Source organism: Pinus tabuliformis, chromosome 9 (genome assembly GCF_031772625.1).
Source record: "Pinus tabuliformis cultivar Carrire ecotype Pingquan chromosome 9, CPIR1, whole genome shotgun sequence".
Lineage (NCBI taxonomy): Eukaryota > Viridiplantae > Streptophyta > Pinopsida > Pinales > Pinaceae > Pinus > Pinus tabuliformis.
The window spans coordinates 1,554,075,427-1,554,214,833 of NC_142307.1; the positions used below are offsets into that span (position 1 = coordinate 1,554,075,427).

Below are 139,407 nucleotides of genomic sequence, written 5' to 3' on the forward strand. Positions count from 1 at the left end.
CTTCAGGTTAAGGAAGGTTGAGAAGCACTGATGAAGTCATTGAATATCTTTGTGTGAGAGAGATGAGGGACACTGTAGCAAAGGTAATGCAGGTATATAATGTGGAGAAATCATTAGCTAAACTACTGAAATGTGCTTGTGAGAGAGAAATTGCAATAGAGAGCAAAATTAAACACAAAGATAGAGGTGAGTTCTCTTGATGTAAATCTCCATAAATGGTCCACTATTTAAGTATATGTGATCCAAACTCCTTATTTATTTTAGGGTTATGATTTTTAGTGTTTGCATAAGATGTACTTTCTAGTGCTTATTCATAATAGCTCACAACATTTTGTGTGTATTTAATATTTTTGCATAATGTTTTGTTGACTGTAATGCAATATAAATAACAGAATGTGGAGGACCACTAATGAAACTACCAATCATCTTTATGAGAAAGAGATTGTAGTAGAGTGCAATGAATACAAAGGTAGAGGTGAGTTCTTTTTTGGCGCAAAATCTATATATGATTTGTTAAGTAATCCTTTTTAGTTGAAACAACATTTCTCCCTCTTTATCTTATTTAAGTTTTGATTTTTAGTGTTTGAATAACATGTACTTTCTAGTGCATAAGATTACTTGTAATATTTTTGGTCTCTAATTAAGATTTTTCATAAGATATATTGATATTTGTTTCATGTTTTTTATAATATTTTTTAGTTTAATATATTATTCATAATATTTTTTTGGTGTGCAGGGTGTTCTTGGTCAGCGATCGACACATGTTGGGATTGCAGATTAATGTCTCCATCTATTCTATTGTTTCTTTTTGTTTTCTTGTTTTTTTTGGTTAGTTTTGTTTTTTTTACTATTGTTGGTTGCATCTTTTGTTATTTTTGTGTCTTTTTTGGTTTAACTTTTATGTTTTTTGTTGTTTTTTGGAGCATGGCCATGCTAATTTGTGACTTGATATTTTATTTTTCTTATGTGCTCTTTTATTATTTTTTCTTGTTTCCATTTGTTTTTGGGGTCCAATGGTGGGGAAATTAAATAGGTTTTTACAACTCTTATTGTGAGTCTAATTCCAAAAGTGTAGTGAGCAAAGGCGATGGAGGTATGTATTGAGGAATTTACTTGTTTACTAGTACATAATTATATGGTTCCATGCTTGTTTTAATTTAACTCATTTGTTCCTTCAGGTTAAAGGTGGAGAAGCACTCATGAAGTCATTGAATATCTTTGTGTGAGAGAGATGTGGAGCTCTATAGCAAAGGTAGTGGCCATGGTGTAGAGGGTAAGTTATCTTCAGGGATGGAGGGTGAGTTTCTTTTTCTTTTTGTTTTTCCACCACCATTGCTCTTAATTGTTTGCATTTTTGAGTGTGGCCTCCTAAACCAAGTCAAATATCCCAAATAGTAGTAACAATCCCACCTTATAACATGCCCTTCTAGAAGAGTTATTCAATCAAGATAGACAAGATATGTGGACAATTCATCAGCATGAGAAGATATGCAAGTCAAGCCTCCTTCATATGCATGGATATGTGGGTCTTTCAACCTTTCAAGTGGACAATCTTCAATTGAATGCATGGGATTATGTGCAGATAATCCTTTTCCAATGAATAATATGCAGTTAATGATGGACAATAACATGTTGTAACTAAATACAATGTGCTTACTGGAAATGCCAAACCAATTGTTGTTTTTCAATTTTGTGGGTAAGGTATACTAGATGTTTTCCTTTTAGACACCTTTAATCTCCTCAAATAGGCTGATCTTGTTTGTGTAAAAAAGTATTGCGTAGTTTTGTTGCAGCAAAATCTAGTAGATCAAGTGAATGTACTCATTGGGAAAGGGCCAAACCCTATGGAGACAATGAGGAAGGGTTGCCATTATTACCTCAACAACCTTCCTCCTATCGTTTAGTGGGATTTCAACCACAAGGGAGGTTTCTCTATGCCACCTACAAGGGGTATTATAATATTATGGCTCAATATGATTTTTTTTTGGAGGTTTCAAGATAGGTAGAGGTCTTGGCAGGGCCTAAAATGACCAAGATATTCAAAGTTAGTGTTCAACCTCTCTAAGGTTTTACCAATGACAAAGGCTACTATAAGTTAGGCTTTGAACGATGTTCAATATTAGGGCATGCAATAGCATGTGGCAACCTTAGAAAAGACCTTAAAATGATATTCAACAAGAAAGGAACAAAGGGTTTCCATTACAGACTAAGGCTAATGTAGGTAAAAGGGTTTTTGGGTTGTTAGATATGTGTAAACAAGAATAAATAGAGATGATGACATCCCTTCTAGGTTGTGCAAGACAACTTATGATACTAGATTTTGCTTTTATATCGTTTATGTAAATTATCCTACAATTTAGAGCCACCCATATTGAACAAAATAACACCTTATGCACAAATTGTTTTTAAAACCCTAGCAACTGTCCTAGCCATTTAGGAGAGAGAGGGTTTAGGGAAATTTAATTTAGTTTTAGGAGAGAGAGGGTTTAGGGAAATTTAATTTAGTTTTAAGGTTGTTGAGCACACTTATAGACTAATTCCTTAACCTATAAGGCAAATGGAGTCATAATGAAGTTAAATTCCGAGGAAGTGCCTCACGGATCATGTACAAGCCAGCGATTAAAAGTGTTCATGCCAATATGTCATGCTGAAAAGTGCCCTATGTCACCCTCCCAAGAGGAAAAGGAATGATGTGACATCAAAATATCTCAAAGCATTGGCGCTCCAAGGTGATGTAGAATCCTGTCCTTGTCATCTCAAGGATGACCATCATCATCTAGGCTTTGAATCAAGTGATGCACATCAAATAGTGTCATGGCCAGCCTAGGGCCATCTTAGGTCCATTGCGCACATCATCAATATCTCCAAAACTTAGCATCAAGGGCTCAACGTTTCAATATTTGGGGGTTCCTTCAATTGTCAAGCATTATGTGAAGTCCTCAAATAACTCAACACTCTTTCGTATGTAGGAAATGTTGCACCAACAAAACCAGTCTCTCTTTGCACTATGTTACTGGCAGCTCAAACTAGCAGGGGACCTACAGGGGATTCTTAAAGGGTCAAATGCTAGACCAAGGGCAACAAATGGAGACTTAGCCCACTATCACTTCCACTAAGGCTCCTTACTATTTACAGAATTTCACTCATGGGAGGAGACTTGGTATATATGGAGTCACAAATGAAGGATAAATCAACAAATGAATATAAAGTGACTCAAACAATCCCTTTCCAGAATAGGGTCAAAAATGGAGCTTGCTTGCTTTCTAAGCAAGGTACAATGTTTTCTAGGAGAAGGATGTGGGGATTTGAGGGTTAGGTTTAGTGAATATGACTTGTGAAAGAGTTTCCCAATCCCTAAAGTCCTTGTTGAAATTGGTATCCCAGATGGTTTTTGAAGAATTGTGTTTTCAAAGGAGTGGGACCACACGGGACCCCATGTGGACCTAACTTAGGTTAAGAGGCAAAAATTTAGCAACCAATGATGTTCTTAACCCAGACAAGGAGGGAAAAAGGATCAAAGCAAGAATTTTTACTTAAAGGTGTCAAATTGATCCTATGAGGCACTAGCCTTGGGGATGCTAGGGCAAAGTTTGATCTCGGAGCTAGGGCTTGGGTTATCTCACAACTCCACCGTCAGAATGGCTTCAAAATTGGAGGAGGCCTTGAGGACACACCAGTGCAAGAGAGGCTAGGAGATTGAACATTTTGGAGCGCTACTTTGTTGGGAAAATGATGCCCTAGGTGACCCAACATGGCTAGACCTAGAAGAAGGTGAGAAAGGGTTGATTTTTTAGTGACCACCTCTTGGTAGATCAATGCCTTAGTCTTGGGAGAATGGAGTCTAGGATAAATATGAATGAGGACATTGTCTCTAGTCAAGGAGGCCTTAAGACTGCCTCGCTTGCCTTCTAGGGCAAAGGGAAGCAACCTTACAACTTTATACTTCGACTTGCAAAAGGTGATGGCTTATCAAGATGAAGTCGTTGATAGAATTATCCCTAGGAAATTTCATTCAAAATTACATGGCCCATACATTGAAAGATGCTATATAGAGACAAAATTCCACAATTTAAGCAGTAAATGCATGCAACAATTAGCCCTAAAAAAATGGGGAAATTCCCAATCCAATGTATATGATAATGTAAAATAAGAATAGCATTAAAATCATGTACTTACATGTAATAGAACATATCCAACCATCCACAATTTGACAATAGAGAAGCTTCAAAATAAGTTAACCAAATCCAAAAATTAAAATTCATCAATAAAGCTCTAATTCATCCTCCAAGAAAAAGTGTGAAATTCTAAAGAGAGAGAAGAGATCCAATCCAAAGTGATGATGAGCAACTGAACTCATCTCTCTTGTATTTATACACTAATGAGGAGTTTGAATTAGTCTCCTAGGCCTACATAAGCCTCAAAAATAAAATAATATGCTGATAACCTAACTTTTGGTGACAAGCCCACCAAACTAGCTCACAAATGAAATAATTAGCCTTTTTAAGAGGTCAAATGATAAATAATACATGTCGTAGGGCCCTCCAACAGGCTCGATGAGGTCCATAGGTGCCTCAATGAAGAATAGAACCCTCAAAAGTGATGCACAAGGGGTTGGCCCCTTGTCCTTCAAACAATAAACCTGTGGTGCTCCGAGTGGGTGTGGGGGCACAATAATACTCTCATGGGTCTCCAAATGAGTTGAGAATGCATGTAGATCATCTGTAAGGGCTCTGATGATGGTGTAGGTGATGCCACATCATCTTACAAGTCCCGGCTCAACTGCCAAGTGCATGGTACATTTGTGGGGCTGGCTGGGCAAAGGTGAACCAGTTGCATCTTCCTCGTCCAATAGGTGAATCTCAAACAATATTTGAACATCCTTGGGGATCCATGGGGTATTGTCTATTGTTGTGGAGGCCCATGGCTCTCAACACACACCCTACACGTGCCAATGTAGCCCTCTGGAGGGTTATGACCCCATATAGGGAGACCAAACCCAAGATGGAGACCATCTGCAATCCTGCATAAGATCCAATGTGTCCCCTAGCCTTCCAGTACAAGAAGTCATTAGAGAAATTGAGTAAATGAGCTTACCAATCATGGACCACAGGTGGAGACTTCATAACGGCCTGCGCTTTCATAATGGACTTCAAGATGTGCCAATCTCTCAAACTCCAAATGGGGTTAACCAAGTATCCTGTTAGGTGGTTTCTACTTGTGAAGGGATAATATGTTCAAGGTACATCCTTTAAAAGGTGGTGGTATGTGATAGAGAGGTGAATGAAGTAGAGGATGAGAAGGGGCAACCTTGGGCCACATACTGGGGTACAAGGGTAGCTAATTAAAGGGAAACCCACACTTGGGTTTATAATGTATAGGAGGAAGCAATCGTGGTACACCGTACATGACGTGCCCTGACCTTGATTTTTCCACCCTTCTTTATATGTATTTTGCTTTTTTATGATTTTTCTTTGATTAACTGCTCGAGGCTCAAGGGGTAAGAGCATGATGTGTGAGATATAGCAGTGAATACCCCTTTTAAGGTAGGGTGGTTCATTGCCCACCAGGGGTTGGGACAATCATGGGTTCCTATATGATGGAGGCTCATAGAACCTGTAGGAACCAAGGTGATGGCCATGGTGATGGGGTAGAGCTCATGTATTGGCTTTTGCCCACGTGTTAAATGTGTTTGTCCCGACCATCTTTTGCATTTTGTGGTACATTTTCTTGTTGAATGTGGCCAATTATGCTTTTATCTTTCTTTTTAGTTGCATCAACCTTTGGGGCATCATTCCAGGCCTAACCCAAGGTGTGGGCAAGGGGAAGGGGAAAGCTAACCCTATGTGGACCCAGTGGAGGAATGTGGACCCAGGTGGGAGAAATGATGAATGGGGTAATAATGAGTGGAAAGGGGGTAATATATGCGGATAAGGGAGTGGGACCACGCAACCAAAATCAGGGTTTCCCGTGAAATACCATCCCTAAAGCCAAATGGTCAGTAAAAGAGATCCCATGGGACTAGAATCCAAGGTTAATATCCAAAAGGGGTCTAGGGGACAAGAGCACAGACCTAGCCCATTCTTTCCGCTGAATCCCCCCTTTAATCCATGCCAGAAGTGTCCATGATAAGCAAACTACAATACTCCATTACCAAATGATAAGGCATACCTTTAGGTTCGGGAGGCCCACCTTCAAACATACGATCATGGCAGATGGGTGAGGGACAACATGGTTGGCTCAGGTGGCAGAGAAATGGCACTATGAGCTAGTTGGTGGCGACAAGGGGTTGCTAGTTGCTAGTTGAGGACCATCCTGGAGAAAATTAATCTCCTAGGGATATCACCCACAAAATGGTGGGTAACACATTGGATAATACAACTTCTATTGCTAGGTTGAGGAGATGATTGCCAAGAAACCTTTGTTGTTGTGATGTGGATCACGTTACAAAACATCGTCAAGATCAAGTGTAAATCAATTAATCATTAGGTAACGAAAATTGTAGATGCATCGTAGTAGCCCATACTCAAAGTTAGGGACACAACCAATACTTCACACAAAGATCACCATAAAATATCTAACTAGACCTAAACCAAGTCTCATATAGGTGTTTCCTCTCTTATGTTTGGGATGGCTAGGTTGATAATCCTATTAGGTGTTTCCAACTCCCAAAGGGAAGTGACAGGTCCTAGGTCAACCCATCAATATTGGTGCATGTGTACATGGTGACAATGGAGTGGGCAAGACTTCAGGGCCAAGGGACATAGCCAAGTGACTAGCTAATGGTGGTCCAACATCCCGGGTATATAGATGCAAGGGGGGGGGAATCGTGGAGGCATGAGTTATCCCTTTCCTTGTCTTGCTTTAACCACCCCTTTAGTGTGCGTTTTACCTTTTTATCATAATTTTTTGATATGGGTGCATGGCTCAAGAGCCCAAACTTGCATTTGAGAGATTTAGCATTTATAATTCCTCAAGATGAGGCGGTTTATTGCTCGTTAGGGTTGGAGCAATATAGGGCTCCTTTTATGTGTGGAGCATTAAGTGCTCTAAGAATTAGGTGATGGATATGTGGGAAGAGCTCATACTAGGATTTTGTCCACATGATATATTTTTTCCCAACCATTTTTGCATTTTTCGTTTTTCCTTTATCGTGGCTTTCTTTGCTTTCATCATTCTTTTAGATGCATGAACCTCTAGGGCAATGTTCTCTGGCCCAAACACAAGGATGGGGATGAGTGTGTCAATCTCCATGATCAAAGGCTACCTTCCCGAAGAATGGATATGGAATAGAGGGAATGATGGAAAGTGGCAAGTATGGAATATGATGGCCATCCTACTTCAATTAGAGCCTACCTAGTATTATCCTTTTTATAATCATAAGGCCTTAGAAGAGGTCCCATTGGACTAGGATCAAAGATTAACCACCCAAGTAAAGTGAGGGAACAAGAATACAATGAAGATCAGTTAGTCATTTAGATCACCCTTTGATTCATATTAGTATCCCTTAAATTAATAAGCAAAAGCAGAACTACAAAATGGTAGAAGTACCTTTCGATGGATGACCACCTTCCTTCAAGAAGAAATGACAGATGGGAGAGAGAGATCTAACTAGAGCATATATGTGGAGGGTCCATGGCATCTTGTCAAGTGTTGGTTGGTAGCCTCTCCAAGGAGGAGAAAAAATTCTCCTATGGGTTACCCACTTTTCAATGGATAACATGGCTCTCGCTTATTATGCTAGTTGCTACTAGTAAATTAAACTAATGCTACAAATGCTTGATGTAGATCAGATCTATTGGTGTAGCTTGATAAGAAACATTTTTACATCTTGCATACAAGATTTGTAACCTCCCTTTCAAGTTTTATGCATATAGGGTTGGCTTGGAACAAACATATTTGAAATTGGAATCATAGTCAAATAAGTTTAAGGGCTGACCATATCCTAAATAATAATGTTGTAGAGCATTACAACTGTGGATTCCTTTGTAGATTTCTACGTCTTGTAGCAACCTTAGATGTTTGATATCAAGAGGAAGATTGTTTTGAGATAATCTTCTATGTTGTGACTATAATAGGCTTGTGCACTTCCACACTCCAAAAACCTTCAACATAAACTTACCAGAAATAAGCCCCTATTAATGTTTCATGGAAGTCTTTTTGTTGGGACAAGTGGGTTTAATTCATCAACCAATAATGTACTCTTTTTCCTTAGTAATCTCTTGTTGAATTTTGCTCCCATTTTACACTATTTTTTGTTCTTGCCTTGATTTTTTTGGGTTTGAGATGGAGGATTTGGAGGTAACACCTTCAAAATTCTTGAAAGTTCCTTACAACACTGCTCTTCCACTGCCAACTATGACATATCTCAAGATCTTAATGTCTAGGACAATGTAACCCTCTTCTCATTTCTTTTTTGTGTTACTTTTGTAGGTTCTAATTCCAAAATGACCTAAAACTCGCCCAACTGAGGTGATGCATGAACAAAATATTCCTCTTTTTATCTTTCGAGAACACAAGTCCCCATTGTAGACCTAGAGAGATATATCACACTTGGAGCATTGTCGATGAAGTTGATGAAGCTACTGAAATATTGAGAGAGAAAGAGAGAGAGATTAGTGCAGTAGAAGCACATGTAGATGGTGAGTCTCTTTCATCGCAAAACACATTTATGCTTTACTATGAAATGCTCATTTCAATTATAATGATGTTCCTCCCTCCTTAGCTATTAAAGGTTTGTGATTTTTGGTCTTAAACTGTACTTAGTTTTGCATAAGAGTTTTGGCCAGTGTTTAAGATTTCTCATGACATATTTCAATATCTGTTTTATTTTTCTCTTGAGATTTTAGGTGTTTTTAGATGTTTCCATAAACTTTTATGATATGGTTTTTGTTGGGTTTTGTTTGTGGGGAAATTAAGGCAGGTCTTAATAACCTGTTTTGGAAATACAGCAAATGCACATCCCACAAGTGTAGTGGGTGAAGGCGCTCATGTGGTATGTATAGTTCTATTTGTGTTAATTTTGTAGAAATTTTGAATAATATGACACATATTCAACAGAGATTATCCTGATCATACAATTTAAGCGGAACATGTATAATACATAATCTCCTCTACGTTGATCATCAAATTACAGAAGCAGAAACATCCACAGGCACACATAGAAGCATCAATCAAACTCATAAACACAGTATGTATCCCGGGGAAAGCATCTCGCTAAAAACCCCACACTATCTGTATATTATATTGATTGAATCATGTAACAATACAAAGCATAATACTTCTCACAAGTATCTCCACCTGTTACACACAATACAGCTCAGATTTGATCTCCAAATCTCTCCCGCTGCTTGCCTGCCTCCACTGCTCAAACCTGCTCGAGAACTGATGAGAATTACTTCCCAAACTCGATTTTACACTGCAAAATAGTCACCCACACTATGTTGGACGTGAGCAACAGCTATAATACCATGAAGATACGTGAGCAAACTCATTGGCATACTCAATCCTTTGATTGTGCAAATCATCATGCACAGCTATAGTCACAACTGATAGCAATCTGATCCTCTAACACTTGTCCCTGCTGAACTGAACATGCACTGACATGCCACTGAGTTAACTGATGTATTCTATAGTTGCATTATGAGTTAATAACTTGTGAATTAATTAATAACTAATTCACCCAACTCATCTTTAGTCTATTGATCAGTTAGACTAAATACAACCAGTTTAACAAAGCTAAACTGAACACAACTCCATCAACTGTATCTCCAGTCCACTAAACTCAACTCACTTGAGTTCTAACTGAAGTCATGCATGCAACAACTCAACTGACTCATAAGAAAAACGAATTTCCTTCTGACAGCTGCATGTGCCACTTCTGTAGCTCAAACTGAAGTGCTCCAAGAGAATAAGATTAAGTTTATAGTCCAAATATTATTGTGAGATAATAATATTTGACTTTTCTATTTTTGACTTTGATCACTCACACTGTGATCACTCACACTGTAATCACTCACACTGTGATCACTCACACTTTCATCAAAAATAGAAGTCCATCTATTTTTCCCAACTTGATCAATCATCCATAGACATGATCCATATGTCTAAAAATAGACATAGTCTAAAAATAGACTTGCGCCAAAAATAGCCTGCGGGCCCACTTAGTGAAGGCGACTCTTTTCACTAAGCTCCATCATCTTGTTGCACTCTTAACAAGCATTTCTTGTTGCACACTTTTCAACACTCCCTCTCAACAAGAAAGGCTTCCTCTCAAACCCGATCCTGTAACTCTGGAATGTTCTCCATGCAACACATCTGGCTGGTCCACTTGCTCTGTCATCAAAGTCTCTGACTGCTATTGCCTCTGTCGACTGAAACTCTGCATCTCTGTGCTCTTCAGTATCTGACTGCTCTAGCCTCTGTCACTTTGATCTCTGACTGCATCCGTGCTGCTGCTGGTTCTATCTCCCAGCATTGCATCCGCACTGCACCTCCCAACTGACCTCCCTGTTGGGATAGAAACATCCTCTGATGCTGAAGCTCTACCTGCTGCTGACAAGTGCTCCCTCTCTGACATCTGCGCTACTGCAACATCTCCATGCATCTCGCACCATTGCACACCTCTCTGTGCCACCTAGCACTGTGCAAAACACTTGTGCCTCTCGCATTGCTACACCCTGCTAGCTATGCGCTGTCCTGGGATTCCCTGCACTGTCGCTCTATCCGCATCTGTCTCTACCCAATCAGTCAGTTCCTGCTACTACACATCGGGGCTCCCGTAGCAAGGTCTCATCCAAGAGGTTGGGTACCTCAAGGATCTTGCCCCTCCTCCTTGGGACAATCAATCCACATCACCCCACCTCCTACCTGGAGGTATGGATGCATGCGATCCCTCAGCCCACCTGGCTCGAAGTTTCCCGCTACTGGAGGTCTCTGGATGAGTAGATGTCTCTACTCGATCTCCACTCAGCTTCCCTTGTTGTGGCTCCTCCACAACCTCCTGAAGCTGCTGCACCAATCGTGGCTCCTCCACAATCGTCTGAGACTTCTTCTGGCTCTGCATGTTGAGAGGTAATATACGCTCCCTCTCAACCACCAAGTCTCCATCAGTTGCCTCGCTGCTCAAGGCTTCGCATGCATCTTGAACCTCAAGAGCATACAGGTTCCTGACCCATGAACCAATCTCATGACAACGAAAGCATCGCACCTTCGACTTGTCAACTTTCTTCCCATCACTGGAAGAACAAGATTCGAAAAGAGAAACCTTCTCCTTCCCCTTCTTCGCCTTACTTGCTAAGGCACAGTTCTCCTCATCCTGCATGGATGAAGAACCGTCTCTGGTGCTCCGTCTAATCTCCTCCTGCATCAAATCCGACCATGGTCGTTCCCAATTTGGCAGTTTCTCCCTTCCATTCACCGAGTCCTGGTAGCTATGCCAACTCTTAGGAAGGTCAAGGAGTCCTAGACTCACCATCCTCATCATCAACAGTAACCCCCACACTTCCCAGCTCATCTCGACACTGAGTGAACCTCGTGAGATACTGGGGCATACTATCTCCATTCTCGAACTGAATGTTTCTGAGTTTTATCTCTTGCTTTGGAATTAAATTCGAATTCCACCAGCACAAAACTCAACTGCTTCCGATCTAGAATTCGTGAGAACAAATTATTTCTTGTACAGAGATTGACTGTATGGGCATTCACCGGATATCTCACCTTCCAAAAGAAGGATGAATCCAGAGGCTACCTGGCCCGATTACAGACTCTGCCTGAAGAAATAAAATGTAAACACTTCCTGAATAATAGATCCGATGATCAATCCTCGCTTGATATCCTGTAAAAATCTCTTCTACAAATCAAGCAGCTCTGATACCATGTAGAAATTTTGAATAATATGACACATATTCAACAGAGATTATCCTGATCATACAATTTAAGCGGAACATGTATAATACATAATCTCCTCTACGTTGATCATCAAATTACAGAAGCAGAAACATCCACAGGCACACATAGAAGCATCAATCAAACTCATAAACACAGTATGTATCCCGGGGAAAGCATCTCGCTAAAAACCCCACACTATCTGTATATTATATTGATTGAATCATGTAACAATACAAAGCATAATACTTCTCACAAGTATCTCCACCTGTTACACACAATACAGCTCAGATTTGATCTCCAAATCTCTCCCGCTGCTTGCCTGCCTCCACTGCTCAAACCTGCTCGAGAACTGATGAGAATTACTTCCCAAACTCGATTTTACACTGCAAAATAGTCACCCACACTATGTTGGACGTGAGCAACAGCTATAATACCATGAAGATACGTGAGCAAACTCATTGGCATACTCAATCCTTTGATTGTGCAAATCATCATGCACAGCTATAGTCACAACTGATAGCAATCTGATCCTCTAACACTTGTCCCTGCTGAACTGAACATGCACTGACATGCAACTGAGTTAACTGATGTATTCTATAGTTGCATTATGAGTTAATAACTTGTGAATTAATTAATAACTAATTCACCCAACTCATCTTTAGTCTATTGATCAGTTAGACTAAATACAACCAGTTTAACAAAGCTAAACTGAACACAACTCCATCAACTGTACCTCCAGTCCACTAAACTCAACTCACTTGAGTTCTAACTGAAGTCATGCATGCAACAACTCAACTGACTCATAAGAAAAACGAATTTCCTTCTGACAGCTGCATGTGCCACTTCCGTAGCTCAAACTGAAGTGCTCCAAGAGAATAAGATTAAGTTTATTGTCCAAATATTATTGTGAGATAATAATATTTGACTTTTCTATTTTTGACTTTGATCACTCACACTGTGATCACTCACACTGTAATCACTCACACTGTGATCACTCACACTTTCATCAAAAATAGAAGTCCATCTATTTTTCCCAACTTGATCAATCATCCATAGACATGATCCATATGTCTAAAAATAGACATAGTCTAAAAATAGACTTGCGCCAAAAATAGCCTGCGGGCCCACTTAGTGAAGGCGACTCTTTTCACTAAGCTCCATCATCTTGTTGCACTCTCAACAAGCATTTCTTGTTGCACACTTTTCAACAAATTTAAATTAGAAACATCTTACATTTTTGTCATTTATTTAAATATTAAGTGCAACACAATGTGGAGGAATTAACATGAAGGAAAAATGATGAAGCTATTGAAATATCTATATCAGAAACACTATATTATAATGAAGAGGTAGAGGTAGAGGTGAGTTTTCTTTTGGTCAATCCACGTGATTTTCTATGAAATCCTTCTCATTGTGGCCTCTGGCCTCTGTGATCTCAATTTAATACTTGATGGTCTTAATTTAATAATTATCTATTTTTTTGGTGTGCAGGATGTCGTCCTTGATTGGCCATGGATGTTTTTTGGGCTTGTAGAGGAGACTCCATGTCTATTATTTCTCTTTGTTTATTTTGTTTTTGCTATTTTTATTTGTTTTTGCTATCATTCTTTGTATCTTTTGCTCTTGCCTATTGTTCTTTTGTTTTTCTACAATTATAGTTGTTTTTTGATGCATCTGTGAGCATGGCCATGCTAATTTGTGGTTTGGTGTTTTGTTTTTTGTGTTCGCTTTCTCTTGTTTTTCTTACTTTTGTTTCATGGCTTTTGTTTGGGACTTAATGGATGGGGAAAGTAAGGCAGGTGAAGATTTCATGGATGCAATGAGCAAATGTGAAGGAGGTATGTATGAGAGAATTCATTTGTTTATTGCTACAAAATTTTATGGTTTTATGTTGTTTTAATTGAACTCTTTTTGTGCTTCTTATATCATGTGTGCTCATGTAAATTTATAGGGTAAAGGAAAGTAATTGGAATCTTAGGGCAAAAGCAAAACTTGCCTCTCATTGAGTAGCATTTGTAGATATGGATGAAACAAAACAAAATTTTCAAGCCTAGTTATAAACATACTACTTCTTGTTTCAAGCCTTGTTATAAACATACTAGTCTTTGTTTAAAATTAGGAGGGGGGATTGGGCACTTTGTGCCATTGGAGAGTGTGGGTTTCTCACTTGTATTTCAATCTCAACAATTTCATTAAAACATGACACATTTGTCCTTTCAGCTCCATAACATTTGTAACTTTCTTCATCTTACTTAGATGGTTGCTTCATGTTACTTAGATCCTTCTCCAACTCCCAAATACACTTCTCTTCTTCAGACTTCAGCTCTCAATCTTGGATAAGGAACCAAAAACATCATGGAATCCCTCTATCACCCTCTCTTAGAGGAATACATGTTTGACAAAAAATTACCATATCAAGGCAATAAAATGAACAAAAGAAATTTGGCCTCCTTAGAATTATGGGAAAGAGTGTGTCCAACTTTGGTATGTGCAAGGTTTAGAGACAAGCATGGACTTCAAACTCACTCCAACAACTCCCTTTAGACCTCATGATATATACATCTTTTTGCTATTTTTTTAATCAACTTCGGTTGGGCCTTAATTGATAGGATATAACTTTTTTAGATGTTTTGGTTTGAAGTTGTTTTCTGAATTCATTGTATTTTACTGCAATATGATTATTTCCTTTTGTAATGAGCTAGGAGTCCTCTTTTCATTGTACACAGAGAGGGACTTGTGGACTAATTGTTAAAATTGGCAACTAGGGCCAAACTCCATGTGGGTCATCTTATTTATGGCAGCTGATATTTTTCTTGAATTCCTCTCATCGAGAGGTGTAGGATCGATCTAACGATCACCCGATTCCGATAAGTATTCATGGAGATATGAATTTATTTGTGTTATGGGACAATTCGTCAAGGTTGGCAAGCAACTAAACTGCCCCCTCTTGTGCTCCACGTTTTGGTATAAATACAAGTGCCTTGCAAGTCATTTACACACACAACTCTCTTGAGATTTCTTCTTGTCCATTTGTTTTGGATTTTAGTGGAAAGAAGAATCTCTAAGGGATAAACGTTGCCCTAAAAGGATGCCCTAAACACAGTGCTAGATGATGCCCTAGTAACTCTACACATGATCTAAATTTAGGACGCAGCCAACCCTAATCCTCTACGCTGTCAATGAAGAAAGCCCTCATCTACTACGTTGTCCCGAGGGTGACCCTAACCGGGGTTATGGAGATGCCCTAAATATGCAACCATGGAAATGAAGGCAAAGACCCTAGCCGCAAGTCTAAGGACGAGAGATGCCCTAATCTTAGTTGCTACGCTGCCTCATGGAGATGGTACCTAAACGCTGTCTTAAAAGAGAAGTTCTACACAAGTAATTCCCTCGCTGTCGTGGAGCTCTCACACTTAAACGCTGAGGTAAAGAAGCCACCTCCAGCTATCCTTAACGTTGTTCTCTAACTGTTGTTTTGATTGTCATAGATTAGTGTATTAATGGAAGCCTATTGCTGTCACCTAAACGCTGAGCAGAGAAGACATTGGCATTTGCTATGTGCTAGGCCGCAGGCCATAGCACTATAGCTAGCCACCTTGAATATGACAGCTGGATGTATAGTGCAACATAGTGCACAATGTGTCAGCAATGGTGCAATGGTACAACAATGTGACAACAAGGTACATGGTGCTGCAAACTCATTGGACAGCACAATGATGGGACAACAGCATGTTGGGACAGCAACATGTTAGGACAACAGCATGTTGGGACAACACAATGATTAGGACAATTATGACATTGTGCAGCAGTGGCACAATAGGACAGCAACAACAACAAGTACATGGTGGTTGTACATAGTGGTATGGTACATGGGAGAACTGTTTTTAGTGCAGCAAGTTCATGGTGCTACAATAGTATGGTACATGGGACAACAACAACAACAAGGTGCAACAAGCATAGTGCTGCAAGCACATTGGGACAATAGTATGGTACTTGGTGCAGCAAGTACACAAAGCAGCAATGGTGCAGCAAGCACATGGGTGACAGCATGGTGCAGCAGTGGCACAAGGTACAACAGTGCTAAACATTGGGACAACAGTGTAGCATAAGGTGCAACAGTATGATGTGTACAACATTGTGATGACGGGTGCAACACGGTGAGGTGCAACATGATGATGAGATGCAACACAATGATAGGTGAAGGAGTCACCTTGAAGAATCAATTGAAGCAACATGTCTTCAACTGATCTCATGTATCATCCTCTTAGAGATGATCTATGCTCTTATCTAGATAAGTCAAAGTGTTGACTTTTGTTGTAAATATACTATCTCTCTCTCTCTGCTGAACTATTGAAGAACATATATGAAGAATTGATCAAGGGTTTCCCCACATTGGGGTTTGTCCCTGGCTAGCGCCACATCTTGTGTCCTCTTGTCTTGGCTTGTCTTCTGTGATTTATGTTTATGTTCTATCTGCAGTTTACTTTAATGCTGATGTGATTGCTAATCTGGAAAAGATATTGAACTAACTGTGAAAATTGAAATAAATTGCTCTAAGCATAGAACATAACTAAAATTAACACTAATGAGCTCCCAAAGACCTTCTCTCTGTAGAGTAACTTTGTTTGATCCTTTGGGGAGGTAAACCCTCTCTCTCTAGAGTAACTTTGTCTAATCAGGTGATTTGGAGACTGCTCCACCTAGGTCACAAGGATACCTATGACAGGAGGCTTAAATGGATAGGCTCTAATATTTTTGGGAAGAGTAATTTGGAGATTGCTCCAAGTCACTAGGATTGTTATAAATGGAAAGCATAAATGGATAAACCATGATGATTGAAAATTCAAATGTTATCCATGCTTCTTTCCCAGAGAACCTATTAAGCATCAAGTCATGTTTGAGCACTCATACAAAAACACATGGAACGTCTGTGAGGATAATCACATGCTTAATATAAACAAGTTTGAAACTGTAAATTTGGAGTGTAGTTGAATCAGATTAGTTGTTTGGTTGGGTTAATTGATGACAGTTTTCTAGTGATAATATAAATCCCATAGACTTATCTTTGTTGCATATCACTGTCAATGCCATAGGATTGGAAACATAGGTAACTATTGAGCTTTAGCACTCTCTTTTTTACAATAAACACACTGTCTTTTAACATGGGATGCAACTGACAAGTAGGTCATTTTTTGTGAAAGTTAAGTGGCTTCCACCCGAAGCGCAGCCCCATATTGGTGGTTTGTCTTTTCAGCCAATTGGGTTTTCTTCTCTGGTGACATTTCCAGAGATTTTTGTAGACAAGGTATGTTGTAATTTGTTATAATAGTAAGCAGCTTGCTAGGACATTTCAAGCCATGTTGATGATGCAGTTACCTATAAGCAGGTAGATCTAAGGAATAAGAAAAATCCTAAGGCAATCAGAACTATATCAGTGATTCTCCACGGTTCGACTCATAAATTCACCTTATTTTTCGATGGATCACTAGGGGGATTATGAAATTGCTAGTATGCAACACACTATGAATTGATCGAAACACGACAATTATCATGGTAAGGTTAGTGTGCCTCTTATTTATAAGTTATCTATTGGAAGTCCTAAACGCTCTTAACTTAATTCATATGAACCACAACATATAACTCACATGTAGCTACTCCAAATAAAAAAGAGGATCACAAGGATTGAGTACATGGATAATGAGGAATATTCCAAATTAAAAAAATGTTCATAAAGGACACGAGTACATGCATAATGAGTACAATGAAGGACACATGGTTCATAGAGATGCTTAATCTAATCATGTAGATGACTTAATTAATGATGTTAGTAATATGAGGGAGGATGGTGGTTAAAAAGATCTAGCAACAATTTATAGACAGGGTAATAAACTACTTGCAGAAATAATTGCATGTTCTATGAATATATTTGAAACTGTGAATTGGAGAAAAGTTGAATTGTATTAGTTGGTAAGGATAGGGGTTACTGGGTGGCGATTTGCGACTAGTGTTATTATAAATTCCATGAATTCATCTCAGTTCCATACACAACATCATACTCAGTGATATAGGAATGGAAACCTAGGAATATGTCAGTCTTTTCGACCGTCCTTTGTTCTAACTAACACTATCTTTTAACATGAGATGTTGCTGACAAGCATATAGTTTTGGTCAAATTGACTTAGTTTCCACCTGAGTCACGCTGATGCCACTGTATCATTTTTCTTGTTAAGCCGGATGGGTTTCCATCTGGATGACATCCCTACATAACTTTTGTGAGCAGGCTGTATTGGTTTGTACTATATTTTGTAGCAGGAATCTCAAAGCATGTCATTTGTCAGCACTAGGACAGATGAAAGTAACCTGTCAAATCTGAATCTGAAGGTCAAATTTTGCCTTCAGTTGATCTCAGGGTTTTTCAACTTTAACCTGCTGAAAAGTGCTACAATGAATTTCTGTCCAGACAATCTTGTAGAAAGAGGCTTTGATGGTGTTTTCAAGTGATGGATTGATGAACAAAGGATCATGGCAGCCAAACCAGGCAAGGGTATGAAAACCAGGATAGTTTGCAAGGTCATAGTGAATGTTTGGCACAAACTTTTACAGTTTTGGACCATTTCTTGATTTTGACCTAAATTTTGACTCAATAAAAAAAATATCAAAATTCATTCTTAAGGTACATCTACTGAAGTCTAAACTAAAATCAAAGACAGAAAAATGTAATTTCAACTTATTTTTAGGGCATGGCTTGTTTTACTTTCAGCATGACCATTTCTTGATTTTGACTAGAATCAAAGACAAAAGAAATGTAACTCCAGGTTATTTGTAGGGCATGGTTTCTTTTACTTTTGGCATGACCATTTCTTGATGTTGACCTAAATTTTGACATAGCAAAAAATCATTCTCAAGGTACATCTATTGAAGTCTGAACTAGAATCAAAGACAGAAAAATGTTACTTCAGTTTACTTTTAGGGCATGGCTTATTTTACTTTAGGCATGTGAATAGGTAGAGACCTGAGATAAAATGCAACTTCAGTTTATTTTTAGGGCGTGGCTTATTTTACTTTCGACATGTGAAAAGGTAGGCGTGAATTATCTCGCTCAACTTCACCACCCAAATCTGGTATAGCTCATGGGATATTGCACTGAATATGATGATCATCTGCCAGTGTATGAGTTTATGCTGAAAGGGATTTTAGAGAATCAACTCCTTAGAACTCCTTCCACAGAAACAAAGTTTAGGCCTAATATGAATGATGTGGTTGAAATACTAGAAGAGTTGTAGAGAATTAACACACCAAGGAATCCTCAAAATGAGCAATCTGGAAAGAAACATCCAATTGCTGATGGAAATTCATGGCGGACCATACAATGTCATAAAGAATTGGAACTAAACCGGTTTAGTAGATGCCCTTCATAACGGTGAAAGAAAATGCTATACTATAAAGGTAATTTTTACTCTATATTCATAGCATGGCCAAGGGCTTCTTGTTTCTTTTGTCATATGGTAGTATTGGTATTGTTTTACATGGATCTTTGTTTTCATTTCAAGTTGAAAGATGAATGGATGCAATTTTTTTTGTTAATTTAATTCAAATTGCAAAATATGATAGCCCCAGCATAATTCCCCTTCAATGTAAATAACTTAAAAGGGCATGACTTAAAAAGGCACGAGAATTGGGACACAGATTCTAGAGTTTGAGGAAGGAGCTTGCTTGGGATTGGAAGGAAGCTTGACTTGTTTCATGACAGCCATTCAAGGCTAGTAGGTGTTCCTTAAATGGAATAGGTTTGCAAATTAATTGAGCAGGAAGATAGGACTGAAGAACCATGATTGTTTTGGGTAAATCTACAAGGCGGAAAGAACAAAATTAAACGAGGAAAGGGCTGCATTGATAGATGGGGTATAGGGAAGTCAATCAATAGGAAGTGAGGTGGAAGTATGTGCTGACACCTAGCATCACCTACCATTATGCAGAACAGAACTAGTGTAGACGAGAAGGAACAAATAGCTAAGTCTGCCCACACAACGAGAAGTGGTTGCAACAGTGTAATGGGCATGATGGGCATCACGCTCTAGGGGGAGAGGGAAAAAATGATGGCAGTAGAGAATGGAAAGTTGGAGAGCCCTATTGAGATAGAATAAAAAGGAGAGACGACACATGCTGCAAGGAAGATAGCTTATGTGTAGAAAACACTCCCATGGATAGATAAAGAACAATTCCAGTATAGAGGAGGGCACAGGGAGAACGCATATAACACAACAAAATAAGCACGAGAGAAGAAAAACTTAGTATTGCAGATGTATTCTTTGGTTATGCATTGGGAGGTGGAAGAACAATTCTTAGGTGATGACAGTGGTCTTTGGAGTCCCTATAAGATTGGAGGGCAGAGATGGTTTTCTCTGGACTCCCTTGACAACATGTGTGGAGGCCTGTGCCTTGGATTCCTAGTAGGAGAGTTCTTTAGCCCCCCTCAGCTTGTTTTCTTCGTTTTCAGTGAGCTGTGGATTCTCTTGTTGATTGAGGGTGGAGGCATAGCATCTGGATTCCCTTGCTAATTGAGGGTGGAGGTATAGCCCCTCTAGATTCCCTTGTTGATTGAGGGTGGAGGTATAACCTCTAGATTCCCTTGTTGATTGAGGGTGGAGGTACAACCTTTGGACTCCCTTGTTGCTTAAGAGGGTGGAGGCATAACCTCTAGATTCCATTGCTAATTGGGTGTGGAGGTATAGCCTCTGGATTCCCTTGTTGATTGAGGGTGGAAGTACAACCTCTGGACTCCCTTGTTGCTTAGAGGGTGGAGGCACAGCCTCTGGATTCCCTTGTTGAATTGAGGGTGGGGGTATTAACCTCTAGTTTCCCTTGTTGATTTGAAGGGTGGAGGTGGTGGACCTTTGGATTCCCTGTGAGATATTGAGTGCATGAAGTAGCTGGGGTGACTACTACAAGAAAGATTTCGCTGTAACGTGTCTAAGGTTGGGTGGAGAGTTGAAGTCCCAATCTAGTTGTTTGAATCAATTTATCAAAGATAAGTGTCTGTTGACCTCTCCCAGATATTATAGGTTACCATTGGTTCTCAGTTTGCAGGCAGGAGACAAGGAGCTCGGGAGGGGTCAGAGGATGAGGTGGAGTTGCTTGTTTGACTAGTGACTCAATTCAGAACAAGGTATCTGTGTTAATCGAAGACGAGTTTGCCAAGTTTATGTGGATTCGGATTAGCGTCAGAGTCTCTCGTCCGAGGGACATCTACATTGCAGTCTGTTACTTTCCCCCAGCCTCTTCACCATTTGCCATCCATAATGGCTCAAATGGGGACCCCTTTATAGACTTGTACACTGGCATCACCCAATACTCTGTTGTTGGGGAAGTCATCCTCCTAGGTGACTTCAATGCTCGTACTAGAGATCTCTAGATCCCTCTCCACGATCGATCAGAGGATGTGTTTTGTACCCAGGGGATAGATCCAGATTCAGTTGGGCTTCACCAGATGTCAGATGATGCTTTGGGGCCTACAACAGTTTATGGTAAGCATCTATTGCAGTTGGGGGAATCACAGGAGTTGTTAATTCTAAATGGTCTTCCCTGTTTCCCAGATTCTCGCTTTTTCACGTGTCGGCCATATGGCGAGGGTGCGAGTGTAGTTGATTATGTCCTCGCTAGCCAGAACTTGCTCCCTTTTATTTGCCATCTCTCGGTCTCCCCCATCCCCCTTGCTGATCATGCACTTCTTTCCTTCTCTCTCCAGTTTGACCCTCCCCTTCCACCCCATCCTTCCCCTTGGGGCCCACCCCGAACCACCTTTCGATTTGACGAAGGCGACCCTGACATCTTCTCCTCTACTCTACGCAAGATGCTCCCATCAGAAACCCAGTTCTCCTTGCTTGATTATGCTTCCACTAAATACACCCGTCTTTCATCTGCCATTTGGGAAGCAACACTCAAATCCTTCCCTCACTCCACTCGTTCCACTTTCACCTCCTGAAAAGTTGGATCTTGCCCCATGAACAAATGGTACGATGATGAATGCAAGACTCTACATTGAGAACTTTGATATGCTTTCACCCACTCTCAACCCTTCTACCCTGACATAAAAGCTTCTTACCATTGTCTCCTTCGTCACAAGAAAAGACTCTCTGTCTCTCGTAGAAGACGGGAACTTTCTACTCTCCTTGCCCACTCCCCTAAACAATTCTGGCATACCATCCTTCCTCGACGCTCCCCTCTTCCATCTGACCTTGACCCTACATCCATGTTCTCTCACACTTCCAACCTTTATGATATTCCGGGGCAGGGCCAAGTTCGTGTTACCTCCCCACCCCCTTCCTGTTACCTATTCTTAGACAAAGATATTAGAGAGGCCATTTGGGTGATGAACAATAGTAAAGCAGCCGATGAGGAAGGCTACCAAGCAGAGTTCTTTAAACACGGTTTCCGTGCTTTGGTTAGTTACTTGGTTGATCTCTTCAACCATGTAGTCCGTGAAGGTTTTCCACCAGCATGGTCACACCACATCATCCATCCGATCCACAAATTAGGCTCCAGCTCAAATCCTAATAACTACAGAACGATCATGGTGGGCCACACGTTCTCGAAGTTGTATGCTACTGTTCTACATAGGAAGCTCTCCAGTGACCTTGAGCAAAGACAACTCAGAGCTAGGGGACAGGCAGGTTTTCGACCAGCTCATCAAACCATTGACCACATCTTCACTCTTCACACTATGATTGAGGAGGCATGACATCACTCTTCGAAAGTCTACTGTTGTTTCGTAGATTTTCAGAAAGCTTTTGACTCTGTTCTGAGGGAAGCCTTACTCCAGAGACTCAGAGATATTGGCATCTCGACGACCCTATTGACAACTATTACGCGCCTATATGAGTCCGTCCTTGGTCGTCTTTGCATGGTTCATGGGATGTTTGATTTCATCCGAAGCACTATTGGGGTTAAACAAGGTTGTTCATTGTCCTCTATCCTGTTTGGGAACTATATTGATGAGTTGGAGGCTTTTCTACATGAGCATATCCAGGACACTGATGGTTTCCTTCTTCACGAGGTCATGATATCTATTCTACTCTTTGCTGATGACCTGGTCCTCCTCTCCTCATCTCTAGAAGGATTACAGAGGTAGTTGGATGCCTTAGCTTTGTTTTGCGATCTTCAACACGGTCAACCTGGGTAAAACCAAGGTTATGATCTTCAATGGGGTGAAGAAAACTTCGGACCTTCACTTCCTATTCAAAGGGGAGGAGGTTGAGATCACCAACACGTATACGTACTTGGGGGTGCAATTCTCAAGTCCCCGCTTCAGTTTGCGACCAACTCTTCAGCCTCAGATCAACAAAGGATATGGATCCTTAGCCCTTCTTGAGAGACGGTGCTTTCGACATCACTTCCAGGACATCTCGTCCAAGATGAGCCTCATGGACACCTTGATTCGTCCCACTGTTCTATATGGCTCAGAGATTTGGGGACCGTCTTTACTTGAGTCGGATTGGGCTTCAGTTGAGAGAGTCCAGACTCTTCTTCTCCACCGCATCATTAGATGCAAACAAAGAATACCTCAACACATCATCCTTGCAGAGTTTGGAGCTCAACCCTTTTGGCTTGAGACAGTCTTCAGTTTGGTCTCATTCTTGCATCGTGTCCGGGGATTTGCAGACTCGATAAAGAGTAGGGACCGTTACCCTTACTTGGCATATTGCTCTTCTAAGAATATTGCTCGTTCTACTCCCTCGGGCCAGGCTAGATGTTGGTTTACAGGAGTTTCAGATCTCTTAGAGTCAGTGGGCATTCAGTTGGATCGTCTCCCTCCTTTCCGATATTCCTTGGATGCTCTTGGTCACCTTCTACCTACTAGACAAGAGTTGAACAAGATCATCAGGGAGGACATCTATAGGCAGTTCGTCCAGGTCACGTGGGTCAATCCTCTTGGAGGGTTGCGCCCAAAGATGGCCTTCTACGCTAATCACTTCTCAGAGTTGAGAGACGGGCTCATTATTCGACCCCAGTATACGTTTCATCACTGCTTGCATGCTCTTCGCATTCCTCTAAGCCAGTTCAGAGTAGGTTCTCACAGACTTCGGGTAGAGACAAACCACCAGATTGATAGGCTAGACAAAATCTGTCAGGTATGTCATTTACATGAAGTAGAGACTCAGGTGCAGTTCATATTTAGATGCCCTATCTACTACGAGATCAGAGGAAGCTTCCATTTCTTGTTCAAAGACTCTCAAACCCTCATAGACTTTTTCAGGTATCCCGATCAGAGATGTTTGGCCCTATATATGTAGGAGGCTCTTAGGTTCCGAGCGCATATTCTTCAACCTCCCATCAGACTAGACCCCACAGAAAGGATCACGACATTTTTCAGGGTACTACCTTCAGACAGGGGCACAAAGAGAACGACTGATACTGTTTCATATCCAGACTCTAGACTAATGAGGATCCGTGAGACCTCATCCCGCCACACAAGACCCCAACAACTAAACCGTCTCAAATCCATCCCTTGGAGATGGATTCGGTCCTCCAAACCTCAGCAGTGCACAAACCCCCATAGACAACGAGTTAGTGGACAGTCCGTACCTCCCACTTCCCACTGACCCTTCATCAGGGCAGCAAACTTTGTGGAAATTTTTTCAGTGCTCTTCAGTTAGTCTCGGATGTTAGGAGAGATGGGTCTAATCCTCTTCGTCGGGTCATTCCATACATTGTATCTTTTATGTTCCTGCATTGTACCTTTTATATTCATGCATCCTATTTTTTATAGGAGACCATTTGGTTCTCCCACATTTTATTGACATCATTGTACTCAACAGTCCCTTTGACCTACAGTCCCTTTGACCTACTTTGTGGTCATTAGTTGGACATTAATACAATTATCTTATCTTATCTTATGCTTGTACAATGCATTGCTTTATCATGGCTTGTAATGTCGAGGACTGAGGTATTCCTGTCTGAATGGACGTTGTTGTTTTATAGACATGGTTATGGAATGGTTTGAATTTCTGTGTTGGCCTAAGGCCTGTATTGATATGAATCCGATGTAGTGGTTCAATGCATGTGTTATGCCATGAAATGTGACTTTTTGTATGCTGAAGAATGATGATTCTTGGATGAATTAGAAGTGCAAACTTCTTGCATAGTTGAATGGATTAAATGCTTGTAATATCCTGAGCACAGAGTTCAGTTGAATGGCATGTGTGCAATGTCTATATGATATAGTCGTTGTTCCTGAGTTTGAGCATTGTTTAGTTGCCTGTGCACTGAGAGAGATAGATCTCTATTCTATGCAATCTTTTGGCTTCCAGGCCTTATTTTTCAGTTGCCAAGTTTAGGAGGAATTGTGTTATATATATATATATATATATATATATATATATATATATTATGTGTAAATATGTTGAGTGGGATGGGTTGAGCCCTGTGAGGAGCTCAAGAGAGATATACACAACTGAAATCTCAGGAGGGGTAGTGTTTGGGTGCTAATATACATATATACATGCTTAAGTACCCAAGTATAAATTGACCGGGATGAAATCCCCATAAGCCCAAAAGGGATGGCGTCAAGACTAGTTATGCACACACATTGAAGTGGAGGGATAGCTCTGAGAGCTACATAAATATACATGTATGGAAATAAGCAGGGCCCGAGTTCAAAGCGCTAAGAGGCTTGGCCCTTGCCCATGTGTGCGGCCACTATAACCAAGTGCCAAGGGCAGAAACAACTTCAACGACATATATGTACAAGTGCCATAGGGCCGGGAGTTAGGGACCGGAAGAAACAAAGGATCTGAGGCTTAAACCTGTGTGATCAGGCACCATGCCCAAGGGCATAGGAGAGATCCTGGTCGTCGGATGTCCTACACTTAAATCTGTCCACGCATCCAGAAACTCTATTCCTGGAGATTTCGAGGGGAGTCTAATGGAAACCTCTGCGATATTACTTCCAAGATGACTCTACAGGTGGGCCGGTCGATGAGTTGTTTTACATATCAAGGCAGAGGAAGCATGAAAACAATTTTAACGTGGAACTTTGATTCTGCTGAGCCGCGGAGGACTCTGCAGAATGGGGCACTAGTCAGCAAGTTTGAGGGTTTTATTTTCATTCCAATTTTCTTATATATTTTTTTTGCTGGCATGTTCCTCTTTATGTCTTTATTTGTTCGCAAAATTTAGTTTTCCTCAAAGAGTTAATCTATTTTTTTTAGCTTCATTTATCATGCCCTCTATTTTTAAATTTTTTCTTAAATCGTGCAGCTCTGGAGTGTTCCTGAAGTGCTACGCCACTCTATGAATCATACCACTCTATAAATTATCTGCCGTATTTGCCCAAAAGTTACAATGGCGGTAAGGGCATTATCCGGTGCCAATTTCAGATTTTATGGTACTTCATTTTTTTCTATTAAAATTAAAATTTAATTACATTTATCAACATTTTCTTAAATCATGCAGCTCTGGAGTGTTCCTGAAGTGCTACGCCATTCTATGAATCATCAACCACTCTATAAATTATCTGCCGTATTTGCCCAAAAAAGTTACAATGGCGGTAAGAGCATTATACGGTGCCAATTACATATTTTATGGTACTTATTTTTTACTATTAAAATTAAAATTTAATTACATTTATCACAGAGGCGAGACACATGATGGGTAGTTTTGACTTGCAATTACAGAATGAATGGCAGATCCCGTTGGCAGGTGGTTGTTTTCTGAGAATAATCGCATATGCTCTGCTTCAATTGGCGAAAACGATTTGATCTCTTTCACTCAATATTCACTCAATAAACGCCGCAACTCACTTTACTAGAAAACATTCTCAGACAGACTAGCCCTGCCCTATTCCAATGCGACAGAAATTGGAAGTCTGCATAATATTTTAAATATGTATTACGCCTGTCTGCCAACTAGCTAGAAATTGCTGGCCTTATCTCAAACTCAAATAGTGTCATATACTGTTCACAAACCAGGCAAACATCCAACTACCAATGACCTGAGGCATTGTGCAAGTGAGTATTTTGTTTGACTTTAGTGTGCGTTTTCCTTGTATATATCTTCATATTTTTGTATGAGAGATTGTCTTGGAATGATGTAGGGGTTTTAATGAGGCAGTTAATGGTTTCAGAGTTGATGGATTGTTGGGTAACGATGGAATGATGTAACTATTCTCATCAATTCATTCTTTGAGTCAACACTTCAGAGTCTGAATGAAAAAGATACTGTCAAAAGCTTCAAGTATTCAACCTGTTCTTCTCCAACTAAGGGTATACTGTATTACTTTGTTTTTCTGAAAGTATTAAGCATTTCCATCTTAGTTGTTTTTCTTATTTAGTAGCCATGTCTGTCTATATTCAGGTGATCGCATTATCATGGATTCTTCTAACTGTATGGCCATGGTTTCAGTACAGGTAAAGAAAATCTAATGGGCTCTTTGTCATCATCATCTATTTTCACTATTGCATCTTTCAGATACGTTGTTCAATCTTTCATTGATTGTCCACATATTTTATATATTATGGTCTAGGGAGCAACAAATTCACCAGAATCAGCTTCCAGTACCTCAACACAAAAACTGTTGCCAATGGATTTGTCATGGAAGTAACATTTACTATCTGATGGGAACGAATTGTTCTCTGAACCCGATGATTTCGGACAGAACATGTGAAAACAAAGCAGCAGGTAGAAATAATGGATGGGTGCATCATTTAGAGAAATCTATGGGTTGTGATGACTTTCTTTGAAATAAATTTGTACCAGAACAAAAAAACCGGGTCCTAGTCAGGGCGACCTTCCTCATTGAATTATCTTCAGAGAACGAACTCTAATTTCATTTATGTGATTTAGTTCTCACTGGCAAGTGATCCAAGGTATGAATATACATATTGTCCTTCATATTCTCTCCATTGTCATTTCTTCCAATCACCTTACTCATTTTTGGTTGGAAGAACCAATTGGTCATTTGTTGATATTTACATTTTTTGGCTGTAGCAATCCTCAGCAAAAATGGGTCACATTTTAATTTATAGCCATCTCCGATGAAAATATGCAGATGGTGAGCAGTGCTGAAGATAAGCTACACGGCCCATCTCTATCTGCTGCTTTCCATTATCACAGCAAGATGGAGCTGAAAGAATGTCAGGTATAGTTTTGCCTCAAATAAGCTTGAAAGGTTCATCTTATGAAAAACCCAATACCAGAGATTTCTAGCAAACGTTGCTGTGGCAATGCCAATTTTGTGGACCAGTCAACGATCTATATACAAGTAAATGTAACATACGCTTTAGAGATTATTTAATGCTCTTTCATTATTACAGGGGATTGTATAAAATATCTACATGCATACCATTTTCAATTTTACATGTCTATTTTGTAACAGGGCATGCTAGGAAATGGTAGAGATATAACATTAATGGAATATTTAGGAATATTTTTAATAATAATCAGATATTTTATATAATAGTAGTTACTCATTTTTTTTACTCTTTAGAGTATGAAATATGTGGTTATTTGAGCTTGTGGTATTAGTAAGCAATTACTAGCAATGTTAAATACCTTGCGCAGAAGCTTTTATGCTTTTATCATTTTGCATCTATATGTTAATTCTAGACTAGTATGGTAAACATTAGTCTCATTTTCACTTGGCAATTACTAGCAGTGTTAAATACCTTGCACAGAAACTTTTATGCTTTTATCAATTTGCGTACAAAGGCGTTTTCATTTTGCTGGACAAAATTGCACTAGCTTATCTAATCATTTACACTCACATTTATCTTCTTTTTGGAGCTCCTCAGATAGGCATCTTTTTATGTTTTCACATTCAAAGAACCGACTTTTCCTTTTCAATAGCCTTGCCAATCTCCATGAAAATGCTTTGCTGTTTCTTCCAAATTGCCCACAAGAAGGAGAGGGAAAGAAAGAACGTAGATCTTTTCTTTTGTTTAAAATTATTTAAACAACTGATCTGGTTTTCATTCACTTAAATTATATATATATTGGTACATTCCAGTTATTGGAAATTTAGAACAATTCTGGTTCCGAAAACCATTTCAGATTGGGTTTATTTACAACTTTTTTATGTTTAGAAAAGCTACGAGCAGATCAATTATGGGAAATGGAATTGACAATATTTTGCTCACTTGGGTTATGCAATCGAATTTGATTAGAAAGAAATCATATTTAAATATGCTTTACTTTCTTATTTTTCATTTTTAAGCCAAAATGTGATTGTTTTCTCTGTTTCCAGGTAGTGGATGCTTTGGAGGTTAGTCAGCTGACATTTCCGATGTGAGAGTAGGGGCTTCGGATACTCCCTTCAAAATTCTCCTGGAAATTCATGTTTAGGATGTATTTGTGGAGCCATTGTCACCAATTTTGAGAGGCTATGAAATCAAGTTTGATTGATTTTCACAGTTGTTCGTTGGATAATTTCCTGTTCAGTTGTATGCTCTAGGCTGGAATTTGGTGTTGATCTCCACTGCTGAGGAGAGTTTTGGCTTTCCGAAGAAAGCAGATTATAATTTATGCCTTCCAACAAGGATGGTCCGGTACAAACACAAATGGCTGTTGCTGTTCTAGATGGGTGCCTTAATATCATGGCTTTGAGAACATGGACCGAAAGCAGACAGGGAGGGGAGGGGTGTATTCGTTCAAGCATACGCAGGCGGTGCATTGAGCATTGGGAGGAATGTATTTGTTCAAACATACGCAGGCAGTGCATTGAGCATTGGGAGGAGTGTATTTGTTCAAACATACGCAGGCGGTGCATTGATGACAGAGAAAACAATGCACACACTCGTAAAAGGAAGACGCAGATGGACTTGAATCTACCCACTGAAGAAAGTTCTCACATCTGGAGACACAGTGTCGAAGAATGATCTGAAGACAATGCACACACTGGTAAAAAGAAGATGCAGATGGACTTGAATGTACCCACTGAAGAAAGTTCTCACATTTGGAGACACAATGTTGAAGAATAATCTGAGTACAGTGTGAAACGATGCTTCTCTTCCTCTTACGAGAGGCTCACTGCAACACTGTTCTGCACTTTGTTTCCCTACCATTGTTGATTGTCAACTGCAAAGAAATAGAGGAGGGACTGTTGAGATTTTGGAAGGTGCTGCACAAAAATTAACAAGTTGGTCAAGGACGTGATTGAGGCAGTTGACCGTGTTGTAGATCCAATAGATCCAATCCTTGTTCGATGGGGGCTGGGTGGGGCTGACTATTCCAGAAATTATGGAGGTATCAGTGTTGCTATCATAAAACCAACAGATGAGGATCCCTTTTCTCCCAACAATCCAAAAGGCTTTGTCTTCAAAGTTCTGGGGCAACCTGATTGAAAGAGATAGGTTAGAGTTGTAGAAAACAGGTATCGGAGAAGTTGCAGCATAACTTCTAGATCATGATCATTTTGAAAATGTTCTTCCTACTGTGCTTGTCAAAATAACACATTCAATTTTTAATGTAATGTGACTACAAGGAAGAAAAGAAATAAGAGACATACTGTTAGTAAGATTGCATCGTTTCAGCAGTTTGTCCCACATGATTGTGATGCCGTGACCATGGAACATCTAGTTTCCCAGTGACCGCTCTAAATAGGACTGGAATACCAGATATTAGGATAATTAACACTGACAGACATGCAGGCAATCTTCTTGTGAAGAATATTGAAAATGTAGGAGGATATCCCCAAGTTGGAGAAGAATCCGTTGATATCACACCTATAGATCATGGTCTTTGCTTCTCAGAAAATCTAGAGGATCCTTACTTTGAGTGACTCCATTGGCCTCAGGCTTCTTTTTCTCAGAGGACAAACTGGAATATATTTATAAGTTTGATTCTATCAAGGATGCATAAATACTGAGACGGGAGTTAACCCATGATAGGAGAGGCTTGTTTAAGGGTTTTGATGCTGTGCACTATATTCCTAAAAAAACTGCTGAAGCTGGAAATTGGAGAAGAATCCGTTGATATTACACCTGTAGATCATGGCCTTTGCTTCTCAGAAAATCTAGAGGATCCTTACATTGAGTGGCTCCATTGGCCTCAGGTTTCTTTTTCTAGAGGATGAACTGAAATATATTTATAAGTTTGATGCTATCAAGGATGCATAAATACTGAGACGTGAGTTGCCCATGATAGGGAGGCTTGTTTAAGGGTTTTGAAGCTGTGCACTATATTCCTAAAAAAACTGCTGAAGCTGGTCTTCGTCTTGCAATGATGAGTCGTGAGTTTCATGGAGTGGAGGAATATAGTGAGCTTCAAGCAATTTACTTGACTGCTGTTAGTCAAGTGATGTGTAAGTTGGAAGTTGATCAAGAAATGTTTGTCGTTAAATCTGAGGGAGAGGATAATCGTTCAGAACCTTTTTCAGAAGAGGAACATTTGCCTGAACAATTTCAATTTGATATGGATTATGAAGATGAGGATTTCAGTTACATGAACTCTATTATCAGTGGTTGGATTTCAGTTACATGAACTCTGTTATCAGTGGTTGGGTAAAGGAGTCGTGCGGCAGTTTTAACAACAGGCTGGCTTCCATGGGAGTAAATCGTTTTAACAAGTTTCTAAATGTGCCTGAGTACAGTGGAATCCCACAATTATTTCCTTGTTTTTCCTTAACAAATTCTGAAAGACATGATCTGCAAATTCCTCCTGTTTCATATGGCACACTTAGAAATTCTCAAGGAGGTATCAGATCTTCATTTGCATCAAACTGGCCTTCCGCAAGAATGATGCCGGAGTCCACTTTCAAAGGTGGAAGAGATTTCACGTCTAGAGGAAAATGAAATGCAGGAGCCAGTTCCAGGGGTGAATGCAGGAAAGGACTCTTTCAACCATAAAGGCCCTTTGTCTGCAGGGCTCTCTACATCAGTGAGATTTATTAGGTGCTCAAAGAGATATCACTGAAATGTATTAGTTACTCAAAGAGAAACCAAGGTTGTAGTAGACAAGGAATCTTGCTACTGCAGCAGTCTTAGTCACCAGATTCGCCGAATTTCAACCATTAAATTCGAAATTCGGCGAATTTCAATGACAAACGAACATATTCGTTCGAGTTCGCCGAATTTAATGGCGAACTCGAATTTCAAGCTGAATTCAATTTTTTTTTGAACAAAATCGCCTGACATTCGTTGAAATTCGCCGGACGTTCGATTAAATTCGCCTACAGTTCGATTAAATTCGTTTTTTTTTTTCGCGCGTTTTAGGCTTTAGGTTAAATGTTTAATATAACGTAAAAAACTTCAACGCTATAGTAACAAACTAACAACACAATAAGAAGGTTCAGCAAAACCTGCACCATCGAATCATTGCCTTCATGACACAGCCAGAGTTCTATGGTTGCTTTATTGTGAACCACAAAGAGGTTCCGTGGTTTAAAAAATATTATGTTAGCATGAATGAAGACAAAAGCAATTCAAGTGGACACTTTCAATCATTTTCAGTCAAGGCACAAACATATATACTGCCAGACGGTACATAGGAGGAAAGAAAAACTGATTCTTAAATGGGCTACTGAAGATGAAATACAAAGAATCATAAACAATTAAAATGAATGAACCATGTAGTTGAATTTGGTTTCTTCTGATCAACAAAATGGTTCTGAGGCTCTCCTATTATGCTGTACTGGTACATCAGTTACTGCAGTGCCGGAAGAAACTGAAATTTTTCCAGCCACAAATTTCCATGTATATCTGTAGCTCTTATTCAGGCATATTACTGTCTTTAAGGAAATTTATGTTATGACTGAATGATGTACTGATATTTAGCCTAATAATTGGATTCCTATGGCTTTAGGGTCTACTACAGATTCTTAAGTATTTACTTGTCACAAAACATTTCTTAAGTTTCCCACTACTATCCCTGTTGAAAGCATCACAGATTCACACGTAAGCTCTGATCTTTAAATATATTAAATTATAAATAATAATGCCTTTCTTATATCCATGATCTTCAGGGATTGCCTACAGTCTTAAGACATTACTTTAATTTGACTTGATGCTGCTGCATCAAAGATAATCTACTTTACAGGTGTAGTGTAAGTGAACCGTTCATCAACTAAATTTTGTGTAATCTATGTGAATGGATTAATATGCATTGCCCACTATGTAGTTTCTGTGGGATTGGATATTAGTACTGAATCGTAAAACAAGAAGGAAATAGGTACTAAAACCTACAGGCTGTCAGTAACCACAAAAGCTTAATTCGATAGATTCGAATTGCTCATTGTTGTGTGTTAACTCTTAGCTTTTTTTTTTAATTTGAGTTTGGAAACCTTGTATCACCCATATTGGACAATGAAAATTCTTTAAAACTGTTTTTGTATATTTTTTTATGCCAATCTATCTTTAAAATATTGAATTATTTTAAGATTCAGATGTATTTTATTTTTTGAACAGTTATGAATGGTTGCTCACAGGACTTGCTGCCATACCATTTCTCACATGCATATCTATCTTTAATATACATTTTTTTTTCGAATTTCTATATGTCGAATTTTATGTCGAATTTTATCGACAAAATTTTAGTTGCTGAACTTTATTCGAATTTCATGGTCGCCGAACTCGAACTCGAACCTGGTGACTAAGGCAGCAGTCCAAAGCGGGTATGAACAAAGTGCCATGACTGAATACTATATCAAAGTCTCAGATATGAGTGAGCAAGAGTGGCCTTTGTTTATTGATACTTTCATAAGCTGTTATCAGAAGCTTTTCCTTCAAGGAAAATCACAAGTTTAAATCAAAGTATCAGATATGAGTGAGCAAGAGTGGGCTTTGTTTATTGATACTTTCAGAAGCTGTTACCAGATGCTTTTGCTTCAAGGAAAATCACAAATTTAAGTCAAAGACAGAAGCTTGGTACTTCATGCCAAATCTGAGTTCTTTTCCCTCATGGAGAGTTTTTGGAACCGTTTAGTAGTTTCCAGCATCCTTGTAGTACAGTGTACACTATTTGTATATTTCTCCAGCCAAAATAAGCTTGGAGAAGCTGTTAAACTTCTAAAATGTAATAATTGAAGTGCATATCTGTAAGAAGGTCATTGTATGCCAACTTTATTTAATTCTGACTTGTAAATATTTTAGTTGACTTTAACTTTTAAAATGTAATAATTAAGTGTATATTTGTTAGATGGTCACTGCATGCCAATATATGGGTCATTTAATTCTGGCTTGTTATAAATATTTCAGTGTAATAATTGAAGTGCATATTTGTTAGATGGTCATTGCATGCCAATATATTGGCCATTTAATTCTGGCTTCTTGTAAATATTTCAGTGTAATAATTGAAGTGCATATTTGTTAGACGGTCATTGCATAGCAATATATGGGCCATTTAATTCTGGCTGGTTGTAAATATTTCAGTGTAATAATTGAAGTGAAGTGCATATTTGTTAGATGGTCATTGCATGGCAATATATGGGCCATTTAATTCTGGCTGCTTGTAAATATTTCAGTTAGCTTGGAAAAATTAAAACGTAATAATTGAGGTGCATATTTGTAAGATGGTGATTGCATAGCAATATATGGGCCATTTAATTCTGGCTGGTTGTAAATATTTCAGTGTAATAATTGAAGTGAAGTGCATATTTGTTAGATGGTCATTGCATGGCAATATATGGGCCATTTAATTCTGGCTGCCTGTAAATATTTCAGTTAGCTTGGAAAAATTAAAACGTAATAATTGAGGTGCATATTTGTAAGATGGTGATTGCATACTAATATCAGGGCCTGGCTTGTAAATATTGAACTATTGACTTGAGGTGTATATTCAATTATTGATATGGGCCATTTAATTCTGGCTTCTTGTAAATATTTCAGTGTAATAATTGAAGTGCATATTTGTTAGATGGTCATTGCATGCCAATATATGGGCCATTTAATTCTGGCTTCTTGTAAATATTTCAGTGTAATAATTGAAGTGCATATTTGTTAGATGGTCATTGCATGCAAATATATGGGCCATTTAATTTTGGCTTCTTGTAAATATTTCAATGTAATAATTGAAGTGCATATTTGTTAGATGGTCATTGCATATATATGGGCCATTTAATTCTGGCTTGTAAATATTTCAGTTGACTTAAACGTAATAATTGAGGTGCATATTTGTAAGATGGTCATTGCATATTAATATCATGGCCATTTAATTCTGGCTTCTTGTAAATATTCAATTATTGATATGGGCCATGTAAATAATTCAGTGTAATAATTGAAGTGCATATTTGTTAGATGGTCATTGCATGCAAATATATGGGCCATTTAATTTTGGCTTGTTGTAAATATTTTAGTGTAATAATTGAAGTGCATATTTGTTAGATGGTCATTGCATGCCAATATATGGGCCATTTAATTCTGGCTTCTTGTAAATGTAATAATTGAGGTGCATATTTGTAAGATGGTGATTGCATACTAATATCAGGGTCATTTAATTATGGCTTCTTGTAAATATTCAATTATTGAGTTGAGGTGTATATTCAATTATTGATATGGGCCATTTAGTTCTGGCTTCTTGTAAATATTTCAGTGTAATAATTGAAGTGCATATTTGTTAGATGGTCATTGCATACAAATATATGGGCCATTTAATTTTGGCTTCTTGTAAATATTTTAGTGTAATAATTGAAGGGCATATTTGTTAGATGGTCATTGCATGCCAATATATGGGCCATTTAATTTTGGCTTCTTGTAATAATTGAAGTGCATATTTGTTAGATGGTCATTGCATGCAAATATATGGGTCATTTAATTTTGGCTGCTTGTAAATATTTCAGTGTAATAATTGAAGTGCATATTTGTTAGATGGTCATTGCATGCCAATATATGTGCCATTTAATTCTGGCTTCTTGTAAATATTTCAGTTGGCTTGAAAAAATTAAAACGTAATAATTGAGGTGCATATTTGTAAGATGGTGATTGCATACTAATATCAGGGCCATTTAATTATGGCTTCTTGTAAATATTCAATTATTGATGTGAGGTGTATATTCAATTATTGACTTGAGTTTTTGGTATCGTTTAGTAGTTTCCTACATCCTTGATGTAAAATAATAATAATTGAGGTGTATATTTGTAAAATGGTCATTGAATTTTTATTCAATTATTGATTTTTTGGAATCGTTTAGTAGTTTCCTGCATCCTTGATGTAAAATAATAATAATTGAGGTATATATTTGTAAAATGGTCATTGAATGTAGTTTCCTACATCCTTGATGTAAAATAATAATAATTGAGGTGTATATTTGTAAAATGGTCATTGAAGTTTTATTCAATTATTGACTTGAGTTTTTGGAATTGTTTAGTGATTGCATACTAATATGGGCCATTTAATTATGCTTCTTGTAAATATTCAATTATTGATGTGAGGTGTATATTCAATTATTGACTTGAGTTTAATAATAATTGAGGTATATATTTGTAAAATGGTCATTGAATGTAGTTTCCTACATCCTTGATGTAAAATAATAATAATTGAGGTGTATATTTGTAAAATGGTCATTGAAGTTTTATTCAATTATTGACTTGAGTTTTTGGAATTGTTTAGTGATTGCATACTAATATGGGCCATTTAATTATGCTTCTTGTAAATATTCAATTATTGATGTGAGGTGTATATTCAATTATTGACTTGAGTTTTTTGTATCGTTTAGTAGTTTCCTACATCCTTGATGTAAAATAATAATAATTGAGGTGTATATTTGTAAAATGGTCATTGAATTTTTATTGACTTGAGTGAGGTATATATTTGTAAAATGGTCATTGAATGTAGTTTCCTACATCCTTGATGTAAAATAATAATAATTGAGGTGTATATTTGTAAAATGGTCATTGAATTTTTATTCAATTATTGACTTGAGTTTTTGGAATCGTTTAGTGATTGCATATTAATATGGGCCATTTAATTATGCTTCTTGTAAATATTCAATTATTGATGTGAGGTGTATATTCAATTATTGACTTGAGTTTTTTGTATCGTTTAGTAGTTTCCTACATCCTTGATGTAAAATAATAATAATTGAGGTATATATTTGTAAAATGGTCATTGAATGTAGTTTCCTACATCCTTGATGTAAAATAATAATAATTGAGGTGTATATTTGTAAAATGGTCATTGAATTTTTATTCAATTATTGACTTAGTAGTTTCCTGCATCCTTGATGTAAAATAATAATAATTGAGGTATATATTTGTAAAATGGTCATTGAATGTAGTTTCCTACATCCTTGATGCAAAATAATAATAATTGAGGTGTATATTTGTAAAATGGTCATTGAATTTCTATTCAATTATTGACTTGAGTTTTTGGAATCGTTTAGTAGTTTCCTGCATCCTTGATGTAAATTAATAATAATTGAGGTATATATTTGTAAAATGGTCATTGAATTTTTTAAACTGACCAAAACACTATTTGCTTAGGTCACATTTGTAAGTAGCAATATTTTGGGATGAATTCGAATTTAGTAGTTTCCTGCATCCTTGATGTAAAATAATAATAATTGAGGTATATATTTGTAAAATGGTCATTGAATTTTTTAAACTGACCAAAACACTATTTGCTTAGGTCACATTTGTAAGTAGCAATATTTTGGGATGAATTCAAATTCCCCTCTACGCTCTGTTTGCTTAGGGCACATTTGACCAAAACACTGTTTGCTTAGGTCACATTTGTGTTTGCTTAGGTCACATTTGTAAGTAGCAATATTTTCCCCTTTATACACTCCTTGTGTATATGTTGATTATTTTTTAATATTTGTATTAAAATTAATACATAAAATTGTTTTATTTCAAAAATTTTAAATACAAATATTAATTTGTTATCAAAATATAAAATTTTTTCTTATTTTATATATATATTATTTATTTATTATTAATTTAACGCAAATTTAGATATTGAAGAAATAATATAAAGTTTTTAATAAAAAAAATACAATTTTATGTTCAAATTTTATGGTTAACATCCCTTCATTTTCAAAGACCTTTTCAAATACTAATTCATAATTTCATAAGTGGTTCACTTTATAGTTGTACAATTCATAAATTCTTGATGGGTTAACTTTGTAATTGTAATTTTTTTAAAACTAAATTATTTTTTAAAAATAAAATTTAATATGAATTTAGATAGAGTAAATAATACAAAGTTTTTAATAAAGAATACAATTTGGTGTTCAAATTTCCAAGGACTAATTCATAAATTCATGAGGGGTTCACTTTGTAGTTTTACAATTCATAGATTCACAAGGGGTTTACTCTGCAGTTGTTTTGTTGTGTGGGTGATGTGATGTTGTAAGCTTATACTACTTCAAGAAGTATATTTGTCCAATACCTTTATTGCTATTGACTTTGATTTGTACTGGGTTGAGGTCGGTTCTTTGGTTCTTTGTTTTGTTGTGTGGGTGATGTGATGTTGTAAGCTTATACTACTTCAAGAAGTATATTTGTCCAATACCTTTATTGCTATTGACTTTGATTTGCACTGGGTTGAGCTCGGTTCTTTGACCGGATATGAAGCTGGAGGATCTGGTCGATTCTTGGACTGGATATAAGCTAGAGGATCTGCTTCTGGAATTGGGGAATGCTCTTGAAGCTTCATCTTTAAATTGGTAATTAATCAATTATTGTAATTAAAGTAATAATTTTTTAATTATTGTAAATAAATTCAATATTAAATCGGTCATGGAAAATGGGATTAATCATAACAAATAACTTAATTTTAGATAATCTTCCTGTTTAATTTCCCAAGGAGAGGATTATGGAGCTTCTATATTTTCATGGCCATGTCCAGTAAGAAAAATACATTGTGATATTTGAGCATGTCAAGACCTTTCACTTCGGTCACTTTTTTGCTTCTATTACAGAATATACTATCACGTGTTGTTTATGTTATATTGTCCATTTTGTTTAATGAATAACCCCCAAAATATAAAAAGTTCACCAATTTTAAAGCGGCGACAATGCGTAACCAAAATTAAACTACACTAATAATAACAGCAATAGTGGCCACTCTCGGTATTTAAATCTCACTTTCTGCAAATCTAAAAGCGGTGTTGCTCAAGTCATTATTCTAACAGTTGGGCTCAATCGGTCCAGCCGGTGAGGATTTAAAAAATTTAACGCCTCTCAACTTAAAATTCTTGGTCTGTCATGGAGGCCATCGTGCGGATAGCACAACTAAATAGCGAGGGCAGAGGTTTCGAGCGCCACGGTTGATTGGCCTGAGATGCCTTCTCTTCTTTGGACCCTCTGCGTGTTCCTTCGGGCCTTTCCGTCTGTTATTTTTCCCTAATCCGCTCTGCCTCAAGACTACTGGTTCATTGGTATCTGAAGGATCTGCTGCTAGGTTTCCATCTCGATCCGCTTAAACTGATGCTCCCACATTGGTTTGTTTATTATATTAACAGTCAAAATGCCCGCCATCGCTGTACCCTCGAGGTAGGAGGGTGCCCATCATCGCTCTACCCTCGAGTATTTCAGTTCCTCCTAGATTCTGACTTTGAGGGATCCAGGACCTGCTGAACTTCGTGATCGGGAGAGGGGCGAACAAGGCCGAGCCAGATTATGCCACTTGGCACACCATTGTTGGTTGAGATTTCGTCCAACAACAGGCCGCGACTTGGCAGCCCGTGGGTGGTCAGATCTGGCCAACCACAGGACGCCACTTGGCAGACCGTGGTTGGCCAGATCTGAGCCAACAATAGAACGCCACTTGGTTGCCACGTGTCGGCCATCCAACGCCTAGATCTGAGCGGCCTACAATCCGCCACGTTTCGGCCATGCAACGCTAGATCTGAGTGGGTTGCCAGATCTGGGCCAAGCACAGGCCGCCACTTGGCAGCCCATGGTTGGGCTGGATCTGGCCACCCACAACACGCCACCTGGCACCCCGCGGCTTCTAAACTTATAAGACGAACTGCTTATAAGATTAAAAGTTCAACTGCGTATAGATTGAGAAGTCTTCGCACTTATAAACTTATAAGACTCTGTGCATATAAATTGATAAATCTTGAGACTTATAAACTGATAAGCTTCACTGCGTATAAGTTGATAAGCTATTCTGCTAATAGAGCGATAACCTTATCAGATTATATAAATTGATAAGCTGTCCTGCTTATAGACCGATAAGCTCTTCAGGTTATAAATTGATAAGCTCCTAAGCCTATAAATTGATAAGCTGTTCGGCTTATAAATTGATAAGCTATTCTGCTTATAAACCGATAAGCTTTACCACTTATAAACCGAAAGCTTCTCTACTTATAAATTGATAACCTTGTGTGCTTATAAATTGATAACCTATGTTCGTATAATTTGAAAAGCTTATCAGTTTTCAAGATTATAAGCTTGTCTGCTTATAAGCTGAAGGCTTATCGGCTTAACAGATTATAAGGGCATGTGCTTATAAACTGATAAGTGATTTATCTTATAATTTGATAAGGAAAGCTGCTTATAAACTGATATGTGTGGGATCTTATAATTTGATAAGGCTATCTGCTTATAAACTGATAAGTCTTGTGTCTTATAATTTGATAAAACTATCTACTTATAGGATGATAAGCTATACGCTGATACGACAAATGCTTATAGAATGATAAGATGATGTACTTATAATATTATAAGCCCTTCGGGTTATATAATAATAAGCTTATTAGACAATAAGCCCATGTGATTATGAACGTATAGGCAGATACGCAATTAAAATGATAAGCTTGTAAGCGGATAAGCCCATGTGGTTTTAAGTTTATAAGCAGATAGCCTACCAAATTTTCTGGGCTCCGCGTTTTCTCCCAACGTCTCCACAGGAATCTCTGCATCATCAGGTAAATCGTTATAACTCCATTTTTCGCGTCAATGGTGCTGTGATTGGTCCGGAAGGATCTGCATTTTTGGTGTTTTTCCGCCTCATTGCTGTCGCAACTGTGTTGAGGGGCAATTGCAAGCCTTGAATAGCGCTTGAGTATCCTCCGTTCGCTCTCCACTGAGTACGCCGCCAGTCCCTGCGCTCTTACGGTTTCTTGTAACATTGTGTGCAGGGAGTTTAATGAGTTAGAAAAATTGATTGAGAAGGTAAGGTCATCTTCAAATAGTAGCGGTATCTCTCCCTCGTAGCTCTGCTGGAAAGACTGGTAAGCAATAAAAGCTCGTCTGGATGGAGGTGGCTCCCCCAGACATTGCATGTGCAGCCCACTATCTGGATATCATTTGGCTTGTAAAAATATTGCCGAGCTGTTAAATCGTTTGGAAACTTCTGAGAATGTCAACATTGCAGGAGATCAGGGGCAAAAATATATGGGCTTTCCAATTAAATTGTTATGCTAGAAGATAGATAAATATTGCGTTAGGTTTTATTAAATTTAGAACCTGCATTTTTTTGCTGGAAAAAAACATTTTAAAGATTATTATTTAAAAAATTAAAATTATTTATTACATGAAACGTTACGTTAGTATGTCAGTTTTATTTTTTTAAATTATTTCAAAATACTCCTTTTAAATCTTAGTAACTTCATAAAGAATGATTATTAAAACAATTCACATACAAACTCATCTAATATATCATTCGTCTCCAATATCAGCATTGTTAAGGACCGAGTAAACATGGTTTGCCCAATCCAAACTTCCAGTCACGCTAAAATAGCTGATTAAGTGTTCTTTTAATAAATCTATTTTCGAGGTGACATTTTTTATTATTTACAAAAATATTTTTATATAATATTTATATATATAAATATTGAAGTGTCCCGCGTCCAACTACATTAGATCTTAGTTTCAAAATCGTTGTTGCAACACTGACACTTTCCTAGCCTTTTAGGTTGTCAAAATTACAATGAGCTCGGGAGGCTTCTCTCCAAACTTTTTGAGCATAGGAATAAAATATTAAATCCATATTAGATCTTAGTTCAAAATCTTTGTTGCAACGACCTTCCTAGCCTTTTAGGTTGTCAAAATTACAATGAACTCGGGAGGCTTCTCTCCAAACTTTTTGAGCATAGGAATAAAATCTTAAATCAAACTAAATAATTCGTTTATTTAGATCCGATAGCAAAAGTTTGGTCTCAGTGAACGTTAACCATCACCATCATCATCATCATCATATATATATTTTTGCAATGTAAAATATTTTTATATAAATTCTTTATAATCTTATGAGATATAACATTATAATTTTACATTGCTATTTTTTTTAAAGTAATTTAATTTTTTTAATCATTTATTATGATTGACTAAAACTCAATTTAAAGAATATGGTAAGCATTTCACGCAGTTTGTTGAGCTAGAATGAGTGGAGTGGCTAAGGGATGTATAATGTGAATGCCATCAACAATGATCCCGGAGAGGAACAAGATTATGATAGGTGACTGAGATGATGGGTTCTTACCATTTCCAATTTTACCACATGCCCTTTATGGATAGACACTCACATGTGCTCATGTTTATCTTATTTTTTTTACATCTCACATCATGTTGCATGGCAGAATTTGTATGTATAATTTTCAAAAAAATTATCATGATCAAAATTGCAGGGACTATATATCTTGATCAGCTAATACATAAATGTAAGCACATATATAAACAAATATTTTATTTTATTTTACAGTTTTCAGACACTATTGTCACTAAAAGATGTATTTTCCTTTTCAAATATGAATGAAAATATGATTTTATTTTCCTAAGAAAAAAAAAATTACATATATATAATAATGACATTAAAGTTCAAAGCATCTTTTCAAATTCTCTTTATATAAGAGATTCTAATCCATAAGAATTCACATAAAGGGATTTAGGAAGTGATGATTCACTGTCTATATACAAAATGTATTTTCCTTTTCAAATATGAATAAAAATATGATTTTCTTTTCTTAAGAAAAAAAATAATTACATATATATAATAATGACATTAAAGTTCAAAGACACACCTTTTCAAATTCTCTTTATACCAGAGATTCTAATCCATAAGAATGGACATAAAGGGATTTAGGAAGTGATGATTTACACCTTCATAAGTATGCTATTAAAAAATAGTTTGCCATATATATAAAGTAGGCATATTAGCTAAATTATAAACTTTTTAATATGAATATGACTCCTCTTCAACATTGTTGTATAAGTCTCCATTGGATATTTCAATGCTCTTCAATAGCTCTACTTGTTGGCTTGTGTGTTTGACGGATTAGTTGAACAAGCAAACAATAAAGGCTCTACTAAATGGAGGCAGCTCCCCATTTTATTGTGTTCCCCTGTCATTTCATTCATTTAGGCCCAACAAAGTGCTTGGTTACTCCTCGTAACATTAGATTAGAAAGGTTAATTGCTCTTTCTATATGTCATGATATAACCAACCGTGTCCAACCTTACTTCATCATTCTACAAATAATTAGATGCATAAGTTGGAACTCAAATCGATGATCTGGACCTCGTGTAGATAAGTGTGGCAGGTGAAAAGAAAAGAAAAGATTGGTTCTGGAGCCTAGGCAGGTTTCCAAATTCAAACTAAATATTCCATAAACCCTCCAAAATTTCCTTAGTAGAAAGGCTTGACATCAAAGAATCAATGTTTTGGGTAGGTTTAAATGATAGGTTGAGAGGAAAAGTGGTTTACACGTTTAGAATAGACCACATATTTTATCTCAATAGTGTTGTGTCTAGAAATCAATGTTGTGTACATGGTGCAAGGAAATCTACATACTATGATTCATCTTATAACAAAATCAATTCATTCCAAAAATAATACATTGTGCAAAATGCCCTTGTATCTAAAAAAAATCCAATATTTCAAAAAAAAATTCAAATCTCTTTTATTATAAAAATTATTTTTATTTTCATATATATATTTATTTTTTAATATATTCTCTGACATTTCTTTATATTCTTATAAATTTTATTTTAAAAATATATATATATTTTTTGGATCTATTTTAATATATTTATATTTTATATTGTTATTATATTTTTTTGTGTTTTTTCCTTTTAATTATATTTTTTTATTGTTGTTGTTTTTTTCTTTTCTTTTTTTATTATTTATTACGCTTATATTTTATTTATATCTCAATTATTTTATTATTATTATTTTGCTTGTTATTAAGTTATTAAAAAAATTGGGGTTTTGTTATTAATATTTTTTTAAATTAAATAATATATTTATATTGTTATTATTTTCTTTTGTGTTTTTTCCTTCTAATTATATTTTTTATTGTTGTTTTTTTATGTTTTTTATTATATTATTTAGTACACTTACAATTTTATTTTACTTGTTATTAAGTTATTAAAAAAAAATTGGTGTTTTGTTATTAATATTTTTTTACATTTATAATATTCATTTTACAATAAACATAATTGAATCATTATTTATATCTCAATTATTTTATAATTATTTTTTACATATTATTAAATTATTAAAAAAAATGATGTGTTTTGTTATTAATATTTTTTTACATTAAATTTTGCAATAAATATCATTGAATTATTGTTCTAATGATGAATCATGTTATGATTTTGAAATGTTGATTTCAAAATGACTTCCTTTCATTGGAAGGTTTTTTTTGTAGCTTCTTTAATCTTGTACTCTTGTACAATTTATTGGAAAAGGCATCTAATGTATTTGGAAGCATGTCTAGCCAAACACTTTCATCTTTATAGCTAAGAATTTTTCTTTTGTAACTTCTTTAATCTTGTACTATTTATTGGAAAAGGCATCTAATGTATTTGGAAAATGTATTTGGAAGCATGTCTAGCCAAACACTTTCATCTTTATAGCTAAAAATTTTCTATTGACTTCTACAATGTTCGATATGTTCAACAAGATCATATCCTGCCTTTTCTTAATGTTGGTTCATAATGTTGGTTTTTATTGATGGATTCTTTCTCATGGCTGCTCAACAAAATATGTTGCTATAATCATCCAAGTTTGAATTCGATCGGCACGAGTATCCCACCATTGGGTTTGCTTGTCCTATAAGATTTTGGACAAGACTTTGTATCATCTCTTAGTCACCAACTCTTTTGGATACTTCATCAATACAAGTCAACAGAGAGTTGCATTTGCTGAAGTCTTGAGAGTACATGGCATGATTTTTAATGTGTTTTCAGACGAAATACATAGTTTGCTTGAATTTATTTTCATAAAGGATGAGTACTACTATTAAAAAATGTGGTCAAAGACCTTCCAATGGTCGAACTCATAAAAGTAATAATCAGTATATTTAATGGCACAAATGAAAAGCATTCATATAATCCCAAATATTGAACAATTTCTTGTACTAGATATGTCTTTTCTGTTATGGAAAAACCTGCATGAGAAAATCAAACTTTCCCTCTGGAGCCCTTTTAATCAGTATATTTGATAGCACCAATGAAAAGCATTCATATAATCCCAATATTGAACATTTTTTTGTACTAGATGTCTTTTCTGTTATGGAAAAACCCGCATGAGAAAATGAAACTTTCCCTCTTGAGCCTTCACTTTAAGCTAATACTTTTAATACATGCTGAAACAAGTAACTTTTGGAGCCCGCTGAGTAGATCCTGTTTTCCTTGCAGGTGCCGTTTCTAGAATATTATGTTAAATCATAATCATCCACCAGGCATTGCAGGAGGCAATCTGCATGCACAAACCATTAAAATTAGTGAACGTCAGTCTGCTTTTAGATGTTTATGCATAATGTCAGTACAGAAGAAAGGTAGCTACGCATATTGAAAAAACACCACATTGATCATTTTGATGGATAACAAAACAAAAAAATAACAAACAAGGCAATCATTACCTTGAGCAGTGCTAACAAAAACAAATTTCGCTTCTTTTCTGTTAAACAAGAAATGTTGAACTTTTCCCGACGAAATGTTTAAAAATACAAACCATACAGTACCTTAATCATTAAATGTGCCACAATGGGTAGTTATGTCTTACTACAAACTTTAACATCATATGGCGGTACTATAGATGATATCTTTGACGTCTAGTGATTGACTTAGTTTCTGGTGGATTATAAAGAAAAGATTTAAGCAACAATAATTTTGGTGAAATTCAAAATTTTGGACCAAATCTGCTATCATACAACCAGCATTGTCTAAGATCTCTAGTATGATATTCGACCATCACCTTCTGTGATATTTTCCTTGAAACTTCCACCAGCGGGTATCATTGGCAACACATGATCTTGATGAGGAACAGTTACATCCAATAAATGTGGTCCAGGCGTTTCCAACATCATAGCAAAGGCATCCCTCAGATGCGTTTTATCTGTAACACAGGTTGCAGGAATGTTGCACGATTCAGCCATCTGGGAAGATCTCACATTCTTGAGATGGATCTCCAAGGCATGTGTGTGCTCTTTTTTTTTTATAAAACTGATCTTCCCATTGGACAACCATACCTAGGTGTTGATTGTCCAATATCATAATCTTTAATGGCAATTTTTCTACTCCAATTGTAGCCAGTTCTTGAACATTCACCATAAAGTCACCATCCCCATCAATATCAACCAGAGTCACTCTAGGATTTCTAACAGCTGCTCCCACTGCCGCAGGCAAACCAAAGCCCAAGCACCAAGACCCCCTGAAGTCAGCCACTGGCAGGGCCGGTCATATTTAAACCACTGAGCAGACCACATCTGACGTTGACCCACTCCAGTAGTGATAATGGCATTGCCATGTGTGAGTTCATAAAGCAATTGAATGGCATGTTGAGGAGGAATTCCCTCTTCAAAATTCTGGTAAGTCAGGCCATTTTGTCTTCTGTTCTTCTAGTTCCTCTACCCAAGCATAGAAATCTGGTCTATCTTCTTTCCTTTTCGTTAAATGGTTTAGCCCTCACAGTGCAAGTTGCACATCTCCACATTTAGCCCTTGCAGTGCAAGTTGCACATCCGCACACAGAAACATGTGGCCGCTTGTTCTTTCCGATCTCTGTGATCTATGTCAATGTGAACAATGCTTGCACGGTTTGCAAATGACTCCAATTTACCAGTCACTCTATCATCAAAGCGAACACCAAAAGCAAGCAACAGATTGGCTTTATCCACTGCATAATTGGCATAAACAGTCACATGCATGCCAAGCATCCCTAAGCATTTCTCATGAGAAGATGGAAAAGATCCCAAGCCCATTAAAGCACTGCCCACTGGAATGCATGTATGATCTACAAATTCTCTGAGTTCCCGACTAGCATTGAGGCAACCCCCGCCAACATACACGACAGGTTTCTTAGAGATAAATACCAAGCGTAAGTTCTGCTATGACTGAGAAATTTGTGGGGCCTTTGGGAGTCTGTCAATATAGGTATGAAGTTTTATTGCCTCATTCCAATATGGAACAGTTACCTGCTGCTGAACATCCTTTGGGATATCAACTAAAACAGGTCCTGGCCTCCCAGATGCTCAAGATAAAATGCCTCCGATGGCTCGGGGGATATCATTAACATCCATGATCAAGCAATTGTGCTTTGTGATAGTCACCTCCACAATTGGAGTTTCTTGAAAGGCATCTGTGCCTATCATTCTCCGAGGCACCTGACCAGTAATAGCAACCAAAGGAATGCTGTCAAGCAATGCATCTGCAAGACCACTTACCAGGTTGGTGGCACCAGGACCAGAAGTTGCAATGCAAACACCAACCTTTCCAGTAGACCTGGCATACCCCTCTGCTGCAAATACTTCTCCTTGCTCATGACGACAAAGGACATTTTTTATGATCTTGGATCGAGTAAGTGCCTGGTGAATTTCCATAGATGCACCTCCAGGGTAGGTAAAGACATCTTCAATGCCCTCCCGCTCTAAAGCCTCTGCAATGACATCTAGAGGCCCCTAGTAGATCAGCAATCTTACAAAGAAATGAAATCGCTCACCTGACAACGAAAGGTGAGGAATGAAATTGCGTGTCCTTCCAAGGGCAAGGAAATAAGAGGATGTTCCGTCAAGAGGATGGCTTCTGACTTTGTTGCTGTTAGTGTTGTCCCTGCCTTTGCATAATAATATGGAATAACAGCTTATGTTACCACAAAGAAAGCAAGGCAAGATGCAGGAAAGCTTTCTCTGTTGTCTCCGTCTCTGGTGATGCTGCTCACTTCGGCGGTGCATCTTGAGTGCCTTGGAGTTTGCTATGCCCCCGCAAAATATGGGACACCGAAGTTGAGGCCAGTGAAAATGAAGAAAATACCTGGGCCACTCTTGCCCAAGAGTATGCACAGATGTCTCGTTGCTACTGTCCAGGGAAACCCCCCAGAGGCCCCTCGTCCAGAGACACCAAGACCAGATATGCCCCAAATCAGATCATTTGTGGATGACCTGTAATGTCCCAGAGGGATTAGTTGGCCCAAGGGACAAAGTAGTCTATCGATTCCCATAGGCTATAGTCCTCAATAAAGGGGAAAACACCAAAATACCCAATGTTTGGGCAAGTTTGGGGCAGCTTGCACAAAAAAAGCCAAAGTTGGGGATTGATGTGAATTTCACTCAATTAATTATGGAGAAAATCCCCTCAAGGAAATCTATAAATACAAGGGTTGGATTTGGAGACTTCATTGATCAGATCATTTATCTGTTTTTCTTTGAGCTTGAGGCTCTAAGGGTTTAAAGACCCCTTTTCTCTCTTGGACTAGTTTTGGTGGAGGTATCCCACCCTACCTAGTCACTTTTCTTTTTATGTTTCGCTACTTTGTTCTGGCAACAGGGAATTTTCTATCTGATGAGCGGCAAAGCATTTGTGGGACATTTTGTGGCAAGGCAAAAAAACTACATTGAAGCCTCCGAGGATAAAATTCTGGAACAGATTGAAGTTTCTTGTTCAAACCCTTGCAAGACCCCTTTGTGGCAGACAAGACAGTTTTTCTGGGCAACGAGTTTTGTTCTGTAGGAGACTGCAGGCTGTAATTACAGGTCGCAGGGCTGCAGCTGCAGGTTAGATCTTTTGAGTTTAAACTTGTGCGAAGATACTCCTATCATTGTCCAGACAATCCGCGAGTTTTGAAGCAGAACAGAGGCATCCGCAAGTTTTGAAGCAGAACAGAGGTATCCTTAAGGAATCGTACCTTCCTGAAAGTCTATTTTTGGGGCTTGATTGGAGACTGTGGCAGACCAGAATCCCCCAAGAGATATTTCTGACCCTGAAGCAGGCTGTGAATAAGTTCCCTGAGGTGATTTAAAAGGTGGAATCAACGGAACTTAAATCAGGCACTTATTCTCCTGTAGCAAGCTTCAGACTAAGGGTATTCCGTTAAGTTCATTGATTAGAATTTGCAAGAGAACACTAGTTGTAGTCTGTGGATTTGCACAGGCAGTCCTGGTCATTGGTAGTTAGGTGTAAATTTGTTCATTGGCTACATGCTGTTGGACTTCATTTTGATTGGTTGAGGATTGGAAAAACAATGATATTGATGATTGGATGAACACTGATGTTATTGATTGAATGAATTGTAATATTGGATTATTGTTAAATTATTGTGGACGCTATTATACTGTACTACTCAATAGTTTGTTTGTCTCACCACTGAATAAGCAAAAAAAAAAGAGAATTGAAAACCTAGTTTCTGAAACCCTAAGGCAGGAAATCTCCCTAGGATACTAGGGTGTATCAGAGCTGGCTCTCCTGCCATCCTGGAGGATGTTTGAAGTTGGAACAGATGGAAGCAACTTTTGGCAAGGAGTATGTAGAATCTCGAAGGAAGCTGGAAGAGCAGCAAGTGGAAACTATAAAAAGATTGCAATAATGATAACCTAGATTGACCTAAATAAGCAAGCCCAGATAGCAACCAATAAAAGCTGCTCATCTCCCACAGTGGAAATGGACCAATAATCACATCAAAAGTCCACTAGTTTTCTATTCCAACAATCCCATAAATTGAACTTACTGCGTGTATAGAGGACCTACCAATCTAGAGCTAGTTGTTTCTACTACTCAAAGTCAAAACTCCCTTTCTAACTAGGTGTTTAATAGCATGCTAGCTCTTTGTACTTGCAACATTGGTGTGAGTGATGCAATCTGTGATTGAGGAGTCAAAATATCCCTTGATGGTATATTACTAGGGATGGAACTAATTATCATGATTAAGAGGCTCAGAACAGAAAATCACTGGATTTACCCTTTTGATTAGGAGCAGACGTTTGCATTGTATATTAGGGCATGCAAGTGGTGGTGCAAAATATATTGCTTCACCATTATTCAAGACAAAATTTTAACAATGTGATGTTCAACTAGGTGCGTAACAATATAAAGCATGGTGTATTTATTGAGTGACTTGCTTGTTCTCTTAAGTAGTAAGCAACGACTTTAAACAAAATGAAAAATTGTATACCTTGCCCCTTTGAGAGTACCAGTCATAGATAGGTTTGTGCTCATATTGATATCAAGTATCAAGAGGCAAACTGCGACAATCCATGGGAGTTGCATGATGGTGTATCGGGTCAATGAAAGGCTTGATTAAAATGTTAACACAACATTGCCAAAAAATGGTTCAGAGGAGTAATACCCTTTTTAAGCTAGCTGCAAACTCAGGTAGGGCTGTTTTCCCCCTCGCTGCTCTTTGGAGCCTAAGAACCAGCCCACACCACTAAAGATTAACCCTCTTTGCTACCCAAACAGCCACAGAGCCACGCTGCTTCAGGTAAATGGCCTTAGAGACACTCGCTGCCTCAGGTAGGGCCCCAGGGAAGCTTTGCTACTAATATCTTCCTTGAATAAATTTATTGCCACAGAAGAAGGGTTGTTTACTACCCAGGTTTGACCTTTGTTGTTCCTAGAAATGTCTTGGACAGAATTTGGTGCCACAAAATTTGCTTCTTAGTTTCTCAGACCAATCAATCCACATATATTCTCCCCTGATTGCCAAAAAACATATGAAAGATGCCTCAGAAAATTATACCAAACAGAATATAGAGAGAGATTGACTAGGGTGTGTTAAAATTGGCAACTAGGGCCAAATTCCACCTTGGGACAGTTCATATGATGGAGATGATTATTGCATTGGATTCCTCTTTTCGAGAGGTCCAAGTTTGATATAAAGATCATCTCATTCGGTATAAAGATCATCTCATTCGGACAAGCAGAAGTGGAATTTTGTATTTATTCTCTCTCATGCACAAATTGTTAAGGTCGGCCTCAGCTTAATGTAGGCTCATGACGCCCAATAGATGTGTCATTTCACCATCATCGAATTGTATAAATAGGAGTGACCTCTCTCTTCATTTGGACATCACTCACTCATCATTTTCTTCTCTCTCCAAATCTGATTGGTTCATACAGCTTGAAGATCAACTCTCTCTCTCACACGTGTGGATGGAGGGACAAATTTCTGGGTCAGATTGCAGGCCGAATTTCAGAGTTTCAGGACAACGTTTACCAAGTTTGATTGCGTTTTCAGGGGCAGAGTTTCACTCTCTTGAGGCCGTATTATTGGCACATAAATCAAAGTGTTTGGGACAGTTTGACCAGCTTTGACTTCAGGTTGACTTTTGTTTTTGTTAGATGATCCAAAAATACAATTTTATCACAGGTTATAAAATTAGAATAAAATAATTATTAATTTAAGATATTAAATTAATAATTATTATTCTATAATGTTTAATTATTTAATGGAAACTTTTAGAATTAGCATATTGTTGTAACTAGATATAACTCTCCAAATGTGTCGTATCTTAAGCTCTATTTCAGGAGATTTGTTAGCTAGTTGGTTTTTATAGCATTTATTGTAAATGGACACTTGTTATTTAATAAGTGATCCATAATTAGAGGTAGTTAGGACATGGAGCTTATAAATAGCTCATTGCAAGAGTGTTTGTGTTGTTCGGGTGTAAACTCTTGCAAAATCATATTATGTAATTGTTTTTCTGATTAATAAAATTATGTGTCTGAGGACACTTCTGCCATTATTGTGGTATCAGAGCTCCAGTAACGCTGCAGTTGATTTGAGGAAGAGATTCCAACTCAATCAGATCATGGAAAACTCAACTCCGTTGAAATAATCAGCAAAAGATTGGTATGAAATTTGCAAAAAAAAAAAAATTATTGATTTTAGATCTGCAAATTCTAAAATCATTTTTTTTAAAGGAGCAAATGCAAATCTATGTGACTTTTTCAAATTGGTTGAGTGAATAAAAACATAAAAAAAGGACAGCGTTGTATATTTTAGTTGTTTTTAAAATCTTTTCAAAACATTCAATCGATTATGCAAATCGATTCTGGATTTTTTATGAGAATGGTTGACATCGATTTATACTTAAATACCCTGCGTTGAGCATTCTGGCATCGATTCAGCTTTGTGGTCTGGCATTTGAACCAGCGTCCTCCAGCGATAAGACCCGGCATTATATTCCTGCGTTTTCATTAAACCAGCGTTTTTTGTAGTGTTTTTCATGAAGCGGACCAGGGTTCAGTGGAGTTTAAGAACAACGGTTTTACACGAAAGCCAGCCGAAAATCACAGTGATTTTAAAATTGCAGAGGGGTCGGCGCTTATTGGATTAGCGATCTTCATCCTATGCCTTGGACAGTCTTCAGGTTTTGCTGGTTGAAATACGGTTCCTGCATTTTGTGTGTGCCGAACTTAGCCCCAACACCGTGTGCCTTGAGTCCGACCTCTATCCTTTGCGCAGTAAAATAGGTGTTGTTTCAGCACCAAAACGTGGCCAGCCTGCCAGCCAGCGTTCCCTTGTATCATTTCAGCAACTCTAATCTACCTCTAAGCCTGAACAGAATTGAAGCGGCCTCCAATTCAAAACGTTTTCCAAATTTCTGAACGCATCGCTGTTTGGTGTGTACAATAATTGTCATCTTTAATTAAATTAAGTTTGCAGGTTTGTACAGCTTCAAGATCCGCAGATCCGCAAATCTGTTCAGCTTCAGAGTCCGTAGGCTTGTTCAGTGCAATTACCAACAAAGCCAGCGTTGCCAGCCAGCAAAGCCAATCAACAAAGCCAGCGTTGCTAGTCAGACAGCATTGCGAGCTTGCGTGGAACAATGAAATTTTTTTTAATAAAATTGCAACACTAAAGGAATTGCGGCACAATATTTGGTGCTATTTATTAATCCCTCAACGCATTTGAAAAGTGCACATTTACATTGCAGGTGAGTTTTGATCATGAAGCGGTTCATCATTTAAACTCACATGAATATTATTTGCACATAAGATGTTCATGGTTAGCACGTTACTTAAGTGGATTTTCAATGAGAGTATAAGGAGAAAAGTTTTGGAAAGTTTATTTGTAAAGGGGAAATAAGGTGAATTATAAAGTTTTTGAATAGTTTGTAATTTGGAGAGATAAGGTTTTTGTAATATATAGTTTGTAATTTGTAATTTGGTGAGATACGCTATATAATTTTATGTAATTGGAGTAATAAGGATTTTGTAAATATTTGGAGCAATAAGGTGGTTTGTATTTTTGTTGAAGTAATAAGGAGATTTTTATTTGTAATTGTAAATTGGAGAGATAAGGTGTGTTGGGTAATTTGTTTTCAAGAAGTTATTTTTTAATTGGGATCATCACATTGTAACTCAAAGTAATTTTACTTTGAGGGGGGTAATTTTATACCAGATTGTGCAAAAGCACCATTGTAAAAATCAAATTTTGAAAGTTGTCTTGTAAAAATTTGAGAAATTGACTAGAGCCAAGTGCAAAGCTCAGTCAATTTTCTCCTGTTTTGACGACTATTCGAGGGTCAAGGCCAAGCCCCGATAGTTTGTTTTTTGCGTCGTGTGTCGCTGTTGTGTTGCGCATCTTGAGGTTTTTGGAGCTTGATTCGTGGTGTGAAGTCTTAACACTACAATGTCTAAGTTGATTAATTTGTTTTCTGATTCCGACAAACTTGAAGGCACAAAATCTTATAAAACATGGCATCGTCTCATCGAAGGCACACTCATTTACAATGAATTATGGCAGGGAATATGTGATGGAGATGTTAAGCCAAATAAATTGATCCGGATTTAAACAGGAACGCAACAAATTACAGAGATAACCATATACACAAAGATGCAGCGGAAATAATACTTCGTTTCATTAATGGAAAATACTGAAATATGCTTACAAACAGAAATGGAAATGAACTAGCTAGGGCGATGGTAGCTTATCTCTGAGAAGAGATGTGATGGCTACATGCCTCTGAACTGTGTTACAATGAGGCTCGAAGGCCTATTTATTGTTGAGAAACAATGGAAAAACCCTTAACATTCCAAAACGTAACCCTAGGAGATGAAACGCCAAACTGTGGGCCCCGTTTGGGGTAAGTTGGTACATCAACTTCCCGGGGTCGTAACTTTGGCATATGATCTCCGTTTGACGCGTACAATAGCTCATTAGAAAGATCTATCCGAGCACTATCCCCAGATTCCCCAAAAAACGTCGTTTAGGGCCTCAAAACGGCTCCGGAAGTTCAGGACCCAAAAAAACTGCTAAAAATAGTAAGTTGTGCTACAATTAAGGAAACTGAAAATGCTGAGAAAGACAATGGTGGGGGTCCAGGTGGACTTGGCAGGTGGCCACCAATATCCACCTGGATCATTCCTCCCCCCTTAGGAAGCAATGGTCCCCATTGCGTTGAGCTCCTCCATGAGATGAGGAAACTTCTGCTGAACTTGTTCCCTGGTGAGCCACTTGCCCTGCTGAAGGAGTTGGCCCGCTTTGACAACTCGATACAGTTGGATATTCTGTTGGCGAGTGTTCTTGATCTGTGTGTCCATGATCCGATCAGTTGCAGCTTGTTCCATGCAATCTGGATTTAATTCTGTGGGTTTGAGCTGTTCTGCAATGTCGGATGTGTCTAGCAATGGTGGAAAGTATGGCCGAAGGCGGTCCACATTGAATACTGGGTGCAGGCCAAGGAATGGGGGAATGCTGAGCTCAAATGCATTGTCTCCCATAGCCTTAGTAATGGTGTAAGGACCATATCGGAGTGGTCTCAATTTTCGATAGGCTCCAGTAAGGCGTTCCTTTTGCAAATGCAACCAGACTTTGTCGCCCACCTGAAACTTGTGTGGCACCCGATGTTGATCATGTCGCTGCTTGTACTTGGCATTTGATTTCTCAAGAATGTCATGGACCTGCTGGCGAATATGTTGGATGCGCTCAATGAAGCTGGTGGCCTTATCTGTTTCGAACTGGACATGAGCTGAATTCATGTGAGTAGCTGCAAGTGGCATGGCCACATCAATGGGGCATAGTGGCTGGAATCCCAAACCCACCTGAAAAGGGCTATGGCCAGTGGAGCTGTGAAGAGCTCGGTTGTAGCTGTGCTGAACGTAGGGGAGGCTCTCGTCCCATGTGCGTGGATGCTTTGAGTTATACATGCGCAGAATGTGCACAATCATCCTATTGACAACCTCTGTCTGGCCATCAGTTTGAGGATGGAAGGCTGTGGACTTCGTGAGTTTGGTGTCCAGCATTGACCAGAGACTGGACCAAAAGGTGCTGAGAAACCGACTGTCCCGATCTGAGATGATAGACTGTGGGATCCCAAAGTGCACCCACACTCGTTCAAAGAAGAGTTTAGCAGTGGCTTCTGCTGTGATATTCTTCTTGCAGGCCATCATAATGGCCATCTTTGAGAACCTGTCGACGACCACAAAAACACAGTCATTTCCATGCTTAGTGGAAGGAAGGCCTGACATGTAATCCATGGAGATGGATTCCCAAGGTCGACTAGGGGTAGGCAACGGGGTATAGAGGCCTTGCTTCTTAATGGTCGGTTTGGCAATGGCACAGGCAGTACATGATCGGATGTACTTCCCAACATCCTGTCGAAGATTCGGCCAATAGAAATAGTTTTGCAGTACTGCCACTGTTTTCTCGACCCCGAAATGCCCAGCAGCCCGACTGTAGTGTGCTTCCCAAATCATCTTGGCACGCTCGCTTGAAGGAACACAAAGGTGACCGAGGTGGCATAATAGGGCATCCTGGAGGTGAAAATCTGCAACCTGCCGACCCTCCAAGAGTGTCTGGTATGTGTGGCCGAATTCTGGGTCGCTTTTGTAGAGAAGTGGCCAATCAGAAGTCTCGTGCCCGCAAGAGTTGAGCACGGTGGTTAGCGCCATGATCGGTGGTCGACTGAGGCAATCTGCAACATTATTGGTGCTGCCCTTTTTATACTTGATATTCAAGTGAAACTGTTGCAGGTATGTAGACCACTTCTGATGGCGATCATTCTGCAATTTCCCTTGGGTCTGTATGAACTGCAGAGGTCGGTGGTCTGTGTGGATGACCGTTTCCTTCCCCAAAATGTAATGCTTCCATTGTCGGCAGGCCTGTACAATGGAATACATCTCTTTATCATAAGTGGGGTACTTCCGGACTGTGTCTGAAAGTGTTTCACTGTGATATGCCACTGGATGTCCATGTTGAGTAAGGACTGCCCCAATAGCATAGTCAGAGGCATCTGTCTCGACCTCAAATGGTTGTTGTAAATCTGGTAACGCGAGCACTGGTGCCGTGCAGAGGCGATCCTTCAACTCCCTGAATGCCTTCTGTTGAGATTCAGACCAAAAGAATTTTGCTTTCGCCCCGCCCTTGGTGACTTGACTCAAGGGCCAAGAAATATGAGAAAATCCCAACACAAACCTGCGGTAGAAGTTGGCAAGACCTAGAAAGCTGCGGAGCTCTGTTAGAGTGGTTGGAGAGGGCCAATCCCGAATGACTTGGACCTTGGCTGGATCGACATGCACCCCCTGTTCATCAATGATGTATCCCAGATACTGAACCTCGGTCATGCCAAAAGTGCATTTCTCCAAATTGGCACATAGCTTGTGTTGCCGCAGTGTTTGGAGAACCTGTCGGATGTGGTGGAGGTGCTCTTCCCAACTCTGGCTGAAGATCAGAATGTCATCCAAGTATACTACTACAAAGGAGTTGGTGAATGGCCGCAAGATGTCATCCATTAGCCTCATAAAGGTTGCAGGAGCATTCGTCAATCCGAAAGGCATGACCAACCATTCGAAGAGGCCCTCCTTGGATTTGAAGGCAGTCTTCCACACATCTGAGGGTTCAATTGGTACCTGGTGATATCCTGACTTCAGATCGATCTTGCTGAAATATTTCGCCCCCTTTAGTTGGTCTAGGAGGTCATCAATCCGCGGGATCGGGTACCTATTACGGACAGTGATCTTGTTCAGCGCCCGATAGTCAATACAGAGTCTCCACGTCCCATCCTTCTTCTGTACCAACACTATCGGGCTCCCACAGGGCGAAGAACTCGGACGGATGTGACCTTTCTGCAGGAGCTCCTGAATCTGCCTCTTGATTTCATTGTTCTCCAGAACGGAGCGCCGATAAATTGGTCCATTGGGTAGCGGCGCACCTGGGGTCAGATCGATGGAGTGCTTGACTTGACAGTGCAGAGGAACCCCTGCCGGGGAGGTGAAGATGTCTTCGTACTCCTCCACAATCTTGTCCATCTGTAGCTGCCGTGCAGAGGGACCCCGTTTGGAGGCCGCGGCCACTGTCTTCTTCTTCCCTTGAGGGCGTATCATCAGGAAAACAAATTTCCTGGTTTTGGAAATGATCTTACTGCATTGTTTTGCAGTAATCAAAGAGATGGCGGCAGGTGGTGCTACCTCTGGTATCCTGAACAACTTATTTCCCAATGTAATAATAACAGCACGGGGCCTTGATTCATACACAGCATGTCGCTTCCACAAGTATGGTTGTCCTAGTAATACATCACAAACTTCAAGGGGAGCAATGTCACACAATACCTCATCCGTGAAGGGCTTGATGTTGTATGGAAGGCGACACTGCTGGCTCACGCGAAGATCTCGCCCTTGGTGAAGCCACCCAATGGTGTATGGTTGTGGATGTGCTGTGGTCGGTAAGCCCAACCGCTTCACGACCTCTGCCGAAATGAGGTTCTTTTGACTCCCGCTATCAACAATGAACTGTATCGGGGAGCCCTTTACCCACATCTGGGAGTGGAAGAGACGCTCCTCCTCCTCTGGATCTTCGGGTTCATTTTTTTGGATCTTTGCGGTAGCAACAGTGGCGCTGGGATCCGCATCAATGATCTGCTTCCCTTTTTCATACCCCTTATCGGGTTCTGACTCAGAGTCGGAACATGCATCTGATTCTGAAACCTTTAGCTCAGCCACCAGTGACTGCTTGGCCCGACACTCACTTGTGTTGTGAGTGGAGCTCTTATGGAACTCGCACCATTTTCCAGTGTCCTTTCTCGGCTTCGCGGCGTTGCTCTTTGCTTGCAGCTTCGGCTGGTTGTCTTGGGTTGTCCCGCCTTGGCTTTGTCCTTTGTTCTGTGGTTTAGGGGCACCTTTCCCCTGCTTTGGATTCGCAGATCCAAAGTCTCGCTTCTTTTGTTTAAACTTCTGCTCGACCTTGACGGCATACCGGTATGCTGCGCCGAGCGAGGGGATGTTTAGGAACTGTATTTCTTCCTGGATGTACTTGTGCAGGCAGCCACGGTATTTGAGTATCAAATGTTGCTCCGAATCCTTGATACCCAACTTTGTGCGAAGGGTATGGAAAAGATTGGTGAACTCCGGCACATCTTGGTCCCTTCCCTGCCGCAGCGTGGTCCACTTTATGTATTCATCCTCATAGCTTCCGACAGGGTAGTACTGCTCCTTGATGGCATCCCGGAACGAATCCCAGGTGGGTGCGGCTGAAAATAGTGAGCCAGTACTTTCATCCTTCTGCTCGCAGTAGGTTTCCCACCAGTCCTTGACGTGGGGGGCTGCTTTGAGAAGAGCAAAAACAATCTTTTCCCGACTCGAAAATTCATGAACAGAAAAATAACCCTCTAGCAGATTTAACCATTTATCTACGGCATCGGCGTCTATCTGACCCTCGAATATGGGGATTTCAAAATTAACTTGTACCTTAAAGGGTGTGGCGTTTCCAGAGGAGCTGCTGGAAGCCGATGCGCCGCTTCTGGGTAGCCGCTGAAGGATCTGCGCAAAGTTGTCCATCATCGCGCTCCGTTGTCGCTCGAGCGCTTCTTTGAGCAAGATTTTGATGGGATCTCCTGCCCCCTCGTCTTTCTTCTCGTCCGCCATGGGAGGCCGTCGGGATTTGCGAGGCTGGTCTTGCAAAGGTTCAACCAGTTCAAGCCCTAACTCCTTATATCCCGACCTTGTTGGGGACATGCAAAGAAAAACAGAGAAAAATCAAACCTGGCTCTGATACCACTGATCCGGATTTAAACAGGAACGCAACAAATTACAGAGATAACCATATACACAAAGATGCAGCGGAAATAATACTTCGTTTCATTAATGGAAAATACTGAAATATGCTTACAAACAGAAATGGAAATGAACTAGCTAGGGCGATGGTAGCTTATCTCTGAGAAGAGATGTGATGGCTACATGCCTCTGAACTGTGTTACAATGAGGCTCGAAGGCCTATTTATTGTTGAAAAACAATGGAAAAACCCTTAACATTCCAAAACCTAACCCTAGGAGATGAAACGCCAAACTGTGGGCCCCGTTTGGGGGTAAGTTGGTACATCAACTTCCCGGGGTCGTAACTTTGGCATATGATCTCCGTTTGACGCGTACAATAGCTCATTAGAAAGATCTATCCGAGCACTATCATTGTTGGAACGGGCAACACTAATCCATGGACTCGTGTTGCCCCCGGATTCCCCAAAAAACGTCGTTTAGGGCCTCAAAACGGCTCCGGAAGTTCAGGACCCAAAAAAACTGCTAAAAATAGTAAGTTGTGCTACAATTAAGGAAACTGAAAATGCTGAGAAAGACAATGGTGGGGGTCCAGGTGGACTTGGCAGGTGGCCACCAATATCCACCTGGATCATAAACCCACAGATGCAGCTGCACTAGCAAAATGGGAAATCAAGAATGCTAAAGCCTTAGCTCTTATTAAATCTTCTGTGAATGATGAAATGTATGTCCATATAGAAAATGCTACAGATGCATGGTCTGCTTTGAAAACTTTTAAAGACCTCTTTGATACTCAGCCTGAATCAAAGAAAGTCGATCTACAATTAAAATTGTTACAACAAAAATTAACTGAAGGCGGTGATGTTCTTGAATATATCTCAAGACTTAAGAATATTAGGCAAGAAATTATTAATGCTGGTTTTCCTGCAATTGATGATAGCTTTATGGTCACAATTGTAATTGCTGGACTTCCTTCGTCCTACACGCATTTTTTGGAGACTCTACAAGTCACTGGGAAATTAGAGAAACTAAAGTTTGATGAACTCTGTGAAATGTTGACTCAACATGATAAAACTTTTGGGAAGAAGAAGAAAGTTGGTGAAGATGTTTTTCTCACAGAGGCCAGCAGTAGTAAATCATCAGCAGACAGTTCTCGAGGCAGAGGCAGAGGGAATCAGAATCAAGCAGCACATAATCGAGGTCGAAGCCAAAGCAGAGGAAACAATTTTAACAGAGGAGGAAGAAATAATTTTCAAGGTAGAGGAAACAACCAAGGAAGAGGCAATTTTCAAGGACAAGGATATAATAATCAAGGTAGAGGACAATCTCAAAATAGAAGTCAAAGCAGAGGCAGAGGACAATCTTCAGGAAGAGGAAGAGACTTAAGTCAAATTGTGTGTCGAAGATGTAACAAAGTTGGCCATTATGCTGAAGATTGTCGAACTTCACTTAATAAAATTCCCAAGTTTCAGCAGCATTCAGCGCAATTTGCCAATGATCAAGATGAAGATAACTCAGAATATGTTTTTACTTCCTCACCAGCATCACAACTTTCATCCCATCTTAGAAGTGACTATGAAGATGCCTGGATCTTGGATTCCGGGGCCACTCAGCACATGACTTGTCGACGTGATTTTTTCTGGAATTTTCAAGATTGCCAACTTAATTCCATTTTTCTTGCTGATGATACAAAACATACTCCTTATGGCAAAGGAGCAGTAAAAGTTTTTCTCCCTGGCATTGGAGAAAAAATGATTTCCAATGTATGGTATGTACCAACATTTAAGAAAAATTTGCTCTCTTTAGTCACGATTCGACAAGCAGTGCATCAGGTGATTATGGAAGATGGTTTAGTCAAGATTAATTCAGTCAAACGGAACTTGAAAACAGTCATGACAGGTTATGAAGATGGAAAACTGTTACGGATGAAAGGGACAGTTATTCCAAGGCATTCTGATTTTGCAGGGGCAGTGACTACAGGTATTTCACCTATAAGACTATGGCATGTAAGATATGGACATTTGAATTTTGAGAGTCTTTCTCAATTGCAGAAACAAGGAATGGTTAAAGGACTTCCCACTTTCAAAAGGGAAAATGCAAAATGTGAAGCTTGCATTTATGGCAAACAAAATCGAGAAAGTTTTCCAACAAGTTCATGGCGTGCAAACAGGCGGCTACAACTAGTTCACAGTGATGTTTGTGGACCACTACAAACTTCCTTTGGTGGATGCAAATATTTCTTACTATTCATTGATGATTTCAGCAGAATGACTTGGGTTTACTTTTTGAAGAACAAGTCAGAAGCATTTGATAAGTTTAAAATTTTTCGCCAACTTGTTGAAAATGAAGTCAAAGAAAAGATAGGTACTCTCAGGACAGATAATGGGGGAGAATTCACTTCAAATGAATTCAAAACTTATTGTAGTGAAAATGGCATAAGACGACATCTTACTAATGTTTACACTCCACAACAAAATGGAGTAGTCGAAAGAATGAATCGCACTTTGTTAGGAATGGCGAGATCCATGTTAACTTTCAAGAGGTTAAGTCCAACATATTGGGCAGAAGCAATACATACAGCTGTCTACTTAAGAAATAGATCTCCGACTGCTTCTTTAGATGGGATCACACCTTATGAAGCTTGGTTTGGTTTCAAACCTCGAGTTAAACATCTTAGAGTTTTTGGATCAGTATGTTATGCCTTAGTTCCGAAAGAAAAACGAACTAAGCTTGACTCAAGAAGTTTAAAATGCATAATGATTGGCTATTCTGATGAGAAGAAAGGGTATCGTCTTTTGACCAATGGAAAATTCATTGTGAGCAGGGATGTCATTTTTGATGAAACTGAGAATAAGAGTGCTGAAGAAATTGAAAATCTTCTTCACAAGTTATAAAATAAGGGAAGTAAAAGAAATGGAAAAATGCAAAGTCAACCAACTTCACCAAATTGGTATGAACTTGATTTTCCTTCCTCTGAAGATGAGTCATCCAATCCATCTACATCAACAACATCATCTGGGTCTTCTAGCAGTTCATCCGCATCTCCAAGCAGCAGCAGTTCTTCTGACAGTGATTCTCCACATTCTTCAACTGAACGACAAACATCAATTTATATTAATCCTCTTTACAATGATGGAGACTTTACAAAAGCGCAAACAAGTGAGCACCAACTTCCGAAATGGGCAGTTCAACTTTTGAAAGATGTAAAGCCTGATGAACAAAATAAAACAGGCATCAGAAGGGCACATAGAAGTGAAGGCAATTTTGCCTTGATAGTAAATGATTTCACTGAACCTTCCACATACAAAGAAGCAGTAAAACTTAAAGAATGGCAACAAGCTATGGTTGAAGAATATCAGGCAGTAATTGATAACAACACTTGGAAACTTGCTGATTGTCCAGCAAACGTTAAACCCATAGGATGCAAATGGGTTTACAGAATTAAGTATAATCAAAAGGGAGAACTTGAAAAGTATAAAGCACGACTTGTCACAAAAGGTTTTGCGCAACAGGAAGGCATTGATTATGAGGAAACTTTTGCTCCTACAGCTAAATGGAACACCATCCGATTAACACTTGCATTGGCCGCTCAAAAAGGATGGAAAGTTCATCAAATGGATGTGAAAAGTGCTTTTCTCAACGGGGATTTACAGGAGGAAGTGTATATGACCCAACCACCAGGTTTTGAAATTGAAGGACAAGAACATAAAGTCTGCAAATTGATTAAAGCTTTATATGGATTAAAACAAGCTCCTCGAGCTTGGTATGCAAAGATGGATGACTACCTTAAGAAAGTTGGTTTTCAACGAAGTGAATCTGATGATACTTTGTATGTGCGACAACAGGGAAAATATCTGGTAATTCTTGTTATGCATGTAGATAATTTGATCATTACTGGCAACCATGATGATCATATTGCACAGGTGAAAAAGGAGTTAGAAGCAGGTTTTAAGATGACAGATTTGGGATTACTTCACTACTATCTTGGAGTTGAAGTCTTCCAACGTCCACATCATATTTTCATTTCTCAGAGTAAGTATGCAGCAGAGGTTCTTCAGCGATTTGGCATGCAAGATTGCAAGCCCGTTCTTACCCCCATGGAGCAAAACTTGAAACTTTCAAACTTTGAAGGGGGGGAAAGGTGGACAGTACAACTTACAGACAGTTGATTGGCAGCTTGATTTATTTGACAAATACTCGTCCTGATCTATCTTATGCAGTCAGTATTCTTTCACGTTTTATGCAGGAACCACGAGACAGCCACTGGAATGCAGCCAAAAGAGTTCTTCGATATATCCAAGGAACAAAAGATTTTGGTCTTCTTTACACAAAGACTAAAAATTTTGTACTTGGTGGATATTCTGATGCCGACTTTGCTGGGAGTATTGATGATCGAGCATCAACATCAGGTTATTTTGTTAGGGTCCCACCCTAACCCCCTTATTTATGTCATGGGATCACGTCATAGTCAAGAGTCAATAAAGCCCATATTAATATTTGTAAATGGTTAACCCGCAATTAATGACGGGACCACAGTTAGTTGCAAATGGGTCGTAGTATTAGATAGATGGTATTAATAAAACCCACGGTATTGGCCCGTGGTATTGCATGTATGAGTCATATATAAAGGATAGAGACTCCCTGCGAGGAGCGTCGTGTCTTATTTTGTAGTCGAGCTCTGCTCTATTGGAGGTTGCCCCCTCGAAGAGGCAAGTGAACATTACTCTCTGAATAATAAAATCATTGCTATTCTGTGTTCTGGGTATCTTTTCTTCGCATATTCTGTATTTGGGTATCATTTTGCAGGTTAAGAGCATAACATATTTAATGAATATGGGGTCAGCAGCAGTATCTTGGAGTTGTAAGAAACAAGCTACAGTGGCCACTTCTTCAGCAGAAGCAGAGTACATTTCAGCATGGGAAGCAGCATGTGAAATTGTTTGGTTGCGCAGAATTTTGCAGGACTTGGGCATTTCTCAGGCAGAAGCTACATCATTATTCATTGACAGCCAGTCAGCCATCAAACTTGCCAAGAACCCAGTTTTTCATTTAAAGACAAAGCATGTGGACACCAAGTATCATCATATCAGATCTCTCATTGCCAAAGATGTCCTCAAACTAGTTTATTGTCCTTCCGAAGAACAGATCTCTGACATTTTCACGAAACCGCTTGGCAGAATAAAATTTACTAAGTTCAGGGATGAACTTGGTATCTGTTGTAATGTATCTTTGGATCATAAGGGGAATGTTAGATGATCCAAAAATACAATTTTATCATAGGTTATAAAATTAGAATAAAATAATTATTAATTTAAGATATTAAATTAATAATTATTATTCTAGAATGTTTAATTATTTAATGGAGACTTTTAAAATTAGCATATTGTTATAACTAGATATGACTCTCCAAATGTGTCGTATCTTAGGCTCTATTTCAGGAGATTTGTTAGCTAGTTGGTTTTTATAGCATTTATTGTAAATGGACACTTGTTATTTAATAAGTGATCCATAATTAGAGGTAGTTAGGACATGGAGCTTATAAATAGCTCATTGCAAGAGTGTTTGTGTTGTGCGGGTGTAAACTCTTGCAAAATCATATTATGTAATTGTTTTTCTAATTAATAAAATTATGTGTCTGAGGACACTTCTGCCATTAGTTTTGACCGCAGAAAATCACAGCGGATTTCTCTCCTTTGACTGGGTTTGACTGAGCTGTTTTGGGCAGCGTTTAACCTCCTCTTCAGGCCGAGTTTGACCAAGGAGGACCGAGCTGCGTTCGTAAAGTGTTGCTGCTGTTTTGACCAGCGTTGACTTTCTGGTTAGGGCTGAAATTGACTGCAGAATTTTACAGGGTTGATTTGATAGTGTATTGGGCAGGTGAATTTGATTTTGTACTCTCTCTCTCTGCTAAACTATTGAATAATAATAAGACGGTTTGATTAAAGGGTTTTCCCCTGGCATCTGCCAAATCTGGTGTCCTCTTTCCTTAGCTTGTTTTCTGCATATGTTTTTATGTTCTATCTGCATTTACTGTCAATGTGATTAAGTTAATGTGATTACTACTGAAAATTATTGGAAATTGTCATTGAGCTGCTAAAGGTGTTATCACCAAAAAATGATCACCTAGCCATTTCTCACTAAGTGGATCGAAATACACCACGTGAATTTAATTTTATCATAGTAAAATCACTTTCACTGTGGAAAACAATTTAGTACCATTTTTATTAAATTATTTTCTTATTTAAATAAAAAAAAGCCCATGAAAATAATTAGATAAATCATTATTTATTTAATTTTCTCTAGGAATAATTATTAAATCAATATTTAAACAATTATTCCTTGTCAGTGTGTCGCATTTGACTAAATCCCTTGGGAAAATTAAAATAATTCATTATTTATTTAAATTTCCTTATTTCTATTATTAGAATAATTATTAAATCACTATTTAATAATTATTTTGATTTCACACCTTTCTTATTTCTCGCAAAATAATTGATAAATCATTTTATTTGTTAATTATTTCTACATAAGGGTATTTAACCATTTTAAATATTTTTTCCCTCTCTAATAAATATAGTAATCTAAGTAGTTAGATCTGAATTTGGTTAATAATATTTTATTATTTTCCAATTTTGAGGTTAACTCTATACTTTGCTATATAAAGGAGGGGTTTTTCATTCATTCCTCACCATGATCATAATCATCGTCAACATTATCGTCATTTTTCTTGAGCTCCCATTTTGAGTTCTTCACTTTTGTTTGGGTTTTTCACATATTGAGAAAGAATCAGTTTCTAAAGCATCAAGGATATCAAAAGACCCATCCCATGGAGGGGGACATACAGACCAATCTGTAGATATGCTTCACCAGGTGTTATCAATAAAAGATTTATTCATTTAAAATAGTCTTTCCAATTGGGTTTTCTATTTGTGTTTCAGATCTAAGACGACATCGACCATCAACTTGTTGTGAGGGTCACTTGTCACCTAGTGACTTAACTGAAGTATTTTTGGTACACCTTCCAAGAATTTCCACACTAACAAATGGCGACTCCGAAGGTGTAATAACAGCATTCTTGGGTGACCGAAGTTTCAGAAAATTTCAAGGTTTTCTTCAACTATTTTTAGCCTCTCAATTTCTATCTATAGTATTAAACCCTATTTTGTCAAATTTCGGATTATGTTCGGTTTCTGGTCTTTTCTGCATGTCACAAGTACCAACCAAGCACGAGACGGCAAAATTTGTGCGAGATCTACCGACTGAGACTCCCTTATTTTACCTTTTCTCCCTTTAGAGTTTGGGTTTGTCTATTCCCCCTTATGATCCCCTTGAGCATCCTGGGTCTTAGAGCTTCACACCTGTCCTTTGCAACAATTTTCACCACTGATTATTGTTGTTTGTCTACATCATTTACAACATATTAGAGCCTTTAGATCCCAGTCCCTTAACATTAGATCTATTTGGCCTCTTTTTGTGTCTTTGAGTTACTTGTTTGCCTTCTCTTGCTTAGCTGCTTAGTAGACCTTGTAGGTGGGGTGTTGTGTGCTTGATTGGCTGTTTATTTTTCTATCATTTTCAGATTTATTTACAGTGTTCCAGCAGCATATGGCATCTTGAAACATGCTTAATTAACTCATCCACTTGACACATCATTTTCACACACTCACACCTTAAGCGAACGTGAGTTTGGTTAACACTGCCAAGCCAAGACTTGAAACACTACACCTTAATAAATCAACAAACATAGATTAAGCCCACTTTGGCATTAGTGCCAAACAATCTTTGTAATGTAGGTATAGGGTCAATGGGATAGGCTTCCAATAACACCCATCGGTCACTTTCATTGAGACATAAAAGTTGACATATTAGGGAGCTTAAAATCCTTCACCATCCCACGGTCAAAGTCGGAGTGCGTCAGAAACCTGATTCAGAGGGGGTTAGGCTAGGTCATCGTGCGAGCAGTTCTCCTCGGGGCTACCCAACTCGTGGCAGGGAATTTTGTGCGGTGGCTGACTACCAAGAAGCTCAAGACTCGACCACCCCCGTGGGACAAAGGTAACCATAGTGACCAATCTTAGGAAAACACCTTATAGGACTAGTTGTGGGAAGCAGTTGGTCCTCTACCCCACCTTTCTCTGGACAGCTCTGCTTGCGGGGATCAGATTCCATCAAGTAAGAAGTTCTTTGGAAGGCCATCTGAAATAGTAGATCTAGGATTGTTTGAAGATTTATATCACCAATAGGCTAGAGGCCTTTTTCTTTGATAGGATGTGTTTTCTTGTATTAGAGTAATGTTAAGTTATGGTATGTTTTATGCTTAGCGCAATTTTTTTTCTTTCTTATTATTATTCACATATTAGCAATCACATGTGCATAAGTAAAGTGCAGATAGAACATTAAACGATCAACAGAAAACAAGCCAAGACAAGAGACACAAGATGTGGCGACTAGCCAAGGACAAACCCCACAATGTGTGGGGAAACCCTTTGATCAAATCTTCTTTTATCTTCAATAATTCAGCAGAGAGAAATAGTACAATAAATCTGATTTATATCAGCAATAGCAAACCCTAGATCAGTAGCATCAGCATTAGCGCTTCATCATCAAAACTAGGGCAGTCGATATCTCGCAAACCGACCATCGAATCGGCTTGATTCCACCACCAAAAAATGTGGCCTTCAGAGGAGGTCCAGATGGACCTACAACGCAGTTCAAAAGAGGAGGTTTGATGGTCAACGCTAGTCAAAGTTTGGATCTGCAGTTGCAACTTCAGGTTCAGCAGTTTCCTTCCACATGTGTGAGAGAGAGTCTCTTTTCTGCGCAGTAGAGAAGAGCCTCTTTTCTGCACAGGAGAGAAAGAGATGTGATGAGATGAGTGAGTGCAAATGAGGAAAAGTCCTCCTGTATTTATACACAACTGATGATGTTTGAATATATGCCACTGTTGGGCTTCTAAGCCTACATGAGTTGTAGGTCAGCTTGATAATAATTCCATAATCAAAATAAATTCATATCTTCATGAATACTTATAGGAATTGGATGAGCTTTAGATCAATCCTACACCTCTCGACGAGAGGAGTCTAATAAAAATATTATCAGCCATGAATAAGATGACCCACATGGAGTTTGGCCCTAGTTGCCCATTTTAACACTCCCTCTCAACTAAGGAGAACTCCATCTACAATTTGTCTGTCAGTCGCTACTATTCATCCATCAAATGCATTGCCCTGTACAGCTTAACCCCTGCTCTGCTCCGCTCTATCCTGTCTGCTCTGCTCTGTTCTGTCTGCTTTGTTCTGTTCTGACTTGTTCTTATCTGCTCTGCTCTGCTTTGTTCTGTTCTGCTATGCTTTTGTCCGAATTATCAAGAAGAAGAAATGATCGAGGATGTATCATACTTACTCAGAGTCAGTCTCAGAGTATGTACCATTGGTCCCAAGCCAGTGTCAACCATCCCGAAGTCAGCGTCATAGTGAGTACAACTCCTACCACCGGTCCCAGACCAGTATCATCCTCCACTGACTCAAAGTCAGTCTCAGAGTGCGTACCACTGGTCCCAGACTAGTCTCAACCAACCCGAAATCAACATCATAGTATGTACCACTCCTACCACTGGTCCCAGACCAGTATCGCAGTCTCAGAGTGTACCACTGGTCCCAGACCAGTCTCAACCGACCCGAAGTCAGCGTCATAGTATGTACCACTCTCACTGGTCCCAGACCAGTCCTACACTGACCCGAGGTCAGTCTCAGAGTATGTACCACTGGTCCCAGACCAGTCTCAACTGACCCGAAGTCAGCGTCATAGTGGGTACAACTCCTACCACTGGTCCCAGACCAATATCATTGATCCCAAATCAATGAAGATCATCCTAGCGTAGGGAGTACGGTTGATACATCGATGCGTCCATCGGTACTACTATGGTCCCTAACTTCATTTCCCTGCTCATTGATCAGATGAGAGGTACTTCCCATGAGTCCCTGACTGCATGGGTAGGATGCCTTGACAGGAGAACTTAATCAATCCCGTCCTCACAGGAGAACTAATCATCCTGCTACATAATCGCCATGGAGAACACATCATCTAGGCCTCACAAGAGAACTAATCATCCTGCTACATAATCGTTATGGAGAACAAATCATCCAGACCTCACAAGAGAACCAATCATCCTGCTACATAGTCGTCACAAGGTGTACATGTACACCACCAGGGAATAGTGAGTCACCCTGTGGTCATATGTCGCTCCAAGAAGTACCCCGCACCCCCCCGCCCCCGGCGGAGCTCCCAAAGCTCAATGCATCATACAACACCCTCATCGGAGAGTCTTTGAACAACACCAAGTTATTCTTGGAAAGTCAGGAATTTGACTTTCCCTAGGGGCTTTGTCAGAATGTCATCGACCTATTCATCTATACCGATATGTTGGAGCCTTATAGCTCCCCGCTACACCATATCTTGAATATAGTGATACCTGATATTGATATGCTTGGAGCGATCATGAAATACGGGATTCTCTGACAAACGAATCCCACTCTGGTTGTCACATAGGATCACGGTGGTATCTAATGTAAATCCAAACAACTCACTGAAGAGCTTTTGCAACCAGACTACCTCACAGGAGGCCATGCTAGCAGCATATATTCTGCGTCGGCGGTGCTCAAAGCCATCGACTTCTACGTCCTTCTCATCCAGGATATTGAAGCAGACCCCAAGGAGAAACAACACCCAGAAGTGCTCTTACGATCCTCCACATTGCCGCCCAATCAGCATCAGTATATCCAAGTAGTCTCACATCTCCGGCAATGTATCTTAACCCATAAGTGATTGTGCCACGAAGATATCTCAACGGATTCTTAGCACTAATCTAATGTATGTGGTGAGGTTCAACCATATGTTGACTCAATGTGTTGACTGCAAAGCATGTGTCTGGACGGGAGTTCACTAAGAACATTAATGCTCCGACAAGTTGCCGATACTCGGTGGCATTTCATAAAACAAGTCCAGCAGCACTACCGCTTAACTTCTTGAAGTCAAGTTCCGTCGGGGTAGTTACAGGCTTATAGTCTACCGTACCAAATCTTTCCAATATCTTCACCACATATTTTCCTTGAGATAAGAAAATTTTCCCTGGCTTCTGCCATACTTCAAGTCCTAGGAAATAATGCATCAGTCCTAGATCCTTCATTTCAAATTCAGAAGCCAACTCCCTCTTACATTTGTGAATAAGAGGGTTTGCGCCTATTAGGAAGAGGTCATCCACATACAGCACCAATATGAGAGGTTTGTCATCTTCAACCTTAAAATAAAGGTTAGGATCGACTTCACTCCTAGTGAATCCCAACTTCATCAAGTAGCTATCGATCCTCTCATACCATGCTTGAGGTGCTTACTTCAGCGCATAGAAAGTTTTCTTCAACCTGCATACATGAGATTTTCGATCATAAATCTCAAATCCTTCGAGTTGCTCCACGTAGACCTCTTCTTCGATCGAACCATGCAAGAAAGCAGTCTTGACATCCATCTGATGCAGGTTCCATCCTTGTGAAGCCGCAAGGGCTATGATCGAGCAGATGGTCGTATATCTGGCAACAGGTGCAAATATCTCATCATATTCTATACCTTCCTTCTGGGAGAAGTCATGAGCAACAAAACGAACCTTATACTTTTCCGTACTTCCATCTGCTGCATGCTTTATCTTGTAAAGCCATTTTGAAGTGACAACTGTCTTGTCCTGGGGTCTGGGAACTACTTCCCAAACATCATTCTTCATAATAGACTCATATTCTTCGGTCATAGCATCCTTCCATACTTGATGCTTGACAACATCTGAGAATGATGAAGGCTCATTTTGTATGATCGTGCTCATGATAGTCAGGTATCCCTGATACCTGTTAGGTTTCTTACTTTCACGGAAGGTTCCTCGGGGTGCAACATGTCCTTCAGCATCATCAAGTAGCCCCTAAGCCATGAAGGCCTCTTCCTAGAAGAGGAAGGCTCAGGTGGATAAATAGGATCCATGGGTTCCTCCACATCAGGCATTGTTACATCATCTACCCATAGAAACTTCGGAAGTCTTTGATCATGGAGCATGGAACGGACAGCTTCCACAATCGTACGGTTCTTCCTTTCCGCCACACCATTTTGTTCATGAGTATGTGGTGTAGGAGTCTCCCTCTTAATGCCAGCCTCAGATATGCCTGAGTGAACCAACTGTAATATATCGGAGGTCTTGCTTTGGCTTGAGGGGAATGGTCCCCTTTTGAGCTTTCCTTCGGCACATCCTGTACATACACCTTCTTTCTCTACTCGGAATTCAGGCATCCCTGTCACCATTTGTCTTACATTAGGTAGAGCTTTATAATGAAGGTGGGAAAACCTCCGATGCCAAAGTTCGGACTGAAGAGATGTGTCATAAGACATGACACCTAGCAGACCTCCACCGACCTGATATAATGAGTCAACACGAAACCCAAGAGTAAAGGCATCTTTAACATTATTTTTCCATATACGTAACTTGCCATCGCTGAAGGTTAGCTTGTAGCCTTTGTCTTCCATTGCCAAGATGGACACCAGGTTCTTTTTGAGGTCAGGTACATATAATACATCTTGTAAGTGAATCGTATTACCTAGATTCAATTTGAGAGAGACATTGCCTACACCTTTCACCGGATATTTCATATTATCTCCAAGGACAATTTCGAAGTTAGTTTCTTTCTCTATCAGATTATGGAGAACTTCTTTGTAACTAGTGAAGTGCCTTGAGGCACCACTATCAATGAGCCAAATTCCCATTGAGTCCAAAGGAGCAGAGGTAGATAGAGCAGCTGGTAGATAATATTCATCCTACTTATTTTCAACAATGTTGGATTCATACCTGGAATTTCTAGCCTTCTTGAATGGTTGTCCTCTTCCTTGGTTTCTAGCGCTCCTTTTACCTTTGCTATTGAATTTTCCATTCCTTTGATTGCCATCAGAGGGATTTTGATCATCGTCCCTGTGTGAGTCTTTTCTATCAGGGCACTCTCTTGCATAGTGACCTGCTTTATCGCAAATGTAACATCATCCTTTTCTTCCACCATTAGGTCCAGCCTTTCTTTTTTATTTAGTCCCGGAATTATTTCTTTTCTTAGCATGAGAAGAAAAGGCAGCAGGAGGACCTTTAGGCATGGGCATTTCTTGCTCTTCTACCCTTGTTTATTCTTGGATGCATCTAGCCATTAATTCCTCGAAACCAGGAATTACATTATTGTTCAGAAGAGTAGTCCTGAACACGTACCATTCAGATGGTAATCCTCCAAGAGTCGTAAGCATTTCCCTATCAGTAATAGTCTCCCCAATAGATAGGAGATCGTCCCTGATCTCGGTGATTCTTAAGAAGTATGCTTTCATACTCTCATCTTTACCCTTCTTAATTTCCTTTAGCTTATTTCTAAGAAACAAAACTTGATTTGCATCATTAGCTTTAAATAAACTCACCAGTCTATCATAGATTTCCTTGGAAGTGTTCAGGTCGGAGATGTAGGCCACCAACCGCTTGTCAATAGATCTCAGATGATCTTCTTTGCTTTGACTTCTCCGGTTTTCCATTTGTTCCTAGCAGCAGCGAATGCATTTGATGGAGGCTCAACAATATTGCCTCTCACATGTTCCAACACTCCTTGATCTTCTAGGGTTATATCGATAGACATCTTCCATCCATGATAGTCAGCGTTCTCACAGAGCTTGTCACCGGCAAGAAAGAGTGATGAGGACCCCATAGTTCTTTTAGGATAGCCTTGCCAATCTTCTCTTTGGTGATTGCTCTTGCTCGGGCTTTGTCTTCACCTCGGCTCTGATACCATGTTAAGTTATGGTATGTTTTATGCTTAGAGCAATTTTTTTCTTTCTTATTATTATTCATAGATTAGCAATCACATGTGCATAAATAAAGTGCAGATAGAACATTAAACGATCAACAGAAAACAAGCCAAGACAAGAGACACAAGATGTGGCGGCTAGCCAAGGACAAACCCCACAATGTGTGGGGAAACCCTTTGATCAAATCTTCTTTTATCTTCAATAATTCAGCAGAGAGAAATAGTACAATAAATCTGATTTATATCAGCAATAGCAAACCCTAGATCAGCAGCATCAGCATTAGCAGCTTCATCATCAAAACTAGGGCAGTCTTCTCGCAAACCGACCCTCGGATCGACTTGATTCCACCACCAAAAAATGTGGCCTTCAAAGGAGGTCCAGATGGACCTACAACGCAGTTCAAAAGAGGAGGTTTGATGGCCAACGCTGGTCCAAGTTTGGATCTGTAGTTGTAGCTTCAAGTTCAGCAGCTTCCTTCCACATGTGTGAGAGAGAGTCTCTTTTCTGCGCAGTAGAGAAGAGCCTCTTTTTTGCGCAAGAGAGAGAGAGAGATGTGATGAGATGAGTGAGTGCAAATGAGGAAAAGTCTTGTATTTATACACAACTGATGATGTTTGAATAGATGCGACTGTTGGGCTTCTAAGCCTACATGAGTTGTAGGTCGGCTTGATAATAATTCCATAGTCAAAATAAATTCATATCTTCATGAATACTTATCGGAATCGGATGATCTTTAGATCAATCCTACACCTCTCGATGAGAGGAGTCTAATAAAAATATTATCAGCCATGAATAAGATGACCCACATGGAATTTGGCCCTAGTTTCCAATTTTAACAAGTAACATCATTAAATAAGTTAGTTTACACTTGGCACCACTGCATTAGGTGTTTGCTTGTTGTTTGTTGCTCTTTTATTCCTATCATCGCCCTTTAGTTTAGACACCATTGCACCTCCAATGTGTTTGTCATGTTAAATTTGATGTCTTCACCCTCAGTTCCTGTTAGGACATATTACTCCTCCCCATCGAGTTAGAGTTCATCATCCCAATCCTCCATCGAGTCATCATTCTGATTTTGATTCTGTTGATTCATCTAGTTCATCCTCTGATTTCGCGTCTTCTCAACCCCATATTGCCACCATGTCAAGCACCAATGTGGGTGTGGGACCCCAGGGTGGTAACCCAGGTGCTAACCAGGGTACCCCCACTAGCGGAACCCCCATCGGTGTGGTCACTCCTTCTCCCTTACTTCCTTTTATGGCTAGTTTAAGTCTCCCAGATTTTAGCCAGCTTATCAATGATCCTCTTCTCCACGATCCCACATGGCCAGCAATGCCTACTAAACTCCCTTCAGACATCCCCAAGTTTGAAGGTAATCCTGGAGAAGATCCAACTAATCATGTTCGCTCCTTCCATATGTGGTGTTCATCCAATTCCATTACCGAAGACTCCATTCGTCTTCGTTTGTTCCAATGCACGCTCACTGGAGTTGCTGCTAAGTGGTATGTCGACCAGCCCAAAGCAACCCATTCCAATTTAGCAACTCTTGGCACACCCTTTCTTTCATATTTCCAGTTACCTCTCCGTTATGATACCGGTACCGAACTCTTGACTTCTTTTCGTCAAACTTCTGCCACTCACCTTTCCGACAATGTTCAGGAATGGTGTAGGAGGAATATCTGTAGAGCTCCTAACTTCAAAGATCGAGTCCATATGGATTGGTTTCTTAGATCGTTGTTGGCCCCCATTGCCAAAGATGTCACGTCACACTTTCCCCATTCTGAGGAAGAGACACTCCAAATAGCTCTAAAATTTGACCTGATTTACACCTAGTCGGGTTATGTTTACACTGTCATCCCCGATCTGCCTCAGCCTAGTGCTGCTAATGCACCGAGAGCATCTCATGCCACGGATAGCATAGTTGGAACCCTTTCACACCCTCAATCATATGCTCCACCTCAGATAAGTTATGGTAAATCACAGAGAGGGACCAATTCCATGAACAATTATCCCTCTCCCAATCCTCCTCAGGGCAATCCTTATTCAGTTCCCAGCACGGCGTATGCGTATCCCCATCTGCATCAACAGATGTCAGGGCCAGTTATTGCTCCCCATGCTTATACTAATGTTGCCCTATCTCCTTATTATTAGTATGCACACCCTAGCACTCCAACTGCTTCGACACCAGTGCCCCATGCCTACTCCCCCTCCGCTGCAGCAACCACCTCCTCCTTAAGGACAACTGTATGCTTAGCAGAGTGGGCCCAATCCCCCTAACCCGAAGAAAAAAGAACAAGGGGAAGGGTAATAGGAACTCGCAGTCCCAAGGTAATCAAGGCAACCAGGGTCCTCCACCCAATGCCCCTTAGGGTACTCAACCTAATCCCGCAACCCAACAATAGGGCGGTCAACCCAAGAAGAACAAGGCTCTTCATACGAACAAACCTTGTGCTTGTTGCAAAGTTTATGGTCATTATACCCATGAATGTCCCCTTTTACTTTAGATGCGGCAAGTATGGGAAGCTCAAGCAACGTCTCGAGGATTGCAGCCCACCGCTCCTCCTCCTCCTCCTCCCCCTCCCCCTGCTTCATCTCAACCGACCGTGCTTACCAATCCTTTTCCTCACTAAGGATACATAACTACCCAACCTACACAAGGTCAAGCAACTCAACCAGCTCCACCATTTGGTCACCATGATTATCAGATTCTTATGATGAATTCTAATGAGGTAAATATCAAGCAAGTCAACCTTCAAACTCGATCGCGCCAATATGACAAGCCATTTGCTAAGTCAACGACTGAGTCCCAACCCAAAGTGTCCACTGAGCCTCTATTGTCACCCAACGGTACCTTACAGATCCCTCTGCCTAAGGTCGAGGTTATTCCCAAGATCCCCAAAGGTTTGTTACGTCGAAATGTTGCTTCTACCAAAGCCGCCCATACATATAGCATAGTAGATGATTTGGCGCAGTCTCCTACTGCCATGTTAACACTGGAAGTCCTCCAGACGTGTCCTTCACAACGAAAAGCTCTACAATATTCTTTGTGCATCATGGACCCTCAAGATGATCAGATGATTGTCTTTCATGTTGACAAGTCGGAAAATCCTCCCTTACCTTCATCTGTTGCATTTCAAATTCCAGTCTCCATTAGAAACGCCATTGTTCAACAATGTATCATTAACGAAGGCGCATCCACCTGTGTGATGGCCGCCAGTGTTTGGAAGCAACTTGGTTCCCCTGACCTATCCCCGTCCACCATCACTCTGTGTGCATGGGATGGTCATCCTTTGCAACCCCTTTGCTTATACCGCAACCGCCCAGTCACAGTTGCTATCAAGGCCGTATGTATTGACATCGAAGTCATTGATGCTCCCTTATAGACTATAACATCCTTTTGGGTTGTAGTTATACTTATGTTATGTCAGTTGTCGCATCTACGGTTCACCGTAAGATGTGCTTTCCCCACAATGGAAAGATCGTCACAATTGATTAGTTGGCGTACTATGATCCAAAAGCCCAGACTTCACCTCAGTCTAACATTTTCTCTATTGTTGACAATAAGACTGTCTCGTCCATTTCTCCAGGAGTCTATAAAGATTCCTCTTTGTTTGGTGCGTACTATGGCCCACTGGCTACTCCTTTTGAGCCTAGCTCATCGAGTGTTTGCATGCTCTAAGCATCGCAGCCCGCTATGCCTTCACAATAGTCTGCACCTCCACAACCTGTTGTGCCTTACTCAACCTCGCCTGTCGGTACCACTCCTCAAGGATCACTTCCTTCTCCTAATGTCTCTCCTAATCCATTTCCGCCCGAAAGCGTTCCCCCAGGCCTTAACCATTGTGGAGCAGTTCCTCCAGGCCATTATCCGTTTGGTCAGATGCCATTCTTATTCCCACCACCTGGAGTATATTCTACACTTGTCATGGCTAAGTTGAGATTACCCAATATTACCTCAGGGATCCAAATCTGGTACATCGATCACCCCCGCAAACACTCCACCTAATCAATTGAAACCTTAGACCACTTTGACCTCGATCCAACCAGTTGTTCCTACCCCTGCCTTTGCTTCAGTTCCACAGCAACCTCAACAAGAGCCTACTCCCATTGCGAAAGCATTTGGCGAGGGGAGCAGAGCCCGAAAGAAGGGAACCCAAGACAAGGCTTCCCCAGTGACTCCAGCTCCTCCTAAGCCGACAAAGCCCCTTCCTCCTTGCGCTTTGTGTGATGTTGTCAGTCACGCCACCAATAACTGTCCTGAACTCCCTCATGTTAAGGATGTGGTCTCTGATACCTTCCCTAATTCTAACATTCATGAGGTCCGTGTCACCTTACCTGAGTCAACTAAGAAGATTTGATCGTTGCGCACAAACCACCCATGCACTTTGTGTGATAACTATGGCCACTATTCCCATCACTGTCCCCGTCTCGAAGATTTTCGCGATACACTTCAAGTGCTTCACGAATTAGTGGTCGCTCGTAATTAGTCCACATCTCCTTTACTTGCGGATTCTAGTCCCACTCCTACTCCAGAACAGGAAGTCTCTCCAACACCCATTGTGACCCCTCCCCCTGATGTCGAGATGACAAATAGTTTTGCTCCTATTCTGGTGAAGAGATCGTGTCGAATCTAGTGAAGTGATCATACCCACTTCATTGGCCTAGATACAGTGATTTGCATGTATTACTACGGCACCGAAAGGTACTTGGGGTCACTTGAAAGCAAACCTCCAATTGATCATGTGGAGGAGCCTTCAAGGGGATTGAGCTTGTTACTCTGCCCTTGCGTGTACGTCCAATTTGTGACTGTCCCCCCAAGTAAAATTGTTGTATTTGGTGAACTTAGTGACTATAATCTTAGGGCTCTACCTAAGGTGACGACAGAGGGAAGGTCCTATTGTACCTGGAACAGACGTTGGCTAGACTCACTTGGACTTTTTGGAGGGTAATTGTTGCTCGAGATGGTTTATAGCAGAGTTACTTGCACCAGATTGTTTCATTAAGGAGGTTGTCAGGGTGATAGGTTCCAAACACTCATTTCTATAAAACTTTTCAACTTGATCTCTGCGATGTTGGATTTCATCACCAACTAGTAATTATTGATCTCTGTGAAGAGTAAGTTTATATAGTTTGAACTCCTAGATTTTTATCGCGTGTTACTTTCTATGTTGTTTTTTACTTTTTAGAGACTTTAGGTGTAATTTAGATATTGTGTAATTGATCATTGTGGCAAAACTACCAAGACAATCACGTAGGATACCCGAGGATCCCCCTGAGTATACACCAAGTAAGTTAGAAAATATTGAAGTATAAAAATCTAAATCACTTGAATTTGAAACTGCAACAGAAACTAAAACTTCTACTATTATAGATTCTGATGTAAGAGGAATTGAAGTTAATCAACCAATAACATCTACTATTTTAGGCCTTGAAGTAACAAAAGTTGAATTTGATTAAACTCGGAATACATCACACTCAGTAGCAACTGATTTACAAATTACTAAATTTGTTCAAACTGAATCAGATACTGGAGAATTTTTGGATAGAAACCCTGTTTCTTAACCAGATATTTACGAACCTGAGCCTAACATTTCTGAGCCTGAAATTCATACATCTGCTACAACACATATTCTAGATCCTCCACTTTCACCGCATGTGAAACTCATTATTACTGATAGTCTCCCTCCTGGTCTCATTCCCATTGAAGAACTTGTTTTGGATGAAGAGGAAGAACTATAGTTTCTACCACTGAACCTGTAGATATCTCAGAACTTTTGTTTCGATCTATTCACCCTGACCCTTGGTAGTTTACACCCTTGAACTTCTTAGAACAAGGGATTCCACGATACACAACTCCTTACTCTACCGTACCAGGTTTTGACTGGTCCATAATGATTCCTAGAAGTACTGCATCAAATACATCCATGTTTTCTACTTCCCCGGAGTCAACATTGTATGGTGGTTTTCTAACACTTGGATATCACTCTCTCGCAAGAGCTTCTTCCTCGAACTCGTTTTCAAACATGTCAACTGGTCTAATTAACCCTACCAATCAAGGTTTGACATCTCAACAATACATTAATATGATTTCAGCTAATGTTGGTAACCCACAAGCTAATCCAATAGGTCGTTAATATCTGCCTGGGGGGCAACCATCATATCCTCCACCCGGAGGACAACCTTTTGGTGGACCTTACCTTGCAGCTGGAGAGAAACCCCCCGCCAGAAATTACTTTAATTATGCTCAAATGCCACAAACCAGTTTTGGTCAACACATTATCCCTCAACCCACCGTTGGAATGCCTTACCCTGGATTGAATACAATATGGAACCCTTCTCAATAGTAAATTCTTGTTGCTTCCCAAGTGCCTTTGTATCAACCTAGCCAATCTCTTAGACAACCTATGCAGCAAATGCATTTTCAAGGTATTCCTTTACAAGTCCAACAAATCATCCAGGCTAACCCATCGACACCTGCCCAACAACCGCTTCAGCAGCCTGTCCCAAGTACTCAACAAACCTTGGTGCAGTCTGTCATGCCAACGACTGTTCATAAACTAGGTTTGGGTTCGCCTCAAACGCCCATTCCAGGATTATTGCAAGTAATTGTCCCACTTACGTCACAGGTTACTATGCAACCCCTTGTTCAATCTTTATCTCAGGCATCCAGTTTTCAATCTATTCCTATGATTACATCAGCACCTCAAACACTTGTTGTATAGCCTAGCGTCTCATACATGCAAGTACCGATTCAAGGAATACCTTTCCAAGGTTTACCCCATAGTCATTTTGTTCAAGGTGCACCTTTTCAAACTCAATTTCTCCAAGGTCAACCCTTGCAAAGCAAACCCTTTCCAGGACAGTTCGTTCAAGGTCAAATGGGTCAGAGTCTCCCCTTTTAGAATCAACCATACCCAGGTCATACATTTCAACAACCTATTCAACTGCAATACGATATGGGTCATCCTGGATACCCAACAGGTATGCAGATTCCAATTGTTCATGATATCCCATGATATCCTGGATATCCTCCCCCCAGTATAGGACTCGCCCCTCAGGGTTATCAATATCCATCGCAGGACCCTAATCGCCAGTTTTCCCTTCATTGCAACTTTGGATTTGCATGGCTTCTCTCGATTAACTAACGATCCACTTCTTTATTTACCCTTTTGGTTGGCTATTCCTACTAAGTTTCCCAATGATATTCATAAGTTCGAAGGTAAGTCAGGTGAAGATCCGTCCAACCATGTCATGACCTATCATCCTTGGTGCGTGTCCAACTCATTAAACGACGATTCTATTAGATTACGACTTTTTCAACGAACCTTAACTGGTTTGGCAGCCAAATAGTATCTAGAATTGCCACGTGATTCCTTTAACTCATTTAATGCCCTTGCTACAGCCTTTTTGACCCATTTTCAGTTGCCAATTTGGTATGATAATGGAACTGAACTTTTAACTTCTTTGAAGTAGTCAACGTCAACCCATATCTCAGATCACATTCACGAATGGAGATGAAGACGCCGCCTAGTTGCCAAAGGGTGTGTTGCAGCTGAAGAGCAGGTAATGGCCCGTGCTCAATACCTTGATCTTGTTTATACTCAGTCCAGTACTTTGTATGAAAAGATCCTATATTTACCCCGATAATCCACCTCTTCCAGGATCACATTCCACAGATGGCATGATTGGTTATCTGAGCCATAAATCTAGGAACATAAAGAAAAATTCTAGGAAAGTTTAGGTGTCGGCTCTATCTGATTCACTTGACGAAGATCCTTCTCTCGAAATTACTTTGGAAATTAACGCAATAGAGTCATCTACTAGTAAGGGTAAGCAATCTGGAAATAAGAAAAAGGGAAAAGGAAAAACTAAGCAAGACAACCATTCTAAGGAGAAATCAAACAAGAACGAACCGTCTGACAAAAAGAGGAAACCTTGATATTCTTGCTTAATTTGTGAGGAAGATCATTGCACTAAGGAGTGCCCTCATCAGGCAAGAGTTTCCAAATTCATTAAAAGTTCACCCACACCCGTTGTTTTGAAGGATCCTTTTCCTCCACAAGACAGTAAAATTCTTTCTCATGACCAATCCTCCTCATCTGCATCGACAGATATCATGATGATGTCTTCTAGAGTTATGGTAGCAACAAGATCCAAAGAGTACACATCAAAGAGTCTTGTTGAAGATGTAGATGACTCCAGTTCACCTGGTCAAACTTCTGTGTCTACTCGTCCTTCTTCTAAACCGTTAAATGTTTAAAAACCAAACCCTGATATGATAATTCGTCTGCCTCCTAAGGGTATGCTTCATAAGTCAACCTTTAATACTCATGCAAGGGTTGCCCAAAATTATAACATCGTCGAAGATCTCGCTATGTCACCTTTGGCCATGTCTTCCCTTGAAGTGTTGCAAACTCGTCCAACACAAAAGGAAATTATTATTATCAACCATAAGAGTTGTAGATCCTCAAGACTCCAATTTGATAGTTTTCAAAAATCATGTCCCGCGTCTCCCGCACCAACTAGTTTTTCAGGTACCAGTTCACAGCAAAACTCAATGATTTTTCGAATAGTGATTGACAAAGGAGCTTTGGCATGTATTATGTCCATTGCCTATTGGAAAACCTTGGGTTCTCCAACAATCAATCAATCTCCCACGACTTTGAAGGCCTTCGATAGAAGAGGTTTTCATCCATGTGGACTTTTAAATGATTTACCAATCGAATTGGAGGGAAAAAAGGTTGCAATAGACATTGAGGTTGTTGATGCTCAACTTGACTATAACCTTTTGCTTGGTCGAAGCTGGACTTATGTCATGGCAGTAGTAGTCTCGTAATATTTTAGGATGATTATGTTTCTTCACAAAGGAAGAATTGTGAAAGTAGACCAATTGTCCTACTATACCTCAAACCCTAATTGATCTGAAATGGAGCAGATTAGTAATGTTGTGCTAATTCCCCATTCAGAATAAAAACCCAAGATGCTTATCATTTGCTTATCAAGTGCTTAAGGATTCACCACGTTTGCTTAATTAATTGATTTCCATGAGAGTTTCTTATGTAAATGTTATAAACAATTCAACATAAAACATATGTTGAACAAAAACAAAATAACAACAAAGAACATTAAAATAAAACACACAACACAGAGATTTGATGAGGAGTTCACCCCTCCTTGGTTCAACTTCCAATGCTTGGGCCTCTCTATTATGCTCAAAATTACAACAAAAGTGTGTTTATAATGCTCAAATGTCTATGAAACCTATCTCAATGAGTTCAAAATGCTAAAAAATGGCTATCTAGCCTATTTTTGCATCCAATTTGGATAAGAACTGAATAAGTTATGACTTCTCCTAGTTCTCCCACTATTTGTTCCACAAATTGCTCCAAAAACGACATAATCCCATAAATTCGCTCCAAAATCTGCTAATTGAGCGAGAATTTGGCCGCGTCGCGGGCCATAACATGTTGGTTGTATCACAAATCGCAATCGACAAGGTTTGGTGGCTGAAGGTCTTGTTAACACGGTGGAAATGTTTTGATAGTGATATCGTGGACCTGACAGGACATCAAACTGCGACATATAAAATATCGCGTATGAGGTCTTATCGCTATGGAAACTCATCGCATTTCACTATCAACGGATAATCCCTGTATCATATATATATATATATATATATATATATATATATCGATTGGTACTGGGTGCGACATGCGCTTGCGATATATTGCATCGCAACCCTGACTGTGTAAGGGGCCGATTCTATAACTCCTCCTTTCCTACGATTGCGATATGCGATTTCACAAATCGTAATCGGCACTGCCTGAGGGACGATTCTTAACACAATCCACCTGCGATATGTGATATGCGATATACGAGGGCCAATGACAACCTGCCACTTGGCGCCTCCTCATTCGATGGGACCTTTGCCACGTCATCCAATCCTGCGATGTAGGCAAGTCAAATTTGAACTTTGACTTGCTCTAACTTTTTCATACGATCTCGGATTTGAGTGTCGTTAGCACCGTTGGATTCAAAATGACGAGCTCTTCGATCTAAAGCTGAGTCTAACAAGATTCTGACACTTTGATTTTTGAGCATAAATTTGAGCACCTGATCACTAATTCCACTGGTAATATCCCATTTGTTGGAAAATCAACCAATCCATATGAAGAAATTGGTGTTGGCCTACTCAAAGACTCATCTTTTATGGGAACATTCGCATTCCCTCCACCCAATTTTCTTCATAATGAAGCACAGATTAACATGATTACATCGATTACTTTCGAATCGGGAGATCCGTGTAAAGCACCTTCAGAATAAGAAATGTCTTATACGACGATGAAATGACTCATAGCCCTTTTGAGTTAGCCTATGAGGCAATTCAGTCTTTTTTCAACCTATAAACATCTGGTAATGATCGAATGAATACGATTATTGACGAATATTCTCATTTGTCGCATTTGGAACCAATCTTTATGCCTCATCCTTTTAACATAGATTTTTTAACTGATGAAGGGATTATGGAAGTTATCACCATGGACGAAATGCCATGGAACGATACTCATCATCGTTCAACTTTCTTGCCATCCTTTGACAAAATTGGGAATAATTTCTCATCATTGTTTTCATCTGAGACCCTTAGTGATCCTCAATGTCCCATGTCTACCCTTTCTTCCAGTTCTGAACAGAATTTAGGGAACATATCGGCAATGATACCTATAGATATCTCAGTGAAACCCAGAATAACTGAAAATATTCATATAGGAGCTTCTTGTTTATTAGAAGATATTTCAACTTACAAAGCCCTATTTCAGGAATTTCACGACATTTTTGCCTAGTCCTATGAAGAGATGTCAGGGATTGACCCTAGAATTGTTGTACATGAAATAAAAAATTATCCAAATGATAAGCCAGTTAGACAAAGATTACGTCTATACACCTGCGAAAAGTTGCCACTACAAAACTGAGGTTGAGAAATTGTTGAAAGCAGGATTCATCTACCATGTTCCTTCAACCGATTGGGTATCAAATATTGTGACTGTTAATAAAAAGCAAGGAACTATTCGAGTGTGTGTTGATTACCGAGATATCAATAAAGCTTGTACTAAGGACAATTATCTAACTCCGTATATCGACCAAATTGTCGATGGTTGTGCCCGGGATGAAATTTTTTCCTTCATGGATAGATTTTCTAGCTACAATCAGATAAACATACTCCCTGATGATCAATACAAAACCACATTTATATGCCCATGGGGAGCTTTTGCCTATTTCAAACTCCGATTTTGGAGTAACATTTTAGCGAGAAATGTCTTATGCGTTCCACGATATCAAGCATATTGTTCAACCTTATTTAGATGACCTACTGGCTCATTTAATGAAACGACGAGATCACCCATTGCACTTAAAAGCAATTTTAATTAGGTGCAGGCATTACAATATTCGCTTGAATCCACACAAATGTGTTTTTTTGTGTACAATCAAGTCAGATTCTAGGTTTCATCATTTCGAAAGAAGGCATTCGTGTCGACCGCCTCAAGGTAGAGGCAATTCTAAATTTGCCTGCTCCTTCTAGCCTTACTCAACTCCAAAGTTTGCAAGGGAAGGCAAAATTTTTACGTAGATTCATCCACAATTATGCTGAACTAACCCAGGGTTTTACTCAACTATTGAGAAAGGGTATTCCATTTTTCTAGAATGATCTTGCTGATAAATATTTCGATGCATTAAAGCATGCATTGACAATGCATTGATACTGCATCCACCCGATTATCATCGAGACTACTTTATGTACTTAGTTGCATCTGATGCCACCATTGGCATGGTGTTAGTCCAAGAGGATGATTCTAGTAGTGAACATGTGATTTACTATTTGAGTAGGAGTCTCACTAAAACTGAGATTAAATACACACATGTGGAGAAGCTAGCCTTGGCAGCTGTGCAAGCTGTTCAACGATTCCATCACTATATACTTCTTCGAAAAACAATTGTCATTTTAGATTGCAACCCTATGATGTACATTCTCACGAAACAATTGCTAAGGGGAAAATACTCGAAGTGGATAGTTATTTTACAAGAGTTTGATTTGGAATTTGAAAAGTCCAAATCAAAGAAATCCTTGATTTTCACCGAACTATTATGTGACTTTCCCCATACTGATATAGAAATTGTAGTAGAAGATTCTTTTGTTGATGAATCTCTCTTTCTTATTAGTAAGTTAGATCCGTGGTATGGAGACATCATTGTATATCTCCAAACACAAAATTTTAGGCTTGAGTTATCCAAAACTGATTGTTGGTGAATTCGATACCAATCCCAACAATACAATATTGTTGGTGACACTCTTTACTGTCGTGGTGTCGATTCTGTATTCTGACGTTGTTTAACTTTTCAAGAAGCCGAAAAAACTTTAAATGACTGCCACTCTAGAGCATGTGGTGGTCACATGTCTGGGTATGCTACTACCCAAAAGATATTACGTGCTGGTTATTTTTTGTCATCAATGTTTAAAGACTGCATCACTACAGTCCACAAATGCCATAATTTCCAAATCTATGATCACAAAATGCGAGCACCTCCAACTCCTCTTCACCCTATCATTGTTGTCGATCCTTTTGCCAAATGGGGCATCGACTTTGTCACATGTAACCCTCACTTGGCCGGGGGGCATGGATACATTATCCTTGCAGTCGATTACTTTACAAAATGGGTCAAGGCAATGCCTACATATAGAGATGACAATGAAACTACAACCATTTTCATTTTCAATCATGTGATTGCTCGATTCGGTGTCCCACAAGCTATTGTTACAAACCATGGTAGTCATTTTCATAACTTTATGATGGTCGAACTATCCACACAACTCGGCCTTTGCCATGATAGCTCTACTTTGTATTATCCACAAGCTAATGGTTAGGTTGAAGCTGTCAATAATTTTTTAACCAATATGATTAAACGGATAATTGGTATGCATAAAGGAAACTGGCATTCTATGCTCTTTTCATCACTGTGGTCTTACCTTACTACTGTAAAAACATCGACCGATTTTACTCCTTTCCAACTTGTTTATGGTTTAGAAGCAATATTACCTATTAAATGTGACATTCCATCCCTTAAGCTAGCTATCAAATTATTACCTACTACCTCTGCGGACGAAGAACGCTTTGTAAATTTAGCTCATTTAGATGAAAATCATCGTAATGTTGTATTGGCTATCGAAGCTCATCAGAAATGTGTCAAAGCCCAATATGATCAAAACGTTAACCCTCATACATATTCAGAAGGTGACCTAGTCTTGGTTTATGATCAAGCTCATGACAAGTTAGGTACAGGGAAATTTGAGCCAATGTGGCATGGCCCTTACATCATAAAACATGTAGCTAAAGGTGCCTATGAGCTGGTTGATTACGATGGTGTTCCTTTGGGAAAGCCCATAAATGGTCTTTGCCTAAAGAAATATTTTGCATAAAATTTTGATGAAGATTTGTACATTATTTACCATTTTTTAGGAATGTGTGATAATTAGTGTTTTCACATTTTCTACTACTTCTCTCGCTTATCTCGTTTTTACACTTAATTTGCAGATGTTGACGTTTTCTCAGACTTACATTGGATTTGCTGATGGCACTAGTCGTAGTACTCAAAATTTATCTTCCGCAACCTGGGTTATGATGAGCTAGTCTCTATTCATGGAATATGTCTCGGTTAGACAACGAACAACATAGCAGAATATAGCATTGTCATTGAGCTATTAGCTGATGCCATCACATTTGGTATCCAACATTTGATCATTAGGTTAGATTCGTAGCTCGTGGTATTACATTTAAATGGTGTCTATACAGTAAGGAGTCCAACCATGTTAAGAGTATTTTTACGAGTCCATCTCTTGGAAAGGCAATTTTATTACATTGAATATCAACACATTTCGAGATATTTAAACACATTAACAGATGCATTGGCGAATCATGTGTTAAATAAATATTTGTAAAATTTGTAAATTAAAAACAATATTCATTCATACTTTGGTCAAGATAAACATAGGTAGTATTAGATTTTCCATTAAAATAGAGTTTGGGTGTGTCTACAAAATCTGTCATCCGAGGACACAGGGCCTCATGGCCTTTTATTTTCCAAATATGCTAACACCAAAAAGTAAAAAATGTTCCTAGAAACTAGAATAGCTAGGCATGATGATGCTCACGATAACAAACGATAGCATGAGCAACTCGACGTAACAAACGTCTAAGAGGCCCTGGAACCCCAACTACATGTCTCTAATAGGCGTGTGGAATGTCCTTAGTCCCAGTCTCTAGGATGTTGGAAGTCAACCCCTCAAGGTTATGCTCCAACTCTATCAGGATGTCCTCTGCGTCTAGGTTTGTTGCCGCAACTACTATAGGTTGCTCACCTCGTCTATCGTATTGTCTCAGCCCGGTTGGTCAGGTTGGACCCACATTTGCACATGCATTTCGGATAATCAGCCTTTAAAGACAAAAAAACACATAAAAATTTGAAATTTGAAAATATGTCGAAATGAGAAATTCTTACCTAGATCACCCCATTGAGTTCCGGCAGGAAGTGGGATATCGGGATCACCTCTGTAATCCATCCCAACATATGGAAAGTCCTCGATCAGAACAATCTTCTAGCCCAATCAGTCAAAAAACTATGTCGTATACCTCACTACGGGACCATCACCTCCATGGCGTGTCATCAATGCAACCCACCTCATCATGTGTGGATCCCTCAAACCCCCCTCATCTACCAAAATCTGTTATGGCCAGAGAATATGAACCCTCTCTAGGGCAAAAGCAACAAGAATGACACCATAACCGAAATTCATCAGTTTTCCGTTCTTGCACCTAGTCAATTGGCCCTTCATGTTCACCACCACCGCCTCGCACCAGTTGTATACCATGGATTCCCAGCTTTCCACGACCGTCTACATATGTGCTCGTGTGGCTATATGAAGGGTAGCATTGCCACACAGTTTGCAAACCGTGAAAGCAATGGTCCTCAAGGGTAAAAGTTCGATGGATTGAATGTCAATTCTTCCATCTTTGGGTGGTGCACCCTTACAAAAGTGTTGTAGGTATCCATTAGTAGTATCTCCGCCTGCCCTTGATCTGAATAATGAAAGGTCGGCTCCCCGATGAGATAACCCAGTCAGGCAATAGATATCATCAATGTCAATGATGAGGTGATGATCAACAATCACAAAACACTATCCCTGGATATTCCAGGTCCTTACCAACCACATCATCAAATCTACCTGAGCTTTCATCCCAAGGATAAGCCAATATTTCAGGAGGCCACAAATCCTGAGAGCCTGCAAGGTGGTCGGATCTGCCAAAGCTTCCAAATCATTGGCTTCATGCTCTTTTTCCTTTGACTCCAGTTTCGAGCAATCAATTGACCTAAAATTACCATTTTAAAGCAATTATAAACATTTTTAAAACTCATCGCATATTTTTTGTGGCTCAAAACTTGTTTAAGAATTAGCCCACGATGCCTGCGCGGTCGCCCTTTTGTGGACAGGGCACAGCTGCATGGATTTTTCTCACAGAATTCGGCGCAGCTGCGTGGATTTTTCTCGCAGAATTCCGCACAGGCCGTGAATTTCCGTGTGGAAAATTTTATCGGCCTGCGCAGGCTCGATTGAAAAAACCCACGCACGGCTGAGGGCGCATTTTTGAACAAGTTTTTGTCCCCAAAAATAAAATGAAATCTTAAAATGGAAAACTAAATAGATAAAAAAAAAGCTAAGTTATGGAGAGATCTTCTACCTGGAAGAAACATTGTGCGATTTCGTCCATCAGTTGGCTCGGAATCAGTCCTAGAAGTTTGACAGTAAAAACCCCTCTCTGCTCTGCACTGGTGAAAATGTAAATGGTAAAAAAAATTACTTTTTGCCCACTTTTGTAAGTTTTTTGGAGCTTAAAAAATATTAGTTTTTATGTTTTGAACCTTTTTGGGAGGGAAAATGCCCCTTTTTGCACAGTTATGACGAGTTATTGAGTTTAAATGTGTAGGATCGTTTACAGAGTCAAGATGAATCATTTTTGACATTTTAGCAGACTTTTATCACTTTTCATGCTCTTAAAAAATTACAAAAAGTGAAAATCATGGTGTCTTCTTTTAAGCCCTTTTCAGACTCTTTCAAAACGAAAAGATTGTCGAGTACTTGCTTGTTCAAACTTGTAAAAGTAAATGAACAACCGTCCACTCAGTATAAGTTTACCCCTTTTACGGACTGAGCCAAGACTGTTTACAAAAAAAGTATACGTTGACCAGACATGGTCAATAGAGTTCTCTCTTGTATTATTTTATCCTTTTTCGGGCCTGAGAGACTAAACTGACAAAAAAGAACCTAATGGAGTCTACTTATGTTTTTCTTTCGACTCTCTAAAAATGAAAAACAATGAGCTTTACTTTTTCCGAGCTCGTTAAAAGTTTATGGTAAAAGAGTTGAATGAGTTCCTTTTTGTGTCTTTTTCAAACTCTTAAAAGAAAATGACATCGAGTTACCCCTTTACTGGACTCATAAAAATTAAACAGTATAGGACTCGTTAAGCATAACGAGACTGAACCGTTCCTTCTTAGGGTCCGTTAAAAATACTTCGATGGACTCACCCGAAGGATGAGCTTACAGTCCAAGCATATGTTATCCTCCTCATATTGTAAAAAATAAAGAGGTACTTGCTAGTAATGGTGGGAGGAAATTGGGAAGGTGTCCATTTTACATTATCAGTTTTAAAAGGTAGCATGTCACTCTTGAACACGACACTCTGTCACATTCATGTCTGGGTTGGGAAATCTGTTTGCCTTACAGTTAATCGAACCTCAATGAAAGTCTTCATGGTTTTAGGTATTATCGTTAATTCAAATGTTTCCAAGTCATTGTCATATTGTTATGTGTTCAATAGAAGTTCAACCTCAGTTCAAATCCCTTTGCAAATTCTTTGCCTTCATTCACGTCGGCCATCCTTGAGTCAGTCCTTACAAACTATTTTCAAAACTTGATATCATGTTTCGTGTCGTAGGCTTTCCTACGAGGAATCGCTTCCTATCGACTTCAGCTCATCATCTAGGAAGTTGATTTAGAAACCTTTAGTGCCTTGAAGCCTGCATGCCTTAATGGAAGGTTTCTTGCTTTCAACGACATGTTCTCATCATTGGCCTTCGATCAAATGGTTCTAGGAAGTGTTCGACTTCAGATTACATATTCGCACTTCATAGATTGTACTTGGAAGTACCTTGAGAACCATTGTCATTATTGGTGGTTTCTCTCGTGCTTGTTAACGATTCACATTATTTCCGGTAATCAAGTGGTTTCTGCCATGTTCGACTTCGAGACATTCACTCACATGGTTAGAATCATACTATGGATCGAGAGATGGAGATCAAGACCTTGGATCTAGTTTCATCAATCCAGGTTGCGAGAAAATTGTATATTCATTATTATGTAGATAGATGGTTGTGTCCATGTTGTGTCTACCATCTATATGATCTTAGTTTTTCCATGCTTGTTCATTCACTTCGATTCACTCTAAGTATGGGAATACCTACCTCAAAGATTACTTTTGATATATATTTGCACTGTGTTCCCTTAAATGTTCCTTGCAGGTTTCCGACCATTTCCTCTGATTCGATCCTTGGAATGATAAAGTGCTTCAATCTTTTAAACTTGTTTTTACAGGCTTTGCACTTTAGGGGGCAATTTGTCACATGTCATTTTACTTCCATAACACTGGATCAATTTATGGATATTTTTACCATTCGTGAACATGTTTGAACCAGCTCCCTCAGAAGTCCAACAACTCAAAATATGTTGAAGTACATGAGAAATTTGAGTAAAATAGTTGTCACACCTTGTTAAGTTGCACTTGTGCCATTTTCTCTAGAGTTTCTCGCGCATGTGCTGAAATTGATTTTGAGAACAGTGCAAAGCTATGCTCTGTCTGCCACTTTAAACCCGCGCAGATGAATTCTAGAAAGTAAATATAAAAATTACATTCTAGAAACATAGTTGGTCGAATATTTCCCAACTGAAAGCTTCCAGGTGATGACTATTCAAACTATAACCCTTAAAAGGTGCATCTCCATCCCTTTTCTCATGGTAACCTAATCCCTCAATGAAGGAGTCTCATCCTCCTCTTATGGATCTGAAACTTCCTCCTCTTGGCCTATAAAATGACTAGAGGGTAGAGGGATTGAGGAGGTCAGAATTGAGAGAAAACAAACTTATGTTGTTGGTTTGAGATTGGAAAGCTTGTCATCTAAGGAGGAGATTGAAGGCATTTGGGAGGGACCTCATGGAATCAAGGCGAAGGTTGTAAGGCTCCTCTTATTTTCTGATTAATACAAATGAACACTTTCTCCCATTGATTTTGTCTTATGTGAATGATGAATGGTTTACAATTGTTTATAATGTTTATTAAGGAAAATTCAATCCCTAATTTCCTTGATCATTAGGCTAAGTTGTTTGGATTATTATATCACATGTGCTTTTGATCCTTTTATGGTCTATGTTTGCAGGTCTTATCAAGCATTGAAGAACTGCATCAAGTCACAACAAGGGATCTTCATCAAGCATTTCATGAAATAGGTAAGAGGCTCATCCATTAGCTATATTGCTTATAATTCAAACAAGTTCAACTTAGGGAAAGAGTCAGTTCAATTGTCATGATTGTTTCTAGTTTCCATTTAGGATCTAGGGAGATCGCTCTTGTCTGCAAGAGGGATTGTCCGGTGTAACAGTACCTTGGGCTTATTACATGTGATTATCCTCTCTCTGTGTAGCCAAATCATACGTTGATATTATGTATAGCTATTTCATCCAATGACAACCTCCATGGTATAAAACATTGATGCTTAAATTTGTGTACTAGGCATCTCAATCCCTCTATCACACTAAGAATATTTGTGTTTGTACCTGGAGGTGGATTAGGTCATTTTTAAACTTACGAGGATATTGGTGTTGTTATTCAACAATCCAAGTCGATCTATTGAAATTAGCTTGCATCGAGAGTTACTCTCACATGCCCTTTATGCCAGGCTTGTGAAAGAGAAACACCCACAAAGATGATGTGGGGAATTTGCACTCAAGCTGGGGGGGTTTGGACTGAAAGGAGTGGTCTTGGAAAATAAGAAAGAGAATTTAATATTTTAATTTATTGATAAGGTTGAGTTGGAGGGCTCTTGAAGTGATCTGATTTAGAATATTATTTTGCAGTTCTAAGATCTTCCTTAGATTATAAATAAAATTCTTTCATTGTGCTTAAGGATTCATCAACTTTTTGCAAGTGAAATGAAGAGTTTTATGTTAATTTTATGAGAACTTTAACATAAATCATAAACTAAACAATAGCATAAACATGTACAGAACATCATCAAAAACACATTACATCAAGCATATGATAAACGAGTTCACCCCTCTTGGGCTACGTCTCCTTGGTCCAACTTCCAATGGCTTGGGCCTCTCTATTATGCTCAAAAGTGTACAAATTTGTGTTTACAATGCTTCTAAAACCTGCTCCAATGAGTCCAGAATGTCCAAATAAGGCTATCTAGCCTCTTTTTGCAACCAATTTGGTGGAAAATTGCCTTAGTTATGACTTTTGTCAGTCTTTACACAATTTCCTCCTCCAAATCTAGCTAACTCCCAGTTAAATTCAATATGTGGAGCTAATTCTAGCAGTTCCACCAAAATCGGCGGTCCCACCAACTTCCCTGCCTATCTTGTGGTTAAGGCCGAATGGTCACACGGTGGTTAGGTTTGGCGGTTAAGGCAACGGTTCTGGTAGCTCCATCTCAAATCACAATCAGTGGAATCATGCGAGCTTATGGTCTATGAACACGGCAGGCAATGTGCGATTGTGATACGACGGACCTGACAGACCATTAAACTAGAACCCATAACTTATTGCATCTGGGATATCGCAATTGGCAAAGTTCTGGTGGTCTTAAGGTCCACAAGACTCTTCTCTTTTGAGATTTGCGATTGCGACATCGCATCGCAACCTGAACCTACCGGGGCCAATTTTGTAGTGTCGTGCGATATGCGATGTGTGATTGCATCGCAACCCAGTACCTGTTGGGGCCGATTCTGTAACGCTGACCCCTCGCTGATTTGCGATTGTGATCCATCGCATCGTACCTCTGGCCGATACTTGAATGCCTTACCACCTGCCTTATCACATCGCACTTTGGTTGTTCTGGGGCCAATTTTTAACGCCAATCCACCTGTTATTGTGATTTGTGAAGTGTGGGGGCCAACGACGACCTGCCACTTGGCACCTCCTCATTCGCTAAAGGGCCTTGCCACATCATCCAATCCTGCCATGTGTCAAAGTCAAACCTGAACTTTGACTTGCTCTAACTTCTGCATATGAGCTCAGATTTGAATGTCATTTGCACCGTTAGAATCATAATGACAAGCTCTTCGGTCTGAAGTTAAGTTTAACAAGATTCTGACACTTTGATTTTTGAGCCTAATTTTGAGCACCTGATCACTCCTCCCCACTGGAAGTCTTTTGGACCCCAAAAGATCACTTTCAATTGACTAGCAAGTGAGGGTACAATTCCCTCACCTTTCCAATCTCGATCCATTGATCATTGAATTGGAACTTGTGATCTCCACGATTCTTGTCGTGCCTTTCTGTGTACTTGCCTTTAACCTTTTCAAGTTGTTCTTGCACTATTTGATGTACCATTTGGAGTCGTTCAATGAACTCTTTGGCCTTGTCCATGTTACTATCAGTAGCAACATCCTTCTTACCAAGATGATACAATACATTATGATGCAAATGGTAAACAAATTCCTCCACTTGATTCATTTGACTCAAGCTTGAATATACATCTTGAAAGTATGTATTTTTTTTATGAACATAACTTTCATGTAAAACAAAATGATGCTTGAGGAAAGTAGTTATATAAATTATAGGTCTAGAAAGTACATTAATAAACTTGTCGCTTATACCTTTCTTATACCTTTTGACCGAGTGGAATAGTAGAAGAAAACCCATCCAATGGAAGTGCCTTTGTCGCTGCAACTTAAACACTTTATCATTGAAAATTTATGAATGAAAAGAAATGGGCTTACCACACTGCAAAACGACTGCGCCCATGACATAGTCACATACGGCAACATAAAACTTAAACGACTCTCTCAAGTCTAGAAAAGCAAGTGTTGGAGCTGTAATGATCTTTTGTTTTAAAGTATCAAAGGCCTCTTGTTGTTTGCCTCCCCACTAGAAGACCTTTTACACAATTGCAAACGAATGCAAATGAACTACAATAGAATAAAAATCAACAAAATTTTTCCTCCAACATTGGGTTGCTCCCAAAAAACCTCTTATCCAAATGACTATCTTGAGCTTGCCTGCGTAAATTACGAGCAGAGCAAAGGCATCTGCGACATCACGAGGATGTATGATTCCTTCACCTGTGTCTGCTGGAATGGAGTCAATACCACCATAGACTGTTATGGCTTCAATCTTGGAGAGGTATAACTTCATCACACCTTCTCCTTGTTCCACGCAGACTACCAAAAAGCCTTTGGGAACCTGAACACGCTTGGAAGAACTAATTTCATGACTCAAGTACATCAAAGAATTTTTATCCAACATATACTTTGACATCTTTAGAAACAAATGTTCTTGGCATATGACATCAAGTATTTTTTTCTCATACATGACATGTTCATAACGAAATTTTCTGAAAATGAAAATGTCATCCAAATAGACTATCCTGTCTAGAAATTACTTCAGCACATCTTTCTTCATATGCGTAAAAGTAGTAGGAGCATGGAAAAGACCGAAAAGCATAACAGGCCATTCAAATAAACCTTGCCTGGATTTGAATGTTGTCTTCCATATATCTCCTTCAACAAATCTACTTTGATGAAAACCACTTCTTGAATCCCATTCAAGGAAATGCTTACCATTCTTCTTGGGTGCCAAAACAAGAGGTGCACCACATGGTAAAGGAGTAGGCCGAATGATCCTTTTATTCAACAATCCCTGGATTTGTGTCTTAATCTCTGCGCTTTCCATCACTAACATTGTGTACATGCCAATGTTAAGAAGAAGACACTTTTGCTGCAACTGAAACCCAGGTTGGATTCCCCCCTTGGGAAGTAATCCCTTTGATTCCAAAAACATTTCATCAAATTGGTTAACAGCATCAACCAAATTAGTTTTCAAATTTGAATTACAACCATCAAACGCTTCATAATCAATCTCATTCTCGGGTTTGATCATGAGAAGCATAAAATTCTTGCTCGAATTCATTAGTCTTTTCATCTTCCCTGCATTAACAAGCGAAATATTTGTTTTCTTGTTGTGAGCTCTCACAATATATTGTACTCCACCTTTGAATATGTGATATTTGTTTTCATGTCGATGGAAAATAGATTTTATGTCATAAAGGTACGAGCTGCCCAAAACGATGCCACAGATATCTAACGGTACAACATCAAACTCCACTTCATCTGTGAATTTTGCAGTGATAGCAAATTTCAATTTACACTTTCTTGTAACATGCAATTGCGCATTGTCACATACCAATCCAAGTGGATACATTTTATGATGTGGAACAGTTTCCAGATTTAAACTCTTGACAATGTTTTCAGAGATAAGATTGGCTTGAGAGCGCTATCAAACAACGTATCAATCTTGTTATGTTTTGAGATCACCCTTATGTGAAATAGTTTTATTCTTCTCTTTTCATTTGGAGTTTCATTTTGCGAGTCTGAAGAACTAGTGCTCATAATGGATTCCTTTCCTTGAAACCCCATGTCTGTGATTTTTGTTTCATCACCCGATTCGGATCCCAAATCCTCTTCTTGAGTGATTGCAACTGTCTTTTCTTTTCCTTTTTTGTTGAATTTCTTTGGTTTCATTTCGGGATGAAGCTTCCAATAGTGAGCTTCATCATGGCCCTCTCTGGAACAATGTTTACAGATTGTTTTCTTTCCTTCCTTTTTAATGGATGCAATTTTCTTTCCCTTGAAACCCCTTTCTTTCTCTTTACCCTTAAATGGATTTTTACTACCTTCTTCTTTGGTGTTTTTCCCTCTTGCCTCAAGATGAGTGACTTTCACACACATATCATCTAGATTATTGGGATTAAACATCAAGATAATATGCCTAAGGTAACTGTGTAAACCCCCTATGTACTTCAACAATATGTCATGTGATTGCAAATCTACACCTAACATCAAAGACCTTTTTTCTGAATTCTTGGGTGTAATCTTGCACATTTTGACCTTTAAGCTGTCTAAAGTTATGCCAATTCATGATGGCTTTCTGCATATAAGCTAGAGGGTAGAATTGTCTTTTGATTGTAGCAATGAAATCATTCCAAGAAATTAAGATCTTACCATGTTTTCTAATCTCCTCTTGGGTCTTTGATTCCCACCATACTAGTGCTGCACCCTCCATTCTCAAGGAAGCTAATTGAATCTTTATGTCATCCTCTTGAAGGTTTTGAATCCTACAATAGACCTCCAACTGACGAATCCAATTATCAAGCTTCTCTGCATTCACTTCATCATTATACATGGGAAACTCGAATTTAACGTCAAGTTTTAAAAAAGGTGATTTACCAGTTCCTTTGAAGAATGGTGATGAGTATGAGTAAGGGTTGTATTAGTGGAAGAGTGTGAAGATGCTTGTGAAGAAGAAGATGGTGGACAGGGTGGAGGTTTGTCTCCATTCCCATTACCTCCTCCTGAAGAGCCTTCTCCTTTGGAAGGTTTGGAACTTTCTCCTTGCAACCTGTTATTCCTCTCTTCATAGAGGACCTTCACCATCTCTGTCGTATCAAAGAAAGCCTTTCTGAAGGTCTTATCATTTTTTTTCATGTTTGTAGGTTCTCTTTCATGAGACACGATCTCTAGAGTCTCAACTGAAACTTGAGGTTGAACTGGTGTTGGAGATTGTGGCAACCTTGCTCTTCTTCCCCTTGACCCAACTTCAGGGCTTCCAACCAGCTTTCCTTCACCTCTTTTAAGTTTTAAACTTGTAAGCATGACATAAACTTGCAAACAAATAAATCCTTCTTTCACAAAAAAAAACCTAGTGCTCTGATACCAAATTGATTTGATTTATAATATTAGTTTGCAGTGCTAAGATCTTCCTCAGATTATAAACAAAATTCTTTCATTGTGCTTAAGGATTCATCAATTTTTTCAAGTGAAATGAAGAGTTTTTATGTTAATTTTATGAGCAATTTAACATAAACCAGAAACTGAACAACAACATAAACATGTATAGAACATCATCAAAAACACATTACAACAAGCACATGATAAAGGAGTTCACCCCTCCTGGGCTACGTCTCCTTGGTCCAGCTTCCAATGGTTTGGGCCTCTCTATTATGCTCAAAAGTGTAAAAATATGTGTTTATAATGCTTAAGTGCTTCTGAAACCTGCTCCAATAAGTCCAAAATGTCCAAAAATGGCTATCTAGCTTCTTTTCGCAAACAATTTGGTGGAAAACTGCTTTAGTTATGACTTTTGTCAGTCTTTCCACAATTTCCTCCTCCAAATCTCGCTAACTGGCAGTTAAATTCATTATCTAGATCAAATTCTGGCAGTTCCGCCGAAATTGGCGGTCCCACCAACTTCCCCGCCTATCTCTCGGTTAAGGCAGAGTGGTCACACGGTGGTGAGGTCTGGCAGTTAAGGCTACGATTCCAGCAGCTCCATCGCAAATCGCAATCGGCGGAGTCCTGCGGGCTTATGGTCTGTGAACATGGCGGGCAATGTGAGATTGTGATACGACGTACCCGATGGACCATTAAACCGAAACCCATAACTTATCGCATTCAGGATATCACAATCGATGGAGTTCTGATGGTCTTAAGGTCTGTAGGACTCTGCCCTGTTGCGATTTGCGATATCGCATCGCAACCTGAACCTATCGGGGCCAATTGTGTAGTGTCATGCGATGTATGATCACATCGCAACCCAGTACCTACTGGGGCCGATTCTGTAATGCCGACCCTTTGCCGATCTTGCGATTGCGATCGATCACATCGCACCTCCAGTCGATACTTGAATGCCTTCCCGCTTGCCTTATCGCATCACACTTTTGCTGTTATGGGCCGATCCGCTTGCAATTGCGATTTGCGAAATGCGGGGCCAATGGCGGCTTTCCATTTAGCGCCTCCTCATTTGCTAAAGGGCCTTGCCACATCATCTAATCCTGCCATGTGTCCAAGTCAAACCTGAAGTTTGACTTTCTCTAACTTCTGCATATGAGCTTGGATTTGAGTGTCATTCGCACTGTTAGAATGAGAATGACGAGATATTTGATCTGAAGCTATGTTTAACAAGATTCTGACACGAACCTAATTTCGAGCACCTGATCATGAAGCAAAGGAGGGCTACCTAAGTGACCTAAGAGACAAGTATACATATACTAGTCAATAGAGAGCCTTGGGACAAGAGAAAGAAGGACATTTCTCTTGTGAGGAGGCTAAAATTGACCTAGCCACGGACTTAAGGAAAGAAGAGGTTCGCAGGAGCAAAAGAAAATTAGAGAGGTGGAATATTTTATGTGTTCTGGACAACAAAAGGAGGGTGTTGCCAAAGCAAGAAAAGAAGTTGAGTTTTGTGGTAAAGGAGGGTATGTTTAAGGAATTTTTGAGTGTTGTTGCAAAGAGATGATCCCTAGATCTATGGTAGCATAATCAAAGATGAAGATGTTGTATCCTTATTGGGTTAAATAACCCTAGTTGCATGTAGGTTGTAGGGCTTGCTACTAGAAGGGCCAAGGGTTTGTTGAACTGAGAATCGATGTAGTCGAGGTTTGTTAGGGTTGGAACGGGAGGACTGAGATGTGTAACAAGTTAGTTGAGGCCTACACCATGACTGAAACATCAAATTTAGTTAGGGCCAAGGTATGTTAGGTGCTAACGAGGGTAGATTGAGGCCCACACAGTGTTGGCAGGGCCCAATAGAGGGAAGAATACGAAAACAAGGGGCTTCTGAAAATGGCCAGAGCCAACAGAAGGTTGAAGAGAGCTGAGATAATAAGAAAAACGAAGGATAATGGGTTAAAAGAGCATGCTAAGTTGAGTAAATTGGTTTTTTGGCTAACCTAGTTTGCTACTGTAGTATTGTTTTAGTGTTGTAGGTTTGTATGTTGGGAAGATGAGACCTAGAGGGAATTGCCCTTGGTCCTAAGAGTTTTGGTTAAAAGGATTTGACCTGATATTGGCATTGTACATGGATTGTAAAGGACCATGATCCATAGTATGGGAGCCCTTTGTTTATTCTTATTAATGGGTTGATAAGAAACACGTTTGGGCATATAATATTGTGTACTATCATTGATCTAATTATTGGTCTAATTTTCATTATGAAAATTTGTTTAAAGTTAGGCACTGCTGGTGTGTTTATGTTTCCTAGCTAAGGCATAGACTAGACCTATGGTGAATGGATTCCTAACCTGGTATTAGAGCTACTTTGAAGAGCAATTGGGTTAGAAGTGCACAAAAGGATCAATTCTAAGAGGAAGTTGAGTTGTCTCGTTGTTAAAGGAAGGACAATTGGCCAAGATGGTTTAATGCTTGAGGTTTGAGGATTGATTGGAAGGGATTTCCAACTACAGTTTGTGGAAGGAAAGAATCAAGTTAACAATGTTGGTGAATGATCTATGGGATTATTCTAGGTATGAGATCAAGGCATTGACTAATGCAGTATATTTGCCCTTGCATAAAAGAGTTGATGCGAAGGCCAAGTTGATCATTCTTGATGGAGTTGAGGATCACTTGATACCTCACCTTGCTAGGAAAGACACTGCATGACACATGTGGGAAGCTTTGAAAGCACCGTTTCAGAACAAGAATGGAATTGAAAAATGGTATAAAGAGAGAAGCTCAAAGACATCAAGATGGGAAGTTTAGAGAACGTGACTTCATATCTATAGGGGATAATGTGGAAGAATCATAGTTGGTGAGGATTGTGATAAAGGGCTTCTCAAATTAGTTTAATATGTTCACCAAAGGAGTAGTCTCATGAGAATATTCTAGATTGGAACAGGTCAAGACATTATTTCATCTAGGATGAACTTCGAGACAAGGAACTTCAACATAATATTGATGTAAAGAATGTTTCCCTTGCTAGTAAGTTAGAGAAGAGAAAAGAGAAGTTCGTCATCAATAAGAAGGACATAAGCAAAGTGAAATGATTTGAGTGTGAAGAGTATGGTCATTATGCGAGCAAGTATTCACACAAAAAGAAGAAAGGAGGAAAAAAGGAGGAGCCGAATATAGCGATGGTTGCTCTAGCTACAGTCGATGATGATGATTTCACAAGGAGATTTATTGATGAGTTTTCTTTGATCTCTCATTTCTCTAGGAGCCCCATTCACGAGGGTGATTGGTTCATCGATAATAGGGTGTGAAAGCATATGACAAGATCATGAGAAGTGTTTAAGAGCTTGACCAAGTGAGACTCTAAGTTACATGTGAAGATTGGTCATAAAAGTCAACATGCAGTCAAAGGAACAAGGACTATACCATTTATTATGGAGTCAGTTGGATTGCTACGAGTCTAGGATGTACTTTAGGCATTGAAGCTCAAATGCAGTTTGCATTCAGTCTCAACAATTTAGGCGAAGGGGTTTGATGTTATTTTCCGAAGTGGAAAAGTGATGCTCAAGCCTAGTTGATCTAACTCTAACCCAAGGGTGGTTCTTGGAGTCAGGGAGAATTTTATGTACTAGCTAAAGGGCAATCCTATTGGCTAAGGAAAGAAGAAGGTTCCAAAGACTCAGAGGCAGTCAAGTTCTTGAGGGATTTTGTAGATTCAGAGAGAGAGTCAACAACCCTAGAAGAGTGCATCAAAGGAGACTTCCACATATGAGGAGTCGTCAAATGGCTTATTGACCTATCAGGTGCTTTGTTAAGGAACTTCTCGATGTGAAGTCACCGGTTCAATTCCCCACCCCGATTGGGGTGATATATTAGACATGATGACGATGCACTTTTGCAAGCTTACAAAAGAAAAAAAGGCTATAGTGAAGGTAAAATAACTGACTTACAAAACTTCCTAACCTTATCTTCTAAACAAAGGTGTTAAGTCATTATCTGTCGCAAAAATAGAGTTTTCAAGTCTCCAGGAATTGAATCCCAAGTGATCTTTACTAATATATTTTCTTAAAAAAACTTTGAAGATACAAACTACTTTGCAATGCATAGCATTAAATGAAAGACATGATAATGTCGTGCCTCTTCTAGCCCTAGATTGGTTAGATTTGATTCTTAGTTGCCAGTGTCCATGTCATAAAGAATTTGGTGCATAGTGTCCTCCTCTTAATATTTAGATGTATATAATTGGTGGACATCCTTTAATTTGAGGTTGTTGACTAATTGCTTTTGCTCAAATCATGGAATAGGTTATGTATGTCAAAGTTGTCATAATTATGAAATACTAAGCCAAAAATAGGTGTTTGTTCTTGAGAAACTTTGTGGTGAATGAGAAAATGTAAGTCTTGTTGCATTGGATGGATTCTTTCTCCCAATGAAGGGATCATTACAAGTCTTGGGTGTTGGAAAATGCAATATGGCAGCTTATTAATTCCAATTTTCCTTAACCTCAATACTTGCTTGTGAACTTTATTATTATTCTTGTGTTTCTTTATTAGATCTTTTTCATCAAATGAATATCAAGAGTAAAAACATAAAGACAATGGACACATATATTAAGCTCTCAGCTAGGGCAAAACCCAGAAAAACTCTTATCTTCTTATAAAATCCACATCAAATGAGAAAACAAAGACCCAAACCCTAGACCAAGTCCTCCTCCAAGTACTAAGTTAGCCATTTCAAGAGAATCAAATCACCATTGCTCAATCCTAGATCAATCAATTTCTAGCTACAACTTCGACCCTGCAACTTCGACCCTATAGTTGCTACAAAAGCCTAATCCAACTTCTTTAAGAGATCCATCTTTGAGCAAGATCGTTACTCCCAAAATCAACGAGGTCAATATAAAATATTCCTCCTTCCATCAACTTGTTATTACAAATCGTCCTACTGCAACTCAAACATTCAATTTCAACCTCCTTTGTAGCTGCAAAAACCCTAAAATTTCACACGTGTGAGAGCGACAGAGCCCAAAAACAAGTCTTATTCCTTCTTGTATCCTCCTATACCTTCATTCTTCTTTTCTTCTTGCTTCCCAACTACAAATCGAGGTTCTTCTCTTAAGATCAAACTTGTGAGTGAGTGACTGTCAAATGAGGTCGAATTGCTTGTATTTATAGCCTTTCCAAGGGGTAGAAGTCCCTCCTTTAGCCTGACTTGAAGCTTCTAAGGTTGACTTTTACTTTGGAGGTTTTCAAGACTTTATAAACTCAAAATAAATTAGTTTACAAGATATATTTTTCCCATTAGGGTCTTATCAACATGATGCTGACTTTCTTGACTCGTGACAATAAATCTTTTAACCTAACAAACCCTAGAAGCATGAAGAACATGCTTTTACCTAGAAGACCATCAATAAAGAACATGAAAGCCACACTTTAAAATAATAAATTTTCCTTCTTCTTCCTTTTTTGTTATACAAGATACATATTAAAATGAGTACAACAACAATTATGAAGACCGAAACTAGTTACATTTCCAACATCGAGCATCCCTATAATTTATGAAAATGGTAAACAAATGGGCTTTCCGGATTTACTCAGAAAATAAGTTGGACTTGGGCACTAGAAACACCTTATTGCTTGCTTATTCAAGTAGTGGGAAACCTAGATCAAAAGACCCAAAAAAAAACTAGAAATTACTAAAACCCCCATAAAAGAAATCCCACTTAGAAATAGGAAAACCATCCACATTATTGACAAAATAATAATAATAAAGTGGACCTTTAATCATATAGACACAACAGACTCTTAGAAGCCAACAAGAGAACTCAACATACAAGAGTTGATATCCAATAGCCAAAGCACGGAAAGCTAAGCTATAATCCCTCAAGCTTAAATTCCAACAAATTATCATGGATGGGGGTAGGTCATTGTGAGATTATTTCCATTACTCTTGCCTACAGAGTGTGCATCAATGATCAATTCCATTGTCCTGCCATATTTAAAACAAATCCATTCGCAACATTGAACGCGTGAGCTAGAGTTAAGAGTGTGCACTCAAAAGGGTGATACAGGTGATACATAAGTCATGTCAAATCCCTTCACTTAAAATGCAATCAATCTATCTTGATAGTACACCATGTGTTAATTAATGTGAGGGCACATGTCATGTTTTGATAAGGAGATAAGCTAAGGGACCTAGTGATAATATAACATCCCTCTTAGCAAAAAAATAAAAAATAACATCCCTTCTTGAAGTTGTGAGGCTTGATTGACTTGATTTTCAACTTGTTAATTTTGATCTCCATGAACATGGAACAATGGGAGATTTTGGGAACAACTAGCTTCCTTATAAGATCAAGTTATAATGGAGGCGATCTTGTTATTGGAAGGGGGGACTTTCAAAACCATTACATTGATTACTAAACTCAATTTTCTCATAAATATTCGACTCCTTATTCCCAATTTAGATGCAAAGAATAGGTCATAAAGAAAACTGTAAGCTTCAACTTGGTTATTCAATGATTCTCTAAGACCCCATGCAAAGTTCGTTTGTAGGTTTCCTTTGGTAGAATGAATGATCCCCCCCCTCCCATACCTATGATCCCTCCATCTTTTTACGTATAAGATTATGGGCAAGTGTTAAGTATTAACAAACATGCCACATGAACCTTGATATTTTGATATCAAGGTTATAGGCAAGCATATTTTATGGCAAGTTTGTTTGGTGCTTAAGGCTTGTCAAAGATTTTCTAGGAGTGAGCTAACCTTGTAATGAATGACCTTATTTCTAACCATAATTTCGATAGGAATCTAGTTGAAATTTTGAGTATGAGAAAATTTTGACCAAAAATCTGAGATCTTCACATGGTGGAATAATGCCCTTACAATTTTTTCCCAATTCTAAATCAACTCATATTAGAATTTTGGATTGATGAGAATTTTGACTTATTTTATTATCAAGTATATCAGCTAAATGGAAGTTTATTTATTTTTTTGGTTAAAATAAAATTTCTATTTATTAATCAAAACAAAATAGATGATATATTCTTGGTTTGCCCTTGTTGGCCATTGGGGAAACTTTCCACCATAAGTTCTTCGACATCTATACATGGTGATCAAAAGAGAGATTAAAAAGAGCTAAGTGTTTGGTCCATGGACCTTTATTGTCTAACCAAGTGACAAAAATATGTTGATAAGTAGAAAACCAAGAGAAAAAAACTAGAGAGATAGAATCAAATCATGCTTACAGAGACGAGTCACAAGGAAACACCTCTATTGGGGATTTGCCACTTCCAAGAGAGTTGTTTGAGTTAGGTGGGAGGCCAAGATGGTCTTTCATCCACTTCATGCACCAGTCCATGAATTTCAAAGATAGGTGTAGGTCATCAAACATTAGGAGAATTTCCTCAATTTCATTTTTTTTGTCGAGTGATGTCTCCATATGCCAATATAAATCCAACACGTGTTTGTACTAATGATCAATGTCAAGGACCCAAGTTGCAACTTCCCCCACTATGCCTGCATTAGATAGACAATTGTGTTCCCCTATGATATCCCTCTCATCGTTTATGAGCTCCACTTGGATATCTAGAGGCAATTGACAGTGATACAAACTAGCTAAGGATTTCGCTATATGAAGAGCATGAGAACCCCCTCTTGCTTCATAATATGTGACCCCACGATGTCATGTTGCATGTTGGCGTGGCATGGTAGATGCCCAAAACCTTTGATGGTGTTGCCAAAGCGATTGATTATTAGCTAAAGCTATAAGGATGCAAGAGAAGGGAAAACTATAATAGAGCAATTAAACAAGTGGACTAGAACAAAACTAGGACTCTAAATACCAAAGACCAATTCCTTGAGAATGCTTGATGGAAAGGGTGGGGAGTTTGAAGTAAGAAGCATAGGGGTAGCCTAGAGAAAGCCCACTATGCAAACCCACACTGTGAACCCAAGAAAGGAAATAATAGGGCAGAGTGGAAATCATGACAGAGGAACCTGGATGCTTTATCGAAACCAACCACTCGGAAAATGAATGCATTACCGAGAAAAGCTCCCAAAACAAAAAAATGAATGCATTACCGAGAAAAGCTCCCAAAACAAAAAATACCAAACAAAATCATGGATGCATCTGAGGGTGTTTCAATCACAATGTGCTTAGTGCGACAATTGTAGATGAAGGAAAATACATCATTACCTACATAATAGTTTAAACTCTAAATATTTTAATCATTACCAGTTAATAATTTATTTTATGCCATGTTAATAATTTATTAAAGAAAAAAACTTTATATGCTTTGTTGTTTTTAAATGTTGGATCACATGGTAATAAGAATTAAATCGTGTATGACATTGTTTTGAGCCACCGATGGCACTAACGTGGCATTCTAGAAACAGGGATGCGTTTATTTTAATGAGTGAATATATGGTAAGTATTAAAAATCATGAGTTTATTTTAATCTGTTGAGTTTATGCTAAGTATTAAAAGAATTCATAATGATAAAAGAACCATGGTGACTGTGTTTGAAAAAAGTAAAAAGTCATGTGTTAGACACGTAATAAAATATAAAATTTAAGGTAAGTATTTATAAAATTCATGAGTTTATTTTAATGTGATTGATTTTATGGTAAGTATTAAAAGAATTCATAATGATTAAAAGAACCATGGTGATTGTATTGGGAAAAAGACAAGAAAATCCTGCCTTAGACATAATTAAATATAACAATTTAAGGTAAGTATTAAAAGAATTCATGACTAATTAAGTTTATGGTATGTTCATAATAATTAAAAGAATCATCGGCCTGGAGTATGCCGTAAAACTGCTTCTGCTTGGCTAAGAGCTCGTCTTCCTCGGACGTAAGGAAACAGGTTAACGGTCCAAGACCCAGAGGCATCTGGCAGGAGTGAAAGCCTGCTCCCTTACGGACCACCAGCGGGTTATTACAGGTGGCGTGGTTTTCCTTGATAACGGTGATGAGTCAAACCGACATTCGCGGATAGCAGCCAGAGATGGCTGTCCTCACTGTTGGTTTGACACCTGAGTTTGATAGGTTTTGCCACCTTCGAAAAAAAATAAAAAAAATAATTAAAAGAATCATAGTGATTGTGTTGGGAAAAAGCCAAAAAGTCCGGAAGACGTTATAAAACATAACAATTTAAAATATCTTGACATGAATGGAGGACTCTGCTGGACTGGGGAGAGGAGCCCTGGCTGGGAGCAAGGGGTGGCGCTGGGAGCAGGGTGGCGCTGGGAGTAGCGCTCATGCAAACCACAGTTTGTGATGTGAAAGTGTCTTTCGTTGGCCATGAATTCATAGATGGAGGACAGGGTTGATGGAGGACAGGATTGGTTGGCGAAGGCGGAATGGCATTTGATTCTGTTTCTTATTATTTTTTTTGTTTAACCCAGAGCGGAGTCGGTTGGCCATGGAGCCATAGATTTGGTTGGCCATGGATGAGTTACGGGTCTGATTTTATCAGTTGTTTTTTCTTTTGGTTTTAAATTTTGCTGTTATATTATTTTTGGTGTTTTTTTTTTTTTTTCTCAATTGAGCATGGCCATGTGAATGAGTTTGATGTGTGTCATTCTTTTTTCAGCAACACCTATCACAATGGCAACTATATCTTTAATGTCTATTTCAGAGTCTGAACCAAGAAATTCTATTTTGAAATTATTTTGAGGTGCTATATATGTGATTTTCCCTTAGTATTGGATCTATGTCTCTAATTGGTGCATTTATGTGACCTTCCATTTCATGCAGGTCTGGTCAATAGTCCTGCATTTTTAGTAGAAGTGCTTTATTTGCTTGCTTGAACCCTACAATTTTATCATCAACTGAATGATTCTCCAACAAATGTCATGCTGTAGACTTAGACACAACAATCATTCTATTTATGAAATGTGCCCAGGCATGTAAGATGAAGGTATGGTAGACATTCTGTTTGGTGGACAGAATTAGAGCTTGGCTGGAATGTTGCTTCTTTGTCAACAAACTAACGATGTTTCTCATTGGCAATGATTGATGTCATTCCCTTATAAACCAATCGGCATCAATGCCTTCCTCCCTACAACATGTCAAATCACAACCAAACAAGTCTCCATTCTTTTCGTGTCTTACTAGGATATTGGGTAGTTGAATATAATTTGTAGAAGAAAACAACAACATTTCAGAATAAAGTATGTACAGAATAAACCATTGCCCAGACTACATTGAAAGCCAAGTAACCAAATCTATCAATGCAAGGATCAACATTGCCAATATTTTGCAGTTTGCTCCATATAGCATTAAAAGCATATTGTCAATGTAGTCTTGTCAATGGAGCATGTTGATGTAACCTGCTGACTCTTCGAAGTGAGTTCATGATATGGCCATTTAGTACAACAGAAATGGGAAGCTGACATACTCAAGGTTAGCTCTGTAATGACCAATTTTAACTTCTTTCTTGACCTGTTGATGACAAGCTTCTATGCTGCATCATCTATTCCTTTTTTACCAAAAAGGTATTTTGAGGAGTCCTCTAAAGTTTCCCTAGATATTGATGTGTAACATCTAGCTTTAACGTGGAGAGAAGTGTCATTCTTGGAGGCACTTGAGAACCTTAGAATCTCATTATGCAAGAACAAAATCTGCATGCAATAAATATGTCCTTGTGTGACCAGCTTTGAGGTTAAGGTTTTTGTCATTGTGTTTGTCATAAAACTGACCTTCTTCCCTAAGATTTGAGATGCACATCTTGTTACAACTTGTACTGCTTATATGTGCTTCCATCACCAAGGGTTTTCTAAATGGTCTCTCAAAATATTGACTGCTCGTAGGCAATTGTCAGCAAGTTAAGGATGCTGCTATTTCACTTCTAAAAGATCTTGATCTATATGTTTGGCATCAATAGCTTAATCTCTAGGGCAATTTGAGCTGTTTTGGGCAGTTTGTGTGCATAAATCTGCCCCTGGATTAGCAAATCCATCATTAGTTTATACGAGGGTATAGGTGCCCCTAATCATCACCATAACTGCCACCAAAATGTGTTTGTGAAGGTCTGTCCTCAAAATCAGTCTTCAAATATAATTCAGAGCTGCCAGCAGTTCTCTTATATACATGTTCTAGGGGGACCAGGGCTGTAGTCTCTCACATGAAGTTTGTCAAGAAATGGCCCCTCATCATGATACTAGTCATCAAAACTGGTGCCCCACTAAAACATATTATGTATGGCTTTTCCCCATTCTGTTTAAGGTGCACAAATAGATAAGGGCGCATATGGTCATCAAAATTGTTCTCTTCCGGGTCAGTAGTACCTTTAGTGGATCCAACAACATTGTTTTCATGGGGAGCCAAGACATCTTGCTCTAAGGATGTTTCATCTCCATCAAGACCCTTATTATCTTCTTTTTGGCAAAGTTGTTCCATAATGTTTTGATCCAAAATCCCCTTTTGATCAGCCTCATCTACATTATAACCAGAGTCTTCAAAAGGATTATGGGCTGCCGTTGCTGCAGATTTGTGGCAAGCATATCTTCTACACTGTCTTTGTGGTGGTGTTCATATGTGTCTTCAAGTTCAACAATGTCTTTATCTCCATTATTGCTGCCATTAGAAGCAAGTTGCATTTCTAACTTAGCCTAACTAAGGAAAAGCACATAATTAATTGTGTTGGCTATTGAGCTAAAGAAACTTAGGAAAAGTAAAGTATTTAATTTAGTGATTGTGTTTTAATCTCAATTATTTATCTCATGTTAGGAAAGATCTAATATTGATCGTCAATCACATTGGAGATTAGTGTAACGACCCATTTCGAATCACGAGTAGCATAACAATATTAGCATGCATATGATAGCTACATATGCATGCATCGCAAGAACGACACTAATATACATATTTACTGATTATGAAAAATGTCCAAATATAGAATAAATGAATTAATTATCGAAAATACTAGTACCTAATTCCCAAAATATAAGGGAATTATAGGTGGAGTACTTAATGTGTGTACCACATGAAATATATATATAACCATGTTACACAAAACAAAAGGGATTATAATATATATTATTATTTATTATTAAAAGAAAAGGAATTATTATTTATCATACTAAAGGATATATATATATATATATATATATATCATGCTAACTAGAAAGGAACTATAATATATACATATTATACAACCCAAAAAAAAGAAATATGTTATAAATGCATTACTAGGGAATTATAACTCACAATTATATAAGATAAGGATAACACTGTTGACACCTATAATGCCAAGTTAATCATATTTGATGGAGTCAAGGATCACTTGATAGTAGATACCACATCCCATCAGGAAGAACACTGCATGGGATATGTAAGTGGGAGGCTATGAAAGCTTTATTTCAGAGCAAGAACGAGAATCAGAAGATGGTATTGAGAGGGAATCTTAGGGACATCAAGATGAAAGGTGGAGAGAATGTGACTTCGTATCTTACAAGGGTTCAACAAGTTCGTGGCGAGCTTAGTGCCATTGGTGATGATGTTCCAGAACTTGAGTTAGTGAGGACTGCCTTGAAGGGCTTCTTAGAGTAGTGGAAGCCATTCATCAAAGGAATAGTCTCACAGGAGAATCTTCGAGATTGGAACAACTTATGGGATGATTTCATCTAGGAGGAACTTTGGGACAAAGATCTTCATAAGAATACTAATGATGACAATCTTGCTCTTGCTAGTAAGTTGAAGAAGGGCAAAGGGAAGTTCGACAATGGCAACAAGAAAAAAGACTTGAGCAAAGTGAAATGTTTTGCATGTGGCGAGTTTGCTCATTATGCGAGTAAGTGTTCGGATAGGAAGAAAGGAGACAATGAGAAGAAGCAGGAGATGGCAATGACCACTCTAGCTATAATCGAACAGGATGATTTCGCGAAAAGGTTCATTGAGGAGTTTTCTTTGATCTCTCATTTCTCAAGGAGCACCATTCGTGAGGGTGCTTGGTTCATAGATAGCGGAGCGTCGAATCATATGACAAGATCGTGAGAAGTATTTCATAGCCTGATCGAATCGGACTTTGATATACACGTGAAGATTGGTGATAAGAGTCAGAAGGAAAGCAAAGGAATAGGAATTGTACCATTCAGGATGGAGTTAGAAGGGCTGCTGTGAGTCTAAGATGTACTTAGGGTACCGAAGCTCAGGTGTAGCATGTTGTTTGTCTTAGCAATTGAGGAAAAGGGGTTTGAAGTAATGTTTCGGGATGGAAAAGTGATGCTCAAGCCCAGTTGCTCTAACTCCAGTTTAGGAGTGGTTCTTGGAGTCAAAGAGAATGGTTTGTATAGGTTGAAGGGAAAGCCTATTGACCAAGGAAAGAAGAAGGTTCCTGCGAGTCATAGGATCGAGTTCCAGAGGGAGTTCACAGATTTAGAGGGAGAGTCTGCAATGTTAGAAGAGTGCATCATCAGAGGGAAGAAAGGAGACTTCCATAACTGACAAGAAGGAACCATTGAATGACTTAAAGGCATATTAGGAATTGAAGAGGCACAAGGCTTCTAACAACTGGGACTCTTTTTGAGAAAAATACTATCCACACTGCAGGTTATGCTTTTGTGGTGGAAAATGAAGCATACGATGATTGTTGGAGGGTAGCCATAGAAGAGGATTGTGTTCTAGCAGAGAGACCTTTAGGGAAAGGAAGTACCTCCCTCGCTAAGAGGGATTGTTGAAATTGTGTGGCCTTGAGAGGTACTCTCGCAAGCCTTGGGTGTTAGGCTTGTGAGGAGAGAATCCACAGAAATAAGAGTTCGTGGGTGAGGCACCCAAAGTTTGAGGTTTTGGACCTGAAGGAGCTAGCTTGAAACCCAAGAAAATAAATATTATAAATTTTATTTTATTTTTGAGTCAAGTAGGATCAAGTTGGTGAACAAGGCCAGGGGACACACCACTTGGGGTTACTCACCCCTTGGACAAGTATATGTAGAAGCCAAAGGAAAGGCTAAACCACAAGATGAGAAGCGACTTCACTTGTGTGTGGAAGAGCAACAAGCAGTTGCAGTTAGCAAGCAAAGAAAGCTAAGTTTTCATGTTTGAAAGCAGGATCAAAGTATCTATTTGGAGCAGCCTAGTTGTAGGAGGGCCACAAATAGCAACAGAAGGGCTGCAAGCCCGTGTTATGCTAGTTGAGTGCAAATATAGTAGGCTGAGGTTTGTTAAGGTTTGCAACAACAAGATAAAGGAGGTTTGAAGGATGTTAGTTGCCTAGGAGAGCAGGCTTCAGGGTCTGAGTGTGCTACAACGAGTGAAAAAGGTGCTAATTGCATGTGTTGATGGAGGTAGAGGTTTAAGGAGCAGACCTAGTGCTAAAAGAAGATTGTTGGTGGTTGTTGCAAGCAAAGAAAACTAACAAGGTAAAGAAGCTCACCTCAAAGGACATGTAAGAAATCTAATTTGTTAAGCAAAGGACTGTCTTAATAATTTTTTTGTTTGGGCAGGTAAGAGGCTAAGGGAATTGGCCTTGGCCCTAGGTTATTGGTTAAAGGATTGAACTGTATTTTGGCATTGTCTTGGGGATTCTAAAGGGCCATGATCCCTGGTACGAAAACCCTAAGGTTTTCTTATTGAAGGACTAAAAAGGAACAAGTTTTTGTCCATAAGTTCTTGTGAACTAAATTGTTCTCATTCGTGTTATATTTCCGCTGTGCAAGTCTTTTTGAAGTTAGGCACTGCTAGTGTGTTTATGTTCCTAGTTAAGGCATAGACCAAACATAGGGTGTTGGAAATATTGAGAGGTGGGGTGAATGATTGAATCAATATTTCTTTTGCAATTGTTATTTTATGCCAGTTAAGGTCACTTAAAAAACAAAACTCAAAATGAACAACAAATAAATAATTTCATTAATCAAAATAACGAGGACTCCAATCCTCTTTTACAATAATTCAAGTTCAGATTAGTACAGTCACACTTTAGGGCTCCAACCCTAGATGAAGACTTCAATCTTCAATTCAACTAGGCTCCAACCTGTACTTCACCAAGCACCAACTTGGTCAACTTGAGGACTCCAATCCTCTAAGGCTCCAACCCTTTGCTTCAATTCTTCAAGATATGTTCAATGGTTTTTATCAAGGCTCTGAATATCTTCTACAACAACCCTAATGTCTTCAACAATTCCCTCAATTAATCTTCAAAACACTTTTGTTCATCAATGATAACTTTAGTAAGTGTCACAAATACTCTTCATGATTCCCAATCAATCTTCTCCAAGGTTAATCCATGAAGGCTTTCAATCATGCTTCACGATTTCCAATAATGCCTTCAAGAACTTGCTTCTACACATGTCTCCAATAGGTAATAAAGGCTCCTATATGGCTCTCCAAGGTGTGCTCCAACAATCCTTTAGGATGTCTTCACTAAACTTCTTCAAAATACTCTCCAAGATCTCCAAGGTTCCAAAGCTCCAAAAATAGACTTCAAAGCTGCTAAAGAAACTTTCAAAGGTCAAGTTGCTTGCTTCAATAAATCCTCGATAATGGTGTCTCCAAAATAAGTTCAAGGATGCCTTAAATGATCCTTCATAAGTTTCCTAAGGTTTCTCCAACACGGGTTTTAGATACAATCCCAAGTTTTCAATAAGTCTCAACAAGCCTTCAAACTATGCTTGGTTTACAAGGCTTCAACAATGCTTCAAGGTGTCTTACTGGTGTTTCTGACACTGTTCCATCATCCAAGGTTTGCACTTAATACTGTTCCTTCAAGAAAGACTTTGTTGTAGACTAATAACAAAGATCTGAATCAAATTTAATTTGTAATAAAACTGTCTCCAAAGAAGATCTGTCAAGAGAATCTCAATGCTGTGACTTCAAGAAGGTGTCACTATAGATCCAAATTTGTTTTCAAACATGGCACCACAGATCCAAGAAATGTCATCACAGGTTTGATTTGCTTGTCTATTGATGAATGGCCATAGGTCTGAAGTGTTTCATCAGATTTGATTTGCCTGTCTTTTGATGAATGTGCACAGGTGTGAGTCAGTTATCTCCATAGGTCACAGGTGCGAGTACTCCACTAGTTAGGCTACCCAACGGGCTTGTTCAACCCTCCAATTCTACTTCAATAGTCCACTAGATGTTTGTGATCTTCCCTTCTTAATATCATGCTCCCACACGCTGGTGCCTAGGCTAATTTCCAGCCCTGAAATGGGCCTCACGACACCCTTTTGTGGCACTGAACAGGGCTCAGTCCTTCTGCAATTAGCCCAACAAACTTCGGCCTCTAAACAACTGTCAAACCATGTACAAATAGCCCATAATTGCTTTTAACTCACACGACCTGCCTTTGCTCCTACTCAGACTTGCCAAAGTCACAAAAAGATCCACAAATTATCCTCAAACTTGCTTGGCCTTGTCTTTCTTGAGATGTGATTGCCTTAGATGATGTATTTAATGAAATGATGCACTCTGGATATGCTCTGCTCTTAGCTTTCTTTTTATCTCTGTCTGTGCTATGCGATGTTATAGGTACAAGTATGATTTTAGTTCCTTTTCGTGTATGCTCTTTGAATCACACGCCATCGAATTAGAGTTTAAACATATATTTATATTAATTTGATTTTGTTTGAAGAGTCATGTCCCTTGGGATGGAGGGCCGACTTGAACTCTGTAGTCTGACTTGTGTATTAGGCTATGTTTCTTATTATATTTAAGGAGAAACCGACCTGTGCATATACCATAAGGCTGCTACAAGTGGTGAGAGCTTAAGGCATCTTTGTTCATTAGGATTTGCATGCACTTATCGTGCTTTATTCATCATTCATTATTGCGCCTTGCTAGCATAGGATATCTTAGGGGCTAGGATTTCCAAACACTTTAGGGCTTCATGATTTTTCAAATAGGACAAAAATGCACTTAGGTCATCATCCATACATCAAAGACTTTATTCATGTTAGGGTATGCTTCAATTAGGTTATGCCTCAACTTAGGTATGCATCAAAGGTTTGTCATGTGTATTTAGCAAGGCTAGGACTTCATATAAATAACTAGGGTTTAACATTAGGACTTAGAGCTTCAAACAATTTAGGGTTAGGGTTTTGCATGCTAAGGTATAAACAACTAGGGTTTACATTAATTTAGGGCTAGCATTTCTAAGGCATGCAGTTTAGGGTTTCATCATCTTCAACAGGGTTAGGGTTTCATCTTCTTCAACAAGGGTTTCATGCACTATTAGCAGTTAGCAAATATATCTAGGGTTGGCCAATAGGGCTAGGGTTTCGTCATATGGCTTCATTAATGCATTTGATACCCTGAGTTGTCATCTTCAACGATGCTAGGGTTTCCTCCTTCGCACCTAAGGTTTGCAATCAACACTTAGGGTTTCATCTAGGGCATGCCTCAACAATGCACATAGGATGCCAGTTTATTGACATCAATGACAACTTTATCCATCATAGGGTGCATGGAATTCTAACAACAAAGCGGTAGGGGGGTTTCCAAAGGGGACACACAAATCCTAGTTGTCAAACAATCAACTTCTTATGACCGTAAAGCACATATATAGGGGCTTCAAAAAGCCATGTCTAAACTCCAAGGTGGACATTTTTGTCCTCCACAAATCAACAAGTGGTTTCTTCAAACATCATACAAAGTGGACAATTGATTTTCTAATCTTCTTTGTGTGCAAACATGTAGGCTGGCCTAATCTATATGGGCATAGAATAAGCTCTCCAATTTGCTCATATCTATTCAAAATTTAATCATATTGGAGTTGGCCTTAGGTCATATAGGGTGGCCAAAGATCTACTCGCACTTCAATCTTGCATTTTAATCTTTCATTTTAAGGTCGGCTTGTGCAAAGATATTAATGCAATTGGTAGATGAGGTTGACGATATAGGTCAATCTTAATATCTATTCTCTTCATCGCAAGGTGCATTCGACACTCTGTTCTACAATATCTATTTGAGGTCAGGCTGCACTTTTTTTGTCTTCACCTTGTTTCAGATTGTTTCTCAACCCAACAACCTCCTTCAAGAGACCTTACCAAACATAGCAAAACATATACCAGCATTATCAACCATTGTTGTTTGCTCTTGACTTCAGCAGCTTAAGGTCATAGTAGTAAAGAAACTACTTTGTTGCAGAATACACACAATATAATAGTAGATCAGTTGTAGTTTACATCTTAAGGTTAATGACAATGTTGGATACTGGATGAGCATTCACAGCCTTAGGACATGATTTCAATGTAACCTCTTCATCCCATATATATATATATATATATTGTGTTCTTTAGCAACTCATTTACAAAAGGGCAGGCAAGAATTTCAGTGCTCCAAAACTATATAACTACATCTATAACAATGGCAACTATATCTTTAATGTCTATTTCAGAGTCTGGACCAAGAAATTCTATTTTGAAATTATTTTAATGTGCTATATATGTGATTTTCCCTTAGTATTATTGGATCTATGTCTCCAATTGGTGCATTTATGCGACCTTACATTTCTTTCAGGTCTGGTCAATAGTCCTGCTTTTTTAGTAGAAGTGCTTCATTTGCTTGCTTGAACCCTACAATTTTATCATCAACTAAATGATTCTCCAACGAAGGTCGCGCTGTGGACTTAGACACAACAATCATTTTATTAATGAAGCGTGCCCAGGCATGTAAGAGTAAGGTATGGGATACATTCTGTTTGGTGGATGGAATTAGAGCTTGGCTGGAATGTTGCTTCTTTGCCAACAAACTAACAATGTTTATCCTTGGCAATGATTGATACCATTCTCTTATAAACCAACCGGCATCAATGCCTTCCTCCCTACAACATGTCAAATCACAACCAAACAAGTCTCCATTCTTTTTGCGTCTTACTAGGACATTGGGTAGTTGAATATAATTTGTAGAAGAAAACAACAACATTTCAGAATAAAGTATGTACAGAATGAACCATTGCCCAGACTACATCGTAAGCCATGTAACCAAAACTATCAATGCAAGGATCAACATTGCCAATATTTTGCAGTTTTCTCCATATAGCATTAAAAGCATATTGTCAATCTGCAAAGGGAGCATGTTGATGTAACCTGATGACTCTTCGAAGTGAGTACATGATATGGCAATTTAGTACAACAGAAATGGGAAGTTGACATACTCATGGTTAGCTCTGTAATGACCAATTTTAACTTCTTTCTTGACCTGTTGATGACAAGCTTCTATGCTGCATCATCTATTCCTTTTTTTCCAAAAAGGTATTTTGAGGAGTCCTCTAAAGTTTCCCTAGATATTGATGTGTAACATCTAGCTTTAACTTGGAGAAAAGTGTCATTCTTGGAGGCACTTGAGAACCTTAGAATCTCATCATGCAAGAACAAAATCTGCATGCAATAAATATGTCCTTGTGTGATCACTGACCAGCTTTGAGGTAAAGGCTTTGAATCTCAACATGCAAGAACAAAATCTGCATGCAATAAATATGTCCTTGTGTGATCACTGACCAGCTTTGAGGTTAAGGTTTTTGTCATTGTGTTTGTCATAAAACTGACCTTCTTCCCGAAGATTTGAGATGCACATCTTGTTACAACTTGTACTGCTTATATGTGCTTCCATCACCAAAGGTTTTCCAAATGGTCTCTCAAAATATTGACTGCTCGTAGGCAATTTTCAGCAAGTTAAGGGTGCTGCTATTTCACTTCTAAAAGATCTTGATCTATATGTTTGGCATCAATAGCTTAATCTCTAGGGCAGTTTGAGCTGTTTTGGGCAGTTTGTGTGCATAAATCTGCCCCTGGAGTAGCAAATCCATCATTAGTTTATACGAGGGTATAGGTGCCCCTAATCATCGCCATAACTGCCACCAAAATGTGTTTGTGAAGGTCTGTCCTCAAAATCAGTCTTCAAATATAATTCCAAGCTGCCAGCAGTTCTCTTATAATCATCTTCTAGGGGGACCAGGGCTATAATCTCTCACATGAAGTTTGTCAAGAAACGGCCCCTCATCATGATACTAGTCATCAAAAACTGGTGCCTCACTAAAACATATTATGTATGGCTTTTCCCCATTCTGTTTAAGGTGCACAAATAGATAAGGGCACATATGGTCATCAAAATTGTTCTCTTCTGGGTCAATAGTACCTTTAGTGGATCCAACAACATTGTCTTCATGGGGAGCCAAGACATCTTGCTCTAAGGATGTTTCATCTCCATCAAGACCCTTGTTATCTTCTTTTTCGCAAAGTTGTTCCATAATGTTTTGATCCAAAATCCCCTTTTGATCAGCCTCATCTACATTATAACCAGAGTCTTCAAAAGGATTATGGGCTGCCCTTGCTGCAGATTTGTGGCAATTATATCTTCTACACTGTCTTTGTGGTGGTGTTCATATGTGTCTTCTTCAAGTTCAACAATGTCTTTATCTCCATTATTGCTGCCATTAGAAGCAAGTTGCGTTTCTAACTTAGCCTAACTAAGGAAAAACACATAATTAATTGTGTTGGCTATTGAGCTAAAGAAACTTAGGAAAAGTAAAGTATTTAATTTAGTGATCATGTTTTAATCTCAATTATTTATCTCACGTCAGGCAAGATCTAATATTGATCGTCAATCACATTGGAGATTAGTGTAATGACCCATCTTGAATCACGAGTAGCATAACAATTTAGCATGCATATGATAGCTACATATGCATGCATCGCAAGAACGACACTAATATACATATTAACTGATTATGAAAAATGTCCAAGTATAGAATAAATGAATTAATTATCGAAAATACTAGTACCTAATTCACAAAATATAAAGGAATTATAAGTGGAGTACCTAATGTGTGTACCACATGACATATATATATGACCATGTAACACAAAACAAAAGGGATTATAATATATATTATTATTTATTATATAAAAAAAGGAATTATTATTTATCATACTAAAGGAACTATATATATATATATATATATCATGCTAACTAGAAAGGAACTATAATATATACATATTATACAACCCAAAAAAAAAGAAATATGTTATAAATGCATTACTAGGGAATTATAACTCACAATTATATAAGGTAAGGATAACACTGTTGACACTTATAACAAAGGCAGTGTTATCATCAAAGTGACGGGGTTCCTCTAGAAACCAGATGAGGCCACTAAGCTTTGTGAGAAGATAATCTAATGTGGTTTCCAACCCACCATCCACACCTACAACATGCTCATGGAATTGTATTTCCTGGATGCAGATTTCACAGATGCGAAGGTATGCCTAGTCTTTTTGCATTGAATATAACTACCAGATCCCTACCATGTCCTCTTACAATTTTCCCAAGTTAGAATCTTATTTGGTAATGCCAACTAAAGAATTATCCTAGATTTTAGAGGGCTTTTGAGCTTCCATAAAGCTTTCCACTGCCATTTTTTTCTTCTTCTTTGCTCTCTTTCATATTAAACTCATAGCCCCGTTTTGTTGTATGATCTCTTGCATGGTTCTTTTCATCCTTGGTTCCACATGGAGTTAGAGTCTATTGCATTTTCTATGCCCTAATTTTGAAGTGTAGTTTTTAAAGATAATGATAGCTTATAATTGCCTTTACAACATATATGGACCTCCCTAATTCTTGGTCTATTTCATTTCCCAACCTATTAGGCCAACGATTGTCCTAGGAATGGATAATATTTCACTAATGCCATGGATTGTTCCTCCCCAATTTTTAGTCTATCTCTTCTTTCAACCTTTTGCGCCAACCATTTTCCTTTGAATGGATAAAGATTTCACTAATGTCTTTTAGATAAGTGAGGCCCCTCCAAAATCCTTCACTCTCATTTTGCTTTTGCAAACTTTTTCCATGTAAACAATGGTATTCCTTCCCTTTTTCTTTTTCCTTCCGCAAGGAAGCCAAAGTACTTTTCTCTAACATTCTTTTTGGTATATAAGTTGAAGAATGTTAATAACTAGGTATCCCCTCCAAAACTAGTTTGACAAAATTTAGCTTGCCTCCCCCTTGGATAACCATCGGTAGCATAACTTAATCATACATCTAGTTCCGATCCCTGAATTTGTAGTCAGTAGGCTTTAGGAAAAGCCTTGAAGAGCAATAAAGATTTATGAACATACATCCTTGTGGCCTTATTGTATAACTCAAGGATCTCTTTATCCTTTTCTACTTCCCTAACTATTCCCAGGCCAAATAAAACCACATCATCTACAAATTGTAAATGGGATAAGGAAAAATAGTTTCTCATTTTAATACCCTTTTTATTCCCTTCCCTTTTAGATGCATTTACCATTCTATTCGAACATAGTTTGGAAATTTCCAATGCAAAATAACTGAATGCAAAATATAAATTTCACTAGTTTTGATTAGAGGTTTCTGTGATCTTGACCTTGTGAATTTTCAGCCTTAGGGTTGTTATGATATTTTGAACAAAACAATGGAAAATGAGGAATATTTCAATCTTCAACTAGCCAATATTCTAGGAAATCCAATCAGACAAATTTGTTTTTCTTTGTGAAAATACTCATCCAAATGAAGCTCATTGGGTACTTGCGCTCATTCCAAAAATGGTATCTAGGGTAAGTTAGGTTTTGCATAAGCTCAAGGCTTTGTCAACAAAGGGGAGCCTTCTCATGCTGTCTAATGACACATCTAAACAAGAAAAATCCCAAATATCTCCTCACGTGGACATGTGGACCAAATTATCTTTCAAAGGTCAACCTAGCTCCAAATTTCTTCTCCAAATGTTGAAATTGTGTAGCCTTGGGTTCTAGGCTTGTGAGGAGAAAACCCACAAAAAGAAGAGTTTGTGGGCAAGGCACCCAAAGTTTGGAGTTTTGGACCGAAAAGAGTGAGTTTGAAACCCAAGAAAACGAATATTATAAATTTTATTTTATTTTGACTTAATTAGGCTCATGTCGGTGAACAAGGCCAAGGGACACACCACTTGGGATTTAACACCCCTTGAACAAGTATATATAGAAGCCAAAGGAAAGGCTAAACCATAAGATGATAAGTAACTTCACTTGTGTGTGGAAGAGGAGCACGGAGCCACAACTTGCAAGTAAAGATGATTGAGTTTCTGTGGTTTGAAAGGAGGATCGAGGCATCTATTTGGTGTAGCCTAGCAGGCAAACAATTGTAGAAGGGCAGCAGATAGCCACATCGTGGTCGTAGGAGGGTCGCATGGGGGTTGCATGCCTGTTTCAAGCTGGTTGAGTGGAAACAGAGTAGGCCAAGGTTTGTTAAGGTTTGTGGCAGCAAGATAAAGGATGTTTGAAGGCTCTTAGCTGCCCAAGAGAGTAGGCAACAAAGTTTGAGTGCTTCTACAATGAGGGAAAAAGGTGTTGGATGCATGTGTTGATGGACACAGAGGTTTAAGGGGGTAGACCTAGTGCCAAAAGAAGATTGTTGGTGGCTGTTGCAAGCAAGGAAAACCAATAGCAAGGTAAAGAAGCTCACCTCAATGGACAACAGGTAAGGAAATTGATTTGTTAGGCAAAGGACTGTCTTCATATTTTTTTGTTTGGGATGTAAGCCTAAGGGACTTCGCCTCAACCCTAGGTTATTGGTCATAGGATTGACTTGTATTTTGACATTGTATTGGGGATTCTAAAGGGCTATGATCCTTGGTACAAGATCCCTAAGGTTTTCTTATTGAAGGATTAATAAGGAACAAGTTTTGGGCCATAAGTTCTTGTGTACTAAATTGATCTCATTGCTATTATATTTTCGTTGTGCAAGTCTTTTTGAAGTTAGGCACTGCAAGTGTGTTTATGTTCCTAGATAAGACACAGACCAGACCTAGGGTGCATGGAATTCTAACAGACCTAGGGTGCATGGAATTCTAACATGGTATCATAACTACTTAAAGGGCGGTTGGATTAGAGTGTGCACATGGATCAACTCTAAGAGGGAGTTGAGTTGACCTGTTGTTGAAGGAAATACAACTTGTCAAAAATGATTTCTGGCTCGAGGTATGTGGGTCGGTTGGATGGACTGTCCAACTACAGTCCGTTGAAGGAAAGAATCAAGGTAGTATTGTTGGTGAATGATCTATGGGAGTTTGCGACGCGAAGATCATGTCGCCAACCAATGTGGTTGAGGTGGCTAGGCATAACAAGTTGGATGCAAATGCCAAGTTAATCATACTTGATGGAGTCAAGGATCACTTGATAGTAGATACCTCATCCCATCAGGAAGAACACTGCATGGGATATGTATGTGGGAGGCTATGAAAGCTTTGTTTCAGAACAAGAACGAGAATCAAAAGATGGTATTGAGAGAGAATCTTAGGGACATCAAGATGAAAGGTGGAGAGAATGTGACTTCGTATCTTACAAGGGTTCAACAAGTTCGTGGCGAGCTTAGTGCCATTGGTGATGATGTTCCAGAACTTGAGTTAGTGAGGACTACCTTGAAGGGCTTCTTAGAGTAGTGGAAGCCATTCATCAAAGGAATAGTCTCACCGGAGAATCTCCGAGATTGGAACAACTTATGGGATGATTTCATCCAGGAGGAACTTTGGGACAAAGATCTTCATAAGAATACTTATGATGAGAATCTTGCTCTTGCTAGTAAGTTGAAGAAGGGCAAAGGGAAGTTTGACAATGGCAATAAGAAAAAAGACTTGAGCAAAGTGAAATGTTTTGCATGTGGCCAGTTTGCTCATTATGCGAGTAAGTGTCCGCATGGGAAGAAAGGAGACAATGAGAAGAAGCAGGAGATGGCAATGGCTGCTCTAGCTATAATCGAACAGGCTGATTTCGCAAAAAGGTTCAATGAGGAGTTTTCTCTGATCTCCCATTTCTCAGGGAGCACCATTCGTGAGGGTGCTTGGTTCATAGATAGCGGAGCGTCAAAGCATATGACAAGATTGTGAGAAGTATTTCATAGCCCGATCGAATGGGACTCTGATATACACATGAAGATTGGTGATAAGAGTCAGAAGGAAAGCAAAGGAATAGGAATTGTACCATTCAGGATGGAGTTAGAACGGTTGCTGTGAGTCTAGGATGTACTTAGGGTACCAAAGCTCAGGTGTAGCATGTTGTTTGTCTTAGCAATTGAGGCAAAGGGGTTTGAAGTAATGTTCTGGGATGGAAAAGTGATGCTCAAACCAAGTTGCTCTAACTCCATTTTAGGAGTGGTTCTTGGAGTCAAAGAGAATGGTTTGTATAGGCTGAAGGGAAAGCCTATTGACCAAGGAAAGAATAAGGTTCCTGCGAGTCATAGGATCGAGTTCCAGAGGGAGTTCACAGATTCAGAGGGAGAGTCTGCAATGCTAGAAGAGTGCATCGCCAGAGGGAAGAAAGGAGACTTCCATAACTGACAAGAATGAACCATTCAATGACTTAAACGCATATTAAGAATTGAAGAGGCAGAAGGCTTCTAACAACTGGGACACTTTTTGAGAAAAATACTATCCACACTGCAAGTTATGCTTTTGTGGTGGAAAATGAAGCATATGATGATTTTTGGAGGGTAGCCATGGAAGAGGATTGTGTTCTAGTAGAGAAAGCTTTAGGGAAATGAAGTACCTCCCTCGCTAAGAGGGATTGTTGAAATTGTGTGGCCTCGAGAGGTACTCCCACAAGCCTTGGGTGTTAGGCTTGTGAGAAGAAAACCCATAGAAACAAGAGTTCGTGGGCGAGGCACCAAAAGTTTGAGGTTTTGGACCCGAAGGAGCTGGCTTGAAACCCAAGAAAATAAATATTATAAATTTTATTTTATTTTTGAGTCAAGTAGGATCAAGTTGGCGAACAAGGCCAGGGGACACACCACTTGGGGTTACTCACCCCTTGGACAAGTATGTATAGAAGCCAAAGGAAAGGCTAAACCACAAGATGAGAAGCGACTTCACTTATGTGTGGAAGAGCAATAAGGAGTTGCAGTTAGCAAGCAAAGAAAGCTAAGTTTTCATGGTTGATAGCAGGATCGAAGCATCTATTTGGAGCAGCCTAGTTGTAGGAGGGCCACAAATAGCAACAGAAGGACTGCAAGCCCATTTTACGCTAGTTGAGTGCAAATAGAGTAGGCTGAGGTTTGTTAAGGTTTGCAACAAGATAAAGGAGGTTTGAAGGCTATTAGTTGCCTAGGAGAGTAGGCTTCAGGTTCTGAGTGTGCTACAATGAGGGAAAAAGGTGCTAATTGCATGTGTTGATGGAGGTAGAGGTTTAAGGAGCAGACCTAGTGCTAAAAGAAGATTGTTGGTGGTTGTTGCAAGCAAAGAAAACTAACAAGGTAAAGAAGCTCACCTCAAAGGACAACATGTAAACAAACTGATTTGTTAAGCAAAGGATTGTCTTAACAATTTCCTTGTTTGGGCAGGTAAGAACCTAAGGGACTTGGCCTTGGCCCTAGGTTATTGGTCAAAGGATTGAACTGTATTTTGGCATTGTATTGGGGATTCTAAAGGGCCATGATCCGCGGTACGAAAACCCTAAGGTTTTCTTATTTATGGACTAAAAAGGAACAAGTTTTGGTCCATAAGTTCTTGTTTAATAAATTGATCTCATTGATGTTATATTTCCGCTGTGGAAGTCTTTTTGAAGTTAGGCACTGCTAGTGTGTTTATGTTCCTAGTTATAAGGCACAAACCAGACCTAGGGTGCTGGAAATATTGAGAGGTGGGGTGAATCAATATTTCTTTTATAGTTGTTATTTTATGCCAGTTAAGGTCACTTAAAAAACAAAACACAAAATGAACAACAAATAAATAATTTCATTAATCAGAATAATGAGGACTCCAATCCTCTTTTACAATAATTCAAGTTCCGATTAGTACAATCACACTTCTAGGCTCCAACCCTAGATGAAGACTTCAATCTTCAATTCAACTAGGCTCCAACCTGTCCTTCACCAAGCACCAACTTGGTCAACTTGAGGACTCCAATCCTCTAAGGCTCCAACCCTTTGCTTCAATTCTTCAAGATATGTTCAATGGTTTTTATCAAGGCTCCCAATATCTTTTGCAACAAGCTTGACAATGTCTTCGACAATTCCCTCAATTAATCTTCAAAACACTTTTTGTTCATCAATGACAACTTTAGTAAGTGTCACGAATACTCTTCATGATACCCAATCAATCTTCTCCAAGGTTAATCCATGAAGGCTTTCAATCATGCTTCACGATTTCCAAGAATTCCTTCAAGAACTTGCTTCTACACGTGTCTCCAATAGGTAATAAAAGCTTCTATATGGTTCTCCAAGGTATGCTCCAACAATCCTTTAGGATGTTCAAAATACTGTCCAAGATCTCCCAGGTTCCAAAGCTCCAAAAATAAACTTCAAAGCTGCTCAAGATACAATCCTAGGTTTTCAATAAATCTCAACAAGCCTTCAAACTATGGTTCTACGAAGGCTTCAACAATGCTTCAAGGTGTCTTATTGGTGTTTCTGACATTGTTCCATCATGCAAGGTTTGCACTTAATATTGTTCCTTCAAGAAAGACTTTGTTGTAGACTAATAACAAACATCTGAATCAAATTTAATTTGTAATAAAACTGTCTCCAAAGAAGATCTGTAAAGAGAATCTCAATGCTGTGACTTCAAGAAGGTGTCACTATAGATCCAAATTTGTTTTCAAACATGGCACCACAGATCCAAGAAATGTCATCACAGGTTTGATTTGCCTGTCTTTTGATGAATGGCCATAGGTCTGAAGTGTTTCATCAGATCTGAGTTGCTTGTCTTTTGATGAATGTGCATAGGTGCGAGTCATTTGTCTCCATAGGTCATAGGTGCGAGTATTCCACTGGTTAGGGTACCCAACGAACTTGTTCAACCCTCCAAGTCTACTTCAAATGGGCCTCACAACACCCTTTTCCAGCCCTCCAATTCTACTGGTTAGGGTGCTTAGGCTAATTTCTAGCCCTGAAATGGGCCTCACAACACCCTTTTGTGGGGCACTGAATAGGGGTCAGGCCTTTCGCAATTAGCCCTACAAACGTCAGCCTCTAAACGACTGTCAAACCATGTACAAATAGCCCAGAATTGCCTTTAACTCATGCGACCTGCCTTTGCTCCTACTCAGACTCGCCAAAGTCACAAAAAGATCCACAAATTATCCTCAAACTTGCTTGACCTTGTCTTTCTTGAGATGTGACTGCCTTAGATGATGTATTTAATGCAATGATGCACTTTGGATATGCTCTGCTCTTAGCTTTCTTTTTATCTCTGTCTGTGCTATGCGATGCTACAGGTATGAGTCCGCTTTTAGTTCCTTTTCGTGTATGCTCTTTGAATCACACTCCATCGAATTAGAGTTTAAACATATATTTATACTAATTTGATTTTTTTTGAATAGTCATGTCCCTTGGGATGGAAGGCCAACTTGAACTCTGTAGGCTGACTTGTGTATTAGGCTATATTTAAGGAGAAACTAATATGTGCATATATCATAAGGCTGCTACAAGTGGTGAGAGCTTAAGGCATCTTTGTTCATTAGGATTTGCATGCACTTATCGTGCTTTATTCATCATTCATTATTGTGCCTTGCCATCATAGGATATCTTAGGGGCTAGGATTTCCAAACACTTTAGGGCTTCATGATTTTTCATCTAGGACAAAAATGCACTTAGGTCGTCATCCATACATCAAAGACTTTATTCAAGACAGGGTATGCTTCAACTAGGTATGCTAGGGTTTTGCATGCTAGGGTATAAACAACTAGAGTTTACATTAATTTAGGGCTAGCACTTCTAAGGCATGTAGTTTAGGGTTTCATCATCTTCAACAGGGTTAGGGTTTCACCTTCTTCAACAAGGGTTTCAAGCACTATTAGCATTTAGCAAATATATCTAGGGTTGGCCAATAAGGCTAGGGTTTCGTCATATGGCTTCATTAATGCTTTTGGTACCCTGAGTTGTCATATTTGACAATGCTAGGGTTTCCTCCTTGGCACCTGAGGTTTGCAATCAACACCTAGGGTTTCATCTAGGGCATGCTTCTACAATGCACGTAGGATGCCGTTTTATTGACATCAATGACAACTTTATCCATCATAGGGTGCATGGAATTCTAACAACAAAGGGGTAGGGGGTTTTCCAAAGTGGACACAAACCCTAGTTGTCAAACAATCAACTTCTCATGACCATAAAGCACATATATAGGGGCTTCAAAAAGCCATGTCTAAACTCCAAGGTGGAGATTTCTGTCCTCCACAAATCAACAAGTGGATTCTTCAAACATCATCCAAAGTGGACAATTGATTTTCTAATCTTCTTTGTGTGCAGACATGTAGGCTGGCCTAATCTATATGGGGATAGAATAATCTCTCCAATTTTCTCATATCTAATCAAAATTTAATCATATTGGAGTTGGCTTTAGGTCATATAGGGCGGCCAAATATCTACTCGCACTTCAATCTTGCATTTTAAGGTCGGCTTGTGCAAAGATATTAATGCAATTGGTAGATGAGGTTGACTATATAGGTCAATCTTAATATCTATTCTCTTCATTGCAAGGTGCATTCGACACTTTGTTCTACAACATCTTTTTGAGGTCAGGTTGCACTTTTTTTCTCTTCACCTTGTTTTAGACTGTTTCTCAACCCAACAAGCTCCTTCAAGAGACCTTACCAAACATAACAAAAAATATACCAACGTTATCCACCATTGTTGTTTGCTCTCGACTTCAACAACTTAAGCTCATAGTAGTAAAGAAACTACTTTGTTGCGAAATACACACAATATAATAGTAGATAAGTTGTAGTTTCCATTTTAAGGTTAATGACAATGTTGGATACTGGATGAGCATTCACAGCCTTAGGACATGATTTTCTGATAAAATCGTCTCTTCTGTCATAGTCCTCGGAGATATCTTTCCAATGGGGTATCATGCGCGTCAAACAGAGATAATATGACCAAGTCACGACCCCGGGAAGTTGGTTGTTCAACTAACCCCAACGGGGTCCATAAACTCTTGGTGTTACATCTCCTCGGGTTAGGGTTTTGGCTGTTTAGGGTTTGCTCTTATTGTTCAATAATAAAAAGGCCCTTGAGCCTCATTGTAACGAGTGTAGAGGCATGTAGCCACCACATCTCTTCTCAGAGATAAGCTACCATCGCTGAGCTAGTCTCATTTCCATACTGTTTGTAAGCATATTTCATTATTTGATATTAATCAAAGGAAGTGTTATTTTTGCTGCATCTTTGTGTTTATGGTTATATCTGTAATTTGTTGCGTTCTTGTTTAAATTCGGATCATATATGCTGCCTAAAGAAAGCCCTACTCGCAGTCTAGAGAGACCTAATCTAAGGTCATCCATCCATAGTTTGAAGACCCTAATTCGCTGTTCAAAAGAAAGCCCTAGCTGCAACAAGGAGAGGACTGGACAACGTGGACATTTGAGGGCTATTTCAGGGGTTCGTTTAGAGGACAATGATTGATTGGAGGAGGCCGAGGCAAGGAGGGTTTGCTGGAGGGTGCAACAATTGTTTGAGGGTGACAAGTCCATACATTGGGCTTGAATCTGACCTAAAGGAATAGCGTGACAGTTGCAGCGAGAAGGAGTATTCAACATGGAGAAATAAGGCTGCTCTGAAGCTATTCCAAGAAGACCGTGAGGTTGTTTGGAGGGCAGAGTTAGGGGAGCTTAGGATTAGATTCGTTGAGGTATCATTGGAGGATCAAGGATCATATTTGTGCTGCCTGGAAGCTACAGGAAGACTGTGTGTTAGGCTGCAGGCCATAACACCACAGTCAAGGATTGTTTTGATGACTGTTAGATAGGACTGTCTTGACCATAATGAAGGCTGCCCTATCTGTTGTTAGAATGCCATTCAATGCAACAAATAGAGATCCTAAACAGTGAACTAATGCAGTGCATGATAAGATGTGACAACAAGGTGCAACATGATGTTTAATGCTACTACATAATGATGGGCATCATGATGAAGTCTAGTGTAGCTTTGATAATAAATGCTACAATGAGATGCAACATGATGGGCACAGTGAGATACAATATGAGGCAGCTCTGGGAGGTGCAACATGATGATAAGATGCAACAGTATGATGTGTGCAACATGGTATTGAGGTCCAACATGATGATTGAGTGCAACACAATGAGGAGCAACATGGTGATGGAGTCACCTTGGATCAGTGGAAGCAGTAGTATACTTTCTACTCAACTCAGATCAACTACCTTGTATGCTATCTTCTTAGAGAAGATCTTTGCTCTTATTTAGATAAGTCAATATGTTGACTTCTGATGTATATGTACTGTTTATCTCTCTCTACTGAACTATTGAAGAACATATAAGAAGAATTGATCAAGGGTTTCCCCACATTGGGGTTTGTCCCTGGCTAGCGCCACATCTTGTGTCCTCTTGTCTTCTGTGATTTATGTTTATGTTTTATTTGCAATTTACTATTATGCTGATGTGATTGCTAATCTAGAAATATTGATCTAATTGGGAAAATTGAAATAAATTGCTCTAAGCATAGAACATACCTAAAATTAACATCTTCTTATAGAATTAGTTCAAGATGAGAATTCCAAGACCTAACACCAAAGCCAAAATTCCTCCCAAGCACCAAGCCAGCCCAACAACAAGATCTCTTCCAAATGAGCCAAATTCTGTGAAAATTCCTGAATCTAACACATCAGAAACCCCTACTGCAATATCTGGTTTATTATCTCCTACGTGTTCTTTACATTAACAAATTATTTAATAACATAAACATCGAAGTAAACACAATTGCAACCTTCACAACTATATAGATCAACAACTGAAATAAACTGAGACAACACAAGGGACACCGTTATATTTGGACAATTGTCCCTGGAAAAACCCAATTCGGGAAAACCGATGCAACATATATGAGGGTTTTATTATTAAACAGATTTTTGAATACAACTAGGGTGCCAAAAATGGCTCACCCTTCAGAGAATATCCTTGGCAGCAATACCTTTATCTAGAGACAAATATTTTGGCTAATTAGTAACCGGATGAACAATCCCACAGTGACTCTGGTTGTTCCTTGTGCTGGACAACAAAAGTTGCTCCACGCACCCCTCTGGAACGGTGTCACCCTTCAAGCACTGCGTCACCGTCTCTGGCTCTGCGTAAGCTAATCAATTCCCAGTCTGCCCCACAGAATCACCCAGCGCTGCCTCTGAAGCCTTCTGCATCATTTGCGTTAGCCTCTTAGGAATTAATTTTCCCTTTCAATTTTCTTTTCAATCCCTTCTTTAGATTTTAAACCCCATCATGGGTCTAAAGCTCCTTCCCCTCGGTTTGTGGCCAAACTCACACAAACCCAGATTTAGGCTTGTGGAGTTCTTCCTAAGCTACAAAATTCGACAATGTGTAAGGGCAAATGAAGTAAGTATGGGGAAATTTACTTGTTTATGGGCAAAGGCAAAAAAGGTATGTATGAGGGAACTTACATGTTTGTTACTAAATTACATGGTTTTGATGTCTATTTTCATTTAACTCTTTTGTTGATTTAATATTATATCATGTGCGTTTGTTGAAATTTAGATGTAATACTGATCAAGAAAGGTGAAGGACCACTGGTGAAACTATTTTATTTTTTTCAATGATGTGAGACACTATAACAAAGGTATAATTGAATGCATATTATATTATTTGAGATTTATTGATATAATGAATGCTATCAAATGTAGGTAAATGTGGAGGAGCATTGATGAAACTACAAAAATATTTTTGTGTCAGAGACTTGTAGATGTGTAGGAGAATGTAGAGTCAGGAAGCGAGTTTAATGAAATCTTCTCATTTCAATAGAATGTTTTCCTTTTCCTTTGTCTTTTTGAGGAAATATGATTTTTGGTGATTGAAAACGATGTACTTTTGCATAATATTGCTCATAAGACATTTTGTTTTCATTTATGATATTCGCATGTCTATTTTGATTTCTATTTGGTACATTGAGTGGGAAATTAGGGTATGTCCTAACAACCCATATTTCCACACCATAGTGGGTCAAGGCAAAAGTTGAGGTGATATGCATGGTTACATATGTGCATTTAAATTTGAGGCGTTTTATGTTATTTTCATTTACTTAATTATTGATTACAATGTAATGTAGGTAATATAATGTGGAGAAATCACTAGCTAAACTATTGAAATGTACTGGTGAGGGAGAGATTGCAATAGAGAGCAAAGGTAAACACAAAGATAGAGGTGAGTTCTCTTGGTGTAAATCTCCATATATGATCCACTATTTAAGTATATGTGATCCTTCGTCTTTATCTATTTCGGGTTTATGATTTTTAGTGTTTGCATAAGATGTACCTTCTAGTGCTTATTCATAATGTCTCACAACATTTTATGTATATTTAATATTTTTGCATAATGTTTTGTTGAGTGCAATGCAATATAGATAATGGAATGTGGAGGACCACTAATGAAACTATTGAATATCTTTATGAGAAAGAGATTGTAGTAGAGTGCAAATAATGCAAAGCTAGAGGTGAGTTTTTTTTTGGTGCAAAATCTATATATGATTTGTTAAGTAATCATTTTCAGTTGAAATACAACATTTTTCCTCTTTATCTATTTAAGGTTGATTTTTAATGTTTGAAAGACCTGTACTTTCTAGTGCATAGGATTACTTGTAATATTGTTGGTCTCTAATTAAGATTTCTCATAAGATATTTGGTAGTTGTTTCATGTTTCTTAGAACGTTTTTTATTTTAATATATTATTCATTATATTTTTTGGTGTGCAGGGTGTTCTTGGTCGACCATTGACGCATGTTGTGATTGCAGATCAATGTCCCCATCTATTGTTTCTTTTTGTTTGCTTGTTTTCTTTTTGGTTAGTTTTGTTGTTTTTTTGCTGTTGTCTTTGCATCTTTTGTTATTTTTGTGTGTTTTTTCTTTTTTTTGGTATAACTTTTATGTTTTTTTTGTTGTTTTTTGGAGCATGGCCATGCTAATTTGTGACTTGATATTTATTTTTCTTATGTGCTCTTTTATCAATTTTTCTTGCTTTTGTTTGTTTTTGGGGTCTAGTGGTGGGGAAATTAAACAGGTATTTACAGCTTTTATTGTGGGTCTACTTCCATAAGTGTAGTGAGCAAAGGCGATGGAGGTATGTATTGAGGAATTTACTTGTTTACTAGTACATAATTTTAGGGTTCAATGCTTGCTTTAATTTAACTAATTTGTTCCTTTAGGTTAAGGAATGTGGAGAAGCACTAATGAAGTCATTGAATATCTTTGTGTGAGAGAGATGTGGGACACTATGGCAAAGGTAATGCAGGGAATATAATCTGGAGAAATAACTAGCTAAACTACTGAAATGTATTTGTGAGGGAGAGATTGCAAGAGAGCGCAAAGGTAGATACAAAAATAGAGGTAAGTTCTCTTGGCGTAAATCTCCGTATATGCTCCACTATTTAAGTACATGTGATCCTCTCTCCTTATCTATTTGGGTTTTATGACTTTTAGTGTTTCCATAAGATGTACTTTCTAGTGGTTATTCATAATAGCTCACAACATTTTGTGTGTATTTAATATTTTTGCATAATGTTTTGTTGAGTGCAATGAAATATAGATAATGGAATGTGGAGGACTACTAATGAAAGTACAAAATATCTTTATGAGAAAGATTGTAGTAGAGTGCAAAGAATACGAACGTATAGGTGAGTTTTTTTTTGGTGCAAAATTTATATATGATTTGTTAAGTAATCATTTTCAGTTGAAATAAAACATTTCTCCCCCTTTATTTATTCAAGGTTGATTTTTAGTGTTTGAATAACCCATACTTTATAGTATATAAGATTACTTGTAATATTGTTGGTCTCTAATTAAGATTTCTGGTAAGATATTTTGATATTTGTTTCATGTTTCTTAGAATATTTTTTATTTTAATATATTATTCGTAATATTTTTTTGTTGTGCAAGGTGTTCTTGGTCGACGATCAACGCATGCTGAGATTGTAGATCAATGTCCCCATCTATTGTTTCTTTTTGTTTGTTTGTTTTTTTGGGTTAGTTTTGTTGTTTTTTGGCTATTGTTGGTTGCATCTTTTGTAATTTTTGTGTGATTTTTTTTAGTTGGTTTTTGGAGCATGGCCATGCTAATTTGCGACTTGATATTTTATTTTTCTTATGTGCTTTTTTTAATCAATTTTCTCGCTTTCTTTTGTTTTTGGGGTCCAGTGGTGGGGAAATTAAACAGGTCTTTACAACTTTTATTGTGGGTCTAGTTCCAAAAGTGTAGTGAGCAAAGGTGATGGAGGTATGTATTGAGGAATTTACTGGTTTAATAGTACATAAGTATATGGTTCCATGCTTGTTTTTATTTAACTCATTTGTTCCTACAGGTTAAGGAAGGTTGAGAAGCACTGATGAAGTCATGAATATTTTTATGTGAGAGAGATGTGGGACACTATAGCAAAGGTAATGTAGGTAATATAATGTGGAGAAATCACTAGCTAAACTACTGAAATGTACTTGTGAGGGAGAGATTGCAATAGAGAGCAAAAGTAAACACAAAGATAGAGGTGAGTTCTCTTGGTGTAAATCTCCATAAATGGTCCAGTATTTAAGTATATGTGATCCAACCTCCTTTTATGTATTTCAGATTTATGATTTTGTGTATGCATAAGATGTAGTTTCTAGTGTTTATTCATAATATCTCACAACATTTATTCTGTATTTAATATTTTTGCATAATGTTTTGTTGAATGCAACGCAATATAGATAATGGAATGTAGAGAACCGTTAATGAAACTACTGAATACCTTAATGAGAAAGATATTGTAGCAGAGTGCAAAGAATACAAAGGTAGAGGTGAGTTCTTTTTTCTCTATATATGATTTGTTAAGTAATCCTTTTAAGTTGAAATACAACATTTCTTCCACTTTATCTGTTTAAGGTTTATTTTTAGTGTTTGAATAACCTGTACTTTCTAGTGCATAAGATTACTTGTAATATTGTTGGTCTCTAATTAAGATTTCTCATAAGAATATTTTGATATTTGTTTCATGTTTGTTAGAATATTTTTTATATTAATATATTATTCATAAGGTTTTTTTTGGTGTGCAGGTTGTTCTTGTTCGGCTATCGACACATGCTGGGATTGCAGATCAATGCCTCGATCTATTGTTTATGTTTGTTTTCTTGTATCTTTTTTGGTTAGCTTTGTTGTTTTTTTGCTATTGTTGGTTGCATTGTTTGTTATTTTCCTGTGTATTTTTTTTTGGTTTAACTTTTGTGTTTTTTTGTTGTTTTTTGGAGCATGGCCATGCTAATTTGTGACTTGACATTTTTTTTCTTATGTGCTCTTTTATCAATTTTTCTTATTTCCGTTTTTTTTGGCATCTAGTGGTGGGGAAATTAAACAAATCTTTACAACCTTTATTGTGGGTTTAGTTCCAAAAGTATAGTGAGCAAAGGTGATGGAGGTATGTATTGAGGAATTTACTTGATTATTAGTACATAATTATATGGTTCCATGCTTGTTTTAATTTAACTTATTTGTTCCTTCATGTTAAGGAAGGTGGAGAAGCATTGATGAATTCATTGAATATCTTTGTGCGAGAGAGATGTGGGACACTATAGAAAAGGTAATGCAAGGAACATAATGTGGAGAAATAACTAGCTAAACTACTGAAATGTACTTGTGAGGGAGAGATTGCAATAGAGAGCAAAAGTAAATACAAAAATAGAGGTAAGTTCTCTTGGCGTAAATCTCCGTATATGCTCCACTATTTAAGTATATGTGATCCTCTCTCCTTATCTATTTCGGTTTTATGACTTTTAGTGTTTTCATAAGATGTACTTTCTAGTGCTTATTCATAATATCTCACAACATTTTGTGTGTATTTAATATTTTTGCATAATGTTTTGTTGAGTGCAATGCAATATAGATAATGGTTGTGGAGGACCACTAATCAAACTATCGAATATCTTTATGAGAAAGAGATTGTAGTAGAGTGCAAAGAATACAAAGGTAGAGGTGAGTTCTTTTTCGGTGCAAAATCTATAAATGATTTGTTAAGTAATCCTTTTTAGTTGAAATACAACATTTCTCCCTCTTTATCTATTTAAAGTCGATTTTTAGTGTTTGAATAACCTCTACTTTCTATTGCATAAGGTTACTTGTAATATTGTTGGTCTCTAAGTAAGATTTCTTGTAAGATATTTTTATAGTTGTTTCATGTTTCTTCGAATATTTTTATTTTAATATGTTATTTCTAATACATTTTTGTTGTGCAGGGTGTTCTTGGTTGGCTATCGACGCATGCTGGGATTGCAGATCAATGTCCTCGTTTATTGTTTCTTTTTGTTTGCTTGTTTTTTTTTTGGGTTAGTTTTGTTGTTTTTTCTGCTATTGTCGGTTGCTCTTTTGTTATTTTTGTGTGTGTTTTATTGTTTGTTTAACTTTTATGGTTTTTTTGTTGTTTTTGGAGCATGGCCATGCTAATTTATGACTTGATATTTTATTTTTCTTCTGCGCTCTTTTATCAATTTTTTTTGCTTCTGTTTGTTTTTGGAGTTCAATGGTAGGGAAATTAAACAGGTCTTAACAACCTTTATTGTGGGTCTAGTTCCAAAAGTGTAGAGAGAAAAGGCGATGGAGGTATGTATTGAGGAATTTACTTGTTTATTAGTAAATACTTATGTGGTTCCATGCTTGTTTTAATTTAACTCATTTGTTCCTTCATGTTAAGGAAGGTAGAGAAGCATTGATGAAGTCATTGAATATCTTTGTGTGAGAGAGATATGGGGCACTATAGCAACGGTACTTGTGAAGGAGAGATTGCAATAAAAGAGCAAAGGTAGACACAAAGATAGAGGTGAGTTCTCTTGTGTAAATTTCAATATATGATCCACTATTTATGTATATGCAATCCTCTTTCTTTATCTATTTCAGGGTTATGCCTTTTAGTGTTTGCATAAGATGTACTTTTGAGTGCTTATTCATAATATTTCACATTTTGTTTGTATTTAATATTTTTGCATAATGTTTTGTTGACTGCAATGCAATATAGATAATGGAATGTGGAGGACCGCTCATGAAACTACCGAATATCTTTACGAGAAAGAGATTGTAGTAGGGTCTAATGAATACAAAGATAGAGGTGAGTTTTTCTTTTGGTGCAAAATCTATATATGATTTGTTAAGTAATCATTTTAAGTTGAAATACAACATTTCTCCCTCTTTATCTATTTAAGGTTGATTTTTAGTGTTTGAATGACCTGTACTTTATAGTGCATAAGATTACTTGTAATATTGTTGATCTCCAATTAAGATTTCTCCTAAGATATTTTGATATTTGTTTCATGTTTCTTAGAATGTTTTTTTATTTTAATATATTATTCATTATATTTTTTGTTGTGTAGGGTGTTCTTGGTCGGCCATTGACGCATGATGGGATTGCAGATCAATGTCCCCTTCTATTGTTTCATTTTGTTTGCTTGTTTTTTTTGGTTAGTTTTGTTGTTTTCTGTTATTGTCGGTTGCATCTTTTGTTATTTTTGTGTGTTTTTTTCTTTTTGTTTTGTTTTGTTTGACTTTTATGTTTTTTTGGAGCATGGCCATGCTAATTTGTGACTTGATATTTTATTTTTCTTATGTGCTTTTTTATCAATTTTTCTTGCTTTCGTTTGTTTTTGGAGTCAAGCGGTGGGGAAATTAAACAGGTCTTTACAACCTTTATTGTGGGTTTGCTTCCAAAAGTGTAATGAGCAAAGATGATGGAGGTATGTTTTGAGGAATTTACTTATTTACTAGTACATAATTATATGGTTCCATGCTTGTTTTAATTTAACTCATTTGTTCCTTTAGGTTAAGGAAGGTGGAGAAGCACTAATGAAGTCATTGAATATCTTTGTGTGAGAGAGATGTGAGACACTATGGAAAAGGTAACACAGGTAATATAATGTAGAGAAATCACTAGCTAAACTATTGAAAGTTGTGAGGGAGAGATTGCAATAGAGCAAAGCTAAACACGAAGATAAAGGTGAGTTCTCTTGGTGTAAATGCCCGTATATGATTCACTATTTAAGTATATGTGATCCTCCGTCATCTATTTTGGGTTTATGATTTTTAGTGTTTGGATAAGATGTACTTTCTAGTGCTTATTCATCATATCTCACAACTTTTTGTGTATATTTAATATGTTTGCATAATGTTTTAGTCAGTGCAATGCAATATATAGCTAATGGAATGTTGTGGAGGACCACTAATGAAACTACTGAATATATTTATGAGAAAGAGATTGTAGTAGAGTGCAAAGAATACAAAGGTAGAGTTGAGCTCTTTTTCGATTTGTAATCTATATATGATTTGTTAAGTAATCTTTTTCAGTTGAAATACAACATTTCTCCCTCTTTATTTATTTAAGGTTAATCTTGTGTTTGAATAACTTGTACTTCATACTATATAAGATTAGTTATGTACTTGTAATATTGTTGGTCTCTAGTTAAGATATTCATCATATTTCACAACTTTTTGTGTATATTTAATATGTTTACATGATGTTTTAGTCAGTGCAATGCAATATAGCTAATGGAATGTGGAGGACCACTAATGAAACTACTAAATATATTTATGAGAAAGAGATTGTAGTAGAGTTCAAAGAATACAAAAGTAGATTTGAGCTCTTTTTCGGTTTGTAATCTATATATGATTGTTAAGTAATCCTTTTCAGTTGAAATACAACATTTCTCCCTCTTTATCTATTTAAGGTTGATTTTGTGTTTGAATAACCTGTACTTCATAGTATATAAGATTAGTTATGTACTTGAATATTGTTGGTCTCTAGTTAAGATTTCTTGTAATATATTTTGGTATTTGTTTCATATTTCTTAGAATATTTTTAATTATTCATAATATTTTTTTGGTGTGCAAGGTGTTCTTGGTCGGCCATTGATGCATGCTGAGATTGTAGATCAATGTTCAGTTCTATTGTTTCTTTTTGTTTTTTTGTTTGTTTTTGTTTTTTTGTTGATTTTTTGTTATTGTTGGTTGCATATTTTGTTATTTTTGTGTTTTTTTGTTGTTGTTTAACTTTTATGGTTTTTTGTTGTTTTTTGGAGCACGGCCATGCTAATTTGTGACTTGATATTTTATTTTTCTTATGTGTTTTTTAATCAAATTTTCTTGCTTTCGTTTGTTTTTAAGGTCCAGAGGTGGGGAAATTAAATAGAAATTAAACAGGTCTTTACAACTTTTATTGTGGGTCTAGTTCCAGAAGTGTAGAAGTGTAGTGAGCAAAGGTGATGGAGGTATGTATGGAGGAATTTACTGGTTTAATAGTACATAATTATATGGTTCCATCCTTGTTTTAATATTTAACTCATTTGTTGCTTCAGGTTAAGGAAGGTTGAGAAGCATTGATGAAGTCATTGAATATCTTTGTGTGAGAGAGATGTGGGACACTATAGCAAAAGTAATGTAGTTAGTACAATGTGGAGAAATCACTAGCTAAACTACTGAAATGTACTTGTGAGGGAGAGATTGCAATACATAGTAAAATTAAACACAAAGATAAATGTGAGTTCTCCATAAATCGTCCACTATTTAAGTATATGTAATCCAACCTCCTTATCTATCTCGGGTTTATGATTTTGTGTTTGCATAAGACGTAGTTTCTAGTGCTTATTCATAATATTTCACAGCATTTGTTGTGTATTTAATATTTTTGCATAATGTTTTGTCAAGTGCAATGCAATATAGATTATGGAATGTGGAGGACCACTAATGAAACTACCGAATATCTTTATGAGAAAGATATTGTAGTAGAGTGCAACGAATACAAAGGTAGAGGTGAGTTCTTTTTTGGTGGAAAATCTATATATGATTTGTTAAGTAATAATTTTCAGTTGAAATACAACATTTCTCCCACTTTATCTATTTGAGGTTGATTTTTAGTTTTTGAATAACTTGTACTTTCTAGTGCATGAGATTACTTGTAATATTGTTGGTTTCTAATTAAGATTTCTCATAAGAATATTTTGATATCTGTTTCATGTTTGTTAGAATATTTTTTATTTTAATATATTATTCATAAGATTTTTTTGGTGTGCACGATATTCTTGTTCGACTATCGATGCATGCAGGGATTGCAGATCAATGTCTCTATCCATTGTTTATTTTTGTTGCTTGTTTTTTTTTTGTTAGTTTTGTTTTGTTTTTTTCTATTGTCGGTTGCATCTTTTTTTATTTGCGTGTGTGTGTTTTTTGTTTGTTTGTTTAACTTTTATGTGTTTTTGTTGTTTTTTGGAACATGGCCATGCTAATTTGTGACTTGATATTTTATATTTCTTGTCTGCTTTTTTATCAAATTTTCCTACTTTTGTTTGTTTTTGGGGTCCAATGGTGGGGAAATTAAACACGTCTTTAGAACCTTTATTGTGGGTCTAGTTCCAAAAGTGTAGTGAGCAAAGACGATGGAGGTATGTATGGAGGACTTTACTTGTTTACTAGTACATAATTATATGGTTTTTTGCTTGTTTTAATTTAAATTGTTTGTTCCTTTAGGTTAAGGAAGGTGGAGAAGGTGGAGATGCACTGATGAAGTCATTGAATATCTTTGTGTGGGAGAGATGCGGGACACTATAGCAAAGGTAATGCAGGTAATATAATGTGGAGAAATCACTAGCTAAACCGCTGAAATGTACTTGTGAGGGAGAGATTGCAATAGAGAGCAAAGGTAAACACAAAAATAGAGGTGAGTTTCTCTTGGTGTAAATCTCCATAAATGGTCCACTATTTAAGTGTATTTGATCCAAACTCCTTATCTATTTTGGGTTTATGATTTTGTGTTTGCATAAGATGTAGTTTCTAGTGCTTATTCATAATATCTCACAACATTTATTGTATATCTAATATTTTTGCATAATGTTTTGTTGAGTGCAATGTAATATAGATAATGGAATGTGGAGGACCATTAATGAAACTACCGACTATCTTTATGAGAAAATTATTGTAGTAGAGTGCAAAGAATACAAAGTTATAGGTGAGTTCTTTTTTGGTGCATTATTCATAATATCTCACAACATTTATTGTATATCTAATATTTTTGCATAATGTTTTGTTGAGTGCAATGCAATATAGATAATGGAATGTGGAGGACCATTAATGAAACTACGGAATATCTTTATGAGAAAATTATTGTAGTAGAGTGCAAAGAATACAAAGTTATAGGTGAGTTCTTTTTTGGTGCAAAATCTAAATATGATTTCTTAAGTAATCATTTTCAGTTGAAATACAACATTTCTCCAACTTTATCTATTTAAGGTTGATCTTTAGTGTTTGAATAGCCTGTACTTTCTAATGCATAAGATTACTTGTAATATTGTTGATTTCTAATCAAGATTTCTCATAAGAATATTTTGATATATGTTTCATGTTTCTTAGAATATTTTTAGTTTAATAATTTAATCAATAAGATATTTTTAGTGTGCAAGGTGTTCTTGTTCAGCTATCGACGCATGCTGGAATTGCAGATCAATGTCTCTATCTATTGTTTATTTTTGTTTGCTTGTATTTTTTTTGGTTAGTTTTGTTGTTTTTTTGCTATTGTCGGTTGCATATTTTGTTATTTTCAT

At 38.4% G+C, this 139,407-nt stretch overlaps 1 protein-coding gene and 2 pseudogenes across 4 annotated transcripts; 2 read left to right on the forward strand and 1 right to left on the reverse strand.

The window, feature by feature from the left end:
* Positions 1 to 756: 756 nt before the first annotated feature.
* On the forward strand, positions 757 to 28,024 carry LOC149154537 (uncharacterized). Of its 4 annotated transcripts, none has more exons than XM_089439768.1 (9): positions 757 to 1,093; positions 1,179 to 1,273; positions 26,143 to 26,232; positions 26,338 to 26,431; positions 26,559 to 26,891; positions 26,978 to 27,146; positions 27,238 to 27,290; positions 27,407 to 27,749; positions 27,932 to 28,024. In XM_089439768.1, exons 6-8 carry the CDS (start codon positions 27,090 to 27,092, stop codon positions 27,621 to 27,623), a joined length of 327 nt encoding a protein of 108 aa, XP_089295894.1. In that variant the 5' UTR covers positions 757 to 1,093; positions 1,179 to 1,273; positions 26,143 to 26,232; positions 26,338 to 26,431; positions 26,559 to 26,891; positions 26,978 to 27,089; the 3' UTR covers positions 27,624 to 27,749; positions 27,932 to 28,024. The 4 variants fall into 4 exon arrangements, with proteins under 4 accessions (XP_089295894.1, XP_089295896.1, XP_089295895.1 ...); XM_089439770.1 differs by having other exon boundaries at positions 27,871 to 28,018; XM_089439769.1 differs by lacking the exons at positions 757 to 1,093; positions 1,179 to 1,273 and adding an exon at positions 13,501 to 13,724.
* A 1,414-nt stretch (positions 28,025 to 29,438) lies between these two features.
* On the forward strand, positions 29,439 to 31,303 carry LOC149154538 (phosphatidylinositol 4-kinase gamma 6 pseudogene; annotated as a pseudogene).
* A 14,142-nt stretch (positions 31,304 to 45,445) lies between these two features.
* LOC149154539 (acetolactate synthase 3, chloroplastic-like) lies at positions 45,446 to 108,537 on the reverse strand (annotated as a pseudogene).
* Positions 108,538 to 139,407: the final 30,870 nt, after the last annotated feature.

Coding starts and splice junctions, on each gene's coding strand:
- LOC149154537 (XM_089439768.1), top strand. CDS start 27,090: ATGAAAAAGATACTGTCAAAAGCTTCAAGTATTCAACCTGTTCTTCTC. Junction 27,147..27,237: donor CTGTTCTTCTCCAACTAAGG/GTATACTGTATT, acceptor GTCTATATTCAG/GTGATCGCATTATCATGGAT. Junction 27,291..27,406: donor TGGCCATGGTTTCAGTACAG/GTAAAGAAAATC, acceptor ATTATGGTCTAG/GGAGCAACAAATTCACCAGA.